A 121,223-nucleotide genomic window follows, 5' to 3' on the forward strand; every position below is an offset into this window, starting at 1 on the left:
ACATCTCGGCCCACCCCAGGCTGCCCCCCTCCTCCGGAGCTGCCCGCCCCGGAGCGGACTCAGAGCGGGCAGGAGGTGAGGCCGGGATCATCATGAATGGCTGGGGGCTCCTCTACTCTGGTTTTCTCCTCTGCTCCTTGCCTCCCTCAGGCAGAAGGTGCTCCCCGCCCAGTCTACCCTCAACTTCTCCTTCACGGAAGGCACTGGCGTGGCCCTCTCCCCTTCACGGAGCTCCTGGGTGCTGCTCAGGGACCGGACACTATGGGAGAAATGGGGGCAGCCAGGTGGTCTTTACACCCCACATTTTGTACAGACTGAGAGGCCAGTTGATCTGTTTTATACTAGTAACAATAAAGATTATTTTTTGGTACAGCTGTGAGTTCTGTCTGGCAAGGCCCGGCTAGCTGGGGCTGGGGGTGATCAGGAGAGCTGAAAGTGGAAATTGCTAGTTGGGTTCGACTCTTTGCGACCCTGTGGACTATACAGTCCATGGAATTCTCCAGGCCGGAATACTGGAGTGGGTAGCCTTTCCCTCCTCCAGGGGATCTTCCCAACCCAGGGATCGCGCGCAGCTCTGCCACTTTGCAGGCCGATTCTTTACCAGCTGAGTCAGAAGGGAAGCCCAAGAATAAGCCTATCCCTTCTCCAGTGGATCTTCCCGACCCAGGGACTGAACTGGGGTCTCCTGCTTTGCAGGTGGATGCTTTACCAACTGAGCTATCAGGAAAGCCCACCAGGAGAGAGGGGCACCAGTCAAACCCTTGAAAATGTGTCAGATGGATCCAGTTCATGTGAAGCCAAACCTGGATGTATCTTTCTTTAAAATATTTATTTGACTGCACCAGGTTTTAGTTGCGGCATGTGAACTCTTTAGTTGTGATATGTGGGATCTAGTTCCCTGACCAGGGATCAAACCCGGGCCCCCTACATTAGCCACTGGACCACAAGGGAAGTCCCCAAGCCTGATGTTTCTTGAGGAGCTCTTGGTCATCAGAGAGTCTCGGTACCCAGTAGAGTCTCAGTACCACCTATTGGCTCATAGTAGGTACCCAAAGATTGCTTGTTAAATGAACGAACGAACAGGGGACTGTCATCCAGGTGAGGCTTCCTGACAGGACCTAAAGCCATTGGAGGTCACTCTAACAGGGCCTGGGAGCCAGAGATAGGTCAGACAGCATCCATGTCCTTGGCAAGTCCTGGGCTACCTGGTAGGGTAATGAGTCCTGACACACAGTCCATCACCACCAAATCACACAGTGGCTCCATTAGCTTACCTCCAGTAGGTCCCTGTGTTCAACTCCTCCCCTCTCAGCCCCTCTCCCTCCCCAACCCAAGATCTGCTTTCTGTCCTTATAGTTGGTTCTACTGTTTTCTGTACTGTTTGTTGTTCTGTTTTCTCCAGAAAGCCATGATGGAATCCCACAGCACTCAGCCCCCTGAGTCTGGCTTCCTTTCCAATCTGTCCTTCAACATCCAGAGTGGTATTTCCAAAATAGCACTCTGCCTGCTTCCTGCCCCACTCCCCCCACCATGCCTCAACTTCAGCCCATATAGACCCTGCAGGGTCTGGCCTCTGCCCATACCAGTCTATGTTTTTGTCTAAGACCTTTATAGTTTCAGCTCTTATATGATGGGAAAGTTTTATAAGAAAGGTATCAGATTGGCAAGCCCTGAAATGCTGCTGAATCTTCAGATCACCAAGAGATAGAACCTCCCTCCAGACACACGAAACTCACTGAGGCATTATTTTTGCCAAGAAATCAAGCTCCCTGCATCCAATGACGAGTTTTATAAAAAAAAAAAAAAAAAAAAATCAGAGGACCATGTGAAATGACACATGGGGATACAATGACCAAAATCCAGACTGGGAAACTACAGAACAGATAACCCAGTTTCTTCAATAACAAAAAATTACAAGAAAAGAAAAGATGGGAAATCTCTAGGTTTCAAGAAATTTAAACACTTATCAAGCAGATGTAATGTGTTGACCTATTTGATTCAAATCCAAACTAGTGAACTATAAGAAGCATTTATGAGCAATTGGGGAAACTTTGAACTCTGATGAGCTATTTGATAATATTAAGGAATGATGGTTAACTTTTTAAAGAGTGATAGTGGTATTGTGGTTATGGGTTTTTTTTAAGTCTTTACGTTTAAGAGATTCATTCTGAGGTACTTATGAGTGAAATGATGTCTCAGCTTTTTTTTTTAAGAGTTTTAAAAAATGTGTTATTTATTTTTAGTTTTGGCTGCACTGGGTCTTCACTGCTGTGCACGGGTTCTCTAGTTGCAGTGAGTCGGGGCTTCTCTGGTTGCAGAGCACAGGCTCTAGGGTTCGTGGGCTTCCGTAGTTGTGGTGCCCAGGCTCAGTTACCCCACGGCATGTGGGATCTTTCTGAACCAGGGGTCCAACTCAAGTCTCCTGCCTTAGCAGGCAGATTCTTTTCTTTTCTTTTTTGATTTTTTTAATTTTTATTTTTTTCCATTTATTTTTATTAGTTGGAGGCTAATTACTTTACAATATTATAGTGGTTTTTGCCTACATTGACATGAATGAAACCTTGGACCACCAAGGAGATCCTCAGCTTTGTTTTGGGGGGGGGCTTAAAAAATTACTTCTCATGATTTTCTGGCTTAACTGGATAGTTCTGCTTTACATGATCTTGACTGGGCCACCGGAAAGGACTGGAAAACCCAAAACAGCCTCATTTACCATGGCTGGCAGTTGGTGCTCGTGCTGTTTAGAAGTGCAGCTGAGGCTTTTCACCAAAGGTCTTTGATGCTCCTTCATTTGAATCTTGGAGAAGGCAATGGCAGCCCACTCCAGTACTCTTGCCTGGAAAATCCCATGGATGGAGGAGCCTGGTAGGCTACAGTCTATGGGGTCGTAGAGTTGGACACAACTGAGTGACTTCACTTTCACTTTTCACTTTCATGCATTGGAGAAGGAAATGGCAACCCACTCCAGTATTCTTGCCTGGAGAATCCCAGGGACAGGGGAGCCTGGTGGACTGCCGTCTGTGGGGTCACACAGAGTCAGACACGACTGAAGCGACTTAGCAGGAGCACCAGCATTTGAATCTCCTCCTAGGGTCTTTGAGCTCCTCACATTATAGCTTTCGGATTCTAACAAAGTGCATTCTACTAGTTAGTGTTGGAGGGTCTCCTGTGGAGATGTGGGTTGGCACTAGCAGCAGCAGTCCTGGAAGGGACCCCTTGGCCTAACTCCTCTTCTCAACTTTGTTTTTAAAATAACCTAGAGGTTAGGGGAGAGAGTGTGAGCATAGTCATGACCATGTGTTGACACTGTTTGAAGCTGGGTAATCGGTACATGCTGATGAGCTTCCCTCATAGCTCTCAGTTGGTAAAGAATCCACCTGCAATGCAGGAGACCCTGGTTCAATTCCTGGGTTGGAAAGATCCCCTGGAGAAGGTAAAGGCTACCCACTTCAGTATCCTGGCCTGGAGAATTCCACGGACTGTATAGTCCATGGGGTCGCTTCCCTGGTGGCTTAGAGGGTAAAGCATCTGCCTGCAATGTGGGAGACCCGGGTTTGATCCCTGGGTCGGGAAGAACACCTAGAGGAGGAAATGGCAACCCACTCCAGTACTCTTGCCTGGAAAATCCCATGGACGGAGGAGACTGGTAGGCTACAGTCCATGGGGTTGCAAAGAGTCAGACACGACTGAACATATATGCGATTCGGTACATGAATGAATCAGTACATGTGATTCATTCTTCCTTAATTTTGTATAAGCTTTGCCTTTGCGATTGGTTGGGCACGAGGTGGGATCCCATTTTGCAGGTGAGGAAACTGACTTCTCAGGATGGCCCCAAATCACAGTGGGAGGGCCAGGTCCTGGCTGTTCTGCTCCCCTGCGACTGCCTGACTTCCAGGTGGAATTCCTAAACCGCCGGTAGGGGATCCTCCCCTGGAGAGCCCCTCCCTTCTCTGCAGCCCTCCTGCGGGTAGGTGATGTTGTCCTAGGGTGACTTTGAGAAGGACCAGCCACCACAGCCAGCCGTCAGGCCGGGCTTGGCAGGCCCAGTGGCCACTTGTGACCACAGCACCCCAACCTCCTCTAATCCTGAGGATAGGAGAGGCCGGAGAGTCAGGCCTTTCGGACAGAGATGGGCAGATAGGCTTCATCCATGCTCAGCCTGAAACCTGCTGGGGATTTACCCTGAAGAAAGTACTGCAGTCCAGGAATGAGAGGGGTGAAGATTTTCTTTCTTTTTAGCAAGATTTGAGGAGGCAGGGACCAGTGCAACCTACCACCTGCCATGGTTCCCAGAACTATCTCATCAGTGGCTACTCCTTGGGCTCGAGCTGGCTGGTACTGGCTTATGTGCTGGCCGTGGATGCCCAGGACCAACTTCCAAAGTATAGGTGCTAGGGGTCCAGGCTGTGGTGAGAGTAAAAGGGTTAGAATGAGTCACTTTTAAAAAAAATTTGTTTATTTGGCTGGGTTGGGTCTTAGTTGCAGCATGCAAGATCTTTCCTTGTGCATGGACTTTCTAGCTGTGGGTGCAGGCTTAGTTGCTTCACAACATGTGGGATCTTAGTTCCCTGACCAGGGATCAAACCTGTGTCCCCTCCATTGCAAGGGGGATTCTTAACCCCTGGACCTACGGAGAAGTCCCTGAGTCACCTCTTAAGCATGTCCAGGTATTTAGGCTGCATAAAGATAGGACACAGTGACCTCTCATAGCCTGAGGCACGGGGCGGGAGACCAAGCCCTTCTATGTCAATCAGCTAACTGGAATATGTGAGATAGATATCATTCCCATTTTACAAATGGGAAACTGAGGTTCAAGGAGAATCCCCGCCCCTGAGGTCATAGATACAACTAGGGACGGCCGTCAGGCTCAGCCCATCTCACGAGTGGTGAACACAGTCCTTCCCTGTCTTGTCGTTTGTTCTCTGTCCCTATTTTTCTCAGTACTGGCCACTCTGACGGACCTGGGCTGCTGGGGGCCTTTAGAGGCAGCAGCTGGTTCAGCCTTGAGCTGGATACTGGAAATCAGCAGCTGGACGTCCTTGGTGACTGGCTGAGATTGCTGGCCTCCTGGAGGAGAGGCAGCAGTTGAGAGTGTGGGGGACGAGGGTCCCTCAGCTCACAGAGGGACTCAGGGCAAGATTCCCCAGCTCTGAGGATGCAGCATGACCCGCAGAGACCAGACAGCAGAGGGACTGCCAAGGAGAGCTGCCGTGCTGGATAGCGGAGGCCTGTGGTTATAAGAAAATCTGGGCTGGTGGAAGGAGGTAGAGGAAGTACAGGCTAGTGCCTCAGATAATGTCTTTTCAATATTAAGTTATTGGGTTTGATTATCTTTAAAAACGTATTATTAAAGAACATTTCAGAAATCAGGAAAAGGCTCTGGGACAGGAAAGGAAATTCCCCGTATTTCCCCCTGCTGAAGAGGACGCGGGCACTGAGAGGGTGATGTGGGGCCTATGCAGGGGGTTGGCCCTGAGAGGCCTGCTGCACATCATGGACACATCACAGACACCAGCTCCTGGGGCTGGTGTGGCTGCTGTGAGCTGGGCACCAAGGTCCAGAGCTGTCCTGGGCACATCTGGACCTGTGGGAGGGTGTGGCCACAGGGTGGGCCTCCCTGCCTGCTCACGTATGGAGGTCAGGGAGGGCTGGGGCTGACTTTCTGGACTCTGGGAACAGATGCGCAGGATTCTAAGGGAGCCCACCTCTCTTAGCATGTCCTGGGAGGGTCGTCCAGACAGACAAAGGTCTGGCCAGTTCATTCTCTCCCTGTTTCCCAGACACCCTGGTCAATGAGATGTAGGCAGCCTCCAAGTGCATGGGTGGAGGACCTCCCGGTGCAGGCCTGGGGGGTCAGCTTCGGCTCCTTCCTCTTGCTCCAGTGCCAGGCACATTGAGGAGGGAGGGAGGGAGGAAAAGAGAGAGGCAGGGCTGTCCAAGGCCACTGGGAAGGCTCGTTTTTTCTGAATCAGCTACACGAGCACTTTTCTAACAGTTTCTGGGAGTCCAAGTGTTCCAGCAGGGGTTTGGGGCAGGCTGGGGAGCTTTGGGGGGAGCACTGTCTTTCTTTCTGGGAGTTTGGCATCATGGTGTATTTAGAAAAAGAGTTTTCAAGACTGAACCATTGATCTGGTCTGGCAGGCAGAAAAGAGGACCCAGAGAGGTCAGGGGTTGGTCCAACTTGCCCAGCAGCGGGGTGGGCTGAGGGGTGGGCTGAGGGGTCAGTGGCAGAACCTCAGCTTTGGGGCTGGGGTATGAGGTATGCAGTAGTCTCTTCCCACAGAGCTTCCAGCTGGGGTGGGGAGTTGGGGGAGGAGGAAGGAGAAGGAGGAGCGGGATCTTGGGGAAGCTGGGTGTTGCAGACTGGAATCTAGGACCTCAGGGGAGTGGGTGATCCTGGGGGCTAAGGCTGGCCCCCAGGGGTCCCCCATGATCTTTATACAGGAAGGGGTTTTGGGAAGTAGGGGTACCACTTGGGCTGAGAAGTGTTGTGCTGTACCAGGCCCTAATGAGGCCTGAAATTCAACTGCATATGGGTTGAGCTGTGATGGCCTCTAGTGTCCTCTTAGAAGCCCAGGTCTGTCCCACTGAAGGGGCCAGTTTTTCTTTGCTGGGCACCTGGAGGGCCGTTTATTGAAAACTGTGTTTTCATGGTAAGCAGTCTGTTTTTACTTGGATTGGGTTTATCCTGAGGTGGTTTGGGGGAGACTGAGGGAGAGTTGGAGGTCAATGCTACTCTTTTAGGGCCACCCTGTGGATCCCTCTAGGGTCCCCGTAGTGGAGCTGGGCCCTGTGACCTCGGAGTTTGAGGGGAAACTGTAGGCAGGGACAGAATGGGCCACCTGCACCCCACAAACCTGCAGCCAATGGACGTGTTCCTCTGCATCTAGTGCTCAACTGGTGCCCTGAGTTAGATCCACAGCAGAGTAGAAGTGGGCATTCCTATCTCAGTTTTCCAAAAGATTCCAGGGTATCTCCTCTCTCCCAGCCTTGGCCCACCCACAACCCTCTTAAACTGATCAGATCAGTCCCATACAGGTTCCCACCTTTTGGTTACCTTCTCCCAAGCTGATCTGTCCCAAACATCCAAGGGATGAGCTGAGGGTGGGAAGGGGCGGCTGGGTGAGTAGGAGTCATCCGGGGACCCATCCGGCAGTAGCTGTGGCTCCGCAACACGTGATCTGCACCCACCGCCCGCCCTTCCTTCTCCCCCCTCCTCTGCCTCCTCTAGATCTCTGGGGCCCCACGGGCCGAACCCTCGCGGAACTGCGGGCGTCTTCAGAGAGCCACCTCCGCCTCTGTGGCGGAAAGGCCAGCCCGCCTTGCCAGGGGGCGCGCTGGATTGGGGAGGGCTGACTTTTAGCTCACCGGGCCCCGCCGAAGCCATCGACGATGCGCCTTCGATCCCCAGCCAGCAGCAGGAGGCTCGCGCGGCGCCCCAGCAATGAAGCTATCGGTCGCGGAGCAAGGGGATTATTAGTTTGTTCTTCATGGAGAGTCGGTGGGCTGGGTGAAGGCCTTTAGAAATCGGGCTGGTGGAGGGAGGTCTGAACACCGCATCCAAGCACCACTGGGCCTCTAGGGGGCGAAGGCCAGGCAGGACCCCGCGGGCGCGACAGGCTCGGGTCTTCCGGCTCTCTTGGACCCGCGCCTGGTCCTCCCGACGGCTCCAAGCAGGCTCAGCGGCGCGGCTGCAGTGACACCCAGTGGAGGTGGCGGGAAGTGCAGGCGCCTGTCCTTCGGCTGCAGTTAAGATCCGCGGCTCTCGAGGTTCCCACTCGTGGTTACGAGCGGGCACCCCCAGGAGAGAAGGCCTCGCTTTGCAGACTGCCCCGTGGGGCACTTCCCTTTCCCCTCCCCCAGTTTCCTCCCCTGCAGTCGCCCTAGCGCTGGGAGATCCTGCAAGGCTGCAGTGCCCGGAAGGGCGGGGCGGGGCGCAGCGGCGGCGCTGGGCTGTGACCCGGAGCAGTTTCACTTCTGGATCCTGCTCAGGATGTGATGGGAGAGTACCTGGGCTGGGGGAGGAGGCGGGGGACACACGGCTCGCCGAGGTCCAGCGCTCAGGACCCCGCGTAAAGGATGGGTTTTTACTTCTGGGGTGTCACGCGACCCACGCCTTCCTCCATTTTCCACCCCGCCCCGCGGGTTCCACTCCGCTGTCCCCGGAGCTACGGCTCCTCCCCAGCAGCCGCCGCCTCCGCGGGGGCTGCCGACCCCCGGAGAGGCCCCGAGCGGCGTGGGCGGCAGGAGGAGCGAGCTGTGAAGCCGCAGGCAGGGGGTTAGGCTGCGGGCTGCTGAGACGCCGGGCTGTTTCTCAGAAGTGCAGTTGCCCCTCCCCTCACACCCCCCTCAGCTCCCACCTCGCACCGCACCCCTTCCCCCTGCCCCCACCCCGGCCTTACACTGCCCTCTCCCAGGAAACCCCATCCCGGGAATCTGATGTCTGGGTTCACCAAGATTTAAGAGGAGGTCCTGAGAGAGGACGGCGCGGGGAGGGCCGAGATTCAGACCCAACCTCACTGCTCATATTCCGAGCCTTCCACCATGCCACTGCCCTGTCCCCGCACCGCCCCAGCTTGTGGGCCAGGGTTGGCACTTTATAGAACGGGTTCTTGTGACCACTTGGGAAAATCTTAGGCCTCCAGTCTCCTGTCTCCAGCGCCCAGCCTCCCTCCCAGTGCCTGAGTTTGGGGGAGAGACAGGAGAGCGGACAAAACCCTCTTTCTCTCCTATTCTTGTTTCTGGACAATGGGAAAGCCCTGGCTAAAGCAGGGGGGTTGAGGCCAGGCTGAGTCTGTTGGAAAGAACTTCAGAAACCCCTGACTCCCGGGCGGGGTAGGGTGGGGGTGGAATCTAGGCGCAGAGAGAGAAACCAAAGTGCCTAGGGTGACCCAGAGAGCGGCAGGGCTGAGGCTGGAACCCAGGAATCCAGACACTCAGCTGGGAGTCAGTGAGGCCTGCGGTCGTTTTTTGGAGACTTCAGGGCTCTGCTGGATTCAATCAATGACTCGGCCTTCTTTCGCGGGCGCCCACACAGTTTGTGAGGAGAGGGAGGTGGCGGTGCTGAGGATGTGATTCCAGTGGGGGTGGCATGGGGATGGAACCCCTGGAAGGGTGAGCCTGGGGGAGGAGGCGGCATCTGCCCCCCCCCCCCACCAGTTCCCATCCACCAGCCGCCCCCAGGGCTGTGGTTTATTTGACTAGGCAGCCCTTCTGGGCCCGGGGTGCGGGGGGAGGCGCTGGGGGGTTGAGGGGAAAGGTGAGGTGATGGGAAAGGGCTGCTCTGGGGCTCCCTGCCCCCTCAGTCCTGGGGAAGGGGGGATGCTTGACATCACCCGCAGGCCCTCTAACCCCGTTCTTTCCACTGCAGGCTCTTTCCTTGGGTATGTTCAGTTATTCTGGGGGAAGGTCTGTTATTTGGGGGGAAGGGAGGCAGCTGCCTACTTCACAGGTCAAGACAGAGTTAAAAACAAAACCGCAGCAAATTCAACACCGTGTCCTTCAGGGACTTTCCATGACACCTTCCTTCCCCCTCTCCCCCAAGCCAGGGAGTACCTCCCCAGAGGGCCTCCCCACCCCAGGTGCAGTGGCTTTTGGCTTTTATGCAAACAACTGTCTGACCGGGAATGCTCCGCAGCCTGACCTTGTGTGTCCTGCCACAGGAGCTCCTCTGCCAGCCCTCAGCCGGCCTGGCCTTCCCAGGACTCTCACCCTTCGCCCCCAGCGCTTCCTCAGACTCTGGATTCCAGGGGGTGGGAGGGAGACCAGGAAGCTAGGTCCTTGGCCCTCTGCCTGCCCTGGGGTGGCAGTTGCCTGCAGGTGGAGGTTTGCACCGCAGCAGCCAGCCGCCAGGGTGAATGGCCTGGTTGTGTGGAGAGATGGGGGTGGGGGAGGGTGCAGGTGTGGGGTGGCCTCCAAGGCCAGGCCCACCCCGCCGCCTCTACAGCATCCACTCAGCTCCTGAGAGTTAGTAAAGGAAGCTATCCTCAGGCTGGAAGAAAGTCCATTCAGCCCCAACCCCAGCACCAGTCAGCTGCTGAGCTGGCTCCTCAGCCCACGGGGAGTCTCCCTGCCTCCCTCTTTTCTCTCTGAGCTGCTTTGGCTTTGGGAAGGGAGTGAGGATAGGGAAGGCCATCCTCTCCAAGGCTACTGAGCGGCCATTTTTTTTTTTTTTAATGTATTCAATGCTCCCAAACACGGGCAGGCTGCAAAGCCATTCTTCCCTCCCTGGCCTTAGTGTTGAGACTGGAACACCAGCTGGAGAGCCTCAGGATGGTCTGAAGGGAGGGAGATGGTGCTGAACATGGAACCATGAAAGCTGCTGCCAACCCGGCCCGTTAGCTAGTCCTGAACTTCAGCAATGTCTTCCTCCCACCTCTTCCCCAGAGGAAGGGCAAGGTGCTCTGGGTGAGACTGAGCAGAAGGCCAGACCAGCTCTCAGACTCTTCTCTGACCTTTTCTGAGACAGAACAGAGATACCAAGACAGGAAGAGAGCCACATGATCCTGGCACATTCTCCTTGGAGTTACCCCCACTGCCACCCAGCTTGGGCCTCCAAGTATCTACAGACTACATCTCAGTGTGGTGGCTGAGTTCAACTGCAAGTTGAATTTCCCAGCATGGATGTTTCTGAGACCCCAGAAATGAAAAAATCAGGAGTTGCCTATCCTTTAGGAAGGATCCCTGCTGGGAAGGGAGGGTGGGGTGGTGTCTTGGAACTGGGAGACACCATGCCCAGTGTGTCATGCTTGCCATGTCCAGGCCCGCGACCTCCTCAGGTCCCCTTTAGTGAACTAAGGGCCAGTGGACCCAGAGTCCCACCATGGGCACACGGGGCCAGCAGCAGGACACCAGCGGCAGGTTCAGCAAGACATCAGGCAAGATGTTTTAGTTCAATGATAATTCTGCTTATCTTAGTATCTGAACTTTAAGAAAGAGCCAGAGGGGCTAAGTTAAGAAAATATTCCTAGGGGCAGAAGGAATTCCATTTTCCGACAACAGCAACGACAAATGACAGGCATGCACCATGACTAATTTTAAACACACCAGTATTTTTTATTTCATTTTTCAATGTAAAAATCAAACATAATAAAGAAACTTTGAAAACTATCAGCAGGGTTGTTTTCAATGCGGGAATGCACTCATTAGGGTTCTGGCAAGGTGAGCATTGCTACATTTCAGAAGCTGAACCTGTACAGTCTTTACAGAGGAGTAGGGCGCTACAGTGCTCCAAGGGGTCAGACTCCAGGTCAAGAGGGAAGGTCACTGCTGGGCAGGGAGGGCATTTCTGAGAAACTCAGACAAGAGTGCTATGAGCACAGGCTGTGTCAAAACCACTCGGCAAGCTCTCCTTCCCTCACTCCTGGTGGAAAGCCCACCCTGAGCCCCAAACCACATTCCCTTCTTCCTCCCCCACCCCGTCATTCTGCAGACAAGGGTCATCCACAGACCACACGTGTGGTGGCTTTGGCAGCCAGAAATTAAAAATAAGCTACGGTTTTTCCAGTAGCCAAAATGATCCCTCACCAAAGCTTACAGACTGAGAACTTGAGCATGCAAAACCACAGTCTGGGTAAAGGGATGTCTGCTTTTCAAATGACCTGCTAATTCTTTGCAACCCACAGTAATTTGGTTTCTGTGAACCCACAGAAGCAGGCCCACTGAAAAGGGCCTTGTCGGCTAACCTGGAAAAGTCCTTGTGTAAATGAGTCACTGGCAATGGGATCAGTCATTTTTAAGGCTGCCCCATTTTCCTAACATGTCAAAAGGTCTATTCTCAGCCTTCTTAGGAGAGGAAGAAGCAAAGCTGCCCCCACATACAGAAAATGAAGTAGGCCCCACAGATGTGTGACTTGGGCTTGGGAGAAGGTGGGTGACATCATGGAACTGCTCTTGGGCTTTCTGAAGTGAGATTGATGGATGGATGGATGGTGAGGACCACTTGAGGGAACTAAATCGCTGGCAGAATTAATGGTGGAGGGCTCATAAGATGGTGAGCAAGCAAAGCCAGTCTACTTAATCTGACTGCAGAGTCATGAAGTTTCTGTACCATGTGGGTCATACCCATTGGTTCTAAGGTTCAGCATATTCTTTACTCTTAGGCATTAAAACAACATGAAGCAAACTGTGTGTTAGGGGTAAGTTGCCTCTATTGGCAAGTGAATTTCTATCATGGTCTTAGTATGATTTTTGAATATTTTCCATGTCTTTAAATCCAGATACAGAAATATGTGGAAAATCTACAGCCACCCTACATAATCCACCCGCTTCCCCCCAAAAACAAAGTAATGTTACCTAATAGACAAATTACATAAAACCTCACAACATCCCTGGGAGGTAGATATTGTTATGTCCTTACATTTTCAAAAATCAAAACATTAACATTCCAGTTTCAAATAACAATTCAGTATCAGCATGACAGTTCACTATTGTAATATTCAGAGGAAACTTGCATCCAGCTTCTTCAAAGTGCAAAGACCTGCTTCTCATATTGATGACACGGTGTGGGACAGGCTATATACAGCTTGGGTCAACAAAGGTACAGTCTTGCGCTAGGAGCTACACAAGTCCAAAGTCTAGACCTCTCTTCTAGGCTCTTCCAAGTCCACAGTCTCCGACCCTGGGTTCACGGATCATTCTCAGACCTTTTCAGTCAGTTAGGCTTAGAGACGAGTCCTTTCCCTGGGGTGGCCCAGGTTTTGGTTTAGTTTTTGGTTTTAGGTAAAAATTGTCCTTTTCACAGGCACTTAAATCCCCAATCATGCTGCTTTTCTGAACTCTGCCTATAGAGTCTCTGAACTGTACTTTCTGAGCACAAAAATAGCTCCTGATTCTTTAAAAGATGAGGATCACTGCCTATCTCTTATCTTCTGCACAGCCTGAGTCCATTTTCTAAGGCAAACTTTTCATCACTCCCCTTTCTTTTCTCTTCTTTAACTCAAACTTCTAACTCTGTTTGTCAAAGAGCCCGGACACTCCGAGGACTCAAATCTTGAGTGTTATAGAGTTTCCAAATCTCCACTAGAGACCAATGTACCTACTCATAGTGGGGTACACTTTAAAGTTACGACTTCAAACACTAAACATTTAACATTTACACTGCAGTCTTACTGCCTGTCCTGGGATATATATCAGAAGTATTGCTTTTTTCCCCTAAAAACATTCTAAACCTCACATTTAGCTGGGGGAAAAAAGCAGAGGAGGGGAATAAAACAGTGATACAGAAGCTCCTTGGAAAAAGCATTATGCAGATGCTAGATTTGTTACTAACACGGTGTTTCAACTGAATAAAATGTGTTTTTAAACATCTCTCTTTGCAAAAGAAATCTGAGGTCATTTTACTTCTGGGTCTGGTAAAATGTTAAATAAGCCTTGCCTTTAAAAGGTGAGACATTTTGTCACTGATAAAGTTGGGAGTCAGGAACAGCTTAGAATGGATAACAAAGCATAACATTAGCTAGCTTATCTGTGTCAAGGTTAATATCTTCTTGAAAGAATGATTTAAGGAATCTAAAGACTTGTGGATTTATTAATATTTTTTTCTGGTGGTGGTGTGGAGTGTAATGGGGGAGACACTTCTACCAGGGAACTGAAGGAGGGGACACAGGCAACACTTCAAATAACAACAAAAAACCTTTGGAGAACAGCTCTCTTCCTTTTCCACTCTTTTACCACCTTGGCTGTAAGGGAATTTTTCACAGATTTCGGCCTCCTGGGTGTGTGGTAGCGACCTGGCTAATAAGAGGATTGGGGAAAGTGAAGGAGAAAGAAGTCACAGGGACTCTGGCTGAGAAGAGGACTGTGCTGTCAGAAGCTGCCGAACACCTCCCTGTAAAGCAGGGTGAAATGTAAATCTTAACCCGCCCTCTCTAGGCATCTTGCTAGGGTTCTTCTTCACCTCCTTCCCCACCCCAAGCAAGGGAGAGGGTTAAGTAGCATAAGGAGTACCTGCAGAAGTGTTTACCTGTATTGTGGCAACTGCTACATTCCACCCTGTTCAATTTCAAGATAGAAGAATGTGGAGTTTCCACATACACATTTTCTTGGGACTTGACATGTCCCAATCCGAGGCTCAGAATGCAACTGTGAATGTGCAGCCTGTGTGAGGGGTCACCTCACTCATAAAACTGACCTCAGAACAATGGAAATCATTCAGAAAATCCATTAGTCACAGAGAAAACCAGGGTCATAGCTACAGAGTCCCCATCTTGGTGGGAAGGGCTTTAGTTTCACTATCTTAAAGTGCAGAAGATGATGTCTTCTCTAAAGACTCTCCCACTAATCTGGTGGAAATACTCGCTTTCCCTAGCTTTCTCTTCTGCTAATCCTTGCTTCCGAATTCTCTTCCTTTTGTCCCCTAAAGAGTCAACAGGATGTGTGATATTTCAAAAATATAACAAGCAGCTCCTCTTTCACAATGGGTGTAAACAACCTGGTGTGGCTTGGGGTCTAGGATTACAGACACACAGTGATGTTCAGAATCCCACACACTGAAATCCTTCTAGTCCTCTAGCTGAAATCTCAAACATGTTGGGACTGTTGCCATGGAATTTCACAAAATCTTTTTTTCCTGAGACAGACGCCATGCTACAAAGAAGGATAAGCCATTTGTGCAGTCTGAGGTGGAACATTTAAATTACTGGCAGCACACAGACGCGTTGAGTTTGAGCCTAATGCATAAAGCCCTTTCGAAATATCAAGGCAGATACATAAAACACTATTCTACCAGGAACTGGGGATTCTTGCCTCTGCTAGAAATGTTCACACAACTGACACTTAATTTGTAAATAGGCTCCAGGAAGTGGTCCCTGGAAGCAGCATTTATTTTTCCTAACACAGTTACTTTCAAAGGAGAGAAAAAATAAGGCTCTGTAAGCAGCTGCAGGTGCCAGTTTGTGTGCACACTCGGGGGCAAGATCAAGATACCTTCCTGTTTTTTGTTCTCCCCTTCACACTCACAACTCAGTGGTTAAAGGAAAAACTTAACAATACTACCATTTTCACACCAAAGAAATGTGAAACATATATTCATATACACATGCTCTTCTGCTTAATACCTATACATTAAGAGGTTCAAAAAAAAATAATTGTGGTTACTACACAATCACATAAATTTAAAACTGGAAAAGACCTTAAGAGAACATCAAAATCCAATCCAACCCCTAATTCTGTGGTTGAGGAAACTTAGTTTTAAGAGTTAAATGATTTGCCCAAAGTTATTCCACTAATTAGTGGCAAACATGGAATTCAACTAACAGATTGTGTGACCCCTATTCCAGTGCTAATTTTACAATTATCACAGCACTTTTCCTTGACAGCATGTCTCCCATAATTAATGAGAAAGATGTCCAACACATCTGCAGAACCAAGAGCAAGTTGTCAGGAAACTGTGGAATACAACAGCTCCATTTAAAATGTGTATGGGGGGTGGAACCCCCAACCTGCCCGATGGAGGAGAACCTGCCCGCAGAGGTCCTCTCTCCTCACCCATTCGGAAGCTCAGCTCTGATCACGGTGTCTAGCCTTGATTCCTTCCTGTGGGCTGGGAGAGACTAAGTCATACACTTTGGATTCTTTGGTTTTTGGGTTTTTTTGTCAAGTTATTGGCAAGTTTGCTTTGGGTTTGTACACCAATACTCCACAAAAAGGAGATGAAAAACTTCCGGTGGCTTGTTCCTCCCTCCCTCCATCCCTGGTGATGATGCTGAATCACTCCCCGCTCAGAACCACGCCTGCCAATCTCCGTCGTAGGAAAAGGATGCCATCATCCAAGCAGACAACCTCCTGGAGTTCCAATGACGGTCTATGTTTAAACCACTGGTTCTTCTGATACAGAGTTTCTTCTGTGCCTGGTTTAACCCAAAGCAGCTTTAATGGGAGATGGGAGGATAAAAGTAGAAGCGGAAGTATCATCGGATAACTTGGGTTTTTTTCGCTTGTGTGATAAGAGGTGGCTCTGATGCTTGGAGAGTCGGGGCTTCGGTTTTTGGTAACTTATTTTATGGCTGTTCTTTTCCTTACTGTTAGACTCTAATTTGGGATGGAGAGTTCATATTCTAACCTTTCAAACTTGTGTGAAGTGCAGATGGGCAAGGTTTCCCAGCAAGGTTAGCTGGTCAACAGTTCTTTCTGTGGACCTGAGCATAGGACTATGAGGCTTTTCCACATATGGCCTATGTATTTAGAAAACAATGTTTCACACAGCAAAACCAGGGGATTCTTCTGATTGGCAACAGATTCCAAAGAATGCCTGTCTATTATTACAAAAGACAATGACCAAATATTTCATTGGCTTTTAAATTTCCCTCATGGGAAAACACAGGTTTCACAAAAGTAGTAACATGATATATCTGCAAACGATTTCTGAATGGGGACAGCATTTCTCTGCTGCCCACGTGAAGGTGATCCTTTGGACACTACAATGGTGTAGAAAGGGGTTTGGAACTGAGTTTGAGAGTGATTTGGCAAGTGGCATTATCAGTTTTTAAAAATGATATGGAATGATCAGGTGACAATTATCTCTGGGCCTGGATGTTCATTTCAGCATGGCTCTGTGTTCTCCCCTGGCTATATGAGACGAGAACTCATAACGATCATGGCTTCGATATCCACACATGTTACACTCAAAAGGGTCACGAAAGCCGTGGCAACCCATGTGAATAGTGAACATAACGTAATCCAGGAAGAGGACTCGGCAGTGGTCACACCGGTATACATCCGTCACCTCCCCTTCTTTGTTGATCACTTTGATGGAGTCTCTTGGGCAGATGGGTGGGGGCTTGAGGAGTTCATAAGAGCGGGGGCCCTCCTTCAGAAGTGGCATCCCATTGCGGACCCGAGGAGGGACCATGGGATTTTGCTGGTAGATGTGATTCTGGCGTTCCTCGTGGTTGCTGTCAGTGTCCGTGGAGTCGTGGCCACTGTTGGTGGGGGACAGACCTCTTTCAGAAGGCAGACTCTTCTCTGGCAGGTGGATGTTCTTCTTTTCCAGCTCCTGGGGGGCACCATTTGGCATCTCGGCGCGGGTGAGGGCTATGGGGTACATGCTGCTGATAACCGGGACCATTTCTGAAGTGGGAGCAGGTGGCGTCTGGACCAAGGGGCGCAGGGCTTCGGCCCCAAGATAGCTGATGGCGTTATTGATGGCCTGGTCCATCATTCGGGTCTGGATCATCTCGCTCTCCTTCTCGTACATGTAGCTAGGATTATAGCTGACATCAAAGCAGTGGCGCTTCTCACCTACAACAAGGGAAAGAAACGGTGACAAAAGGAACAACACAAAGGCACGGAGTTTTTAAAATGATTTTCTGGAGCCCTTGAGAAATGAGGAAGGACAAGTTGCCTGCTTAAGAACACTCAGCCCAGGCGAAATGGTCTTGCACGGTGCTGAAGTCTCAAGGGACAGTGGTTGACAGCACATGTTTGGACAGTCAAAATAACTGAAACCAGCAGGCAAGAGGGAGTCAGAGATGTCACTAAGTTGAGGCTACAATGTGAGTTGTTTTCACTGCTCATGTCAGAGGGGAACCCTGGAGAAAAGAAGCAAGAGAACATTAGGAGGGGGCTTAGGAGGGGGCGAGGAGTTGCCAGTGTCAGGAGTGTGGGGGCTTCTGCATCTCTACTGTTCGTGAACTCTGAAGATGCAGTCCATTCCTGAACTCTCAGTTTGCTTGTTCTCTTCTGCTTGTTAATACTAGGGAGCCAGGGGGCCGGATGTGCTGCAAAAAGTGGGGATGCTCTGACCTCGGCAGTTTTTTAAATAGCTGCAGAGGCAGAAAAAATAGCCCCCAAAACTCCAACTTACCACTCCTGAAACACATCGGTCATTAGATTGACTGAGATTTAAATAAAAGCACTTCAAAGGCAGGGGGTTTTAGAAAGGCTCTCTTGATGAAAGATCATGATGTTTGTCCTCATAAAGTGTGTTGTTCTTCTTTTGTTTGAAAAGATGTGTCATTGATACATATGTGATCATCAGGACTTATCTCACACTTAACTGAAAAATTTATTTGTGGTCACCCTTTCCTACTTCTCATGTCAAACTGCTGAGAAATTTTGAAAACAGAGTTTAGCCACCTTCAGGGCGTGTGGGTGTTCTGGTTTGAAAACAGGCTCTTTGGCCACGGGGAAGGCAGAAGTTGGGTCTGCAGTGATGGCAGGTGAGCTCAATGGTGAGTGGCTGGTGGAGGCACAAGAAAGTGTGGAAGACATGTCAAGGGCTGGAAGTGAGGCCAAGGTTACTCCTGATGCTTTTTCATTCTGTAGACACTGGGTGCTGAGAGATTTGTTAAATGATAACCTCTCTTCCCTAACATTTCCGAAGCATGTTATGATTCCAAAACTTGTCACTGCCACATAGTAAAGGCTTCAGGCAGGAAAAAACACAAAAAGACAAAAGGGACTGAAAGAACCAGCTTCTGTTCTTGAGGACTCGCCAACCTAGGGAGAGAGAAGCAAGAGTTGGAGAGCTGGGACTGGAGAAAAATAAACACTAAAAGTTTAGAAAGGGCTGCCTTGCTCTACAGAAGCTTTTATTCTAAATGCCATGTCTGAGGCATTTAAGCGGGGATGGGGGAACATGTCTTCTGTAAAAATGATTATAAGGTAAGGGCAGGGCAGTCTGGCACAAACTATCTATTTAAATGTTAAGGGAATACAAAAACTTCAGGAGTACTTTTGGAAGGAAAAGTATTCTTGGAAAATCTAAAGTTTGAGAAGGGTCTGGATGAACTGGTTGGATTTTAGATTTTCAGAGAGGCAGAAGAGACATCCTAATTGAGACATGAGCATGAATCAAGACAGACACGAGAGACCATCCAAGACATGAGCAGGGAGGAATGAGAGAGTCTGGACACAGTACCAGGAAGGACGGCACAAAGGATTTCTCAGACTTCACTTGTTCCTCCGCCCCGTGCAGGAGCAACGCCCCAGGGCAGTGCGGTGGTTGACAGCAAGAGCTCCAGAGTCAGACGGTATGGATTTGCTGCTGCCTCACCATTACTAAGGGTGTGAGCGGGGGTAAGTTCCTTGACCTGTCTGTGGCTCCGTGTCATCGTGTAAAATGGGGGTGATGATTGTATCTACCTGGACTAGTAAGAGCTTGGAACAGTACCAGGCACACTGAAGCACTCAGGAGACATTAGGGTTTTTTTTTAAATTTGGTTTGAATTGGCTTGCGTTTTCTTTCCTTTTTTGCTAAAAGAAATTTGTTTTTTTAAGGAAACTTTATATCACCAACATAAATGGAAAACCAGGGTCACTTGCCACAAATAGAAGGTTAACTATGAAAAATAAAGACAACGAAACACAGCAGTTTATTAAAGTTTGATCAGATACTGTAAGTACCTGTAGACAAAGATCCCCTCTTTCTTTGCTAAAAATAGAGTTTACCGAGTGTGCGATTAGTGTTGAAGACAACTAACATCTAATAAAGTCTAAAGCTTTCTCCTTGGTGTAATCAGGAAGATTCAAAGAGAACTAAAAAGAAAATAATTTTCTGGCCACGTAGATCAAGGTTTTCAAATGCCCTGTGAGCCTCCTAGCCTTTTGCCTCCAACATTTTGGGGAATGTTGAAAAAAGGTAACACATGGTGGGACCAAATGATGCCCACTCTGAACAATCAACAAACAGTAGGGCTTAGATCTGGACAATGGCAAACCTCTAATGTTCTGGAGCAAGACAGGCTTGCGGTCAGAATGTTATTTTAAGGATATTAAAGTAACAGCAATGTGTAAGGTGGACCAGAACAGTGAGAAGTTGGAGACAGAAAGACTTGCTAAAAGACCTAATCAGACGGATTTGTCCTGCATCCCCTCTACCTTAAGGCCAACTTGACAGCTTCCAGACAAATACCTGAGAGGAAAAAATATGCCAAGAAAATCACCGTGCCTTAACTACTCAATAAAAAGGAACAGAAACAAAGACCTTTGCCAAAGTAATCAATAGTTCTTCTTTCAAGGGCCAGACTGGCTGTGTCTCTGATCAGAGCTGTTTGGAAGAATGAGACTGGAATACTTGAAAGCTGGCTTAAGTCACAAATATTCATTCCCCTGAAAGTGACACAGAAATAATGAACTTTGGTTTCCTGGCCTTTTCAAGGTTACTGATGATTTTCCAGTGGAGCTAACTCTACTCAGTTCCTCCAAATACCAGGAATCTCTGGAAGTCTTTTTATGTTTTCGCCTATCAGAGAGGCTCCAGAAACTTTCTGAGGTGGGGCAGACACATCCCAACCTCTGCTTTTATCCTTTCTCCCAAGAGTTTGTTTCGCCTGCTTAGGCCAACGATTTCACAGTCTCTACCACCTGCAGCACATTTTAAAAAACAGCTGAGTGCTAAGGTTGTAAGAGGCAAAACAGCAAGAGGAAAATCAGCTCTGGATGTGGAAATATGCGACTGAGTTCTGTGGTTAACGCAGACCATTGTTCATTTTTAAGAAGATGGGAGAGCCTCAGATCTTCACGTGCACGCAACCTGCCCTCATCAGATCCCCTCATCTCCGAGTTACGGTAACTTGAGTAGTGCAGATGATTATCAGTCACCTGTAGACACGATGACTCAATGTGTATGAAACTCAGGAGGGGTAAGCTACAGTAATTGAAAAGCCAGCAGCTCACGTTTCTTTAGTAACACACTCATAAAAAAGGTTAGTCAAACCACAAGAGTGTAACTGCTCCCAAACCTGCTCAGAGCCTCCAGTCCAGCTTCTAGTCAAAATCAAACCACACCTCTGTGTGATTAATGACAGCAGCTTCGGGCTGAAGTGGAGGTTTTCTTCCAATGAGAATACAAATGGCAACAACAAGTCCTAAGTTTAGAAACCCAGGCTGTCTCATTGGGCTGTTCCCTACCTGTGATTCCTTTTAAAGGTGTCAATCCCTACTGCCTAGTCTTTTGGTAACCCTGAACTGAGCATCTGCCCATCCTGAGTTGTGGCAATGTGGTGAGGGCATATGGTCTTTGGCTGCTAAATGCCAACCTGAAAGTACATCCTAGCCTAGAGCTAAAAGCGACCTTAGCTGGGCACGTGGATTCAGACTTCTGCCTTGGGCATCCAGGGACAAGATCCACCCCTCTAATCTGGTTACTTCTCTACTTCACAGTACCAAGCACTGGGCCTTATGTGTAAACACTAAGAAGAATAGCTACTATTTTTTGAGCCCTACTATATACCCAGTGCCGTCCTAGGTACTTAGTATATTGTCTCATTTAACCTAAGATAAATTATCATCTCTTAGTCAGATGAAGGACTTAAGGCACAAACAAGTTGACTAATTCGCACAGGCTGCTCAGCTGGTAAATGGAGATGTGATCCATGGGCCCATGTACTTCAGTAAGTGTTTGAGCATTAACTGTTTCCTGGCTGCTACCTCACCCGTGTCTCAATCCCACCACCAGCAATGACTCTGGATTCTCTGCTGGGATGGTTTCCGTAAGCATAGAAAAGCAACTATGCTTTGTTCTATATGGACCAGGACCATGCATTCAATAAAGATCTAGATGCGTAGAGCTGTCATGATGTCCATAAGTGCTTAACAGAGTCCTGGCACATGTGAGCACTCAATAAGTGGTAGATCTATTATTGTTGTTGTTGTTAGCTTCATACCATGCTAGGTGCTTTGAAGAATACAAACTTAATTGCAATCCAACAGGAGATGTAGCATGTGCACAATTTCCTTACATATTAGTGTACTTAATACTACGTGGTGGGACAAAGTATAGAGTAGCCAAGATAGCAGAGACAGGAAAATACATACCACACCTCAAATATGCCAGATAACATGGGACAAATACTAATTTATTCTTCCTCTAAAGTCTGCTTGAAATCTGAGGTGGTGGAAGTGATGGTGGCGGAGACAGTTACATATATCACGAAAAGCAGACTGTTAAACCCGCCTGGATTGCAAGAGGAGGACAGAGAGAGGACTCAGGACAGTATGGGAATGTAGACCACGTGGAGGTTTAGGGCAGATGGGAGGGAGGGCATTCCAGACAGCGAGCATGGAAAGAATGATAACATAGAAGTGGGAGTAGTTCATTACGGCTGAATTAAAAGATTAGTTGGCTGAAATGATACATTTAGAAAAGACAACTTAGAGACAGATTGTGAAAGGCTCAGAACGCCTGGGTGGTTTAGATTTTATTCTGATGAGAAGCCATTGAAAGATTTTTTTTTTTTTTGATGAGGAGGAGAAATGATTTTGACATTAGAAAAATAACAATTCCGATGTGATAGTCATCACAACAGGGTAATGTGAAACATCAGAGTTTTCATTAAGTCTTTAGGCTTCTTCAAATCACTTAATTGTATCTGCTGATACCTTCATACCATTTCCCACGTGTATCATCGCTTACTCTTACTCCAAGCACATATCCTCCCCCTAGAAAAGGGCAGGTAAGTAGGGTAAATGGAATATCTGATGATGGTGATGGCTCTGATCTCACTCTGAGTGAGACTGAAGTGGCTAACACCTCTTCCAGGAGGAGAACAGAGGGTAGGAAGCCACAGAACAAGAAGCAGGAAGGAGGAGAGAGAAAAGAGAGAGTTGTGGGGGTGGCGGTGAGGAAAACAGAGCTGGAGACCACGTTCCGGTGCTGCAGAAGCCTTTGTCCTCTGTGAGTCACCGTGAAGTGCTTTTGGTTGTCATCTGCCCTGATGGAGTCACCACAGCTCTTTTCTCAAGAAAACACACCCTTAAGAGAGAATGACTGGCCTTCGTCAAGAATTTTTCTTCCACCCGCTTTCAGTGACTAGATCCTCCCCTTTTCAAAGCCCCTGTGTAGCGCACATGACATGTACGACCCCGGGTGACTTTCTGCGGAAGGAAGGCCTTCACTGCAGCACATTATAGACCCAGGCTCTGGCCCTGCTCTGGCACCTGCTAGCTGCGTCTCTCCATCTTTCCCATCCCCCTTCCTCCCTTAATGGACGAACTTCACCTACTGGTTCCTAATATTCCTTCAAGCTCAAAAACGCTATGACTTTGGATGCTTATAGGATTAGGGATTTTGGCCCTTTGGGAAGGGACGGGAGGACATACTTTTTGCTTTTAGAAATAGGCATTAAAACTGCTTCCTGTCACCCTGTTAACCAAAGCAGACAATTTCTCATTAGTTCCTTCACAGGGAGAACCGACAGTGTTTGCTGAAGTGTCAAAACCTCATGACATGTTTACCAGGCGTGAGTGAGATCTTTTTTCATGTTCTTTTCAACGTGGAAACTTCCTTTAATAAAGTAATACATGAAATTTAAAAAAAAATAGGGAGATGCTATGGTAACCACTTTGGTCTGAATAACACATCTGTTTTTGGAGAAAGAATGAAAATCAGAAAAAGAAATATGCAGAAATGTAGTCATTTTCCTCCTCCCTCCAGGAGAGAAATCTGGCCTCTATTTTGAGCCAAGTATTTGAAGATGGCCTAGTTAGAAGTATAGTCAAGCAAGTCTGTAACCGGAGAATAAGATTCAGAGAAAAGACAGTCCCTAAGGGGGTTAGGTGCTAAAAGCAAGGTCTTCTTGTCCTTTGGAAAGAACAACTAAGAAGAATTATTTTGATGACGTAAAGATGCTGATTTCTAATGAATGTGTGTCGATTTATTTCCCATTTTATAGAAAGTGATACAACATTTCTTAGAGAATTAAAAAAAGGTGATTTCATTTTTCTCCTCCTTGGGTGATTTAATTTTACTCTTACTCTTCAACAGAGGCATGTTTCTGTGTTTCTAAATGCATTTAGACAATACAATCCGTCCTGCTTCCTCAGTTCATCTCTAATGGGTGAACATGCTTTCTACGGGTAATTATCTCAAGCCTGTTAGGAAAGTAACAGGCTGACCTGATGGTATAATCTTCACCTTTACCCTCACAGTTCAAGAGGTCAGAGAAGCCAAGGCTGGTCTGGAAGCTGTGCAACCATCAGCCAGGATTAAAGGGAGTGACTCATTCTTCCTTCACATTTTACCCATTGCCATTTGCCTGGCAGCTGAATCCTTTCAGAAAATGGTGCCTTGGAGAGGAAATAGAGGAGAGAAAAGAGGGAGGGAAGATATTAGCTCCACATGTCTTATATCACTACATCCTGAATACTGCATGGTGTCATAATGTTCCTTTAGTTCCCCTTTGAAATTACTCTTTTCTATCAAAAAGGTTGATTAAGTTAAGTGATTCAGAGAGTTTTATTTTAAAAAAAAATCTCTTAAGGTTCAGGATATAAGCTAATGCTAGAAGATGAGAACAGTGCTCAGGAACCAGACTATCACACACATGGCGGGAGCTCTATAGACATTTGCATGATAAATGAATGGAGAAAAAGAGTGGATGAATCAGTAGTACTATACTAAGTAAAATACATAAATGTTGAACTAATGTAGCTGTTTTATAGATACTCACGTTAAATGACATCTTTCTAAAAAAAAAACACCCTAAATTATATGATATGGTTTATAACATACAACAAACATATAAAAATATATCATATCTATACAATCTTGAGAAAAAAGTGATCTGAAGTTATACATACTGACTTAAAGTGGTGCTCATAATTGCTGGCTTTTATACCTCGTCTTACAGACTTACAGAAAGATGGAGCTGGGAGGGACCTTCTCCATCACTTCATCACCCGTTCAGTCTATTCATTTCACAGATGAGGAAACAGAGGCCCAGAAAGGTTATGTGATTTGTCTAAACACACACAAGTTAAGAAATGACTTAACTGGAATCAGAACCTGGTCTTCTGGCCCCTAATCCAGTGCTCTTCCTACTGCATATTATCACAATTAAAAAAAAAAAAGTTCCCCCAGCTATTCAGGGCCTCGAAGTCCTGAAGTTGCTGCCTCAGCTCAAATCAAGAGCTAACTCGACTGGTTTCCTGATGCCACCACAGACAGAACATGATGGTTCAGAATATGAGAGAAATCAGTACCTACCAGATCAGCATTTCTCCTGAGTCTGGAAATGGAAGAGTGAAAACCCTCTGGTCTTAAACAAATGGAACGGATCCCTGATGCAATAAGTAAAATGGCATGGACTTGCACATACGAAACATGTGTTTTTAAACCCATGAAAATATCAAAACAACTTATTAAGTAGGGCTTTAGTTCAAGGACAGGTTTAAGGAAATTATATGAACTAAGTACCTTCTCTCATATTTTAATTCTCTTAGACCAACATGCATTGACCATAAGTGGATTGAAATTAAGTCACTTTACATTTTTTTCTTGCCCATTTCTCCCCACGTTCCTTCACCTACATCAGCTGCAGCCATTTATACAGTCAAAACATCCCCCAAATTACATTACACTCACGGCACAGAAGAATAATTCAAGCTTCCTTTTGTACTCCAGCCAGAACCTCTTTACACAAGTACAGCTCAAAAGATGTATGAGCAATATTTTAATATAATGTCATGGTGTCATGATTTGTCCACTGTGCCTAAACTCCATATGGAAGTCACTGTATGTCCTCTGACACTTCCCTCCAGGAGAGGGAAGATGGTAATGAGGAAAGAGTCTCTCTAAACTGAAATGCACCAACTTTAGTCTGACACGATTTATTCTTACAATAACTAAAAGGATACAAAAACTTCTCAGCCAATCAACATAAAATAAATAAGCATAAACACCAAACTGGGTAGCTCTGAAATATATCTCCATAATTCACATAAAATTAAAAAACTAATTAGACCAGAATTTAGAAATTATCTAGACCAGAATAAAATTTAATCAGATTAAAAAACCAGGCAGGTGTTTGATATCTGTAAAAGCTATTGAAAAGAATAAACACAAAAGAACTGAAGTAAAAAATCAATAGTAGCAACAGCTTTGGAAAAACAGACTGACAGGGTTCTAAAATATTATTGGTGTTGAGGAAGGTCTATTTTTGTGTGATAACTATTTTTGTTCAATATCACAGACTTTCAATTTATAGCAAAACCGATACATTCAATTCAGCTGCCTACTCCACAAATACAAATCTATTTTAAATATCATAGTCACATTTATGTAAACATCTGGGAGAGTTCAACAAAATATTTTTGCCATTTGGCAGTCCTAACACTTTAACGGACATAATTATTTCTTAGCCATCTCATTCTTGCTGTGTTTTTTGACAATGTGAAAACCAATGGTATAAAAATTAACTCCAGTAAGACAAGTGACTAAATCAAACCTTGTTATTTAAATCTATGCATTCTCAACCACATTCTTTTAAAACCAATTCTCAATCAAATTCAAGAAAATATAGCAATACATTTTAGAGCCTGAAAAAAGTTTGAGCATGATAAGGGAACCAACTTGTAAAATATAATTACAAAAGATTACAAAAATGCTATCTTGAACATCTTACTGGTGTAAATTGCACAAACTCTCTCATGCAACATATGTCATTCAAAATAAAGAGGAAGGAACAGCATTTCTAACACCAACTTCATTTAAGATACTGGATACCAAATACTCCTCCCTTTAGTAGTTAATATTTTTTTAGTTAAAAATATTTTATTTTATTTGCTCTAGTTATCAAAGTGAATCTCAAAGAATAAAACTTGTAAATGGAAAAATCGATTAACAGAGATTAAAGTAGGAAAGGCCTGGGTAGTAAGCATCCTATGTTATCTCATTCAAACTATCTGCTAACAACAGCAGGAAAAAGGGTTGTATTCTTACCAATGAATTTCTGAGGCATTGAGCTTTTTCGCTTTGCCACATTGCTTGCTAATCTGTCCAGAACGAGAGCTCTTTCACTTCCCATCTCTGCTTTGATGTGTCTTGCCTCCACACTTGCTGGTTTGGAAAAATGAAAAAAGAAGAGGGAAAAGAACACGATGATAAATGGAGAGAAAAAGAAATACACTGGAAGGAAAACTGTCAGAGGTCTGATGCAAACTCTGTTGTTACCTGTTATTACTGCTCAGATTCTTGCTTGGGGTACCTGCTGTGGTCAGTGAAGCCAACACCAGGGCACATTCAAATCTTGCAGTCTTATGCTGACATGGGAAAGCCCGACCCATCCCCAACCAGTACCTTCATTAGCAAGAGGAAGTATTAAATAAACAGCCTGGACGTGGTTGGTTGCAAAAAGATAGATAGATGGAGATCTTCTAACCCCCGATCAGCCTTCTTTCTGATTCTGAGTAACTGCGTGTGACACCTGCAGACTGATATAATTCTTCTTAACAACTTTGAAAAAAAAAAAAAGGATGGTGCCCCAGATTTACTGCTCTGTTTATGTTAATAGCACTTTTGAAAATAGATACACTTACCCAGACAGCAAGAAATCTACTCAGTGATTTGTGTATTGAAATTCTGAGTGGTTTTTTCTTTTTCTTTTTCTTTTTTTTCCAGCATGCTCCTTTCAGTTCCTATCTTTTAAATTCTATTTTTCTGGTCTCGGCATTGTCTGTTTCTTATGCTCTTCACATTTCAAAATTGTCTCGGTTAAAATTTCCCTGAGCAACACTTCTGTCTTGAAATTATAGAGCAATTTGTATAATGGATCTTTATAATATTTCTAATGAAAAATGTGAATAAAAACTGCCTAACAATATGGTCTGATTGTCAATCCACAAACAGACCTTCAAGTGGTATAGGTCTGTAGTTCTCAGACCTGCCTGAATATTAGAATCACCTGAGAAGCATATAAGACACACTTATGCCCAGGTCCCCTTTCAGATCAGTTAAATCAGGATCTCTGGTGTAGGGGCCTAGGCAACAGTATTTTTAAAGCTTTCCAGATGATTTTTAAGATGCAGCAAGAGTTGAGAAGCACTGAAATAATATATAAATAGTGCCGACATAGAATCAAACTGGAATAAATGTAGTATAATTTAGTCTGGTATAGCACGCAGTACCCAATAAGAGTTTACATCTGAAGTTCAAAGAGACACCAGCTGCTCTAAATACAAGGCTTTAAATTTTAACATATGATGCTAGTCCAAGGTAGGGGTCAGTAAACTTTTTCTATAAAGGGTCAGAGAGCATTTTAAACTTTGTGGGACACATAGAGTCTCTGTTCCTACTCTTTGGTTCTCCCTTACACTTTACAAATATTTAGTCCTAATGTGCACAAGTAGGTTGCTGACTGCATTTGGCCTGAGGGTCATAGTTATGCACACCCCTGCCCCAAGCAAACACGTTGTGAGGCTACAAACATTTCTCTCTGTTTTATCATAAGCATTTCCGGAGGTCCAAAGTAAATGAAGTATCCATACATTCCCAATGTCTCTAAGGAAGAAGAAACTGAAATCAGTTTATGGGACTAGAGTAAAAAGCGAGTGATGAGTGCAGAGTGGAATTTCCCACCCCCCCAAATATATAAACAGATTTAGGAATTGTCAGTACTCATTGTGCAGTTAAAAGAGTTTACTGTATGAAGAGATTCTAGGGAGATGGTGAAGGGCAGGGAAGTCTGCTATGCTGGGGTCACAAAGAGTCGGGCATGACTGAGCGACTGAACAATGACAACTATATACAGAAATACTGTTCCAAGTTTCGTGGTCTCTGGGACATTCAGAACCACAAATGGACGTGCCCAGAGAGAAGAAAACTGGTCATCTCTGCAGCAAATGAAAGACAAAGAAAGACCTCAAGGGCAAGACTGTCAAGAATAGCCAGGGTGAGAGATCAGAGCCAAATCAGAAAAAAAGAATTCAAAGTATTAAATAGTTTTCATTTTATTATTGGCACCTTTTTGGTTTTGCTTTTTAAAAACTCCTTGCCAGTCATTACACAATAAATTATAAAATTCAAGAATAAAGTTCAAGAATAAAATGAAATCTGGCTCCAAAAGTGAATAAGAGAAGAGATTGATGACAATGACCATATTTACTAGACTTTGTTTCTTATCAAAAATAATTCTGTGCTCTAAAGAAATAAATCCCAGCCTCCAGTTTAAGCTATAATAACACTGTTTGTATAAATGAAGATAAGAAGGATCCAAATAAGGGGGATGGGCAGCTTTGGGGCTAGTGGTAAAGCACTGTGACTTCAGCTGACAGATAGCTGTAAATAACAGGTACTTTAGTGACAGGACGCTGCTGTTGAGCGAAGTGGGTCAAATTCTGTCCAGCAAAAGGATAGGTTTAAATGACCAAACAGGAAACTATTATACATATTATTTCCTTTCACACAAACCACCACCAGATGTGGCACTACCCAGAGCCCCAAGAGCAGAGAGATGAAAGACAAAGGCCTGGAATTGAAGTAAGCTCCTGAGGCTGTTATAAGGAGGCTTTTCTTAGGAGTGTCGAAGAGGCAGCTCAGTTTGTGCTTTGACTTGGTTCCAGCAAGCTTGAGGAGATTAAATCTAGGTAAGGTCCTCCTCCACCCCACTCCTGCCCCCCGTATTTATTATCAGAAAGATTCATAGTAAAATAAGAATGAAAAACAGTACTTTGGGAATTTTAAGCTTTCTCCCCATCTCACCACTACTCTTTTTCAGTCACGCCTCTAACGGCCCTATTATCACCCAGAGATTTGTCAGTCCCAGGACTTCCTGCAAGCATTATGCTGTCAGTTTGGTTTTCCCGTTTGGCTCTCAGGAGTCCAAAGTCACCATCAATCACCACAAGCATCTTTCTGAGGACACATATTCTATATACTCTATATCTGGGAGGCTGCAAAGGCGGGTATACAATGACCTGAATAACGTAATTGGGGCATGTCACTAAATGGCAACCTTTAGAGATAACATCATCTTTTATCCCTGGTTACTCACCAAGCTTGTCTTGACAGTCATTTCTAGGTAAATCATACTCTGGAAATCAGTGACCAAATGCCTGACATTTAAAAAGATAAAATTCTGGAGTGTTTATGGACACGTAGATAATTCGAGGCAAACGGGGAGACTCTCCCATACTCCACAACTCTGATTTGATTGAAAGGAGTCTTCTGAAACTACTAATCTTCTTTTCTTTTGCCATTCCGAGAGGCCTGTGGGATCTTAGCTCCTCGACCAGGGACTGAACCCCCGCCCCCTGCATTAGAAGGCAGATTCTTAACCCCTGGACCACCAGGGAAGTCCCTGAAACTCCTAATCCACAGGGCTGCCATCTACCAACACCCTCCTGCAGGGCCATTCACTCAAAATATCAGCTTCATGATGCCAAGCCTCAGTGTATATGTGCACATACTCTAGAGATTAAGGTAATCTTAACTAAATTAACTGTGTTTTCCAATTGGCAAGTTAGGCAAAGGCTACAGTTTCAATTGATTATGGTATAGTCTCATTTTCTTACCCCAACCTTTCAGTCTACTGCCTTGCAGTTATTGGACAACTGCTGTACTAAATGATGCACCCTGTAAAACACAAAGAACTGCTTTGGAGTCAAGACAATCTCTTTGGGATTACAAGGAGTCTAAGCAGTAGACTGAAAAGGGAAAAAAAAAGGACTTGGCGTTTGGTCCTCTGCTTCAACTTTAAGACCCAACTGTCTATTTATACAAACAGTCTAGACTTGTTATCTTGCCACATCATGTCTCAGAATTTAAGTAGAGGGAAACCAGTTTGGCAAGATAGTAAGGGAACAAGATAATGGGTTTAAATGACGAAATAGGAAATCCGTTCCTGGGTGGTGTTTGGCAGTTTAATGTTGCAAGGGGTGGGTGTGGGGAATATGGGATGGTGGCAAGGAACAATTTGCACACTTGGTTCATCAGTGAGCATAGTAGGAGTAGGACTAATTCTGGGTCAGTTCCCCTTCATGTTACTTGCTACTTGTTACTTTGACTTGGTTCCAGCAACCTTGAGGGGATTAACAGGGGAGATAACCATTTTCATTAGCAAAATGATTTTAATGACATGTTGGAAAAATAAATAATAAAACTCATACGAAATCAAAATTATAGAATAAGTTACTGTCTTTAATCTCTGTACAGGTGTTAATAGTTCATCTGGTTTTTAGTTAACTGGTTGCATGATGTCATTTCTATTTCAAAGTGATTGTAGATTTAACTATATAATTTGTTGTGTTTTTGTTCAAAATCCTTCATTAGATCTTGAAGCGTTAAATGGAGCTCAAATAAGAGGCATTGCTTCCTGTCTCTTCTATAGTGTGGTCAGCCAGTAGCTGATGGAGAGTAGAACAAAGGGGTGATATTATGCAATAAGAATTGTCTAACAAGAGATTGCTATCAAAGACCAAGCCAGGTTCTAACAAAAAGTTGCATAAAACCGTTGCCTTTTTGAGCATGTACAATGAATACTACTTGTGAGTTAGTATTGACTTTCTAAAAAGAATAATCTGTTGGGAAAATAGACATTTAAAACATTTTCAGCTTTTTCTTTGGACTGCTATTTGGTAAAAGTACAGATTTTTTCTGAAATTCTCATGCTTGTATTATCTCAACCACAGCAATGAGGATGAAGATAAAAGGTTTTGACTTCTAGATTCATAAATAAATATAATTATTCAATTACTTTACAAATCTTGTTATTGCTAGAACTCATTGTCATACAAAAATATGTCCCACTCCAAGTATTCATAATTTGTGTGAAATGAGGCTAAATGAATCTCTATACCAGCTGTTAGTCCCTTTCTAGAATAAGGATCAAGCTAATGAGAAAATGAAATCTGTGGTTGTCTATATTCACTCTTCTTTTCATATATACTCCATTAAGACAGCAGAATTGGGAGTATCTTGATGATGTCTGGTATAGAAACTTGAGCTGAAGTAACACTATTACATGTGTCTCTGTCAGACCTTTATATTATATTAATAGATCCAGTGCTCAATCCCTTGTTGGACTGAGTTCTTTGAGGGTAGGGGCTTAACCTCCACTCATCTTTACAAATAGCTCTGACATAGAGACTGGCCCATGAGAATGCCACGAATGCTATCAGAACAAAAGAAAATGATCAGCAAAGGCAGGAGTCTTGTTGTCCAACAAGATCTTCTTTTGCAGACTGGTCTCCAGTCCAAGGTCTTTTCATTTGTCCTGCTTCCATAAGGGCCTGATTCCTGAGTGGGGCAGGTTTGTCCCAAGGCTCACAGTAGGCTGCAGTTCAACTTACAAGAAGCACTTGATGAATAGTTGGATGGCATCACCAATTCAATGGACAAGAACTTGGGAGAACTCCAGGAGATGGTGAGGGACAGAGAGGCCTGATGTGCTGCAGTCCACGGGGTCGCAAAGAGTTGAACATGACTGAGCGACTGAACAACACCACTTGATGAATAAGTGCCACATCCACAGGAGAGCATCATCCCTTTAAAAGCCAGTGATGGGATTTCCTCAATGCCACAGGGGGTGAGAATCCACCTGGCAATGCAGGGGACATAGGTTCGATCTCTGGTCGGGGAAGATTCCACATGCTGCGGAGCAACTAAAGACTGTGCACCACAACTGCTGAGCCAGCGCTCTAGACCCACAAGCCATAACTACTGAGCCCGTGAGCTGTAACTACTGAAGCCTGCGCACCCTAGAGCCTGTGCTCCACAACAAGAGAAGCCACCACAATGTGAAGCCTGTGCATTGCAATGAAGAGTAGCCCCAGCTCACTGCAACTAGAGAAAGCCCAAGTGCGGCAATGAAAACTCAGTGCAACCAAAAAAAAGAGAAAAAGGAAAAAAACCTAGAGATAAAGGAGTAAGAGGTACCACTGGTGACACTACATTGGTCAGGTTCAAAATGGAACACTATGTCCAGACCTGGACTCCCAATTCTAAGAAGGAAACAATAGAAACCATGCAGGGAGCTGTGACAATAATCAAAGGATTGGCTTGTGTTCGATCAAAGATTCTTTATATTTTGGATTTTAGGAAAAATCATGAGAACTATTTGAAATATCAAAGATAAGCATGACATGCAGTGTTTAACCATTCTTGATTAAGCTGTGACTTTATACATTTTCTAATCTGAAACCACCATAACAATATATTTGTTTTTTTTTTAAATCAAAACTTGCTGACTTAGTTAGCCTTTTATTTTTTTGCTGAGACTTTAAGTGTTTTGCATGCATTCATCAAACCAACCTATGAAATGCAAATTAACTCAACCTCTGTATTTCAGTATTTCCTGAATCACTTTATACCACTGAAGATAACAAAAAAAATTCTTTGAACACTTTTCTTTTTTAAAATTTAATTTAATTTATTTATGTTTGGCTATGTTAGCTCTTCACTGCTGCTTGGGCTTTTCTCTAGTTATGGCAAGCAGGGACTACTCCTTAGTTGTGGTGTGTGGGCTTCTCATTGCAGTGACTTCTCTTGAGCACAGGCTCTAGGATGTGCGGGCTTTTAGCGGCTGGGGCTTATGGGCTCAGTAGTTGTGGCTCCCAGGCTCTAGAGCACAGGCTCAATAGTTGTGGTGCAGGGGGTTAGTTGCTCTGAGGCATGTGGGAACTTCCCAGATCAGGGTTCGAACCCGTGTCTCCTGCATTGGCAGTCAGATTCTTTACCACTGAGCCACCAGGGAAGCCCCTCTATCGCCACTTTTCTAATTTGAAATTCCTAAAAAGGTCATGGGGGTAGGAAGTAAGGTGGTAACCTTTCTTCAAAATCACTAATTTTGAACTTATTGTTCATAGTGAGTATTTTACTCATGTTTTCCCCTACTTCCAGGACAATCAAGACATATATACATACAAAAGTGTCTATTAATTAGTATGTGTGTTATTCTACTTTTGCTAACTAAATAATATATAACCTTCAAAAACACATAACTAATAAAGTCATTTTTCCAAAAGTAGAAAAAAACTAAATGCCCATTAACTAATAAATGAATGGATAAAATGCAGTGAATCCATATAATAGAATATTATTCAGCTATAAAAAGGAATGAAGTGCTACCACACGGATGAACCCTGAAAACATTATGCTGAGTGAAAGAAGGCAGATATAAAAGGCTACACAGTTTATGATTCTATTCATGTGACAAGTTCAGAATAGGCAAATTCTTAGAGACAGAAAGTAAATTAATGGTTGATGGGGGCTGAAGAGGGGGGAACAGGAGTGACTGATAAGGGGTACAGGGTTTCTTTCAAAGTGACAAAAATGTTATGAAATTAGAGTGGTGATGGTTGTATAACTTTTTGAATACATTAAAAACCACTGAATTGTACACTTTAAAAGGGTGAATTTAATGGCATATGAATTATGTCCCAATATGTCTTTGAAAATAAAAAAATAGCTAATCATGAAAACAACAAAAGTTCTGTTGATTTTTAAGCAAGTCATTGAATTTTTGATGAGTTTCAGTATTCTCAACTCTAAAATGAAGAGGTGGGATCAGATGCTCTCTTTAATTTGTCTTGCTTTAAATATTAATGATACTACTTGGAATATAGGAGTTTCATAACTTGAGAATTTCTCACAGTAAGAGCTTTGTCTATTGTCTGAAATATGGAACTTCAAGTAACGATGCCCAGCTGACTAAGCTTAAGCATGTTGCTTAAAGATGTCAAAACCTAAGTTTTAGGTTTTTAAGAGTAAACATTTCTCTTTAGAAATAAGAAGGAAATACAACTCCTTGATAAAACTAAGCATGCCATCAGGATAAAAAGCAGAAGCAGTGCACACCAATGGAATTCATAAAATAGGCTTTATCTAAAACAAAAGTTTCCTTTCACTCAAAACGGGTACAGTTAAACTACTCAAGATTTCCACTCCATTTTTCCTGAGTTTCACATTATTTCTGTCACATTTTTGTAATCTTTCTGTTTTAGAATTTTTAAACTATTCAATTGCAACTACTACCATCAAGCACCAGATCCCATGAGGATTTATACCTACTCTAAATAAGCAACTGGTTCAAGTAACCAAATAAAAATAGCAGGCAATCCAAGCTGCAGAACCAGTGAAATGAAAGTCACTCAGTCATGTCCAGCAACGCTATGGACTATACAGTCCATGGAAATCTCCAGGCCAGAATACTGGAGTGGGTTGCCATGCCCTCCTCCAGGGGATCTTCCCAACCCAGGGATTGAACCCAGGTCTCCCACATTGCAGACAGATTCTTTACTGCCTGAACCACCAGGAAAGCCTAAGAATACTGGAGTGGGTAGCCTATCTCTTCTCCGAGGGATCTTTCTGACTCAGGAATTGAACTGGGGTCTTCTGCATTGTGGGCAGATTCTTTACCAACTGAGCTATCAGTGAGGAAGCCCAACCAGGCTGATGGTCAATTATATGGGTCAAAGGACAACTGCAGGGATGTTACACAAAAAGGTTTCAGGTCGTTTCAACTCAAGAATGAAAGCAAATAAAACCACAACTGATACACGGGAAGACATCTGGTGTTTCAACCAATTGCCACCAGGCATGTAATTCAAAACATGGAATAAAATATGAAATTCCCACAGCCAACTATAAACATCACAATAAATCACATGAGTGGACAAGTACATGATTTGGGGGCCCTGTGCAAAGAAAATCCTTGTGGTTTTAATGAACTCTGCCCTAGCCACCCCTTAAGCTGCTTCTACCCTCAATCTTTGCCATTTCAGTTAATGGCAACTGCATTCTTCATCACATTGCACATCAATCTGTTAAGAAATCCTGCTGGTTCTATCTTTATACTATATAGAGTTAGAACACTTTGCACCACCTCTACAATTGCCAAGACAATTTTCTCTTGCTTGAATTATTGCAATGGCCTCCTAACTGGACTCCCCAGTTTCTAATTTTGCTCCCAATACAACCTATTCTCAGTAGCGAGTAGAGTGATTTTTTTTTCAAATGAGAAGTCCAATCATGTCACCTCTCTGTTCAAAACCTTCTGAAGATTTTTAATTTCACTTAGAGTAAAAGCCAACATCTTTACAATGGTCTACAAGGCCTGGTAAGATCTGGTTTCCTATTTCCTCTCTGGCCTCACGTCCCATTACTCACTTTCTTCCAGCCACACAGGATTACTTACACTTCTTTGAATTCAAGCCCCAGGGCCTTTGCACTTGCTTTTTCCTAGTGATCTGCAGGGCTCTCCCCTCATGCTTTTAAGTCTGTTAAAAGGTCAGCTGGCTGATGGTTCTCCTAACTCACCTTCAGCCCCCAGTACCTGCTTTATTTTTCTCAATAGCAATTACTACCTTACAAAACATCAAACAATACTGTATGTTACTTTTTCATTTTGTTTCTAGTCTGTTTTTCCCAATGAGAATATAAACTCCACGCGGGCAGGTTTTTTTGTATTTTGTTTACTACTGCAACCTAACACCTAGAACAGCAGGTGCTCACTAAATATGTCCAGAACAGGTGTTGCAAGAACTCACCAGTCTCACCCAGGTCAGTGCTCTGAAGAAATGTACGGCAGCGCTCCTTGTGCTCCTCAAGGGAACTTCTCTGCTTGTAACTCCTTCCGCAAAACTCACATTTATAAGGTTTCTCAACTATAAGGAGAGCACAAGGGGCACTCAGTGACCCTCAGGGGTTATAGAACAAACGGTGTATTGGGGCCCTGTGAAAACTGTCCCCTAGGAAGGAGACTGCTGAGAGAAGTCAGAGAACTTGGATACTTGTGCATCTACATTACTTTTAAATTCAGTAAACTGAAACAAGGTTATAGCCTATGATTGATTGTCATGTACTCTTTGAAAGGATAGGTTCCTTCCACAAATGAAAGGATTTAGACTTAATGACTATCCTGGAGCACAGTGTTTTGGCTCCAAATCCAATCTTGCTTCTTCAGGAAAAAAATACAAAAAGGAACATTTTATTTTTCAAGGAGATTCGTGTGGTTTAAGAATGAAGTAGGAAGAGATCCTGTATTCTGTGACATCCAGCTGGCTGTAAGTAAAGAATGCTGCAGTTTGTGGGTATTAGCCACTAAAAGTCTTTTTAGAGCACTGACCTATTTCAATAAATGTAGCTTGTGGCTATAGCAAAGTCTGGGCTCAATTAATAAAAACTGACCTAACCAACTGAGGGTCGTTTTGAATAATAGAAATAAGAAGGAATTTCAAAAAATGACTTCATCTTAATTTATAAGACAAAGCAAAAATTTCCTCAAAAGTTCATCCATATAGTACAGGCCACCTTTAATCTTCTAACTCCTCCAAATGCCTTACTGTTATAAATAATAACTTCAACTCTGTGTGCAGGGCTCACCTTTCTGACTTGTCAATAAAATGTACACCAGAAATTTTTCAGAATTTTAGGGACAGAGATTTTTTTTTTTTTTTTTTTCAAGTCCTCTTGCTCTGTTTAAAATAGAGCCTTTGGGCTTAAAGCACTAAAAGATCCTTATGGAATCACAAATTAAAATAAATGCAGGTTTTCTGGGGCCAGGAATGTTAAGTTTCTACATAAAGTGAGGTCCTCTAGAATCTTAAAAATAACTGCCATTGTTGGATCTTACCTGGAAAAAGCAATAGAAAAGAACTACTCTAATTTTTGGGACCAAACTCAGCCTTAACTCACTACTTTGAACAATGAGCTGTAAAAGAAACTCTTCTTTTACCCTTTACCATCTCTCACAGTGGGTCTTCTTGGGGCTCATTTGTTTAATCCTTAGTCTGAATTGTGACCAGTTGCGGGTTTAGGGCTGGGTTTTAGTCAAAGCAGAATGTGGATTAACATAAAAACAAGCCCTTTTTTTTCCCTTCAATTAAAATTTTGTCAGATAACATCAAGAACATGAGGTCCCAAATTTGAAAATAAACCCAGTTTTATTTTTCTAGGAGGGAAATTCTAAATGTTAGTTTAATGTGGTTAAAATAAGGAGTGAAAACATCAAGAGAGAACATAGCTTTTTATGAATTCTTATTGCTGCTCATCTTTTAGAGATTAAAAATAAATTGGGTGATCAAGAAGAAAGTTAGGTTTAAGAAATTTAGCTCATATACACCTAAAACTAATATAATGTTATATTTTTAATTATATCTATGAAAAAAAAAAAGAAAGTCTAGGCCAGAATGGCCCAAACTCCCCAAATAAGCCCAGATTAGCCAAAATTTACCCTCAACAGAGATTCATACCCAGTTTACAGTTTTATACAACCTACAAACTGTACATCATTTACTTTATCCAGACTTTTGAATGAATAGTATGTGTGTATATTTTTAGAAAAATAATCTTTTAATAAAGTTTGCCATAAAAATACTGAAGGCTATAATGTTTTTGCAAAAATTAAAAAAGCATTTTTACAGTGCAGGCTTCTCCTGTCTGACTGTGTTGTTCTCTAGGGGTGCAAAGATGGTAAGGAGATGATCATCCCCATTGAGCCAGACGGAGAGCAATTAATGTCTTAATGGAAGTGTAATTAGCCCTAGAGGTCTCTGCTGTTGTAACCCTTCAGAACCGGAGTGACAGATTAAAGCCTCCATACTTAACTCTTTCTAGTTTCCTCAATGGGCACGGAGAAACACATATTTACTAGATATGGAATGCTCATTGCTCTCACTTACCAGAATGTGTCCTAAGATGACCTGTGAGTGCATCTCTTCTCTGGCATGCGTAGTTGCAGAGGTGACACTTAAAAGGTTTTTCCCCTGTGTGCAGTTTAATGTGGCGGAGGAGGTTACCTTTCTGAGTAAAAGATGCCCCACACTGATTACACTGGAATGGGCGTTCACCTTTAAAAAGGACAAAAAGGAGATTTCTGATCACCCGGCAATTGGCGAAGCATATGCACAGATTCGATGCCTATGGCAAAAGCTCATGTTTAAGATAGTTTCTGTTCATTTTGGGATCAGATGGAAGCTGTATTTCAAGGGAAACCTAGGACTGACTTAAGGAATCTTCCTTCTAGAAGAGAAAAAACACTCATCTGGCAAGGCTAGGTATCACCTTGCCTTGGATCAGAGCAAAAAAAATGAATAGCTTTAGAAGTGCTTTCTAGACTTAAGTTTTTTGCATTACTTAGCATTCCTTTTAAATAATCTCAATCTATAAAAAGAGTCACAGACTGAAGTCCTAATAAGGTATAGAGAGCCAGAAATGCTTTTTTTTTTTTAATTGAAGAAATGCTTTTTAAAGTCTCCATATCCTATGTTAGATGAAATCTATTGGGCTTGGTGGGAGTGTTAAGTTTGCATGCATTTCTATAGACTGCCTTTTTGTTGCCTGAAAATAAATTTTTTAAACTGTTAATAAAAATTGAATCCTTTCATCTACCAAATTTGAACCCAATACAATAAGGAGATCTGCTGTTTTAAAAGTTATGCAAAATATATGCAAGATGCTTAAAAAGCATATCACACAATTTAACTCCCACTTGTTACTGAAGAAAACTATTTGGCTGACCTAGAACACCCTGATCTCTACAGTCTTATTCGTAGCATTTGTGATATGCTTGTCAAATGCATGGTGAAGCAGGAATAAAAATCACTAGGTAAATGGAAATGCAGAGAGGGAAAGAGACATCAGAATCATTTAAAAAATCAATGAAAAGTAATCAAAAATTAAGTTCTAAATTACACCACTTCTTTTCTTATGTGGTTTCATTAGGACAGTTTTCAGAACAATGGATAGAACAGACTATTTACCAGTATGGCTCCGCTTATGAACCATTAAGACATTGAAGCTAATGCAGGATAATCCACACACATCACAGTTCATCTTGCCACTGGTTGGCCTGCTACTATCATATGAGACAACGTGTCTCTCCAACTTAATGTTTTCATATTCATTATATTCTCTTGAATAGCTGTAAGGAATTTCAGGCTCTTCTGCATTTCCCATGGGCTCTGGCTTTAAAACATTCTCATCCCTTTCACTGTATTCATCTTTCACTTTCATTGAATCATCTGCAGGGAGGAAAATGCAAGAAATGAACAATGATTGTTTTTGCAGCTATCAAAGCAGCTGAAAGAACAGAGACCCACAACTGACAATTAAATACCAAATGAAGCTAAAAATATTGTACATCTACAAAACAAGAAAACGGCATTAGGATGATCACTGATTATTTGAATTCAGAGCCACAGTCAGGGGAAAACACAAGACACACGTGTACACACACACACAAACACACGCAAAATAGATGACAGCATTTTAGGCCATTCAGAAAATTAGAGATAACAGATTTTAGCTATGACTGCTCAGAGCAACTATGAAAAAAACATTTTGAGCAATTTTTCTCCAGTACCGGGGGAGAAGAAAGGTTCTCAGATTTATTACCTTTTTTGGTGGCTGCAATTACAAGGCAAGGTGATGTGCTCTTTGGTTTCAAGAAGAAAATACTATTTTAATTCTTCAATTGCATCTAATTTACGCCACTGAGAGTTGAATAATTAACAAATTTTTTTTTTTTCCTGATTTTAAGCCATGCCTTGCCTCTTCCCCTTCCTTGTATACAAACTGCTAAAGTGAGTCTTATCTCTCTCTCTCTCTTGGAACTGATAAAGAGACAACGCTGAACGTAGAGGAAGCTGGCAGTACTAGTGAAATACTGTTGAGAAAGATAAAAGGAGAAGTAATCCTTTAACATAACCTTCTAAGGAGTCACTTTCATTGACACAGGTAAATGAAGCTCAACCTAAGCAAGGGGAACAGCACCAAAAACCAATACCCAAGTTAGGGAGGGCTAAACTCGAAGCCCTAGAATAAAGCACTGGATAGGAGGGGTGTGGCTGGCCCAAGTAAGTTGGCTGATCAAGTACTATTTCAATAAGAGTTGCAACACTCTTAAGCTGAAGAACATAAGAAATGAAGAAGGCAAAAATTTATGTACTGATACTAAGAAAACCTAAAATATTTGCCTGGTGTAATAAAAATAAATATTTATAAGGGATTTTTCATATATAAAACATGCTGCATAAATGCTCACTTTTAAAAAAATTCATTCTTAAAAACTGGAAATTGTAATACTCCATGGGAATCATAAGTCAATGGGATTTCAGGGCTGGAAGAGAATTCAGAGATCATCTGATCCAACCCTTGTTCTTCAGATGAGGAAATCCGGGAACAGAGATGTTTTGGGGACTAGTCCACAGTTACACAGCCAGTTAATAGCAGATGAACTGGAATTAGAACAATGAACTTGGATTTGCCCTTGCACTCTGACACATAGAGTCTAATTTGCTCCTTATATCATATTCCACACTCCCTCATTAGTGGTGTAGATGTTAAAGACCAAAACACTTTGAAGAAAAGATATTAAAAAAAATGACATCCCTTCCAAACAACACCAGTAAGGGCAGCTCCTGTTGCCACACAGGAGGAAGTATAACTGCAGCTGTGCCTAGCTTGCTACCTTCTACTCAAGTTTCAATTTTCACTTCTATCAAGGTTACCTTTCATCTATATTAACTGTGTTTGCTTAATAGAGCAAGACAGGGCCTAACCACCAACAGAGGAGCCATGCAGCAGTACTGTTCCACTGCTTCTCACCACGGTTCACGGTTCATAACCTTTTGCTCTTTGATTAGAAGAGATGCAGGGCTGCAGGAAACATCCAGTGTGTTTCAAAGTGACCCATCCTATGCATCTGGATTGTATATGAATTGATATCTACTTCCTACATGGAGAGAGATTCATCCCCTTCCTTGGACACATCTTGCCTGCTTTCAGATGGAATTTGTTTCCTTAAGTGGTTTTTGCTTTTTAAATTTTTTTTTTTTAAAGAGAAGGATGCACCTGAAGCTTGTACCCTCCTCTTTCCTCCATCACTCCAGCTGCGGGTGATATCCCACCAAAGCTTGAGTGCTCTTCAGTTTGCATGTAGGCGTTTAAAACAACCTCAACGGAAAACTTCAGCTACTGAAAACCAAAAACAGCATATAGAAAAGGCCAGCAGAAGTGGATCCTTTTTATCTGGGTTATAAAATGTTAAAATGTTAATATGAACAGACTCAGGCTGTTCTGTGGTCCATGATAATTAAAATCTGGTAAGATCAGTGTTTTGAGTCTTTCTGAAAACACAAGACATAAGAAGGTTGCTCCTTCTCTCAGGATTTTGGCTTTAATGGGCTTGACCTAGAACTCAACACTACACCGACATAGCTCAAAACAAATCCTTGGCTTTTGTTCTTGAGGACTTAGCTGTAGAACAAGGAAGACAGTATTTGAGACTCAGGGCTCTAAGGGAACAAATCCAAGCACATGAACAGGAAATTGAGGAAGTCCCTTGGACTTACTGGACCAAGAGAGTTCCTGATTTGCTCTTGCGGTCTTACCAGTTTTAGATAAAAGATCTGGATGGCCTCTCTGCATGGTTACTGAAGATCAACAATTCATTATGGTTTACCGTGTGAAGATAAACAAAGCTGAATACTAGAATACATTAGTATATAAGACACAAAAGGGATTCCTGAGAGATTGTTGGGCTTAGCACCTAGTCTCCAAATATAGTCCACCAAAACTACCAGAAGAGAAACTAGTCTGCTCTAAGTACTAAGAGATTCATTCCATTCCTTGGGAGGAAAATTTGTAGGAGCAGAGGAAAGGGAGTGGGAGGGACATTCTACTTAGTGTCCCTTGAAAACATTAATAAATATATGTAGTGGTAAATAACCCACCTGCCAACGCAGGAGACGTAAGAGATGCAGGTTCGATCCCTGGATTGGGAAGATGCCCTGGAGGAGGGCATGGCAACCCACTCCAGTATTCTTGCCTGGAGAATCCCATGGACAAAGGAGCCTGGTAGGCCCCAGTCCATAGGGCTGGAAGGAGTCAAACACAACTGAAGCGACTTAACACATGCACACACTAAAATCGAACTTATCACTTTGAACCCCAAACTGCTTCTAATGTTTGATGTCTTTTTTTCCCATCTGTACCTGCAGCATTCAGGATCTTAGTTCCCCAAGCAGGGATCAAACCTGGGCATCCTGCATTTATTGGGAGCTCGGAGTCTTAACCACTGGACCACCAGTGTAGTCCCTATGACATCTCAGAGTCACACATTGCATCTTCCTTCTTCCATTCTCCAAATCTTGAAATTGGACAACTTTTCCATCCAATCTCCACATCAAGTCAGTCTCCAAGACCTATAGATTCTATGTTCTTGAGATCTCTAGACGCCAACTCCTCTTTTCTATTCTCTTCGAAATTTAGTTTAGCCTCTCATTCCATCACACTTAAACTCTCTCAACATTCCCTTTCTAGATAGATTTAATACAAAAGTAACCTGTGCTTATGTCTCTACAATCTCAAAACTGATATAAAATTGCTTGTAATCTGGATTCTGTCTTCTTAATTCACTGAATCTGCTCCCCTAAAGATCTTCAATAAACTCATGATTCTTAAATCCAGTGGTTTTTTTGTGTGCCATTCTCCCCAACTTCTCTGCAGCCCTTGATACTGTTGACCACCATTCCTTCTTCTTCTGTATTCCTACATCTTCAGTGAAACTGAAACTTCTTTCCTCACCTTCTGTGAGTGGGTGTGTAAGTCGCTCAGTCGTGTCTGACTCTTTGCGATCCCGTGGACCATACAGGCCGATTCTCTATGGCCAGAATACTCCAGGCCAGAATACTGGAGTGGGTAGACTTTCCCTTCTCCAGGGGATCTCCCCAACCCAGGGATCGAACCCAGGTCTCCCGTATAGCGGGCAGATCCTTTACCAGCTGAGCCACAAAGGAAGCCCAAGAACACTGGAGTGAGTAGCCTGTCCCTTCTCCAGCTCATCTTCCCAACCCAGGAACTGAACCGGGGTCTCCTGCATTGCAGGTGGATTCTTTACCAACTGAGCTGTGAGGGAAGCCCACCTTCTGATTACTTCCTTCTAGCTCCTTTCCCCGTTCTGCCTCCTAAATACTGTCTGTATCCTTCTTTCTTCTTCCCTGCTAGACCTCCTTCCCTATGGCAATTTTATCCACTTTTAAGGCTTCAACTAGCACCCCAAATATATATATCTCAAGGTATAATTTCTCTCCCCTTCTTCTGTCCTCTGTTCCCAAAGGCCTCCTAGGTATCTTCACAGTTACTCAGGTTAGAATCTTTACAGTTATCTTTCCTCCCTCTCTTTTGCATCCCCACATTTAATCATTCACTGGTTCTATTTCTGCACCCTCTCTCCAATCTGCTTCTCTTCTTCACTATTTTGCATGCTCATTATCCCAAATCTCAAACTCTGATTGCTCTCCTTACGATCTACTGTGGTAGCCTTCACATGGTTCTCTCTGCCTTCTTTCTCCTTTCCAGCACATCCTATGCTCTGCCACCAGATGGTTCATGTAAACGATAGCTCTGGTCACATCATGAGCCTGTCCAAATTCTCCAATAGTCTCTGCTGCCAACAACATGAAATGCAAACTCAGAAACAAAGAATTTAAAAGACCTTTCAATGTGTGGCCCCAACTATCTTTGTAATGTTGATTTGGAATATTCAGGTATCTTTAATGAAACTAAACAACTTCTGAATATTCTTCCTTTTATTATTTCCACTGCCAAAAAGATCTTTCTCCAACACTGCCAAAGGTCCAAATCCAACACATCTTTTAAGGCTAAATTAATTTGCCATTTTCCTCTATTATGCCTTTCCTGTTCCCCCAGCTGCAAAATAATCCGTTCCTTCTTTCTCTGAGTTACTTATAAAGTCACTTCACCTCCCATATGGACACATAAGCTATCTGAGGTCAGAAGTTACACAGGTTTGGGTTTTTTTGTTTTGTTTTGTTTTTTAAACTCAGTATTCCCTATGACACTGCTTGAAGGTTGTGGGTTTTAAAATACAAATTTTAGGGGTCCCAAACTTTCAGGGTGTGAGGACTGGAAACATGCATTAAAAATATGCTTTCCAGGCAAATCTTATGCACAATGGAGTTTGAGAACTGCTGCTCTAGAATATGATAGAGCGTAAAGTACATACACAGTAAATACTTAGTACATGGATCTACTACTATGTTAGCCTCCTAACTGGTCTACAGTGGATATGACCTCTCTTTTAGACTATATCCTATTATCGAATTAATCAGCCTGTAGTACTAAAACCCTTGTTCAGAAACTTTCAAGGATTTCATTTTGTTTACAGAATCCCAACTCCTCAGTGAGACATTCAGGGGCCTGTCCAGAACCTGCCCCAAGCTGACCTGACCATCTCATATCTCACTAGATTCCCTGAATCACCCTTCTCTCTAGACTAGAATCTTGCCCATTCAAAGTGAGGTCCTTGGATCCGCTGTTCCAGCATGCCTCCCAGGAGCTTATTAGGAATGCAGACTCTTAGGCCTCACCCTAGACCTACTGGATCCAATTGTGCATTTCAACAAATCCTCAAGGATTCTTATACACATCAAAGTTTGAGAAGCACAGTAGTCATCTTACTAAATGCAGCTTTCCAAGCCTCTTCTCCAGTCTTTTCTTTACCTAAAATGCACTTCCCCACATCAACATTCTATTCAAACTTGCAGATGCTGTTTAAATGCCATTTCTTCCATGAAGTTTTCCTTGATACTTGAAACTAGCAAAAAATTCTCCTGTTTCTGTTTTCATATAGCACTACACATAAAACCAATAATACTGTTCCACAGATTTATATTATACATTCAGAGATGTTCATTTTTCCTTGATTTTTCAGTTGTCAATGACTGGCAACACTGAACTGTTACTATACTTGATCTTAGCCAAAAGGCTGAGAAGCGATTGAACTGTTAATAAAGGCAGAAAATCTTAAAGATCTGGCAAGAAATACTTGAATATACTTGAGGAATAGTCCCACAGCATCCCGAAGTCTTTTGTACAGTAAACAGACCTTTCGTAATGTGAATAATCTGCCATTTCGGTTTTGTAAATTCTAGTCTCTTATTATATGTATCAGGTTTCTTAGACACATGACTTTGGTTGCCACTTAAAAGACTATCAGGAATCTTCATAGGCACTAGCAATATTTTATTTCTTAAGGCAGGTGGTGGGTCCATGGATGCTTGTTATTATTCTTTATACATGTAATTATATTTGCCTTTTTGTATGTATCATATACTTCATAATAAAAAATGTTAAAGGCTCCTGCGTAAATTTTTTATAATTGAGCTTGTGGAGAAAAGAACATACCAAACCACAAATTGCTGATAAAGGTAATTGCTAAACATTCCCAGAGGGGGGAAAAAAAGATGTCTAAATTGAATCTAACCCATAGAAAATTAGATTAGGTTGCACTTCTTTCTAAAGGAGCTACTCTGGGGTACAATTGCTCCCATCTTTGTCTACGTTCTGGAGGCCACTTAGGAAGATGACACACACTAACACACACACACACCCCAGAGAGAATTTTGTAGGCTGAGGAGAACAAAGGCTTGGCTCACTGGGGCTGATGCACATGGTTTCATTTCCTGGGGTGATGGTTATCACATGAAAGGCTTGCACTCCAGAGTAGACATTTTTGGTTTCACCTGAGACACTGCAAAAACAATGGGTCTTGGAAAGGATCCAACATCTAAATCCTTCAGGGGCAATAGCAGTCTCAGCCAACTGTGCCTCAGTTTGTTTTTACAGGCACATAAAATGCTCAGTTGGAGAGAAGAACCTATCAAAGATGGCAAACAGAAGAGGCAACTTGGATGTCTTGGATAGCATGTTTTTAGTATGAACTTCACAGTGTAAAAAGCAGGTTCTGAATTTCCACTCTGAACCATGAGATCTCAGAATCCAACTCAAAGAACAAAGTTTGAAATAATACCTTCTAGTTTGCCAGAGATGTTGTGAGAAGGGACAAAACCAGATAGCGGCTTTAGACAGGGAAGACACAAAACGGGATGTTGTTTAAGTGTTTTACAAGGATTGGGGGTCATAACCATGAAATCCTCAGCACATGCAAAAGTCAACTGGATAACAAAGAAGCTTAATCATCTTAATGTGGCATTTTAATGATGCCACTGATTTGCTATGCCAATTCAGAGATAATGAGGCCCTAATGCTACAGATGTTCAGCCAGGCTAAAAGAAAAGGGGGGTGGGCTTTTCTAGCATGCCATTTTCTAACTATCCAATTAAACAAATTGTGAAAGCATCTAAATAGTTTACCAGGTTTTGACAGCTGTTAATAGGATTTAGAAGCTTGAAGCACTAAAGAGCAAAATGGGAGATACATGTACTGTAGGTATTTAGTCTATAGAGTTTGTTGCTATCACCCAATATAGCAAAAATAGATTAACTAGAACAGTTTTCCTTATAAAATTAATGTCTGTAGTCCTTTCCCACAATGGCTTCTTTGTAGTACAAACAAGAACACTGAAATTATGGGTCATTTTCATTTTCTAATTTATATTTTTATGTGTAAAGTGAGGAAGGAGAAAAACCAATGATATTTTGAGAAGTAGAGAATATGAAGTTTTAGTATTTTCTAACCAGTAAAATAAAATTTCAATGAAAATAAAACTTTTGGTCATTGATAAATAGTATCCACTATGTTTTTATTTTTCTCTTCCTTTAAAATTTAAAATGATAGGCATCTTGTGACTTTAAAACACCTATTTTAAAATTAGGAAAAGATTGGTAAATATGAATTGGACTAAGAAGAGATAAAATATTGATATCAATAGTGATGAGATAAGAGGTAGCAGTTTGGATAATATTTGATTTAAGTTCTCATTAAAACATATTCTTATCAGACTTTAAATTTGCGCTTAAATAATCTAAACTGGTAATTAGTAAATCATGTCATTTTAAATTCAAGAGCATTAGGATGAAAACATGAAGAAAGTTTCAGCTGCAAAGGAACCACCCTTGATTTTACTAGAGACATTAATCGTTGTCTTATTATCTGACTATCAAATAACTCATTCATTGCCATAATAGTAAAAATAATTTTGCTTAATAATTTCAGTGCAACTCTTGCTTCTCCATTAGAACAAGAGGAGATTTATTACTTTTAATAAGAATACACTACACATCAGCAGTAGATATCCAAACTGCTACCTCTTCTCCCAACACTATTGATATCAATATTTTATCTCTTATTAGCCTGATTCACATTTACCAATTTTTTCCTAATTTTAAAATAGGTGTTTTACAGCCGATCAGTTGGGCTAAGTTCTTCAGCTACCATCAGGCCAGGTGAATTCTTTTTTTTTTTTTTTTCAGGTGAATTCTTTATCTTGAATTGTTGTGAGGACTGAAAAACATGATGTGTGGAGGTTCCTTCTAAACTATAAAAAAAGTATACAAGTACATTTTTTCATGTCTGTCCATTATAGCTATGAACTTTCTCTATTGATTAATGTATGTGTTTATTATTTTATATTTATATTTCTGAGAAAGAACTGCTATCCATTGAAAAATAATGATTGAAAAAATATATATTTAAAGAGGTTAAGGTTTTAGATGTTGCCTAAACATACTAGAGATAGACTGAAGTATGGACTTGGGAGATATTTCATTTATAAATCCAGAAGAAAAAGATTTCTTTTCATTCACAATTTTCTTGTGTATAGAATATTCACTTTATCTTTCTATCTTTTAAAAAATTGAACAGAGCTCAATCCTAAAAATTTGAAGTATATTAAGACATAATTCTTAGGGACTTCCCTGGGGGTCCAGTGGTTAAGAATCTACCTTCCAATGTAAGGGACACAGATTTGATCCCTGGTCGGGGAACTAAGATATATCTCAGGGCTACTAAGCCTGTGTGCTGCAACTACTGAGCCAAATAAATAAATAAATATTAAAAAGAAACATAATTCTTAGAAAAATTAAAAAATTGTTGTCCAAATACAATTAAATTGGTTAAAAACATCCTAACTGTCATAACACCAAACTCAGGATCATGGGTAAAAGAAGGAATGAAAATGTCTTCTAAATATATTCAGAGCATAAGTAGTTCTTGTTATACATAGTACATGTGTGTGTTAACTGTACAACAGTTAACATGTTTGTTTATTGCTTATTTCCTATACAGATTAGAAATATCATCAAGGCAGAAGCCAGGTTTCAGTAATATTTGTGTCCCTAGAACCTTTCAGAGGGCTCACTTATTGAATGAAAAAATGAATGAATGAACGAACCCCTTGGGCAGCCTGAACCAATTTAATGATAATTAAAAGGCCAGCCAAGGAAGAAGTCATAAGAGAAGAGGGTTCCATCCCTGGGTCAGGAAGATCCCCTGGAGAAGGAAATGGCAACTCGATCCAGTATTCTTGCCTGGGGAATCCCACAGAGGAGCCTGGCGGGCTATGGTTCACAGTGTCGCAAAGAGTGGGACATGACTGAACGACTGCACACAACATGAAAAGGAAGAAGTCGGTCCATCTGCTGTACCACCCCCTAGCTTGTCTACAACAGTCTGAAAATGAGCTGTGCTATGAAGAGTTTCTCCTCATGATACATTAGGAAAAACCCCAAGCCCCACAGTGATAATAAGTTTTCTAGTTGATTTCTTTGCCAAGTGTGGTCTGGCTTCAGGCCCTCCTATTCTGCTACTTTGGAGCAGGCTGCCACTGATCAGCCCCAGCTCCTTGAACCTCTTCCCTGAACTCTATTCATTCCTTCTTCTATTTCTACCTCGTTTATTTTCCATGTTTACTTGTCTTTCTCTGTCTCCTAGGTGTGAATGATCTCCAGGGGTCTGTTTCTTGAACTTTTCGGTTTTTTCACTTCACATATTCTCCTGATCCAACTTTTTTGCTAATGACTCCCAAATCTATATTTTCAGCCAGTCCTGCCTGCTGAGCCCAACAGATACTGCCAATCACCTCTTGGATTTCTTATGCTTGTTTCATACTCAGTCTAATGCATTGTTTCTCTCTTCTGTACTTCCTTTCCACATCTGCTCCCCTATGTTAGTTCCCACTTTCTTCTCTGTGTAGTGGCTCCTTGATGTCAATGTCTACACCCTCAACATATAGCACTCTGCTGGGTACAAAGTTTGGCAACTGCTTACCAAATGAACAGAAGGAAGGAAAGAAAGAAGGCAAGAAGGAAGGAAGGAGCAAAAATTATTTGTTCTTTGCTTAGAGTACAAAATTAAGGCTGGAGATGTTTCCAAAATACTGCACAGATTGTAATTTTGCTTAAGGCTAGTATCTTAGGCCATGGCAGAGGAAAACAATAAATTGTATTTCTAACTTAAGGTATAGCAACCAAACACAAAGGGTATAGAGGATTCTTGAAAGAGAGAAAAATGAATATAAGGAGTAAGAATGAGAAGATTCTTGCTTTTTTAAACATTAAGTTAAAACAAAATATATACAAACTAATATAAAATTTACCACCTGCTACACATTATTTGGACTTTTCTTCCTCTCTGCTTCGTCCATTCCCCTATCTCTGTTTTCCAAAGAATGGAATTAGAGCACTAAGAAACACTGGAAGGAACTCAGTACTGACTTGTCCTGGGTGAATGTACATTAAAAGCACATAGGGAATAAGCTATTTTGTCACTGGAACATGTTAGTCCCTGAGGGTAAAGTGCAACTGCTTAACAGCTGCCCAGTGACACACTTCAAGACTGCAAGCAAAAAATGCACCCTAGCTCCACCAGAAACTGTGAAGGGAATATTGCCTGGCATAATAAAACCAGGATGGAATCCAGCCAACAAACTGGAGTACAAGCCCCTTTCTATTTCAAAAGGCAACTTCCAATGATCACAAATAGAGGTTTCTAATAACAGTATTCAAATAGCATCAGAATGGGTACTAATAATCATAAAGCAAGGACAATATCATATTTCACTCTCCTTTTGCCCACTGAAAACAGATTTTAATGTCTTTTTTTTTTTCAGAGTTCTGATGAAAGAGCATGAACTTCGGAGTAACACAGGATCTAGGTTCAAGTTGTACTAACTAGCCGTGTGATCTCGGCAAGTCACTTGACTTCTGTGAATTTTCTTATTTGTGCAATGAAGATAACATCTACACCTAAAAAGATAGTTACGGTAATTAAATTAGGCAAAATAATGTATATAAAGGCCTAGCATATTAGCTGACATATAATATCTTTGTGACCTTGGAATCGATTTCTTACATTTGATACCAAAAGCATGATTCATAAATGAAAATACCTTACAACTCAATAATGAGACGAATAACCCAATTTGAAAATGCGGAAAAGATCTGAATTGACATTTCACCAAAGAAATTACACAAATGAACAATAGGCAAATGAAAAGATGTTCAACATCATTAGTTATTAGGGAAATGTAAATGAAAACCACAATAAGATACCTCTTCACACTCACAAGAATGGCTAGCATCAAAAAGACAGATAATAATGAGTGTTGGTGAACACATGGCGAAAATGGAACCCTACTTAGTACACTGTTGGTGGATATGAAAAATGGTATAGTCATTTGGGGAAAAAAAAACGTTTGTCAGTATAATAGGCAACCTTCTGAAATTGCTCCCAATAATCTCTGACTGCTAGTATGCATATCTTGTGTAATCTTGCCTTGCACGTGGGTTGGATATAGGTGATGTGCTTCTAATTAATAAAACATGGCAAAAGTGATGGGAAATCACTTCTGTTTATTTTTTTTAGATTTTTTTGATGTGGACCGTTTTTTAAAGTCTTTATTGAATTTACAATATGCCTTCTATTTTATGTTTTCGTTTTTTGGCTGCAAGCCAGGTGGGATCTTAGCTTCCTGACCAGGGATCGAACCTGCACCCCCTGCAGTGGAAGGCAGTCTCAACTAGTGGACCACCAGGGAAGTCCCCCACTTCCTTTATTATACTATAAAAAAATATGACTTCCATCTTGTTCTCATTCTCTTGCTCTCTATTTCTCTCTCTGGTGCTTCTCACGAGCTTCTCTAATGAAGTAAGCCAGACAGCTCACGTGGCAAGGAACTGAGGGTAGTTTCTGGCCAAACGACAGTGAGGAAAGGAGGCCCTTGGTCCAAAAACCTTCAAGGAACTGAATTCTGACAAGCACATGAGTGAATCTGGAAGTTGATCCTTCCTTACTCAAGCCTTCAGATGAGGCTGCAGTCCAGGTCAACACTTTAATTGCTGCCTATGAGAGATTATGAAGCAGAGGAACAAGATAAGCTGTGCCTCTGTTCCTGAGATAATAAATCTGTACTTTTAAGGTTCCAAGGTCTGGGATAAATTGTTATATTGCAACCAATAATTAATATAGACTGTTTCTTATAAAATTAAACATAAATTTACCATACAATCCAGCAACCCCACTCTTAGGTATCTACCCAAAAGAAATGAAAACCTATGTCTACACAAAGACTTGCACACAAATGTTAATAGCACGATTATTCATAAAAACCAAAACAAAAATGGAAACAATCAGAATATCCATCAAATGGTGAACTAATAAACAAAATGTACTTTATCAATACAATAGAATACTATTCAGAAATAAACAGAAAAAAGTAATGGTACATGCAACAACATACATAAACTTAAAAACATTATGTTAAGTAAAAGCAGCAGAGCAGAAGAGTACATATTGTATTATTCCTTTTATATGAGATGTCTAGAAATGCTAAGTCTATAGAGACAAAAATAAAACTAGCGGTTGCCTAGGGCTGGGAGTCGGAGAAGGCAGTGGCACCCCACTCCAGTACTCTTGCCTGGAAAATCCCATGGATGGAGGAGCCTGGTAGGCTGCGGTCCATGGGGTCGCTAAGAGTCGGACACGACTGAGCGACTTCACTTTCACTTTTCACTTTCATACATTGGAGAAGGAAATGGCAACCCACTCCAGTGTTCTTGCCTGGAGAATCCCAGGGATGGGGGGGCCTGGTGGGCTGCCGTCTATGGGATCACACAGAGTCGGACACTACTGCAGTGACTTAGCAGCAGCAGCAGCAGGGCTGGGAGTAAGAATGGGAATTGACTGCCAACAGGTACAAGGAATTTTCTTAGGGTGACAGAAATGTTCTAAAACATGGTTGCCCAACTCTGGTAAATTTACTAAAAATCACTGAATTGGACACTTAAAGGTATGGAAATTATAACCACACTATAGCTGTTTTTTTTTTTTAAGAAAACTATAAGAATTGTTTACAAAATCAACAACTAATAGCTAACAACACTGATAAATACTCTCTCAAGAGAGGAGTGTTTAGCAGTTCATTTACCAAGTATTATAAGAAACATCGTGACAAGTGTAGCTTTTGAGCTATGATTAAGCTCATATGAGAAATCCTCATAAGACTATCATTAACTCCTCTTATTCTTGTGCAACTAATTTCATGCCCTTTGCAAAGAATTTAATAAATTCTGTGTTTAAAAAACACAAGATGTATCTGCTAATTGGCAGTAGGAAAGAGGCTAAAACAAGCAACTGTAAGAATTGGCCTCATAGGACATTTCTACAGTACTTAATTATTTTATAATCTACTACTTCAGAGAATACCTTAGTAACTATTGATTTGTGCTTTCTAAATTGTACTAAAATCCATAAAAATCCAGACTTTCTAACTGTATTAGTTCTTTGTCACATTTTGTGTTTTTATGTCTTTTTATGTGGTTTTATGTCTCACTTTCTATTCTGTTAATGGTTGAGTATGCTTTACTAGGCTATGACTATTACTTGATTAATGAATGCGATCCCAGACCTACAAGTTAGCAGTGGTATAAAGCAAACGGGGAAGCTCTCTGAGGATTCACTCAGGAATGTGAGAATTTAGTTCTCCCATTAGAAAAGAAGAAAATAAAGAATTATCTTTTCTATATAGTCTTGAGAGAGAAAACTAGTACAACCTGAAGGACTAGAACTGGAAAAGCAAGGTCATGGTGAGTAAGAGTTCATATAAAAATGTCAGAAATAGTTCTGGACTGCAAGCAATGAAGAAAGATAATAAAGGTACATTAAAGTGGATGAGCATTATGGCCAGAAGCCTAGGCTGACTTAAGAGACGCTAATAAAGAGCCTTTTCTATATTTTCCAGGGCTGCTATGAACTTCCTTGAGGAGTAACAAAGGCACGACTGGGATTTCTGCTTCTGCAGACACAGGTGCAGAAAAGCCTGGTCCTAACAAAACTTGTCAACGTTTTTAATGCCACCAGACTGACTAGATAGTGAAACATCTACCTCCATCCCATTTTTACTTACTCAGTTGACATAATTAAGAAATCTATTAAGGGTAAGGCCACAAATTATTTTTAATTATTAAACTGTGGAGTTCCACATGTAATGTTTCGACAGCATCATTCACTGCAGAATACAGTTTTCAAGACTGTCATTTCTGCAACCTCAAATGTAGATCCAACTGCAGTCGGTTAAAAGGCAGATTTCAACCAGGCAGCTGAATGAGAAAACATCTGGACCTACCAGTCAGAATGAGAAAGGTCACATGTTAAATCCAGATAATCTTGTTTATTGGTGTTTGAAGGTTATACACCAAGGGCTGGATTATCAAGGTCCTCCTTTAGGCTTGGCTCTGACATCTTCATTCATCTGCTCTGTGTGTGACACTTGAAAATTCAAAGCTTTAAAACTACTGTGTTGTCAGTCACTTCCAAATGTAATTTCCCTAACTCTAAGCTTGAATACTATGTCAGCCTACTGCTAGACTGCTGAATATTAAGTGCTAGGAGAAACCACATAATAGAATTGTCTGGGGCAGATGATGTCTATTCTTCTAAAAACCTGTTTTCCAAGTTGCCACTTGGCATTTTTTGTGGATGAAGCATTTCCAACATTCTCTATTAAAACTTAAAAAAAAAAAAAAAGGAAAGGCTTTTGAAATAGCAAGGAATATAATCAAAAGGTTGCCCTAGGGTTCAAACTGGTGATGAAGAAAGAAAGAGGATTGTGCCTATTTCATGATTTTCATAATTAGTATACAGCAGTATCATTTTATACACACACAGGAATGAACCAAAATTGTTTATGTTGAAAGCACAGAGACCATTACATATAAACTATTACAAAAACAGCAAAGTTAAGAAGCCTTAAGACCTTACACATGTTGGTCAGGGATTTTTCATCTTTTCTAGGTTGTGGATCTACCTGTGAGAACTATACTGTACATAGAAAAATGTACACATATCGATAAACAAAATTTCACATAGTTTTGAAGAGGTTTTCAAACCTTGAGGTATCAAGTCTATATTAGGCTTTTAATCAGGTCCAGTCTTAAATTGATGGCTCCTTATATTACATTGTATATATTTTACATGATAGAAGTTGGCCTTCAAATTTTTTGCTTGCATAGTCTCAAAGAATTTTGAAAAATTATATTTACCCCTGGTATATAGTAGACATTAAGTGGATATTAAGTTGACATCTATAACTTATCATAATTTAAAAGTTTTTAGAACAAAAACACAGTTTTGTTTATTGTAAATAATAATGGTTAAAACTCACTGCACCCTTTCGAATGGGTGCATATGGAATATAAATATTAGTGATTTTATTTACTCCCTTATAAACTTAAAAATACATAAATAATCTTTAAAAAAATCAGAAAATTTCTCCTTGAACTTCTATTTCCATTTTCCTTTTCCCATAGAATTTTATCTTTATGCTATTCTTTTATGCTTGAGTCTTCTATTGCTCATTCTATCATATGTCTCTATAAAAAAAACAACTATAAAAAGAAAAGAAAAAAACAACTATATACAAAAATAAAATATTTTTATTACCATGAAGTGCTATGTGCTAATAAAATTTCTTTGAGACTGAGTTATCATTAAAATTATTAGCATAAAATCAATGAAAACAATATAGGTATGCTATAAATCTTGATCAATAATTATTAAACATAAAAAGTAAAATGTTGGGAATGCATCTCTAAACGAAATGGATGAAGGAGGCATGCATTTATGAAAGTTTGAGTAGAGGAATTATCTCTTGACCCCTGTTTGGTATCTTGGAAATATATATATATACATACATACATACATATATATTTTTTACTGGAGTATAGCTGCTTAACGATGTCATGTTAGTTTCTGCCATACAGCAAAGTGGATCAATCACATGTATACATACATCCCCTCTTCCTTGGATTTTCTTCCTGTTTAGGTCACTGAGTATAGCTCCCTCAGCTATACAGTCTGTTTTCATTAATTATCTATTTTATCCATACTAATGTATATATGTCAATCCCAATCTCCCAATCCATCCCACCTCATCTTCCCCCCTTCTTGGAAATATTTACACTTTAGGGCAAAGAATTAAGATTTGGGATGGGTGAGAGATGTGCCTTTCTCCTATAAAGTGAAGAAGGATCACTGTGAAAGGGGAGGTGGGAAAGAAGAACCTCAATGACAGCAGCCTAGTAGGGGAGATCAGTTTCAGGAAAGAGAACATGATGAAGATGAAGACATAGAAACTGATTCTCTTAAAATTACCCACATCCATGTAACCCTTGGAATGTCTCCCCATATCCTGGTTTGGGGAACACTGCTAAAAAAGACCTCAAGGCCAAAATGTACTCACATGCTCTTCTTCACTTAATCAATTGACAATTATTTAGTGAGCACTGGGGACAGTGCAGATGATGAATGCATAAATGAACAGTTGGATGGAAAGGCAAAAAGAAAAACAGATAAATATTGACCATGTACTGTCAATAAATATTGATCACTTGGCATAAAAGGAGAAAGAGACTAAAAAGACTGTCCTTGCCATGTCATCAACTCTTTGAGGTCAACGAAGTACAGTAAGATCCCACCACAATGCATCAATTTGAATATAACAGGACTGGTGATTGCCTGCAGTTGTCCACTCTTCCTTTCTCTGACAGGAGCAAGCTAAAATTCTTATGTTATGAGATTAGATAGGAAGTAACTGCTTCATGATTATTTGAGACTTTTAAAGTTTAACATATGGCCAGTAATGTCTAGTCTAAACTTCACTGTTGTTGCTTTGTGCTTTTTGTTACATTAATAGTACCTACCAAAAACCTCCTATATTTCATTAACTCTGTAAAAATGTGACCCCCATATCTTAAAGACAAAATTTCTGGATCCTGCCTACTACACTGTGGAGATATTTCACATACTCTTCTCCTATACTATTCGCCTTTGTGCAAATTACAAAAAAAAAAAAAGCCCCTTTGACAAGTTATGAAAAATGATGACCTAGTGAGCCAACACAGGATTTCATTCGGTCCTCAGTCCAGTGGCGTACTGAGAAATGCTTAAAAACCCACTCAGAGGGGGGCCAGAGTTTCTTCATAGCATTTGCTGATGTCAGTGGTATAAATACCATAACCTATTTCAAGCTATCAACATGAAGTCAGCAGCTCACTGAAAACTTAACAAGCGGTTATGAACTGCCTCTGGAACATCACTGGGACTCCTCTTACCCCTCAGCGGGGTGCATTCATGTGGTTACCACAAGGTACCAGGGCACAGAATGGCCTGGTCACCGCGCCTGGTGCCAAACTCAGTTTGAGCAGCTGAACTCCCTTCGCAAGAGCAGATGCTGGGTGAGTTACTGGGCACAAATGGGTGTTTCATGCATACTGCTAACCAGCTGGACTGGAATCAACATTTCATTTCACTCCTCTTGTCTCCACTCCAAGGAGGCACCAGTATTATTGTTCCACAGTTAAAGGAAAGTCAAAGGAAGGGGAAAGAGTCTTGGAGAGCCCACTAAAGACAGTGGGCAGACCTATTTTTCTGTCCATTATTACAACTGTACATTTCTGTGAATGACAAATATCTTCCTATAATTTCCTTTTAGTTCACTGTGCCACAGAGGTTGGTGAGAAAAAAAAAAAAGAATCCTGGGGTGTTTTTTGTTTGAAAAAAAGTCAGGGAGGGGTGTCTGGGTTTTATCACCAACAGAACTTACCCGTTTGACACGGTAGAGCCGTGAAGCCTCTCTGCCCATTGTGAGCACTTACAGAAATCCCCTCTGAGTGAACTTCTGCAGCAAAGCACTGCTGATTTTGTAAGATAACCCCTGCATCCCATGAGCGACAGGTCTTGATCTGGGCTTGAGAGATGTAATATTTTGATAAAAAACGGCACTTCCTTTTGAAGCATGTACTTGCGTGTGCTAAGCAGTACCGCTGGAACCTCAGTGAGCGCCTAGGCGAGGCTGACTCGGTCTCTCCCAGCTCCCTCCAGCCATAGACCCCTCCTTCACACATCTAAATGTAGCAGTAATTAGCATCCATAAACCACAAATGCGGCTTGTTGTTTTTTTTTCCCCTTTCAGAAGCATCAAAATACTTTGTATTTCTCATGAGTGCAAAAAAGTTGTACACCTCAAAAGATACTGAGACTCTGACATGGAAAACTACTGAGGACAGGAGCTCTAGCTCCTAAGGGGAGGAGAACGATTTGTTTTCAGCAAACTTTCTAACTAAAGTTCTTATCTTTGACCTAAGCATAGCATCACCATAGAGAAAATTTAAGGCCTTTCGAAAAATGATCAGATTCAAGTTTTCTCATGGAATCAGTCATGATCCTAACTCTTATATAACGGAATAATTAAATAAATACACTACTTGATCACCACTGTATAATTAATTAAAAAGAAATCTATTTCACAACGAGAACCAGGTATATCCAATATTCAGTCCTAAAGATGCTGAAGATGAAGAGTGTACCCCCAAAGTTCATGTCTGTCAGAAGTTTCAGAATGTGACTTTATCTGGAAATTGGGTTATTATAGGTGCAATTAGTTAAGAGGAGGTCACACTGGGTGGGCCTTTAACCCAATGACTAGTGTTCTTGTAAGAAGAGAAGACACACACCAATACACTCAGAGAAGGCCCTGTGATGATTAAATTGGAGTTGTGCTAGTACAAGCCAAGGAACACCCAGGACTGCTGGAAGTTACCAGAAGCTAGAAAGAGGCAAGGAAGCATTCTTTTCTAGAGCCTTTTAGAGGGACCATGGTGGTGCTGACACTTTCATTTGGAATGTCTAGCTTCCAGAACTATTAGAGAATAAATTTCTGCTGTTTAAGCCACCCGGTTTGTGGTAATTTGTTATAGAGGCCCTAGGAAACTAATATGAAGGGTAAATGTGTCACTTAAGCAGAGTAAACAACCGAAGCTGATGGATATTGAGATATATTATGTACTTTTTGCCCAGCAGCAGCTCAAGAACAAACTGCTAGTGTAAGTAGAAAGAGATGGCGGTTGTTAGGGGAATGCTGAAAAATGGAGGCCAGTAGTATATTAAATGCAGGGTATTGGTAGCCAAATTTATATTCCCTAATTATTCAAAGAAGAAAAACAATGCCATCAGCATATTCAAAAACTCAAGAAACATACAGATGATGGAATTTTTCCTTCCCTATTCTAAGTGGGAAATGGCAAGGGATAGGGCTTCAATTTCAGAGGAAGAAGGACTGAAACAAAAAGCTGTGAGGTTCTGTGTCAGACATTCTGCCTTTAACTGCATTTCTTTTTCACAGGGCCCTGCTAGGATGTCATCCCACCATCTGGTGTGTCGTCTCTACCTAGTTATATCCTAGGTACACCACCGTTAAAACACATTTTACCTCTAATCCTGATCTCCAGAGGTTTTATTGTATTGTATTCTTCTGCGAACACAGGCCAGATACAAGCAATAAGAATATTTTCTCTTGTGATATGTTATGATTGCTTTAATTTCTACTTTTGACATTACAATATCTCGATGACAATTTCGATCCAATAGGAAAGTCCCAACATCCTCTGTATTCAGTGAAGTGCCTATGATACTCCCAGCACTCATCCGATGCTAAACAGAAATAAAGACCTGGGGGACCCTTGGTTATTTCTTACTGCTCAAGACCAGTTCGACGTAGGGGAGTTCAGGGGAGAATGGATACATGTATATGTATAGCTGAGTCCCCTCACAGTTCACCTGAAACTATCACAGCATTATTTGTTAATCAGCTATACCCCAAAATAAAATAAAAAGTTAAAAAAAAATCAGTCTGACAACAGTTGGAGTTGGTCACTACTAAGAAGAGAAATAATTGTTCACAGCAGTCAATGACTAGGCTGGAAAAAGAACTCTCAACCTCTTCAAAAATCCAGATGGATTATATCACTTCCTAGATGAGTATTTTGAAAAGATGTAAATGTGGGTCACGAGGGTTTTTTTTTTTTTCCTCAAAAAGTTTATAATGTAATGGGGTGAAAATTTGTCATGTACAAACAAATCCATATAGAGTACAATAAGGCTTAAATAAATAGTAATTAAACACACACCCAAACATCAGCTCTAAGACCATACTTGAGGAGGTGGGGGTTGGCACAGTATAAGAAGGCCTCAAGGAGGAAATAAACTTGAATTGATTTAAATATCTCTAGTGCTTCAGTCTACTAGATTTACATTTTCGGGAAGAAAGGAGGAACCAACTGAGTGGTAGACACAACACTGAATCCACAAATGGTCTTATTTGTGACCAGTTGGCTTATATAAACTGTAGTTGCATAAAGCTATACCCACAGTACACGTGTGTAATGAACAGAGCTGTTAGTGATGTGTATTTTTCAAATTTAAAAAATAATCCTGTTAGACCCCCACTGATGCCTTTTTGATACATGAACCCTTTTGGTTACATGAACCCTGTTCCTTTCAAGAACAATAGCTTTCTTAAGCTATCACACAATACATGCGTACACTAGGCCAAGAGTCAGCAAACTGTGGCTTGCAGGCCAAATTTGACCCAACTCAGTGCCTGACTTTATAAGTAAAGTTCTTGAAGGCCATGCACCTTCATTTCTGCACCTGCTACAGTTGCTTTACATTACAACAGCAGAGTTGAGAAGCTGCAACAGAAATTGTGTTGCCCACGAAGTGTAGGATATTCACTACCTGGCCCTTTACAGAAAAAAACTTGCCAACTCCTGCGCTAGGGAGACAAGTATGTGAAACAAGTAAACGTAAGTTAAATGTTTACACCTTTTAAAAGTTTTTCTCCCCAAATATTTTATTTTGTTTCTCAAACAACAATACTAGTTGGGTAAAGCCTTTTCCCTCTAAAAATTAGTCAGTATTTCCACAAGAGGAAAATAAAGTAAGTGCTTCTAATTTTTCTATAAAATAGTTTTCTAAGAGGTGGAAAATTAGAAAGAGGTACATGACACATTTAAATATGTACATCAAACATGATAACAATTATTCTGAATTTAAAACATTCCAAGATTGGTCTGGTCTTAGTGTCTAAAACTTTTTGGAGGACATTAAAATACACTTCCACAAACTTAAATAAACTAAGATCCTCTAAAGCATACTTTTAAAATAATCATTATTACATTACAGCTAAATTTCTCTAATTACCGTTTTTTTTTGGCATGTGGGATCTTAGTTCCTTGATTGAACCCATGCTCCCTGCAGTGGAAGTGTGGAGTCTTAACTGCTAGACCACCAGGGAGGTCCTCCTAATTCCCTTTAGAAGTATAATCCTAACTCTAGTATTAATGTTTCTCAACGATATATATGGGGCTTCCCTGGTTGTTCAGACAGTAAGGAATCTGCCTGCAATATGGGACACCTGGGTTCAATCCCTGGGTGGGGAAGATCCCCTGGAGGAGGACGTATTTAACCCATGCTAAATATGGCAGAAGAGCCTTAATATAGCGATATATTAAGATTCATTACTATATATCTTTTCTCAGGCAATGCTACTTTTCAATTCTGTTATTTCATATTTTAGCATGTATAATTTATATATACTGATCATATGGTATCTTTATAAAAAGCAGACACCTGGTAATAATCTTTCCCAAGGTATATGACCCCAACCAAGTGCCAGCATTATGTTACATTACACTACAGAAGCCAGCTTAATCATGAAATGATGAATTAATCTTTCAATGCTAAAGGTAGCCTATTTACTTCTAAATTGGACTTAATAGAAAGAATTGTTTCTTCTCTTTCCCAAATTATTTAGAATGATTGATAATATCTTCTAGTCTCTACCAAGAACTACATGACACTACCAGACCCCTAACAAGTGAAAAAATAGACAGATATTCCAGTAATCCACTGACATGTAGCTGGAGATGACAGCAGTTGGAGATGACCCTCAGAAGCACTTCTCGATCAGGGTCATAATACTATTGCATGGACTCCTCAAGGAGTGCTGCACCACATGGCTTTTTATAATATTTGTTTTAAATTCCTACAGTTGAACAAAGTTATTTGGTTTCTTCTTTACATTTCAATATTTAATCTTTTTTCCCCCAACTATCTGAAAACATAAAACTCAAAGGCTACTTCTGAACCCAGAGCAAATTCTAACATAAATTGTAAATTCCCAGGCTGAAAGTAGTATGGGGATCGTCATTTCAATCCTAAACTTCATGGTGTTATCCACCAGACCTCAGAAACCCTAACTTGGAAAAATGCAAGTCAATGACATGATTATCATTTGCCTCGTTCTGAATGTGACTCCATGGCTGTCACCTTCAGAAAGTTGCACAAAGTTGGTAGAACACCATATGCCTTTCCTCAGCACAAATGACCACATCCTGTGCCAGGCAGCAATTTTCAGTCTCTGTGGTTAAGAACTGGTACAAATTAATGTATAGCTAGGCAGAGCTGGAATGTTAGTTGAAGCTGTGATTTGAATCTCAGAAGTTTTAGATATAGACCTTCATTTCTTGGACCTTAAGAATCTAAGACAAAAGAAGAAGATTCAGAGAAACAATTTTTGTCTTTTTCTTTTCTTCCTTTAAGGAAAAAGTGTGTGTGTGTGCATGTGTGTATTTTTAACTGAACAAATATTTACTGCACATCTACTGCCAAGTACTATTCTAGGTACTGCAAATACCTAGAGCAAAAAAGAAAACTCAAGATCCTGGCTCATGAAGGGTGGAAAAAGAGACACAATAAACAAATAAAACTCCAAAATTATCCATTGCAAAGTGCCATGCAGAGAATTAAAATAGGCTACTGTGTTAAAATAACTGGGTTGTCAAGGAAAGTCTCTCTGAAGAAATGTCATTAAGATGAGATCTGAGTGATATTCACAAAGCAGTACTGATAGTATTTATCAACATAAATATTAATACAAAATGCTTGCAATGCTAACATAAATATAGTGCTCAAAAGTCACAAAAACAGTCTGGAAGTATTTCATATGCTAATAGAGACTATATTTGAGTGGTAGATCAGAAGTCGATTTTTCTTTTTCCTATGATCTTTCCAAACTGTGGTAAAACACAAAAATACATTTAGTCTTTGTCCCCAATTCCTTACACAGAGTTCCTAAAACCCTTGAAATTTCCTGAGCGATAGGAGTGTCTTTTGCTATTCATAACAAGCTCCTTTCAATCATACCTGAACTTGTACTACTGAGGTAACTTGGGGTGCAGCCCCTAGACAGCCTCAGGATGGGTTGGTCACCAGAAACACCAAGTGATTAGAGGACTGGAATTTTCAGTGCCACCAACCAACCTCCAGGAAGGGAACTGGAGATTGAGCTCCAAAAATACCTTTGAACTGTAAGATTCAGAGAGCATCTGGTGAGGACATCAAACTGCTGAGAAGGTGGTATGTCCAGGGAGGGCATGAAAGCTTTGTACCCCACCCCACCCCCCATTCCATAGCTTGCCCTAGGCACCTCTTCCATTTGACTGTTCCTGAGTTGTGTCCTTTTATGATAAACCAGTAATAATATGTAAAGTGCTTTCCTAAGTTCTGAGTCATTCTAGCAAATTATCAAACCTGGGAGTGGGGGGAAGTTGTGGGAAATCCTAAATTTGTAGTCAAATTGGACGAAAGTGTAGGTAATCTGGAGACCTGGTACTTTCAACTGATGTTTGAAGTGAGGGTAGTCTTGTGGGACTGAGCCCTTAACCTGTGGGTTCTGTGCTAACTCCAGAAGTTAGTATCAGAATTGAATTGATGTCTGGAGAATCAGTTGTTGGTGTTGGAAAACATCCCAGAATAGGTGTCAGGAGTGGGATTTGCTAGAACAGTCCTTGCTCATAGAACATATGGTTTGGGAAGAAAGAGGAGAATGAAAAAACTCTGATTCTTGGCCACATGGTCACCCATGTTACAGAGCAGCAGTTACACTAGGATCAGTTACTATAAAGTAAAATTACCCAGAGTATTCAGAGGTGGATCCAACTCTTGGGACGCTGATTCACTGGATATGTGCAGAAATGCAAACTGGTAAGAAAAAAGTGAAATGCATAATTCCTTGGTCACTGTTATCGGCAAGAGCTGAAATGAAGAGAGTTCTGGGTCAGACCTTGATGATGGATCAAGCTCAGATTTCAGTTGGATTCTGCTTCAGATACGAGGCTCAAAGTTTCCCCTAAAAAGAAAAACTATGCAGAAATGGCAGAGAGTACCTCTAAGAAGGTACTTCATGTGGTAGGAAGGCAAAACCAAGAAACTACTGAAACCAGGGGGTAGAATGTGAAGGAGTTGTCTTATTTTGTGAATCAGTACCATCAGCTTCCTGGAGAACTTTTAGTAAAACAGATTGTGAGAGTGACTAATTTAGGGGCACTGTCTTTAGTTCTGAATGCTATAGAGTGGAAGAGCATGTCTGGGTTGATAAAGGACCCACTGCTCACTATGAAACAACTGCAGATGGTTACACAAGACCCAGACACACAGCATGTTTTCCATGAGGAAATGGTCAGCCTGGTGGACTGGATAAAAGTCACCATAAGGTCTGCTTACCCTGAGAAAGAGGACCGTCCAATTCCCTCTGCAAGTGCCAAGTAGAACCACCCAGATGAAGCAGCTGGTATGTTTCATATGTAAGCCAGATAAGACTGACTTTATGACAACCAAGACAGTCACTCACTGAATATGCCTATTACCCAGGTCATAGTAAATGCTGTGGATTAAGTGGGTGTTCTGATTGATTTCAAACATATACAGCAGTAAGTGGCAGCTTGCAGCAAGCAGCAGTAAGCAGCAGCTAGAAGCAAGGTCTCGGTTTCCCAGACCAGGAGTCCTAACCACTGGACCACAGCGGTCAGCAGTTAGGGTCTGAGTCCCTAGTCTTTGTCTGCCTAGTCAAGAACAAATTCAGGTGAGGAGGTAGAAGGTGAAGAGTAAAGCAATAAGTTTATTAAAAAGGAAAGTACATGCAGAAAGGCACACAGGTGAACTCACAGAGAGAACTGCACTTTGGGATGTTTAAATTCTTTATAAGGGGGCAGTTTTTCAGGTCTTTGTCTTCCCTTAGGCCAGCCATCTTTTTTTGTCCCCTCCCACCAGCCCACCAGTTAATTTGTCTTAGGACTCTCCCCTGAGGTGTGCAAGCACCCTTAGCCAAGATGAATCTGGAAGTGAAGGCTTCTTGGAAAAGCAAGACTCATTATGGCCTGGCATTAACCCCTGATTTTTGACCCCAAGGAGCCTTTCTGCGCATGTGTAGTGTCTCCGTTGTACCAAAGTGTGGCGGCGGCGGGGCGGGGCGGGGGGTGCTGAGATCCCTTACTCTTTCACCCAAAGAGGGTTTTGCCCCTCTTTGTCCTTGCCATGACTATTATCTTAAGGTTTTTACAAGAGACAAAGACTGGCTATTTACCCTGTTTCTTCTGTTACTTGCATTTTGGAGGGCAAACAGGAGGCTGATTGTAAATGCTTTAACTAGAGCCCACCCATCTCTTGTCTCAGGAAATGCAAACAGGAGGCTAATTGTAAGTATCCAGCCTGAAGCCCACTTCTTCCTGCCCCATGAAATGCAAACAGGAGGCCAGTTGTAAATGTCTAACCTAGACCCCATCTATCTCCTACCTCATAAGCATGCACATGGTAAAGTTACTGCAGCCACAGAAGGAGATGAGAATGAGGCCTGGAAAGAAGAAGTTTATTACACTCACGTGAGCCATAGAAGGGGTCACCACATAACAAACAGGGCCACAGGGGAAAGTGCCAGTGCCAGTCAGAATACAGAAAAGAGCAAGGAAAATCTTAGACTAAGAGCCTTCATTGGACTTTGTGAGAAAAGGCAAGGCAGGCAGGATAAACAGTTAAGGACTGGTTGGTTTGAATACTTACAGCAGGCTTTGTGACAAGTGGTCTCTAGTTGCCTGGTACTTGGCCCTAGATTGATTCCAGGCAAGGGAAATATTAGTTGAGTTCATGAGATTTAGATAAGGAGATAGTAGTTGTGGGGTACAGACTCAGGATTTGGTTAGTTTGTATATGAAAAGCATGCTCCTGGCCAAGTCCTTTGCTATCTCTAACAGAAACAGAAGAGATTAAGAAGAGGTGGCAAGAATACACAGAAAAGTTATACAAAAAATGTCTCAACGACTTGGATAACCACGATGGTGTGATCACTCACCAAGACCCAGACATTCTGGAGTGTGAAGTCAAGTGGGCCTTAAGAACTCCAGCTGAGCTATTTCAAATCCTAAAAGACGATGCTCTTAAGGTGCTACACTCAATATGTCAGCAAATTTGGAAAACTCAGCAGTGGCCACAGGACTGGGAAAGGTCAATTTTCATTCCAGTCCCAAAGAAGAGCAATGCTAAAAAGTGTTCAAACTACCATACAGTTGCACTCATTTCACATGCTAGCAAGGTTATTCTCAAAATCCTTCAAGCTAGGCTTCATGAACCAAGAAATTCCAGATGTACAAGCTGGATTTAGAAAAGGCAGAGGAACCAGAGATCAAATTGCCATCGTCTGTTGGATCATAGAAAAAGCAAGAGAATTACAGAAAGCATCTACTTTTGCTTCATTGTCTACACTAAAGCCTCTGACAGTGTAGACCACAACAAACTGTGGAAAATTCTTAAAGAGATGGGAATACCAGACCACCTCACCTGTCTCCTAAGAAACCTGTATGTGAGTCAAGAAGCAATAGTCAGAATCAGACATGGAAGAACTGACTGGTTCAAAACTGGGAAAGGAGTATGACAAGGCTGTATATTGTCACCTTGCTTATTTAACTTATATGCAGAGTACATAATGCAAAATGCCAGGCTGGATGAAACACAAGTTGGAATCAAGACTGCTGAGAGAATTATCAACAACCTCAGATATGTAGATGATACCACTCCAATGGCTGAAAGTGTACAGGAACTAGAGAGCCTCTCAATGAGGGTCAAAGAGGAGAGTGGAAAAAGTTGGCTTAAAACTCAACATTCAAAAAACTAGGATGAAGGCATCTTGTCCCATTACTTCATGGCAAATAGAAGGGGAAATAGTGGAAGCAGTGACAGATTTTATTTTCCTGGGCTCCAAAATCATTGTAGATGGTGATTACAGCCATGAAATTAAAAGACACTTGCTCCTTGGAAGGAAAGCTATGACAAACCTAGACAGCATACTAGAAAGAAGAGACATCTCTTTGCTGACAAAGATCCATATAGTCAAAGCCATGGTTTTTCTAGTAATCATGTACAGATGTGAGAGATGAACCATAAAGAAGGCTGAACGCTGAAGAATTGATCCTTTCAAATTGTGGTGCTGGAGAAGACTCATGAGAGTCCCTTGGACTGCAAGTCAGTTCTAAAGGAAATCAGCCCTGAATATCCACTGGAAGGACTGATGCTGAAACTGAAGTTCCAATACTTGGCCACCTGATGCGAAGAGCTGACTCATTGGAAAAGACCCTGATGTTGGGAAAGATTGAGGGCAGGAGGAGAAGGGGGCAGCAGAGGATGAGATGGTTAGATAGCATCACTGACTCAATGGACTTGAATTTGAGCAACTCGGAGATAGTGAAGGATGGGGAAGCCTGATGTGCTTCAGTCCATGGGGTCGCAAAGAGTCAGACATGACTTAGCGACTGAATGACAACAAGGGCTGGTTATCCCTGGAAAGTCAGTCTTATGGAAGGCTGGGTGGACCAAAGGGACCCCCTGCTAGTTCCCCTACTTTAAAGGGCCCCAAAGAGTCAGACATGACTCAATGACTAAATGACAACAAAGTCTACTCTATTCACTCCAGTGTAAAAACCAGAAGGTAAAGATTGCAGTGAGAAATCTGATCTGAAATCATCTAGGGCAACAGTCAGGCAGATTAATCTCTGTCATAACAAAAGAGCCAGGGTCCCCAGCTCAATCTGTCACTTAGGGACCTTCTGCCAGTCAGGAGAGGGGAGAAGAAAAGTTTCTGGAACTCCATGACATGGGTACCTCAAGCAATATGGTACCTGAACTTGTTAGTGGAGCCCTAAAGAGGGCTTCAATTAGATTGAGAGAATATAGAAATGTAAGGGTTGATAGGATTAAGGTGGTGGTTTATATGAAAATTGGGATGTTTTAAACAGGTTTTATTTGGAGAAATTGTGCCTCCTTTACCTGAATGTTTTATAAGAATGGATATTATGTGTGATTGGGAAACATCTCCTTTACCTAATATTGTAAAATTAACCTAAAATTGTAAAAGTGGAAGAGGCTAACTTAGAGTTGTAATTTAAAAAATTGGGATGAAGACCTAAATAGACATTTCTCCAAAGAAAACATACATGCCAATAGGCCAACAGGCACATGATAAGATGTTCAAAATCACTAATTATTAGAGAAATGCAAATCAAAACTACAATGAGGTTCCACCTCACACTGATCAGAATGGCCTTAATGAAAAAGTCTACAAATAATAAATGCTGGGGAGGGTGTGGAGAAAAGAGAATCCTCCAACACTGTTGGTGGGAATGTAAATTGGTGCAGTTACTATGGAAAACAGTAAGGAGGTTCCTCAAAAAACTAAAAATAGAGCTGTCATATGATCCAGCAATCCCACTCCTGGGCATATATCCAGACAAAACTACAGTTCAAAAAGATACGTGCACCCCAGTGTTCACTGCAGCACTATCTACAACAGCCAAGATACTGAAGCAACCTAAATGTCCATCGATTGATGAATGTATAAAGATGTGGTATATATATATACAAGAGGACACTTGTTATTATTGTGTAGTTGCTAAGCCATGTTCAACTCTTTTACAATCTTATGGACTGTAGCCTGCCAGACTCCTCTGTCCCTGGGATTTCCCAGGCAAGAACACTGTAGTGGGTTGCCATTTCCTTCTCCAGGGAATCTTCCCCACCCAGGAATCGAACCCACGTCTCCTGCAAGGGCAGGTAGATTCTTTACCACTGAGTCACCAGCCTCAGACATAAAACAGAATGAAATAATGCCATTTGAGGTAACATGGATGGACCTAGAGACTGTCATACTAAGTGAAGTAAGTCAGACAGGAGAAGACAAATATCATATGATATCACTTATATGTGGAATCTAACATGTGACACAAATGAACTTATTTATGAAATGGAAACAGACTCATAGACTTAGAAAACAAACTTATAGGTTACCAAAGGGGAAGGGAGCTGAGGGAGAAATAAATTAGGAATTTGGGATTAGCAGATACAAACTACTATATATAAAATAGATAAACAACAAAGTCATAGAGAACTATATTCAATATCTTGTATAAATCATAATGGAAAAGAACTTGAAAAATAGTATGTATATATATATGTATACATATATATATATATACAAAACTGAATACCAGAATACCAGACCATCTTATCTGTCTCCTGAGAAACCTGTATATGGGTCAAGAAGCGAGAGTTAGAACCCTGTATGGAACAACTGACTGGTTCAAGATTGAGAAAGGAATTCAACAGGGCTGTCTGCTGTTACCCTGTCTGTTTAATCTAAAAGCTGAGCACAGCATGAGAAGTACCAGGCGAGATGAGTTAAAAGCTGGAATCAAGATGGGTGGGAGCAACATCAACAACCTCAGATATGCAGATGATACCACTCTAATGGCAGAAAGTGAAGAGCCTCTTGATGAGGGTGAAGGAGGAGTGTGAAAGAGCCAGCTTAAATCTAAATATTAAAAAAACTAAGATCATGGTATCCAGCCCCATTTCTTCATGCAAATAGAGGGGGAAAAGATGGAAGTAGTGACAAACGTCCTCTTCTTAGGCTCTAAAATCACTGCGGATGGTGACTGCAGTCATGAAATCAGAAGACATTAGCTTCTTGACAGGAAAGCTATGACAAACCTAGACAGTCATTACTCTGCTGACAAAGGTCCATATTGTCAAGGCTATGGTCTTTCCAGTGGTCACATATGGTTGTGAGACCTGGACCGTAAAGAAGGTGGAGTACCAAAGAATTGATGCCTTCGAACCATGGTGCTGGAGAAGACTCCTGAGAGTCCCATGGACAGCAAGATCAAACCAGTCAATCTTAAGGGAAATCAACCCTAAATACTTATTGGAAGGACTGATGCTGAAGCTCAAACTCCAGTATTTTGGTCATCTGATGTGATTTACAGCGGACTCGTTGGAAAAGTCCCTGATGCTGGGAAAGATTCAGGGCAGAAGGAGAAGAAGGCGTCAGAGGATGAGATGGCTGGATGGCATCACCAATGCAATGCATATGAACTTAGGCAAACTTCAAGAGATGGTGAGGGACAGAGAGGCCTAACGTGCTGCAGTCCATGGAGTTGCAAAGAGTCGGACATGACTGGGCGACTGAACAACCACATGTACACCTGAATCACTTTGCTGTATACCGGAAACTAACAGAACATTGTAAATCAACTCTACTTCAATTTTTTAAAAAAAAAGAATATAAGGGTTGATGTATTAAGGTGAAAGTTTGGAGGAAAACTGGTATGTCCTAAGTGATTGCATCTCTTTTACCTGAATGTATTATGGGAATGGTTGCTGTGTCTGACCAGGGAACTCTTTTGTAGAACAGGAGGCATGAAAATCTATCCTTCAAGTAATATTAATTGGACATGCTAAATGAGGATGAATAAGATTGCCCAAGTCCACACAGGGTAGAAGAGAAGTTGGAGCACTGGCATGGACAAATTCTATGCAATAGTTCTATGTGGAGCACAGATTGGGGCTTATGGAAAAAATCTGGGAGTGCTTCCTAGTGACGACTATGGCGATGACGGAATAGAGAATTTCTACTTGAGGGGCAAGTAGTAGGCTTATATAAGACATGAATTGAAACTGCCCCAATGACTGCAGGACAAACAATAATCTCAATATCTGAAATACCCATGGTATCTTAGATGGTGTCAGAAAAATGTTCTAATGAGGAGGGCAATGCCCAGAAGAGTTTCAAAAGAAAATGGAAATGGCTTACACAGGATTATGCTACAAGAGAATGCAAGCTGGAGACACAAGCAGGGAGCCTCTTTTCTACTAGGACTGACTTTGGAACTGTGTAAGGAGCTGCCAGATTCTATCATCACTTGGACAGTGCCCTATAAACTGCTCTTTTTTAAAAGCTTTTTATTTTTTATTGGGGTATAGTCAATTAACAATGTTGTGATAGTTTCAGGTGGACAGCAAAGGGACTCAGTCATACATATACATGTATCCATTCTCCCCCAAACTCCCCTCCCATCCAACCTGCCACATAACATTGAGCAGAGTTCCATGTGCTATACAGTAGGTCCCTGTTGGTTATTCACTTTAAATATAGCAGAGTATACAGGTCCATCCCAAACTATCCCTTCCCAGCATCCTCTCCCTGCCCCAACCCCAGCAACCATTAATTTGTTCTCTATGTCTGTGAGTCTCTTTCCCCCATAAACAGTTCTTATGTTCAGTTGCTCAGTTGTGTCTGACTCTTTGCGGCCCCCGCTAGGCTCTCCTGTTCAAGGAATTTTCCAGGCAAGAATACTGGAGTGGGCTGCAAATACCTACTCCAGGAGATGTTCCAGACCCAGGGATTGAACCCAAGTCTCTTATGACTCCTGTATCATAAGATTCTTTACCACTAGCACCACTTGGGAAGCCCAAACAGCTCTTGACTGACCAGCAAAGGTCTGCTTGATGTATGGATGGCAGTCCAAGGTAAATAGCCAATATCCTATTTGAAAGACCTTCTTCAATCTTCTGATTGAAGAAGGTAAAAACAAATCAGTTTGGTGGGATGAATTACATGCTGCTTTCCTAGCAGTGATGGAAGAATTGAACAATAATGAAAGCCTCTATGTTTTGGTTTTTACCTGACTCATGAGTGACGGTCCATGACCTGGCCATATTGATAGGCAGAAGGCAATAGAAATCTAGCCTATTAAAGGGATGCCCATATGGAGTAGAACCCTACAGAAATCACTATGGAAACTGGAGAGTACATTAAAGTAGGACAGGTTGATGTTCAACAGAAGAACCTCCTTCCAGACTAGATGATGATCAGTCATCCATGGATATTGTGGTATATTAGCTTAAGATGGCAACCTGGGTCCATGAAATGAATAGACATTTGGGGACCAAAGTAGTGCAGAGGGCTGAATCAGGACATATTCCTTTTGCACTCTTTGAGGCTCAAAATGCCAACAAGAATGGTTCAGTATGCCAACAAGAGAAACAGAGGCTGTAGATGGCTATGGGGGGATTCCTCAGGGGGAAGACCCCACGCATAGCTGGCAAGTGGATTACACTGAACCACTGTCAGTAGACCCAGTAGGGCTACAAATGGGTTTTGACAGAATAGACATTGACTCACTACTGAGTTATGCTTACCTGGTGGTAGATGCAAAGAGCCCAAGTACTATAAAAGAATCGGAATAGAAGATATTGAACCCATTTGGATCATCAAAGCACATTTTATCAGAGAAAGGAACACACTTTACAGCTCATAATGCCAAATAATGAGTAGTCAGAGAGATTCTTCTCAGAGTAAGTTTCACAGAAAATTGGAACAAGCATTTGAAATACTCCTTGTTTAAAACAGGGGGAGATGGAGGCATGAAGGGTTGGTTAACGTGTTTTCAAGAGTTAAAAAAAAAAAGAAGGTACAATCTGTTTGTAGGATATATACTAAGTTTTAAGTTGACCTTAAAATGCATTCCAATATACATCAGGTGCAGACAAATACTATTTGATTCCATCTACACAAGACACCTAGAATAGTCAAATTCATGGAGTCAGATAGTACGCTGGGAGACAGAAGGGGCTGGGGGGTAGAAGGTGGGGATGGGGAATGGGGAGTTAGTATTTAATGGGGACAGAGTCTCAATTTAGGAAGGTAAAAAATTCAGGAGATGGATGATGGTGAGAGTTGCACAACAGTGTGAATGCACTTGGTGCTACTAAACTGTATAATTAAATATGGTTAAAGTAGTATGTTTTATATTATGCGACTTTTACCACAACAAAAAAATTTTAATAAATTAAAACATTAAAAAAAGACACTCAACATAATAGGATCTAAGGCAGCATTGTTCCCACTAGATGGATTCCTCTGTTTTTCAGGGGAAGAGAGGGTGGTGAGAGGCTGCTGGTATGACTATGCAATTTTTTTCATGAGAGGAAGATAATGGTCTGACTATATAATTCTTTCCAAGGAGAGAGGACCTTGGTATGATAAATATACTTTTTGTTTTCTTCTCCATATACCTCAACTTTCTTTTTCCAATCTGATGCCCTGTGGTCACAGGACCAGGGATGTGACTACAAGTGCCAGAAACAGGGATGATTCCTAGGCAAGAAATTGTAACTATAGTTTTACACCTTTATGTCAGAATTCCTAAAGGCCTGGCAGGGCAGGTAGTGCCTTCATTCTATTTGACAAAATCAAGGTTAACACTTGAAAGTAGCTATTGCCTGGTGGTAAAAAAAAAAAAAATAGCCCAGTAGTTATGCAGCTAAGTAATTCTACCCTATATGAATAGAAATGAACTGAAGGGGAGGCACTTACTACACTAGTATGTTGCCTGAAATATAGAACAGCACAGTTGCTAAATCTAAAGTTCCTTCCAAATGTGGAAAAGTTTAGGTATAAATAAATGGAGAGAAGGAAGAACAGTAGTTCAGGGTAAAGGAATAAATCAATGGGCTATGCAAATGAAGGAAATCTAATATCATATTACAATCTCAACAGAGGCTCAGAGCAAGGGAATACTACTATCTTTTAGCTCAATTGTGGGCTTCCCTGGTGGCTCAGAAGGTAAAGAATCCACCTGCAATGCGGGAGAGCTGGGTTCAATACCTGGGTTGGGAAGATCCCCTGGAGAAGATAACTCACTCCAGTATTCTGGCCTGGAGAATTCCATGGACAGAGGAGCTTGGCAGGCTACAGACCATGGGGTCACAAAGAGTCGGACTCAACTGAGCAACTTTCACTTTAGCTCAATTACACCAGATGCTTGAAAAGATGAAACCATGTATTGCTGAGACTACTTGTGCCTCTGGGACTTGACAAGATCAAATGGAAGCACACAAATCTGAGTGGTCTCACCCTTGAAGACATTTTCATATGATAAGATGATGGACTAGACTAATTAATGACTGAATGTGACTCTAGTGATGTACCAGTATCTTTCAACTTATATGATGCTTTTGCTATAAGAGATTAGACAGGGTGACAAAATATACATTTGGTCTTTGTCCCAGGTTCCTGGTATGAAGTTCCTAGTTCAGTTGAGTTAAGTCACTCAGTCATGTCTGTCTCTTTGGGACCCCTGGACTGCAGCACACCAGGCCTCCCTGTCCATCACCAACTCCCAGAGTTTACTCAAACTCATGTCCATTGAGTCGGTGATGCCATCCAACCATCTCATCCTCTGTCGTCCCCTTCTCCTCCTGCCTTCAATCTTTCCCAGCATCAGGGTCTTTTCAAATGAGTCAGTTCTTCCCATCAGGTGGCCAAAGTATTGGAATTTCAGCTTCAGCATCAGTCCTTCTAATAAATATTCAGGACTGATTTCCTTTAGGATGGGTTGGTTGGATCTCCTAGCTGCCCAAGGGACTCTCAAGAGCCTTCTCCAACACCACAGTTCAAAAGCATCAATTCTTCCGTGCTCAGTTTTCTTTATAGTCCAACTATCACATCCGTACATGACTACTGGAAAACCATAGCTTTGACTAGATGGACCTTTGTTGGCAAAGTAACGTCTCTGTTTTTTAGTAGGCAGTCTAGGTTGGTCATAACTTTTCTTTTTTTTTTTTTTTTCACATCAGACTGGTAATGTGCCGATATCGTAACAAGGTTTAGAGGGAGGCACATGTCACGCAGCAGCGTGAACACCCAATCATCATGCTCATGAACTACAAAAGGATCCATAACTTTTCTTTCAAGGAGCAAGCGTCTTTTAATTTCATGGCTGCAGTCACCATCTGCAGTGATTTTGGAGCCCCCCCAAATAAATTCTCTCACTGTTTCCATTGTTTCCCCATCTATTTGAAGTCCCTAAAACCCTTGGAATTCCCTGAGTGATAATAATGTCTTTTGTTATTCATAACAAGCCCCTTTCAATAACACCTGAGTTTATGCTACTGAAGTAACTTAGGTTGCAGCCCCTAAATAGCCTAAGGATGGGTTGGTCACCAGAAACACCAAGTGATTAGAGGACTGGAACTTTCAACGTCACCCACCAACCTCCAGGAAGGGAACTGGAGATTGAGCTCTATAATACTTTTGAACTGTAAGATTCAGAGAGTGTCTGGTGATGACATCAAGCTGTTGAGAGGGTGGTTTGCCTAGAGAGGGCATGGAAGCTTTGCACTCCCCACCCCATAGCTTGCCCTATGTACCTCTTCCATTTGACTATTCCTGAGTTGTGTTCTTTATGATAAACCAGGAATCGTATGTAAAGTGTTTTCCTAAGTTCTGTGAGTCATTCTAACAAAGGATCAAACCTGAAGGGAGGGTGGTGTGGGAAATCCTAAATTTGTAGTCAAGTTGGACAGAAGGGCAGGTAGCCTGGGGACCTGGAACTTTCAACTGAAGTCTGAGTGAGGGCAGTCTTGTGGGACTGAGTTCTATGAGTTCTGTGATAATTCTAGAAATAAGCATAAGAATTGAATTGAATTGTTGGATGACTAGTTGGTACCTAGAGAACTAGTGGAAAACATCCTAGACAAACTTTCTATCATGAACATGTATTACTTTAATAACAGAAAAGAGTAATTTTATTTAAAAAATGAAATATGAAAAGACAACCAACAGAATGGGAAAAGTATTTGCAAAGTGACCAACAAGAGATTAATCTCCAATATATACAAACAGCTCATGCAGCTCAATATCAAAAAAGCAATTAATTCAATCAAAATAAGGGCTACAGATCTAAGTAGACATTTCTCCAAAGAAGACATACAGATGACCAAAAAAGCACATGAAGAGATGCTCAACATCACTGATTATTAGAGAAATGCAAATCAAAACTACAATAAGGTACCACCTCACACTGGTCAGAATGGCCATCATCAAAAAACCTACAAACAATAAAGGGTGTGGAAAAAAGGGATACCTCTTACGCTATTGGTGGGAATATAAATTGGTACAGTCACTATGGAAAAGAGTATGGAAGTTCCTCAAAAAAACAAAAAATATAGCTACCATATGATATAGCAATCTCATTCCCGGGCATATACTCAGAGAAAACCATAAATTGTAAAGATACACGAAACCCAAAGTTCATTGCAGCACTATTTACAATAGTCAGGACATGGAAGCAAGCTAAATGACCATCACAGATGAATGAATAAAGAAGATATGGTGCATATATACAATGGAATATTACTCAGCCATAAAAAGGAATGAAATAATGCCATTTGCAACAACATGGATGGACCTGGAGATTGTCATACTGAGTGAAATAAGTCAGATAGAAAGACAAATATCATATGATATCACTTATATGTGGAATCTTAAAAATGTTACAAATGAATTTATTTACAAATCAGAAATAGAGTCACAAACATAGAAAACAAACTTATGGTTACTGAGGGGGAAGGAGGGGAGGGATAAATTGGGAGATTGAGATTTACATATGCACACTACTATATATAAAACAGATAACTAATAAGAACCTACTGTTAGCACAGGGAACTCTACTAAATACTCTGCAATGACTTATATGGGAAAAGAATCTAAAAGAGTAAATATATATTTATATTTAACTGATTCACTTTGCTGTACAGTAGAAACTAACACAACATTGTAAATTAACTATACCCAAATAAAAGTAGTTGTTTTTTTTTTTTTTAATTTATTTTAATTGGAGGCTAATTACTTTACAATATTGTGGTGGTTTTTGCCATACATTCACATGAGTCAGCATGGGTGTACAAGTGTTCCCCACCCTGACCCTCCCTCCCACCTCCCTCCCCATCCCATCCCTCAGGGTCATCCCAGTGCACCAGCCCTGAGCACCCTGTCTCATGCATCAAATCTGGCGATCTATTTCACACATAATATACATGTTTCAATGCTATTCTCTCAAATCATCCCAGGCTCGCCTTCTCCCACAGAGTCCAAAAGTCTGTTCTTTACATCTGTGTCTCTTTTGCTGTTATACCCCAATAAAAGTAATTTTAAAAAATTTAAAAATGAAGTTATTATAGCTTGAACACTGAATAAACACCTTAACTTCTCAAAATCTGCTGATATCCTACAGCAAATTATTAAATGCAAATATTTGTAAAGTGAATAAAACTGAATTCCTCCCAATTCAATCCACATATATAAGTTTTCTTGATTTCTTCTCCATAGTGAGCCTCAACCATCTCTTTAGTTCTGGTCTGTACACTATGGCTCACCTCCTATGTCTTCATCCTCATTGGCTGGGCCTTCTGTACCATCCACATTTTCTGTTTCATGAGCTTTGGTTAAATCGTAGTCATTCAAAAGCTCTGAACCTTCTAGGAGATAAAAAGAATTTTAACTATGAAGTATCTTTAAAGGATTTTTATAAACCTGTATTAAGTAAGCCTCCCATTTCAGCTTTATCCAATCCCTAAGTGATAGACAATATCCTTTCACATACACCCAAGCAAGATATATGTGAAATTTTAGAAATATGCCCAAGGTTTATTTGCCTTTCAATTAGACATCATTTTCTTGAATAGTTCTTTCACTTTAAATTCCACTCAAGTTCCTTCTGGATAGAAATTCTCTCTTCTTTGGTGTACTTCAGGATATTGAGTAAGAAGACTAAGAATATTAACATATAGTGATGAGAAATATTGAGCCTGAGACTACTGGCAAAACTCAATTTGGGAAAGATGCTTTCCTGAGAGGAAGCCTATAAGCTTCTGTATACCAAATTGCATTTTCCCTTTCTGTTCACATTATAAATATAATTTTGTGGACAGCATATTGGCCCCCAAACTCTTTTATTTCTTCAAACATTTACTAAATGTTGACAAGGCTACAGATATGAATAGGTCATAATTCCTGTCTTCAAAGAGCTGATAATTTACAGATGTAGATAAAACAAACCCACAAATACAATGCAAGATTCAGACAAGAGATAAGTCTAAAATGTAGACTCGGACAAGAGATTAAGGGAAATACAAAGTGCTATGGGAGTTCCTAAGTAAAAGGCAGTAGATATGATAAAAGCATGGTTAAGTAAACAACAAACTTGCTAATAATTAAGTTTAACAAAAACACAATTTTTTACAATAAATATCGATAATAACAGAAGTAAGGAAGAAGGCATGACATAGCTGGAATTTTTTCACATATAAGCACGGTAGTTTAATAAAAAAAATGATAACAAAAGAAATGAACAGAAAAGACCCACTTGCCATCAAACTCCTTCTCAATATTCAAAAAAATATTTGCTGAGAACCTACTATATGCAACAAATAGTCAAAAACACTGAATCCTGCAGCACTAAGGAGGGGTTGAAATAGGAGAGGAGATGGAAACTCTGCAGTGGCTTCCTTTCTGCTGCAAGCATGACTGAACATGTGGAACAGGACATTTTACTGGAATACAGGAGTAAAATGGAAACATATCACACAAGATAAATGACTAAGAGGTCCTGAAAATGTAGTCGTCATGGATTCAGGCAAAGTTTCTCATTTCTGCATATCATATACTCTTAGACACTAAGACACTGCTCTAAACAATAGTTTTCTTTTCTCAAGACTGAAATGATAGATATACAGTGCACGTCTGAACAACTGATATGAGGTACATGTTCAATTAAAACATAAGGTTACAAACTTGGAGTAAAATAAAGACACCTGTGTGATAAATTTTGTAATATAGCAAAAGCTTTGATTCAAACAAAGTGAGTATACCATTAGAGAAAACACAGAATTTATTTTTAGGAAATAGATTATTTTAAGTTTTTATAGTTTATTATGGAGCAAGGGTCAGCAAATCATGGCCTAAGGCCAAATCTAGCCATGGCCTGTTTTTATCAATATATAGACCCAGGAGGTAGGAATGGTTTTACAGTTTTAAAGATTGTAAAAAAATATAAAGAAGAATACACAACAGAGATCATATACGGCCCGCAAATAAATAAAATATTTATTCTCTGGCTCTTTACAAAAAAACTTTGCTGACCACTCTTCCTGAATGAAAAGCACAAATTTTATAAGCTGTGATATTGTTCAACAAAAGCTGTCTTAATTCAAATGAGTCAGCTGAAAAAATTTTTAAAGAAAATAAAAAAAACAGTGAAAAAATAAAAAAATATTGAGTGGGGTGGTTTGGCACTGTGATGTCAAATAACTTATATGATCTAAACAGATGCATTATTTTTTTGTCAGGAAGACACAACTTCATTTTTTCCACAACACATTTCCATAGCATTTTTATTGCAATCAGAATATTCCTCTTCATCTGAATTATTCAGTAAAGGTATATTTTTAGAGAGGAAAGACCTGATGTTGTTACCTGTGGGCACAGACTGCTCTTGAGTGCTCTTCAGTTCCACATTTGGTTTTATATCTGAAATGAAAAGGATTATAAATATTAGCTTTTTAGATTAAATTTTTTTCAGATCTGAGCATTCTAAATTTAATAAGGATACCACTTTGGAAGACTTAGCTGCTGATTTCCTCTTCAGAGCAGAACTTATTCTCTACATCCTTCCTAAAAAGTGTCTCAAGGAGAATAGAAGAATCCATGCAGAAATTATATTTTAAAGAGATTAAGAGGAAAAAATTACTATTCTGCATTTATTCTAGTTCTTTTATTTTTTCATAAAGACCTGAGTTCCTATCTGGTATTGTCTCACTTCAGTCTAAAGATCTTTCTTCAGCACATCTACTAATGCAACTGTATGAATGACAACTTTTCTCAACTTTCCATTTATTTGGAAATATCTTTATTTTGCCTTAAATTTTAAAGGATATTTTCACTTGACATAGAATTATGGGTTGATAGTTTTCTTCTGTTACTTTAAAGATGGCATTCCATTATCTTCTTATCCTCTATTGCTTTTGATGAGAAGAATATTTTCTATCATTGTTTTCCTTTATATATTCTTTTTCTATGAATGCTTTTGATTTTCTCCCTAGTCTTTAGCAGTTTAACTGCTATATGCCTAGGTGTGATTTTATCTGCATTTATCTCACATGGGTCCACTGAACTCCTTATCTGTAACATTGTGTTTTTCACCAAACCTGATAATTTTTCAGCTATTATTTCTTCAAATTCCTTTTTCCTCCATTCTTTTGCCCTTTTTCTTCAAGGACTTCATCTACATGCATGTTAGATTTTTTCATATTCCTACATTTTCTTGAGGTCCTGTTCTTTTCCCCTTAAAGTTCTTTTCTCTGTTGCTCAGATTGAATACTTTCATTAATGAAACTTCATTATCCTTTCTTCTGTCATCTTAATGTGCTATCAAGCCTATCCAGTGAGTTTTATATTTCAGATACTGTAATTTTTAGTTCTAGAATTCTATTTTGATCTTTTTTATAGTCTCTCTCTAGAGTAGGAAATGGCAACCCACTCCAGTACTCTTGCCTGGAGAATCCCATGGACAGAGAAGCCTTGTGGGCTACAGTCCATGGGGTCGCAAAAAGTCGGACGCGATTGCGTGACTGAGCACACTACACATAGTCTCTCGGCTAGATTTCCTATTTGTTAATTCATTACAAGCACATTTTCCTTTGCATCTGAGTATAATTATTACACTTGTTTAAGAACCTTGTCCTCCAATTCTAATATCTATATCATTTTGGGGTTAGTCACCTATGACTTCCTTTTCTCTTGAGTATGGGTCACATTTTCCTGCTTATTCAAATAACCTAAGAATTCTGGATTGTAGCCTAAAAATTATAAAGATATGTTACAGAATTTCTGAAGTCTGTTATGTTCCTTTGAAGGATATAGGAGATTTTCTTTATTTTACTTTTTAAAGCATGTAGTTAAACTCATATTCTGTTTCATTTGTGGTGGGAAGCATCTAGGGTAATCAGTTGTCCCAGTATACCAGGGAGTGAAGGTTTTCCAAGACTACAGAACTTTCACAGCCTCAGAAAAACTGGCACAAGTTGGTCACTCTCGCAGAAGCGTAAATCTCTGTTCAGTTACTTTCACCTCAGATGGACTGCGAAGGGTGTGACCCATACAAGTATAGTTCAAGGATTAGCTAAAGATTTGGTCCAGCTAGAGCATTTATACACAAAAGGCCCTCTCTACCCTCTCCACTCTAGGATTTCCCCGTTTGTTTCCTATGATTGCTTGTGATTGCTACATTTTTTAAACCAGTAAAACTGTGGATTATCTATTCAAGTTTTGGTCACCCAGATGCTAAAACTGGGACCTGCCTTTTGAGCAAAACAGCCTTAAAGACAGGTTGGTTTCGATTATTTTCCAATGCCTGCAGGTAATAGATTTTTCACATTTTGTCCAGAACTATAATTGTTATCTGCTGGAAGGTTGGTTCAACAGGACCAACCTCCTCTACTACCAGAACTCTCCATTTGTTCTTTATTTCAATGGTCATTTGGGATCATATACCCATAACTGCTCCAGATACCACTGATTTCAAATAATCTATATTTCAGACGTATTTCAATTTTTGTTTTGAAAAATACAGTCACTGCACTTACATTCTATCCTAATATTAAAAGTTTAACACACCACCCACTAGATGCTGGCAGCAAAGCCTAAGTGCAGGAAGAATACAAATATTTTTAAAATAAGCAAGCATTAGTCAGTCAGTCAGTCATGGCCGACTCTTTACGACCCCATGGACTGTAGCTCACTAGGCTCCTGTGTCCATGGAATTCTTCAGGCAAGAATACTGGAGTGGGTTGCTTTCCTACTCGAGGGGATCTTCCTAGCCAGGGATTGAACCCAGGTCTCTTGCACTGCAGACAGATTCTTTACCATCTGAGCCACCAGGGAAGCCTTTTGTAAAATAAGCAAAGGGGCAGCCTAATACGTAGTGTTAAAACCCCAGATGGGTGAAAGAAACGTCCATACAAGGAATAGGGACAGGCCAGGGTAGGCTGTTGGAGACCAACCAGTATGAAAAGTGTGCCTGTGTGGGGTGCACATTTAGCATGAGATGAGGAAGGATTCTACATGAAGAGCAGACAGATTGGCAAGTCAGAGCCTAAGCAGGGTGAGAAGGGCAGGAGAATTACCTGGGCTGGAGTGATGAAGAAAGTATCCAAGTAAGGGATGACCTAGCATGAGGAATCAGAGCCTGAGCATAGAGAAGAGGCCATCTATGCCTGGGGGTGCTCTCATTTCAGACACGGTGAGCAAGGCACCCACATAAGGACAGTGGGGGCGCCAAAGAGCCCAAATGCAGTGAGGAGTTTCTCTGGGAGTACCCAAGGCAAAGTGTCAGAACTTGCCCGGGATGAAGAGGGCATCCACACATTAAGGGCAGCTCTGCTTAGCTGCTCAGTTGTGTCTGACTCTTTGCGACCCCACGGACTGCAGCCCACCAGGCTCTTCTGCCCATGGGGATTCTTCAGGCAAGAATACTGGAGTGGATTGCCATGCCCTCCTCCAGGGGATCTTTCCAACCCAGGTCTCCTGCATTGCAGGCGGATTCTTTACCGTCTGAGCCACCAGGGAAGCCCAAGAATACTGGAATGGTTAGCCTATCCCTTCGTCAGGGGATCTTTCTGACCCAGGAATCCAACCGGGTTTCCTGCATTGCAGGTAGATTTTTTTTTACCAGTTGAGCTATCTGGGAAGCCCGTCAGACCCCAATAGTTGAAAAGGGCATCCATGTAGATGGATACCCTGTACCCTTGCATCCTGTACCCTTGCAGTACAGGATGTCAGAAACCAAATGAGGCAAGGTAAGAATCTTCACTGAAGAGGAAATGGCAGTGGCAGTGAATGACTGTTTATACAAAGGAGGATTGATCAAGTAGGAAAAATATAATGAGGATCATGAGACCCAGGTTTTTCTCTGTCAGAGAAGGGAGTTATAAATATGGAAACCTGTGGTCCTATATTGGAAATGGAAGTACTGGCAGGAACACATGGTTCTACTATATATAAACTGATACAAAATATAGATGGAAATGTGTGTATATGTATGGTATAACACACATGGTCTCTAGCTCTGTCCACTGAGAGCCCCTGGGAGCAGAGACACCACAACAGCTTTCAGAATACGGATATTAACTTCTAAGTATCATTCTCAACTCATAGAAACCATATTCCTTGGAGAAATGGCTGACTCCAGCACTGGGGGAGGGAAAATACAGATGAGTCTGAAACATTTTGTTGTGTCAGAAAGCAAGGAAGTGCTCACAGAAACAAAAGCATATATTAAAAGGATATGGAAATTATTTTGAAGGGGTTCCCACTGGCCAAATCTGAGACAAGGGAGCATCAAAATTATAATGATAGTATTGGATTATAACCTATTAAAAAAACATAAATTCATGAGTCCATATTGACATTAATAAGTAGTTGATAAATTTAAAGTCCAGTAACAAATGGAAAATTTACATAGTTTCAAAATGCTTCTTCTCAAAATATTATTACAAAGATGAAAAGAGAAACTATATAGTGAAGAACCTTGTAGACAACCACTGTACTGAGTAAAGTGATCATTATTGGTAATGGGACAAATGAAAATTATGTGTCCACTGATAAAGAAAAGAACACAGCTTCACTTCTGTGATATACCTGCCAGACATGCACAATCTAAATCTAACCATGAGAAAACTAACTCTAACTGAGGGACAATTTACAAAATAACTGGCTTGTAATTCTCAAAAGTGTCAAAGTCATGACCAACGGAGGAACTATTCCAGACTGAAGGACAGGGAAGAGATGTGACAACTAAATGCATATGTGATTCTGAGCCGAATTCTCCTGAGGTGAAGGGCATTATAGAAGCTACTGGAGAAATCTGAGTGGGGTCTGAGGATTAAATTGTAGTAATAGATCAGTGTTAATTCCTGATTTTGATAGTTATTTCCTGGTTATGTAGAAGGTAGAACACACACTAAAGTAGTCAAGGGTGGATAGGGCTTTATGTCAGCAACTTAATCTCAAAATTTCCGGAAAAAAAAAAATAGTTTTTTGTACTATATTGCAACTTTTCTGTAAGTTTGATAGTGGGAGTTTTTTTAAAGCTTTTTTTTTTTCTTCAGCTAACTGTGAAACTTTTAACTGCACACTAAAGGGATTCTGAACAAAAAAAAAAAGAAAGAAAGAAAAGTAGCTCAAACGTTTCACACGAACAATCTTCATGTGAAAACACCTTTTAGTTATTACAGAGCAAGATGGCTTTTGATTTGGTGACCTAAAGAAAAAGGTCCTAGTCCCCTGAGCCTTTTAAACTCTCTGACAGTGACATTTAAATAGCTCTCAATATTTTTTCAAGCAGCCTTTGTGTGGTGTAAATAACACCAGAAGGAACTGAGTACAGTTTCCAAGAAAAAAAGGAGATTTGACTATCTGAGTATTCAAAATTTGAAGGAGACATTTAAACCATCTAAGACTTCCCTGGAAGTCCAGTGGTTAAGGCTCACGTTTCCACTGCAGGGGACACAGGTTCAATCTCTGGTCAGGGAACAAAGATCCCACATGCTGTGGCACAGCCAAAAAGAAAAAAGAAAACCATCTATAATCAGGCTACATGGATGTTCTTCTTAGGTGCTAAAAAATACTTAAAATACAGGAACAAAGCAGACTGAAGTGTATTTTTCCTTCTTGAATGTAAACATCTTTATAAAAATGTGAAGTCTAGTAGTGAATAGATGATAAAGGAATTCCTACCTGAAGACCAGAAACCTATTAAATATTTATAAGTGCAGCAAAAGTTTTACAGTTTTTAATGGATAATTTTGTAATTCCTTCATACTTCAGTCCAAAAAAGACTTCCAAAAATTTCCACGGTGGGGTCCACTTGGGTATTTTTAATGTGTTGGCAGTCAATATAGTTTTAAACTATTTAAAAAAAAAAAAAAAAGTGTCGGAGAGTGTTTTGCCTATGTTCTCCTCTAGGAGTTTTATAGTTTCTGGTCTTACATTTAGATCTTTAATCCATTTTGAGTTTATTTTGGTGTATGGTGTTAGAAAGTGTTCTAGTTTCATTCTTTTACAAGTGGTTGACCAGTTTTCCCAGCACCACTTGTTAAAGAGGTTGTCTTTTTTCCATTGTATATCCTTGCCTCCTTTATCAAAGATAAGGTGTCCATAGGTTCGTGGATTTATCTCTGGTGCACTTTTGCTTTCTATTCTGTTCCATTGATCTATATTTCTGTCTTTGTGCCAGTACCATACTGTCTTGATGACTGTGGCTTTGTAGTAGAGTCTGAAGTCAGGCAGGTTGATTCCTCCAGCTCCATTCTTCTTTCTCAAGATTACTTTGGCTATTCGAGGTTTTTTGTATTTCCATACAAATTGTGTGCCATATGACCCAGCAATCCCACTTCTGGGCATACACACTGAGGAAACCAGATCTGAAAGAGACACGTGCACCCCAATGTTCATCGCAGCACTGTTTATAATAGCCAGGACATGGAAGCAACCTAGATGCCCATCAGCAGATGAATGGATAAGGAAGCTGTGGTACATATACACCATGGAATAGTACTCAGCCATTAAAAAGAATTCATTTGAACCAGTCCTAATGAGATGGATGAAGCTGGAGCCCATTATACAGAGTGAAGTAAGCCAGAAAGATAAAGAACATTACAGCATACTGACACATGTATATGGAATTTAGAAAGGTGATAACGATAACCCTATATGCAGAACAGAAAAAGAGACACAGAAATACAGAACAGACTTTTGAACTTTGTGGGAGAATGTGAGGGTGGGATATTTCAAAAGAACAGCATGTATGCTATCTATGGTGAAACAGATCACCAGCCCAGGTGGGATGCACGAGACAAGTGCTCCGGCCTGGTGCACTGGGAAGACCCAGAGGAATCGGGTGGAGAGGGAGGTGGGAGGGGGGATTGGGATTGGGAATACATGTAAATCCATGGCTGATTCATATCAATGTATGACAAAACCCACTGGAAAAAAAAAAAAAAAGTGCTCTAGAAAGCTAAGAAGGAAAGGTCCCTATACTTCTTTTGACAAAAATATTAATTCCCTTTACTGATATTAATATATATGGTGCAAATGATGGAAGAATTCCAAAGTGGATTAATTCTGTTGAAATATAATTCCTGTCAATTTTCTACATCTCTCCTATCATTTGAATTGGGTAAAGCATGTTCCTGCCTCAGGACTTTTGCTTTTACTCTTCCCTCTGACCAAAATACTCTTCCCTCAGACAGCTACCTGCCCTACCTCCTTTCTTCATTCAGGTGTGTGCTCAAAAGTCACCTTATCAAACCAGCTTTACCTAACTACTCTATAATAAGATGTCACCCTTCATTGTCACTTTTTTCTCTTACTTTACAAAATTTTCTTCATACAATTTCTTCATTTTCACCACCTGATGTATATTTATTCATTTTTTTTAAAGTATTTATTCATTTGGCTGTGCCAGCTCTTAGTTGTGACATGCAGAACCTTTGATCTTCATTGCAGCATGCAGGATCTTTAGTTATGACATGTGAACTCTCAGTTGTGGCAGGTAGGATCTAGTTCCCTGACCAGGGATTGAACCCAGGCCCCCTGCGTTGGGAGCACAGAATCTTAGCTACTGGACCACCAGGGAAGTCCCTATTTGTTCACTTTTAAAATGTCTCCTCCCCACCCCACCAGAATGTAAACTTAATGAAAGCATGGATGTTGGCTGTAATTTTTATTGCTTTTTGCTATATTTTCAGCTCTCAAAATTGTACCCATTGTGACAGCCACCCAATAAATATTTGTTAAATACATGAACTTTTACATCTCTATCTTTGCTACTTATAAATACTCTAGGTCAAGGTTCTACAAACTACAGCTTATCGCCTGTTTTTGTATGACTTGTGAACTAAGAATGAGTTTTACATTTTTTAACGGTTGAAAAAAATCAGAAAGATGCATTTCATGCAACTTGAAAATTGTGTAGAATTCTAACATCAGTGTTCATAAATAAAGTTTTACTGGAGCACAGCCAAATCCATGTTGTCTATGGCTGCTTCTGTATTCCAAGAGTAGAGTTGAGTACTTGCAACAGAGACTATATGACTTGCAAAGCCAAAAACATTCACTATCTGGTAACCTTTTAGAAAAAGTTTGCCAAGACCTGGTCAAATCTACTATTAATACTAACACTAATACTGCACTGTCCAATACAATAGCCACTAGCTACATGGGCCAATTTTAGTTTAAATTTAAGTTAATTAAAGTTAAAAATTTAGTTTCTCAGATACCCAACCACATTTCAAGTACTCAACAGAACATGTAACTAAGGGTCTTTTATATTGGAGAACATAGACAAAGAATATTTCCATCCCCGTAGAAAGTTCTACTGAAGAGCACAGTTCTAGATTTTAGAATATCTCATTGCCGCTTGGGATATCAGTCACTTAAAAGTTGTTTATTTAAAGCAAACATTAAAACTTTGGGTCAGGAAAGAAACCATGTGTAAAAATTAAATCAATGAAAATTCTAAAGAAATTATACTAGGAAACAGCTTAACAATGATCATATTCTATCAATGTTTTCTAAACTCCTGCAATTGGAATTTCAGGGGAAAGCACTTCCTACTAATTCAGTAATCAAAAAGGTAAAGGATATAGACAGCACCTTCATACAAAGAACTTTATAAACTTCACTGATTAAAAAATTAACGCGACTCTTCAAAGGGTTAAAAAAGAAAACCCACATGATGCCAAACATCCAGATAAAATATTTCTAAATGTACCTATATGGGGCTTCCCAGGTGGCACAGTGGAAAAACAATCTGCCTGTCAATTCAGGGGACATAGGTTTAATCCCTGGTCTGGGGAGATTCCACATCCTGTGGAGCAACTAAGTCCATGTGGCACAACTACTGAACCCACACCCTAGGGCTCATGAGCCACTACTGAGCTTGTGCTCCTCAACAAGAGAAGCCACCACAATGAGAAGCCCATGCACCACAACCAAGAGTAGTCCCCCACTCACCATAAGTAGAGATAGCTGAGCAAAAGCAACAGAGACCCAGTGCAACCAAATATAAAGTACTTATATATGTGCACACAAAATAAACTCAGCATGTACATTAGAATTTTTGTATCATTAGATAAAATCATTTTCCTTACCTCATTTAGAAGCCAAAATTACCATCCCTACTTAACACTCTTTGATAGCAATTTCCCTCCTGCTCTTGCCATAACTAAATAATCTCATGACATATTTTTTAATTAAATAATTACTGTTTTCCATTGACATTGGTGTTGTACTATGTTTTCCAATGACATTTTACCTCTTAAACAATAAATCTTATGGACAGATTCTTAGAAAAGTTCAATCTTCCAAGACTGGACCAGGAATAAATAGAAATTATGAACAACCCAATTACAAGCACTGAAATTGAAGCTGTGATAAAAAAATCTCCCAAAAAACAAAAGCCCAGGACCAGATGGCTTCACAGGAGAATTCTATCAAACATTTAGAGAAGAGCTAATGCCTATCCTTCTAAAACTCTTTTAAAATATTGCAGAGAAAGGAACACTTCCAAACTCATTCTATAAGGCCACCATCACCCTGATACCAAAACCAGACAAAGACAACATAAAAAATAAATCTTATAAAAGATACATAGCTTCTGTAACTGATATAGTTCACAAATATATTGGACTGTTAAAGTTAAAGGTTATTTCTTTTGTAGTTTTCCAAGCACTCTACAAATTCAAAGCTTTATTAGCAATCTCAAATTGTTTTCTACCAGAAGTGAAAACAAGCCTCATCATATGCTTGCTGAGAGATGACAATTTCAAATTTGTTTTTACTCCTTCAGATTCTCTCTTTGACAAAGATGCTGTTTAAAAAATTTCATGAGTTAGAATTTTTATTAAATACACCAAGATTTTTCTCTGAGATTCTAGCATATTATGTGCTACAAAATGAAAAGGGGTAGATTACAAATAAAATTTAAAGTTGAAAATGGTAAGGATCTGGTTAATTGAGATTTCATCAAAATTCACACATGAATAATATGTTATCTATGAACAAAATCAAATATTTACATTAGCAACAAAACATGCAACCATATCTTTAATTTGAATGATTATAAACTTGTTTTCAGTTTGTTACTTTAAGTAATTATCATTCAGTAAAGGATATCCACTAATAAACATGGAACTCTGCTCAGTGTTATGTGGCAACCTGGTTGGGAGGGGACTTTGTGGGAGAATGGTTACATGTACATGTATGGCTGAGTCCCTCCAATGTTCTCTTGAAACTATCACAACACTGTTAACTGGCTATGCTCCAATACAAAATAAAAGTTAAAAAAAAAAAAAAAGAATACCAGCTAATATAATTCTATTCTTAATTTCAGAGATCAGATATCCACTTGCTGGTCTGTCTTTCCAGCATGGCGTAGAAGTTAAAAGAGAGCAAAACGTCAGTCTCAGAAAGAGCCCCGCACTGAGTCTGCCAGCTGTCCTCAGCACTGGTGCCTGACAGCAGCCAGAAAGTTGTCTCTGAGAGTCAGCATTTCCCTTTACCTTCAGAACAATAAACTGATTTCTCTATCCCCATACCTCTTTCTTAAATTTAAAATGTCCACTTTTACTTTTTAACAAAAAGCTTTGGAAACTGAGTCACGGACTACAAAATGATCCTTATAAAATGAAATTAGAAACGTTGGAATTGAAGTAGATATCTTACCTACCTTATCTCTTCTTTCCCTGCCACTTGATATTTAAATTTTCTCCAATATCCAACTATGTGGATTATGAAGTCTCTGTTTAGACACTTCCAAGAATACAGAAGTTATACTTTTCCTTTTCAGAAAAATTCTAATGGTTTAAAAAGTTCCTCCTTAAATACAGTGGAACTCAAAATTTCCTGAACTATCCATTTCAGGTCCTAGTTCAGCTTTCTGGGAACATCCAGAATAAATTATTACACAAATGCTACCACTCAATTTCCTAACCATGGTGAGAGCTTTCTTTTGAACCTGGTTTTGTTTGCCTACGGTCCTCCAAATATGTGGCATCAAGCACTAAGCCAAGGAGTGCAAATGAGACTTCATATTATCTCACAGCATCTCTGGAAAATAAACAGGTGCAATGGCATTTATTATTCTTCCCATTTTACAAACAAAATTTAAGACAAAAGAATGACAAAAAATATAAAGTCATGTAATTGTCCAAAGATACAATGTCAGTGGCACATTATGAAGAGAAGCGGGATTCCTCTCTTGAGTTTCAACCTTTTTTTCAAAGAATTTAAATAATGTTTTAAGGTGCTTTCCTATATAGATTATAAATATTGGAAGAAGATCAGAACTAGAAGACATTTTAGACCCAATTAATTTCAAATACCTCAAGTGAAAGGAAAGGAAGATATTAAAAGGCGGGGGGGGGGTATACCTTAAAATGAGAATAGTCTCTCCAGCCATGAAATCCTACCTTTCCTTCCTCTCTGGACCAAGGTAAAGGTTAAGAGACATCAAGAATATTTCTCTAAGAACATCAGATCAATACAGCCCACATTACCCTCTTTTTTAACAAAATATTCCATTTTCCTTAGATTAAATGTGAAGAAATTATAGACTGCAGGGCACAGGTCCTAAACAGCAAATTCAATATCTAGTGTTATTTTCCTTGAAAGGTCAGTTACTCTAAAGCTGTAGAAAAATATACTTATATTTTACCATGGATATCAGGTGCCGACAAACACGCAGAGAGAAAAGGAAGAATGAGCATTTCATGTCATTAATACTTTTAAAAATTGTCTGTGCTAAAATGATTGAATCCAACATATGCAAGTAAGATTTTCATTTTGTAACTGTAAAATGCCTAGTTGGTTATAAAATAACTGAAGTTAAAAACAGAATATCAATTGAAGATGGGTGACAGACTTAAATGTGAAAGCTAAAACAAACAAATTTCTAGAGAAAACTATAGGAGAATATTTTCATGGCCTTGGATAGGCAAAGACTTCTTAAGCAGGACATAAGGTTCCATTAATCCCAAAAGGAAAAAAAAATGATAATTTAGTCTTCATTAAAATTAAGAATTCTGTTTACCATAGATGAAGAAAATAAATAAGCAAGTTACAGACCCAGAGAAAATATTTGCAATACACATCTGATGAAGTTCATGCTTCTAAATTTTAAATGCCTACAAAATCAATAAGAAAAATATAAACAATCCAATTTTTAAAAAATGTGCAGAAGACTTATAGCACTTCAAGAAAAAGAATATGCAAATAGCCAATAAACATACAAAAAGGTACTCAACATCATTATTCATCAGGAAAATACAAATTAAAACCACAATGAAACACCACTACACACCCAACAGAATAGCTAAAATTTAAAAGTCTGACAACAGCAAGTGTTGACAAGATGTGGAACAACTGGGGATGACCAGTGAGAGGGTAACAAGTCCAACCACTTCAGAAACTGTTTGGCAGCATGCATCAGAACTAAGAACACACCCACACTATGGCCTAGAAATGCTAGTCCTAGATATATATCCAAGAGAAATGAATGTATATGTCCACCAAAAGACATGTACAAGAATATTCACCATATAGATAAACAATGGAAACAAATCAAATGTCCATCAACAGTACAATGAATAAACAAGTTGTATATTCATACTACTCAGTAATAGAAAAGAATGAACTATTAATAAATTTAACAATATGGATGAATCTCAAAGGTATGTTGAGTAAAAGAAACCAGATACCCAAAAAGTACCTACTGTATGATTTATGCAAAATTCAAGAACAAGAAAACTGATCTATGGTTACAGAAGTCTGAACAGTGCTTTACTTGGCATGCATGCTCAGTCACTTCAGTCATGTCCGACTTTTTGCAATCCTACGAACTGTAGCCCATCAGGCTCCTCTGTCCATGGAGAATCTCCAGGCAAGAATACTGAACTGGTTTGCCATGCCCTCCTTCAGGGGATCTTTCTGACCCAGAGATTAAACCCACCTCACTTATGTCTCCTGCATTGGAAGGAGGGTTCTTTACTACTAGTGCCACCTGAGAAACCCTTGTAAAGGGAGGTTTTGTACATGGGCACAAAGGGAATCTTCTGGAGTGATGCAAATGTCCTGTATCTTTTTCTAAATTTTATTTTACTGAAGTATAATTGATTTAAATGCTATGTTTCTGGTATAAAATGTTTCCTATCTTGACTTTGAAGGAATGCATATAGATAAAAATTAATCAACCTGTATATGTAAGAAACGTATACCTCATTGTATAAATTATTCCTTAATTAAAAATAAATCTATTGAACACAATCATTTTCAAATATCTAAAATACCAAAGGAGTTCCTGGATGTCCAGTGGTTAGGATTTGGCACTGTCACTGTTGAGATTCTGGGTTCAGTCCCTGGTCAGAGAACTAAGATCCTACAAGCCACACAGTTCAGCCAAAAAAGAGCCCAAACCTTAAAAATGCAATTATAGCAGTATCTTCTCTCTTTTAAAAAATGTTTGAATTTGGGGAGATTTTCATGAGTTTTCTATAGTCTTTATGGACTGTATCTATATCAACCATCCTCTGAATGGGCACCATGTAAAAGTTCTTATGGTGAGGAAATTTATTTACATGTTATGTACCACCTAAATATGAAGATATTTTCAGTGATAGCTAATTCTCTAATCAAATTTTCCTGAGGATTGAGATTTCAAAATTTGTTTCAATTCTGATCTTTGATTTTTTTTTTTTTCACTAAGCTGAGGCTACAGATAATTTGTGTCATTCATCTTTGGAAAACAAAAACAAGCAAACAAAATCTCTTGATCCATATCTATGCTTCTCTCCAGCAATAGCCCCACTTATTTCTCTGCTTCACTTCCCAGCTAAACTTCTGGAGACTATGACCTGTACCCAGTGATTCTACTTCTAGTCCCATTCCTGCTTTAACCATCTCAGTCTGGTTTCCATCCCCACAACTCCACAAAAACCACATCTGTTAAGGTCACTAGCAAGTTCTACGTTGCCCCAAACCAGCCTACACTATTTGGCCCCACTTTACTTGATTTTCCAGCAACAGTGAACATAGCTGTTCACTCTCTCTGAATTCCGTTACACCACATTCTGTTGGTTTTTTTGTCTCGCCATGCTGTTTCTCTTATGTTAGCCCCTCCCCCTCTACATGACCACCTAAATAGGATGCTTCTCAGGGCTTGATCCCGAGCCCTCTTCTCACAATAGGTGGCCCCAATCATTCCCATGGCGCTAAAGATCATCTACGTGCTGAGAATGATCAAATTTCTATCTCTAGCCAGACTTTTTATTCAGAGGAGGGGTGCACCAACCCTGCCCTGACCATTATTCTTCCTTTTAGCACTGTTCTTGTATAACACTTCAAATAATTCAAATCTTTTCATTGGGGATTTATTTGTTTGGGAGCCCACCTTCTTCATCTGACTGTAAATTCCAAGCAGGCAAAAGCACTGTTGTCTTCTTCACCATTGTACTGCCAATATTTTGCATACAAGACACATAACAGTCAGTGAATAGTTTTTGAATGAAGAATGAATGAAGATTTCTGACCTTTGAATTACATTGCTATTAATATATATGTTATATTACAAGGTGAGTCAAAATCAAATGTTATAAAAACTGTCATTGCTTAGCTATCTTTTAAAACCAGCAAATAAACAATAAAAATACATTCTAAAACAACGGGAATACCAGACCACCTGACCTGCCTCTTGAGAAACCTGTATGCAGGTCAGGAAGCAACAGTTAGAACTGGACATGGAACAACAGACTGGTTCCAAATCGGGAAAGGAGTACGTCAAGGCTGTATATTGTCACCCTGCTTATTTAACTTATATGCAGAGTACATCATGAGAAACGCTGGGGTGGAGGAAGCACAAGCTGGAATCAAGATTGCCAGGAGAAATATCAAAGACTTCAGATATGCAGATGACACCACCCTGATGGCAGAAAGTGAAGAAGAACTAAAGAGCCTCTTGATAAAGTGAAAGAGGAGAGTGAAAAAGTTGGCTTAAATCCAACTTAGAAAACTAAGATTATGACATCCGGTCCCATCACTTCATGGCAAATAGATGGGGAAACAGTGGAAACAGTGGCTGACTTTATTTTTTGGGCTTCAGAATGACTGCAGATGGTGATTGCAGCCATGAAATTAAAAGACGCTTAATCCTTGGAAGGAAAGTTATGAACAACCTAAACAGCATATTAAAAAGCAGAAACATTACTTTGCCAACAAAGGTCCGTCTAGTCAAGGCTATGGTTTTTCCAGTGGTCGTGTATGGATGTGAGAGTTGGACTATAAAGAAAGCTGAGCATGGAAGAATTGATGCTTTTGAACTGTGGTGTTGGAGAAGACTCTTGAGAGTCCCTTGGATTGCAAGGAGATCCAACCAGTCCATCCTAAAGGAGATCAGTCCTGGGTGTTCATCGGAAGGACTGATGTTGAAGCTGAAACTCCAATACTTTGGCCACCTAATGCAAAGAGCTGACTCATTTGAATAAGACCGTGATGTTGGGAAAGATTGAGGGCAGGAGGAGAAGGGAATGACAGAGGATGAGATGGTTAGATGGTATCACCGACTCAATGGACATGGATTTGCGTGGACTCCGGGAGTTGGTGATGGACAGGGAGGCCTGGTGTGCTGCGGTTCATGGGGTCACAAAGAGTCGGACACGACTGAGTGACTGAACCAAACTGAACTGAACTGAAAGATATAAAGATGATCTACTATTAACCCAGTATGTGCTATGAAAGTGATGTTTCACTAATACTTTTCAAACTGTGGGCCATGTTTATCAGATTTTAGTCTGCACAAGAATGCCCTAGGAATCTCATTAAAATGCAGATTTTGATTCAGCATGTCTGGCCTGAGATTCTGCATCTGTAACATGTCCCAGATGTTGCCAGTGCTACTGGTCCACACACCATACTTAGATTAACAGGTGTCTAAAGGATCTTTGTAAATGAATTATGAATTAAACTGAACATTCGCTGGATCCTAGCTTTACCTCTAGTAGAATGCAAGGTGGTTTCTGTCCACATCATCTTACTCAGACTTGCTGGTCTCTTGCAGTATTACAAACTCAGAGGAGTTCTCAACCTTATCAAGACCAAGTGACCCCCTCTTTTAGAAAAAGTATTTTATAACACCTCTTTACCCCAGGTCGATCCCTGGGTTGGGAAGATCCCCTGGAGAAGGGAATGACAACTCACTCCAGTATTCTTGCCTAGAGAATTCCATGGACACAGCAGCCTGGCAGGCTACAGTCCATGGGGTAACAAACAGTCAGACACAACTGAACGACTAACACACACACACCATCATAAATTAAATATAACCTATCCACACATCGAAGTTTTCTAAAAATAAAAACCTAACTGTAACATAAATGTGAAATAAATTAATAAAATAATTTGTGTCTTAATATGTAAATGTACTAGTAAATTATTATAGAATACATAATAAGAAGGTAGTCAGATGTGTTTATAGAATCATCATGAATGTAAGAGACAAAATATGCAAGATATAGCTTGCATCAATAATGGCAAAAGTCTTGGCTCCAAACTAAAGAAAGAATTACCTTCCTTTAATTTATTGGATTGGTCAAAAGGAACCCAAACAAACTTTTTGGCCAACCCAGTAGACAGTAGTTTCATTCTTAAACAATTTAGATTGCATTAAAACCATGCAAGAATACTTTATGCATAAAATATAGTTAGGTTCTAGCAGTCATTAGATGACATAAAATATTACTGTTTCAGAAAAGCAAGAGATTCCAACCTAGAATAAGGAACAGCTTCCTAAAAGACTGCCGGGTGCTGATCTGTGGCAGAGGGACAGGGTCAATAGCTAAGTAGATCTAGCAGTGGTCGCTATAGTGATATCCTTACCTAAATAACTTTACATGAGCACATATGCAGAGGAAAAAAATATTCTGTGGATAAAAAACAAGCATGCTCAATAATCAACTTTTTTATGAATGTGGAGTTATAGCATAGCTGATGTAAAATATAATAGCTCCACTCTGAAAAAACAGTTTTTGTAATATTTAACAACTAATCATTTTTGCCATCATCTGCCTTTATCTCTGCAATTGAAGATCATTTGTTATACACTTGTGCACAGTGTAGACAGTAGCACAAATGTATATCAGAGGCTCGATTTGACTTTCATGTGTATCATTTACCAAATATTAATGCATTGAAGATTATCCCTGTAAAATTTATATTCTGACCTCAAAATAAAACTTTTTAACCAGCTCTTTGAAAATATTAAAAATTTATAAATGTGACACGAGTAAGATTGTGGTTGTGCACTGGAATTTTTTTCCTGTGCATATTTGCTCATATAAAATTGTTCTGATGTTCTAAATATTCTGCTATGTTAACAGTCTCTCAAACAGATAATACTTCGCAAATAAACTGATCGTGGTGTGTTACAGAAATCAAATGAAGTAAAATATGGTATTCTCAACTTTAAAAAGCAAAACATTTGTTGTGAAGAATTAGTTTATTGTGACTTGCTGAAACACTGCAAAAAATGTAGCAAAGCCAAGGATTAGATTTCACTACGTTATTTTGCCCAAAGTTAAGCCAGTATTGGATTAGAAAAAAATAATAGTATTCATCCTGTTGAATTCAGCCAACATTCGAAGCTCTTCTGTCAAACTTTTAATAGCACCTCTGACAAATTAACCAGCAAAATTAACTAGCTTTCATGTCACTATTTTCTTTACTATCTTTACCATAAAAGTTGAACAAATAAATAGTCAAATGACCAAACACAGGCAGTTTATTAGTTGATTTATTTAATAAATATGACTGCAGTCCTACTATGTGCTAGGGACTAGGCTGGGTACTAGTTATCACTGGTGATAAAAAAGATCCCTACACTTTGGAATCTGACAGTTTAGACAGGGCAACAGGTGTACTAATGACCAAAATATGCAAGAAATCTAGTTAAATAACCTTTAAGAGTTAAGAGTAAAAAACAGTTTTGCACTGCTTCATCAGTGATACTATTGAAATGTTTTCCATTTCTCTTATTTAAAAAAGTTTCCTTTATAAGCCCATAAATAACCTGATGTACCAAAAATATTATCTCTAAGAACAGTTGCTAATAAATATAATTTGTGATATGTTGCCAATTCCATTGATATAATAAGTCAGGAGGTAAGCTGCTTTTGAATTTTTGATGCATAAAAAGCACTGCTTCATAAATGCTTTTATTCTGTTTCATATCTATTATTTTTTTCATATCTATTATTAAACATTTAGTTTTTTCTGTCTTCTAGATGGGCTACAAGTCCAATATAATACAGTATCGACTCCAAATTATATTGATTTACTCTACGTCACTTTGTACTCCAAGAATTTTAATTTTGGATGCAAAAGCAGATTTCAATTAAGGCTGAAAAAATTATCTCATTCAGGATCATTACGGATTATTTTGACAGATTTTACAGCAGTAATAATTAACAGTTATATATATATATATGCCACTTTTCAAATAATCCCCCTATAACAGAAATATAATCATTGTTTCATTATTTCCTCTTTTTTTAAAAAGTGATTCAGAAGGCCTTAGGGTCATCCTTATGATTTCTAATTATTATGAATGTGCCAGTTAATGGGAGAGTTGTATTTTCAAAAGGCTTAACAGCAGCCTACTCGATGTTCTTGTGATGGTTAGAATATTTTTCCACAATAACCAATGAATGTTTAACACATTCAAAAAGCATTTATTGGGTACTTACTACTGGCAGCTTCTGTGTTAATCACTCCTCTCACACATTGTCTAGAACTACAGCTTGACTTAGGAGCCAATTCATACTGGTTATCTGATAAAAGACCTACTGATAATCTTTTAGTCATAAGTGTAAATGTATACACTGATGACAAACTTATAACAACATATTAAGGTATCACCAGGAAAATGTATGATAATTTTATGGTACCATCCATGTATCTTACTGACTGAGAAAGTAAATTTCCCCTCATATCTGATCCATATTTTAATGGACTAATAGTGATCCTGAAATCTGCTCATGTAAAGTTAAAAGGTAATGTTTAGCATTAAGTAATATGCTAGTCAAAAAACCAATAACATTTCTGTTTTCTAAGTTTTCCTTTCTGTTATACCACTTTAAATACTTTAAAATTTTTCTGAGTTCTAACAAGGAATTTGCTAGCACCAATCCCTTACTCACAAAGAGTAATAAAAGGCATCATAATAAAGTTAATGAAAATGACTTTTCAGCACCATTTTTTCAAAGTTTCTTTATGTGGACCATTTTCTTAAATTCTTTATTAGATTTGTTATAATAATGCTGCTGTTTCATGTTTTGGTTTTTTGACTGTGAGGCATATGGGATCTTAGCTCCCTGACCAGGGATCAAACCTGCACCCCTGCACTGGAAGGCAAAGTCTTAACCACTGGACCACCACCAGGGAAGTCCCTTTTTGGCACCATTTTGAAACTTGAGTGCAACAAACTCTGAGGATCTTTTATGAACCAGGAACTGTTCTTTGCACTGAGTATACAAAAATAAGACATAGTTTCTGCCTTCAGAAGCTTAAAGACCAGTGGGGGAATAAACACTTAAATCGGTAAATAGTTTCAATATAATTGGGAGAAGTACGCACAGTAAGGAAAGGCCTTAGCCCAGCTGGATGGAGGTGAGGGACTGGATAGAACGACCACCAGAAAGCACCAGGGAGAGTCATGAGAAGGAGGTCCTTCATGGTGACAAGGCATGAAAAGATGAGTAGGCATAACAAGGTAAAGAATGGGATGAAAATTTCAGCAAAGACATGGAAGTGTGAAACAGCGTATGAGATTGTAGGAAACACAACCAGAAATTTTCTAAAATTATGTTCTACCAAGACCCCATGACCTTTCTGTGGCTTTTGTTCCTTTAAATTTTATCAGTTCAACCTTCACATGTTCATAAAATGGAAGGCTAGTAAACCACCATCTGGAGGCTGTATCTATGTAAATACCATCCATCCAGAACACAGAAAGGAAGCTAGAAATGAAAAAAATGGCTACCACAAAAGCCATGTGGTGGGAAGCTGACATCAAGGAGACAAAAATTACACAATAACCTGGGAATATTTAGTGTAGGGGCATTCAGCTCTGCACAGTTCAAAACCCCATGAGAATACACTACAGAACAATACATTATCTGATGGTCACAATACTGAGCCTGAGTCCCTAAGATAAAGTTTTCTCTTGTGGACCTCACTTATAAGGGGTTTGTGTAACAAATACTGTGTAACAAATATTCTTAGAAAGATTTCTACCCAATAATGTTGACATAAAAAAGGTTTTTTAAAATATTTATTTATTAAGCTCCACTGGGTCTCAGTTGTGGCACACGGGCTTTTCTCATGGTATGTGGGATCTTCATTCCCAGACCTGGGATAGAACCTGCATTGCCTGCATTTGAAGGGGGATTCTTAGCCACCAGACCACCATGGAAATCCCAAAAGTTTTATATTAAATAAGAAATATGCCAATACTTGTAAAATTCGTATTTGTGAACCACCCATTTCTCAACCATCAGACAGAAGGGATATTATTACAGCACAAATAACAAAATTCAGTAACATAAAGAACCTCTGTGTAGAAAATATTCAGGATCACAAACTGGGAGAAAAGAAAACAATTTTAGTTCTTGATTTATTACAAGCGTTAACTCTTCATCTTTATATGACAAACTTTCTATTTCAAAAGCTTATTTCATCTGACATCTTCACACACAGAAATTCTCAATGAATGTCTGGTAATCAATGAAAAAATGAATAACTTTTAAAAAAGATTTTATATGTTGAAGAAATATTGACCATATAGTTCCGCATTTCACAATAAACCATAGCATATTAATTTGACCCCCAAATTAGGCAGAAAATAAAAGCACTTCATCAAGTACTCTACTTGCTTGCAGTGCCAAGACATGAGAGGTATACACTATAGGTCAAATTCTAAACTGGGACCAAAATACCAAAATAGTATAAAAGTACTTTAGTTAAATATCAAACACATGGGCCAGATTAGCCAATCTTGAGTGGCTATAATAAACCAGATATTTTACTACACCAAATACTCTGATCCTCAGGGACGTGATGTTAGAATAGCCAAATTCACTTCACTAACCTTTCTGTTAATCTTAGTTTTTCATTTAAGTGTGAAATCTTTGCATTAAGCATACCATATAACATCCATCTCCACGGATTATGAATGTAATCTACTCATCTAAACTCACCTAGTGATTCAATTCTGTATTCTCTTTCCATTTATAGCCTGTACATTCCAAATAAAATTCTACACAGGTTTTCATTCCCTTTTTATTCAGCTTATCAAAAAGTCACTGTTAGGGCTTTAATATCCTAAATTATGCTACTTAGTTAATAATTTCTTTATTTCACATTAAATAAATGAATTCAGGAGTATTAGCATTTATAGAGAAACGTCACAGTTTCCACTGTCTTACACTAATTCATATGTTATTCTTGAGAAAGAAATGATTAAGACTAGGAAAAAATAGTGTTGTAGTATTGATCTATCACTTCACAAAAATAAACTCAGGAATTCATTTGAAATAATTAAAGACTGAGTGTTTTTTAAATTATTTTTTCTAGTGTACAACAACCTAATTTTTTCCTGATCTTGGCCAATGAAATCTTTACATGATAAAAATTACACATCATAAACCATTTTTCAAATATTCAAAGTGTAAATTTTTAGGTTGACTTTTAAACCTTGATAATTTTTATAAATTTAAAGCAAGAAGTTTTTCATAAGAGAAAACCCTTGAAATATTTTTCAATAATGATCATCAATTTTTTTTTTTTACAGAATACTAAATATGTACTGTGCACTGACTTATCATTTGGCGCTCTACTTAGAGGAAAAAAAACACGTATAAGCGCCAAGTCAGTTTAAAATTATAAACATACTCATGTGCAAATTAAAGATTTACAACCACAGTACTGTGCTCAATTATACATGAAACAAAATTTATTTTGTTTCCTGACATATTCAATCAAGTTTTAATAACTTCATAGACCCTAGACCTAAAGCTGCCAAAGATCAAGGTATACTGGCAATAAGAGAGCCTTCAATCATTATGAAGAAAATATCCAGGCTATTGATAATTATTTATCAGATTAACATTTCAATCAGGTGTCAGTATCTCATTTACTAATAGAATGAATACATTTCTCACAAATTCTGATTTTCTATCACCACCTCCTCCAACTTGAGATGCACCTGCCATTTTCAAGGTTTTAGAAACACTTGTTGAAAAGACTGTTGAAAAGTTTGAAATAATACTGTGAAATTTTAGTTATCCCAAGGAAGTATATATATCCCAATAATACTGAAAATTTGGGGGGAAGTGAGGATAGTTTAATGACTTTCAAAATTAATTCAAATGAAACTCTTCATGTGAGCCTGATTTTTTGCTTTGAGTAAATAAGTTATTAGAAGACCGAGTACCAAGGGAAGCACAAATGCCATTACTTAAAAATTTACCTTGCCATATGACAGCATTTACCCTTGGGGGAGGGGGTGGGGAAGTCACCTTTCATCCTAAAGAAGTCACTCAGGTTAGCCCAATTCCAATGGACATTGAAGCCATGGACGAAAAAATCATGCAAAAGGATTAGTTATTCCACCTTAGGTTTGCTGCCATTTCAGGGACACCCCATAAGTACTCCTCCCCTGCAGAATCAGAGTTGACCCCTGAGAACCCCTAAAAGGTAAAAGTGCGGAGAAATTATCACTGTCCAAAGTTAGGTTGGGGGTGGGGGGGGTAAGGTAGCAAATGAGAGATGTATGAAAACCGACACGCTTTGCCCTCTGAAATGCCTATTTACTTTTGACAAAAGAAATAAATAGAAGCAAAACCGAGATTCAGAAGGAACTCTCTCTGCTGCGTGCACCGGTTGAGCATTTCAAAGACCCCTTAGAAAAGAAGCAGGCTGGAGGCTCACCTTCCATCTCGCCGCCGGGCTGGGCTGGAGCTGCCGCTCTGGATAACCAGCCGCTCCACGTGCTCCTGCCGTCGCCGGGACGCAGCGCGCAGCTGGCGGGAGATTCCCAGCGCGGGGAGTCCCCGGGATCCGGCCGCCGCGTCGGCGCAGATTGAAAGGGGCAGAAGCCAGCGACCGGACGGTGCGCGGGGTTACAGCGGCGCTGGCTGGCGGCGGCTTTAAAGGACGCTCACCGCCGAGGTATCTACCGCGCCTCCAGCCGCCTTTTGAATGTCAAAGCCGAGAACCCCAATAGGAAGGAAATGGCAAGACAGTAAATTGTCTCCAAATGTCTATTTTAGAAGGATAGTGGATAAGACAGTAATATCACATGGCGGGAAGGAGGATCTGGATTGCTTTCTTGCAAGTCTAAGTTCAAAGGTTTGTCTTGAGCAAAATCTGGAACTTCTGGTCTAGATTCAGGGATGATAGCCATGAATGCCATCAATGAGCACTCCATTAAATATGTTTTTCTTCCTCAACTTTTCATTTCATGTAGTAAAAGTTCCTGATCCAAGTTTTCAGGAAGTTCTAAGACAGTTCCAAAGAGTGTTGGCACTTTAATCAACTCAACTTTTTCAACTGGAAGCAATATTCTCACTTTATTTTCCCTTTTGGAAACTGCTTGATTTGCCACCACTCACAAAACACTACACACTGTATTTATGTGCGTTTATTTTCTACTACCTTACCTTCTTCCAAATAGGATCTGAGACAGCTTACAAAAATACATATATAATGTAAAGTGCTAAGAGATTGGGGTGGGAAGGGGAAGATACACTAAGACAGTAAAATTGACTCAAAGATGTTAGTTGTACACAGAGTGAACATCTTTTCCCAACATCCTTCCCACGTTATAGAGATCAAGCACACATTTGACTACAGGGAGAGGGAAGGGGAAGTGAACATATAATTTTTAAAAAACAGAATTTTTCTTCACACTGAGGTTGAAGGGACATTGTTCAGGTGAGTCCTCTTAAAGTTACCCAGTATGTTAAATATGTAAATGATTCTCAAAAGACCATTTTTGCCTTTGTGAGAGACATATGTTGTTGGTATATACAAGTATATTTGAGACTTAACGTTGGGAGTTCATGCATCAGGCCATACCAGAGTAAACCCGCTCTTATCAAGTTAAAGAATACATATTGTAATTTTATGAATTTTAGTTTATTTTAAATATGCCTTGGTATAGGAGATATATATATATAGATATAGGTATATAATTTTTAAATGAGTTAATAACTTGTAATGGCTTTGTTTTACGATTATGGCACCATGACAGCATCTCTATAACTTGTATGGGTTGGAGTTCTACAGGATAATAACAATTTCGGAGAAATACTCTAAACACTAGGTCTAATTTTAGTATCGAAAGGGGAAATTTGTTGTTTGTTAGTTTCTAAAGGCAAAAATAGCACATCAAAAGTAGCAGAAGAGGAACTGTAAAATTTCACAGGGATGGTGTAAGGATGAATAGTTATTTGGTTATTAAAAGTTTTAGAAGGTGTTTAGCTTCCATTATAATGTTCTTTATACTTATCAATGGAATGTGTTACTACTCTGTGAATAATTAGCTCAGTATTGAGTATTTCAGACTCAAAAACGTGATACTTAACGGGATAGATCAAAAGTAAGTGGGTAAAATAATTCATGCAGCTATTTCACCCTCAAGGAGGTACAGCATAAATCCCCACTCCTTAAGTGTGCAATTCACTTATGAGTGTTTCTAGTGGCCTAGTGATTAGGATTCTGGGCTTTCACTGCCATGGCCTGGGTTCAATCCCTGGTCAGGGAACTGAGATCCCACAAGCCACACAAAGGACTCCACCCCCAAAAAAAGGTTTTTTTAAAAAATGAATGGGATTCACATAGTGACATCCTTCCAAAGATAACAGTATGAAAAGGTATTTATATCACAGAAACCAGACAAATACAACCTCAGGCAGATGATCAAGTTAACAACAACGATATAAGGCATGTGACAGTATGTGCCCGTGATATATACTTGAATATGGTACTTCACTTCCATAGCCTTCCATCCATAAACCCTAACCTAGAGGGTTAACTTAGACTGGTTAAGCTCCAGTCTAACCTAGAGGCATTCTGCAAAGGGCCTGACCAATTCAGATCAAGTCAATGTCATCTCAAAACTCATTAACTGTCAAGATCATCAAAACCAAGAAATGTCTGAGAAACTGTCACCGCTAAGGAGACCTGATGACTAAATATAACAAGGGATCCTGACTGGGATCCTGGAGCAGAAAAAGGCCATCAGGTAAAAACAAAGGAAATCTGAATCAAGTAGGGGCTTTATTTAATAAGGTATCAATATTGGTCATTATTTGTGAGAAAGATATCATAACAAATGTAAGGTATTAATTGTCAGGAAATAGGAAATACAGAGAACTCGGTACTATCTTCACAATTTTTTTGTAAATCTAAAACTATTTTAAAATTAAGTTTGTTTTAAAAGGGTAGATGAATTCTTTGAACAAATCACTACTCATTTGGTTAAGTCTCTTCTTATAGTATTCAAAGTTGATCAAAGGGTTTACAAGGATCAATTACTTATAACTGGGAAGCTAATAAAACACTGTGGATTTAATGATAAACTTCCAGGGAATCAGAGATAATGCCTAAATTTGTCTTCATTATCATTACTTTAAGAAGGTAACAGTTGAGACTAAACCATGAATCTAGACATGGTAACTGACAAGGGTGGATCTGACTCACTAAATCACATTTCATGGCTTATGCTATGTAGGTAAAATTAACAGTGACTAAAACTGAAATCACTGACAAAGGCTGCTCCTGGACCATATGAGATAGTCCAAGTACTGACTCGGCTCAAAGGAAATAAAACCGAAAACTCTTGATCTCACCCCCAAATAATCATTCTGCACCCTGTCTGAACCTTGGGCTCAGTACCCACCAGCCTACTCAAAACCACGACTGAGGGTGTCCCGCTGCTAAGAAACAGACAATACACAGGGCTTTCCAGGCCACTAAATGAGTAGCCAAGAAGCAACCATGAAAGACACTAGCGTGGTCTCTTTTGGAGCTCGCTGATCTTGACTGAGCATCCACCCTGCAAAAAAAGCATTTGGAGATCTTGCCTTTCAACTGGGCCCGTGTTTTTGTTTTTGTTAAAGCAGGCTTACTTCACAACCCTGGATACATTTGCAAGTGGAGTCTCTCAACATCGTATAATACTGGAAGTTGAAAATGAAAGTTAAACGTTCCTCTAGAGTGCAAAGGCCTGGAGACGCCTCGTTGGTGCACTAGTTCTTCAGGTTCTTCATTCTGTGGGTTAGAACACAGTTGGGTGAAAACTGGAAGTTAAGAATTTGATAAAGATTGTGCACACAGTTCCAGACAATTCAGAAGAAAGGCATAGGGAATTCACACGCAGGGCTCTCTGCTTCCTGCGAAGTGCAAGCTTCTCCTTCCTCAGATCCTAATGTAATCTCATCCCCTATCCGCCCTATCCCATTGTGCCCACCGTGTTCCTCTCGTCGATCTCTTCAGCTCCTAGACTAAGAAAATGACTAAAACGCCAAGGCTTTTCTTCTCTCACCGACTGCCCAGAGAACTAAGCGCACAAGAGCGAGAGAAAATGGCGCCAGACTCGAGGCGCGAAGCACCGGAAGCATCCACACCACGGCGACCGCGTGCGCGCGAGGGGCGGGGCGCTCGCCTCCAGTTCACCTGCCAGGGCCCGGCCCTCTGCACACGCCCCGCCCCCAGCCCCACCCACGCGCGACAGGCCGCGGAGCACGCTCGCGCTCTGCTGCGCGTCCGCTCCCTTTGTAGCTACGCACGGTAGGGGGGCGGACCCTGGCGGTTTGCTCCGCTCGGTGGAAGAGAGATGGGGAGGCGAGGCGCTGGGGCTGAGGTAGGAAGGAGCCCGCCCCTCGACGCCTAACCCTCCCGCGACGCTAGCCCCTGAGTCGTGATGCGAGCGTGGGTCCTACTCTCCGCGGTGCTCTGGTACCTCACAGGAGGTGGGGCTCCTCCCGCCCGGCCCCCAGGCTTCCCGCAGCTTCCCGGTCCAGCCTCCCCGCTTTGCCCCGCCCCGCCCCAGTCTGAGCTGCGGCTCCTCTTCCACTTGGTCAGTGGTTTTTTTCCCTCCGCAGTTGGATGGCAGCGTAATTCCGAACGCACTGAGAAAGGCTTCATTTATGGCAAGCCGGGACACCCAGGTAATGAGGATCTCTTCACCCGCAGAGTCCATCCGAAGAGCCGGGTGCCCCGTGTCTCTGCTGAGGTTTTTCCCGAACAAGGAAATGGAGCAAAAGTTTATAGAACGTCAACTGTGTGCTCTGCACTTCCTGGAGGTTGTTGCATCGTTTCATCCTTAGAGCGACGCCACTGCGCCTCAGTTGCGTAAAGAAGAATCTTGCCTAAAGAAGTACGGCTCGTGAGGAGCTAAGATTCAATTTATAGGTCTTTTTCTGATACCACCTCTCTTCAGAATGTCCCTGCTGCTTTGCAACCTGCGAGGCCAGCTCAGAGGAGTGATTTCCGGGGCTGGAAGTCCCTCTGTTTGGAATGTCCTTATCCCTTCATTAACTAGAACCCCTACACATCATTTCCGGCTCAGCTCAAACGTCATTTGTCCCTGTGATAAAACTTTCACACACTCCCCAAGGAAAATTAGTCACACAGCTAACTTTAGATGACTTTGGGCCGGTTCGTAGCATTGGTTAGATTTGGAATCGCTCCGGTTTTGGAGCCCCTCCCCCTGCCTGCCACCACCGAATTGTGGTACAGTATCTTCTTTATAGGTTCAGAGCCTGGTGTTCAACAGGCCTTAAAATTAGTATCTTGTGGGACAGTATTGTTCCAAGCACATTGTTGCTGCTTCCATCAAATCCGAAATAGACTAGGAATTGCAGAAAATCTTCCTTATGTGTCCCACATAGACTGAATTATTGTTCCTAACAGAGGACACTTACCGCTAAATATCACATTTGCCTTGGGGATGATAATGATCATCTTTAAAATAGTTTTGCAAGCAAACAGATCCTTTTCTGATCTTTAGATAGGTTCTACCAACGCTTCAATTTTTTTTTTATTCTAGTTCTGGATCTGTACACTAAAATGTATTATGTACATTATTATAAACACTATACTATCACAGAAAAAAAATAATGACTCTCGGGTAGTCTAGAGTTTTAAAAGTCTATGAGAAGTAAAAAGGACTTTAGTTTTCCAAATGTTATAATGATATGCTGATTTTTAAAACTGTGAAATACAAAGAGAACTAATCAAAGTAACTTTGGGACACAATGGTAGGAAGTGTGTTAAATTTTGCTATATAATGTAGTTATATACTGTTTTATTTTGTCATAGTGAAAGTATATGTAAAATTACATCACAACAGCCCAGTCCTTGTCTGTATGGACTTTAAACGCGCTGAAAAAGAAACGGTGGACCCCACCTACTTATGGGTTGGGCCTAATGAAAAGCCATTAACAGGTAAGTTATTTGATTTTAATATCTTCTTTTTTTAATGATGCAAACTTTTTTTTAGAAAAGCACTGTTATTTATGAGAATGAAAAAGTTGTAATTTAATTTTAACTGCAGTTTCACTTACTCAATATTTAGACAATCATAACCTAGTCTGTACCTTATTTTCTTCTTATGCAAAAAACTGAAGCAATAATTTTTGTACCTTTCCTCCCAAAGCCTTATTAGTTCAGAAGTTTTTATAAAACCTAAAATTTATCTTTGCATTATCTGTGATAGGAAATGAGGTAACTAATTTGTAATTTTTCATGACGTTAGAAGGGTGTCTTAGAATGTAAGGATTATTAATTTCTGTCTTATGTGAAGAAATTGCATTGTACTATAAGGTACTATAATCTCATTTACTGAATTACTGGTATAAGTCAATTGAAATTAGATGCCAAGAATTGAATTAAAGAAAACCAAAATATATTTCAAAAGTATACTTATCATGTGGTTTTCCATTGACTAATGCAGCAGAATTAAGACTTTGTTGAATTCTTGAAGTTAAAATTGTCTATTAATTTATAAATTTTTGTATGTATTTGTAACCCCAAGTTTACCAAATAGTGTTTGAATTGTTACATGTTAAATAAACAACTCATTTACTCTTTCTGTTTAGGAAGTAATAGAATAAATATAACTAATACAGGAAAGCTGACAGTGAAAGACTTTCTGGAGCCTTTGTCTGGACTTTATACATGCAGTTTTTCTTACAAGACTATCAAAGCAGAAACCCAAGAAGAAAAGGTAGTAAAGCAGAGATATGACTTTATGATCTTTGGTAAGAATATAGGCACATTTTCACTTATACATTTAGTTTGGATCAGAATTAAGTATATGATTTCTTCATTTAGTGTAAATGAATCTGTTATATATAATCGGTATGGCTTGTAGAGTATTTTAAATGTGGCTGGTTCCAAATAGGAAAAGGAGTATGTCAAGGCTGTATATTGTCACCCTGCTTATTTAACTTATATGCAGAGTACATCATAAGAAGCGCTGGGCTGGAGGAAGCACGAGCTGGAATCAAGATTGCCAGGAGAAATATCAAAGACTTCAGATATTCAGATGACACCACCCTTATGGCAGAAAGTGAAGAAGAACTAAAGAGCCTCTTGATGAAAGAGGAGAGTGAAAAAGTTGGCTTAAAACTCAACATTCAGAAAACTAAGATCATGGCATCCAGTCCCATCACTTCATGGCAAATAGATGGGGAAACAGTGGAAACAGTGGCTGACTTTATTTTCTGGGCTCCAAAATGACTGCAGATGGTGATTGCAGCCATGAGATTCAAAGACGCTTACTCCTTGGAAGGAAAGTTATGACCAACCTAACTAAGCAGCATATTAAAAAGTAGAGACATTACTTTGTCAACAAAGGTCCATCTAGTCAAGGCTATGGTTTTTCCAGTGGTCGTGTATGGATGTGAGAGTTGGACTATAAAGAAGGCTGAGCATGGAAGAATTGATGCTTTTGAACTGTGGTGTTGGAGAAGACTCTTGAGAGTCCCTTGGACTGCAAGGAGATCCAACCAGTCTATCCTAAAGGAGATCAGTCCTGGGTCCTGATCTCCTGATTGGAAGGACTGATGTTGAAGCTGAAACTCCAATACTTTGGCCACCTGATGCGAAGAACTGACTCATTTGAAAAGACCCTGATGCTGGGAAAGATTGAGGGCAGGAGGAGAAGGAGACGACAGAGGATTAGATGGTTGGATGGCATCACCAACTCAATGGACGTGGGTTTGGGTGAACTCTGGGAGTTGGTGATGGATAGGGAGGCCTGGTGTGCTGCAGTTCATGGGGTCGCAAAGAGTCGTACACAACTGAGCGACTGAACTGAATTGAAAGGTGACCAAGGAACCTCAAATTGACATCAAAATAGTGTGTCCTAAATAATCCTCTTTCAGCCTCCCACTTCTCACTGTATAGATATGCAGGCACAATCTGCATTATCGCAGTTTTGCTAGGTAATTTAAAAATTGATGTTTAATTCCATAAAAGCAAATTAATGATCCTTTTCACTGTACTGTGCTAACACCAGTGATACTTCTATAAACTAAGACTCTCCCCACCAGAATCTTATTTTTTCTTAATACTTTTAATTACATATATAGGGCACCCACAGAAGCTATATCTTCTCTTGTACTGAGTAGATAATGTATCAGACAAAATAACCTTTTTCATTAAAGTCATTAGTTTTACATCTTTTCATGAGGACAAATTGTTAAAACATTTTGTGCTCAGTTGCTCAGTCATGTCTGACCCTTGGACATCCCTTGACTGCAGCCCGCCAGGCTCCTCTGTCCATGGGATTCTCTAGGCAAGAATACTGGAGTGGGTTGCCATCTCCTTCTCCAGGGGAATCTTCCTTACCCAGGGATCGGACCTGCATCTTCTTGTGTCTCCCACATTGGCCACTCCTGCACTGTGCCACCTGAGAAGCTCTTAAAACATTTTATTAGATAAATTAAGTTTCTGTGGTGGTTTGCAAGATTGATGGTATTTAATATTACATGGTATTTGGAAATTGATGCTAGGCACAATTGTTTTATTCTCATCTTTTTTCTTTAAAGCCTATCGGGAACCTGACTATTCATATCAGATGGCTGTACGTTTTACCACAAAATCTTGTGTAGGAAAATATAATGATCTGCTTTTTCGAGTCCTGAAGAAAATCTTGGATAATTTAATCTTTGATTTGTCATGCCATATAATAGAACCATCATATAAATGCCATTTTGTTAAAGTTCCAAAACATGGCCTCATTCATGAGCTATTTATAGCCTTTCAAGGTAAAAAATTTTAATATTTAAATTTATGAGTTTAATCTTATTACAGAATTAATTGCCATATTAATATGAGAAATAAGTAGTAGGCTTTAAATGCTTGTTAGGGACTAAAATATGTTGTTGTTCTTAGCCTGACTGTGGTTGTAAAAATTGACACATTAATTATTTGCCTTGCCTATTTTTGAGAAGTCAATAGCATTTTATAAATATGGCCTTTAACTATGCAGCTAGTATTTAAGTTATAACTTCCTATAGAATTTTAAATTGTACTTTTGAGAACTTAACAAGAGGGGGAAACCAAACCAAATTTATTTCTATTCATTTTCAAGCCTTGTAGTTACCTCCATTAGCCCCCAAATGGAGTGAAATCATAATGTATAAATTATCCAAATTGCTCACCTTTCTAGGATTACATAAATTAAACACATGCACACATGTATACTGAATTCAGCATTTGGAACTTTATTAGAATGTTTGGAACTTTTTGGAATCGTTTTGTGAAGATGTCATTTTTCTCCCCCTCCAGTTAATCCTTTTGCACCAGGGTGGAAAGGTACATGCAATGAGTCTATTGACTGTGAAGATACCACTAATCATAATATCCTCCAGGTGAGAATTTCAGTGTAGGGGGAATGTATTTGAATAGTAAACAAAGCTGTTTAAAACTTAAGCATGAAATATTACTGATATTGGTTTCAGTTTTATAAACTGAGATTGTGAAAGTCTGAGCTATTTTAAAATGTTTTGTCTTGGAATAGTATGTTTGGAATATTATATAACTCCCCAGGTTAATATTATGTATTTTTCCTATGATAGAAGAAGGACGGATCACTGGTCTTTGTTCTCCAAATGTAACCAAGCAGCAGCTTGAAAAACAGCCTTACAGGGCTTCCTTGGTGGCTCACTGGTAAAGAATTCACCTGCCAATAGTGGAGACACAGGTTTGATCCTTGATCCAGGAAGACCCCCACATGCTGTGGAGCAACTAGGCCTCTGCACCACAATTACTGAGCCTGTGCTCTAGAGCTTAGGAGCCGCAACTACTTAGCTCACTTGCTGCAACTACTGGAGCCCGTGCGCCCTCCAGCCCAAGCACCGCAACAAGACAAGCCACCACAATGAGAAAACAGCCTTATAAAAATTAATAAATAATGAACAGCCTTATAATCATGTCATGCTAGGTTAAAACATTGGTTTTTCCAAAACTGTGTCTTTACCGATCATAATAGTTGCTCTCTCCTCTGCCTTATTTGAGGCTCAGGGCATAGTCTAAAAAAATACCTTCATTCTCCTCCTCTAGTCCCTAAGCTCATACCCTTAACATTGTGCATGGTTTATGGGTTATTATTAGTTACTATTTAAGCCCTGTGCTCAAAAAATAAAATTTACACCATTAGTCTGTAATGCTAATTAAAGTTTTGGTTTCCATCTTGCTTGGCTTCTTAGAGTTAGAAACAATCAACTCCCAGTTATCTACATATGGAATAGACATGCTGCAAATAATTCAAAACAAGTGCTTTTTAACCTTGTTTTAATTCTTAACTGTTGTACATAAAAATTGACAATAATTGATAAGTTCAGGCTAAACTAATTTTGGTATTAACATGCAACTTTTCAGGAATTCATCTGTTGTGTAAAGCAGGGCCATGCTTGTGTTACATTTCATTGCCTCTGATATAGGAGAAGAAATTTGGTTCACAGTTTAGTAATTATACTTCTCTCTGGTGTTTTAAAATCTTAGGCAAGAAATCGAATAGAAGAATTTTTCCGGAGCCAAGCATATATTTTCAACCATGATCTAAATAAAACTCTACCAGCCATGCATTTTGTGGATCACAGTTTTCAAATAGTACGTATGGATAGCTGTCGTCCAGGCTTTGGAAAAAATGAAGGTCTACACAGCAATTGCGCTACCTGTTGTGGTAATTATAAAATACATGTATCTAGTTATTTAGGTTATCTAGTCAGAATTCTCTTAGCATAATTGAATTGAATATTTATAGTGATTTTCTTACCAAAGAAATGTATTTAGTTAAAGGGAAGTAAAAATTCGAAGCTCAAATTTCTAAACATAGTTATCTTCATGTATATTAATTCTGCCTAGTATAATCTTTTGTATTACAAAATATCTCTATAGTGTTCTGACTTGAGATACTATACGATGAAAGGAAACAAAATGGTCCTGCCTAGAAATTAGAAATAGGAACTAGAAAACAAGAAATAGGAACTCATAAATGGAGCAATGCAGAAGTTACTGGAAGATGCTATTAAAGGAAAAAGTAGCTAAGATTCTAACTTTCTTTTACAGTGCTATCTAAGATCATCAGATAACAATATTTCAAACTCATAAATGGGGAGTTCCCTGGCAGTCCAGTGGTTAGGACTCCACTTTCACTGCCATGGCTCCAGGTTTAATCCGTGGCTGGGGAACTAAGATCCTGCAACCTGCTCAGCGGAGCCAAGAAAAAAAACAACTCATAAATAATCTTCCACAGTTTAATTGGTTGAACATTACTGGTAATAGAACATAGATATAGAATGTCAGTGGTGTGACATTGATGGCAATTTGTATTATTGGTATAAAATACCTTTAACTGAAATTATAATAATCTACTCCATTGTATTTTCCTCTGCAGTGGTTTGTAGTCCTGGGACTTTTAGTCCTGATGTTGATGTTACATGTCAGACCTGCATTTCCGTCCAAATCTACGGAGCTAAATCATGCCAGTAAATTTCAACATGAAGACTAGGGGTGAAAGCATCATTACTTGCTTGTGGAGGTGGAGGACATAAGATGATTTGTTCACATCCCAAAGCGTCATAGATATTTTCATTAAGGAAGATGAGTAAGACCAAAACATTGGAAAACATACATTTTAAAAACCATAAAAAGATAGTCAACATGGTATTTCTAAGAAGGCATTTAATCTCAGTGGATGATTTTTAATGAAATATGTTTTGTTGCTTACAAACAATCTTGTTTCTTTGTACCTAAAACTATGTTAAAGTCAAGAAGAGTAGGCAAGTATAATAAAATTTTATACTTTCCATATATTATTTTGTTTGATATCACTCGTATGATATATCATAATATATTACCTTTATAATTAGAACCAAAAAAGTTGTTTCTTTTAGTCTCTTTGCTTTTAGTGTATTTATTTTAGAATAATAGGCTTTATTTTTTAGTATAGTTTTAGGGTTACAGAAAAATTGAGCAACTATTACACAGAGTTCCATATACCCACTTCAGCCCACACCCTCACCCCTCCCGAGTTTCCCCTATTAGTATCACCTTGCATTAGCGTGATACATTTGTTATCATTAATGAACCAATGTTGATACATTATTATTAACTACAGTTAATAGTTTATATTAAGGTTCATTCTGCATGTTGTAGTTCTGTGGGTTTTGACAAGTGCATATTGATACGTGTCCACCCCTGCAGTTCATACAGAGTAGTTTCACCACCCTTAAAATGCCCTGTGTTTAATCTGTTCTTCTCTCTGTCTTACCCCACAGCCCTTGACAACCACTAATCTTGTTACTGTCTCTACAGTTTTGCCTTTCCCAAAGTGGATTAAACTTAGAACCATACAGTATGTAGACTTTCCAGACTGGCTTCTTTCACTTACCAATATTCATTTAAGATTCCTCCATGTCACTGTATGGCTTTGATAGATCATTTTTTATTGCTGACTAATATTCCATATCATGGGTGTATAAAGGACATCTTGATTGCTTCCAGTTTTTGATGATTATGAATAAAATTGCTATAAATATTTGTGTACAGGTTTTTGTATGGACATGAGTTTTCAAATCAATGGCGTAAATACCTAGGAGCATGATTTCTGGGTTGTGTGGTAAGATAATGTCTACTTTTGTAAGAAATTTCCAACCTGTGTCCCAAATTGGTTTACCATTTTACATTCCCACCGCAATGGATGTGTTTCTTGTTGTTCCTCATCTTCACCAGCTTTTGGTATTTTAAGTTTTTTTTTTAATTTTGGCTATTCTATTAGGTATATAGTGATAGTTCGTTATTGTTTTAATTTTAAATCCCCTAATGACTTCTGGTCTGTGCATCATTTCATGTGTTCATTTGCCATCTGTGTATCTGTCATTTAGATCTTTCTCCTTGTTTTTATTGAATTTTTCATTCATATTGTTGAGTTCCAAGAGTTCTTTGTATATTTTAGATACAAATTCTTATCAGATATGTGTTTTGCAAATATTTTCTCCAATTTTGTGGTTTGTCTCTTCTTCTCACAATGTCTTTCGCTGAGCAGAAGTTTTTAATTTTAGTAAAATCCAGTTTACCAATTTGGGGCTTCCCTGGTAGCTCACTGGTAAAGAATCCCCCTGTCAATGCAGGAGACACTGGTTCAGCCCCTAGTCTGGGAAGATCCTACATGCTGTGGAGCAACTAAACGCATGCACCCCAACTATTGAGCCGTGTTCCAGAGCCCAGGGACCTGCAACTGCTGAGCCCTCGCGCTGCACCTACAGAAGCCTGTGAGCCCTAGAGCCCACGTTCAGCAACAGGAGAAGTCACTGCAATGAGAAGCCTACACACTGCAACTGGAGAGCAGCCCCCCGCTTGCCACAACTAGAAGAAAGCCTGGGCAACAAGGAAGACCCAGTGTAGCCAAAAATAAATAAATAAAATTATAGTTTACCAATACTTTTCCATGGATCATGCTTTTTATGTCTACAAACTCATCACCAAGCCCAAAGTCATGTAGTTTGCTCCTGTTGTATTCAAGAAGTTATTTAGTTTCATGATTTACATTTAGTCTAAGATGAATTAGTTTTTGTGAAAAATGTTAAGTTGTATGTTTAGATTCTTTTTTTTTTTTTTGCCTATGGATGGTTCCAGCACCATTTGTTGAAAAGACTGTCCTTCCACCATTGAATTGCCTTTGCTCCTTTGCCAAAGGTCAGTTGACTACATTTGTGTGGGTCTATGTCTGGGTTCCCTATTTTTTTTTTTTTTTTGGTTCCCTATTTATTAATTCATGTAATCTTTCCTCAGTATGGTACTACCTTGATTACTGTATAGTAAGGCTAACATTTGGTTGGTATCAGTCCCCTGACTTAGTTCTTCTTCAGTATGGTGTTAGTTATCCTGGGTCTTTTGCCTTTTTATATAAACTTTAAAAAAAATTTATTATTTGGCTGTGCTGGATCTTCATTGCTTCACACAGGTTTCCTCTAGTTGCAGCGAGTGGGGGCTGCTCGCCAGTTGTGATGCTTGGGCTTCTCATTGCAGTGGCTTCTCTTGTTGCAAAGCACAGGCTCCGGGCACATAGGCTTAGTAGTTGTGGCACACAGGTGTAGTTGCCCTGTGGCTTGTGGGATCTTCTTGGACCAGGGATTGAACCCACGTCCCCTGCCTGGGCAGGTGGATTCTTAACCAGTGGACCACAAGGGAAATCTATGGTCTTGTATTTTTAATTTCAAATTCCAAGTGTTTAATTGCTGGTATTTAGGAAGGCAATTAACTTTTGTATATTAACCTTACATCCTGTGATCTTTCTCTAATTGCTGTTAATTCCAGGAGGTTTTTTTGTAGATTCTTTGAGATTTTCTACTTAGACAACCATGTCATCTGCAAACAAAAGAGTTTTATTTCTTCCTTCCAATCTGTATATCTATTATTTCCTGATCTAGTCTTAATGTATTAGCTAGCACTTCCAGTATGACATTGAATAGTAACAGTGAGTGGGCACATCCTTGTCTTGTTTCTAATCTTAGAGAGAAAGCATCTAGTTTCTCACTATTACATGTGATGTTAGGTATAGTTTTTTTTTTAATATATGTTCTTTGTTAAGTTGAGGAAGTTCTCTATTCCTCTATTTGATTGATACAATCATATGATATTTTCATCTTTAGTCTGTTGTTGTGATAGATAAATTGATTTTCAAATGTTGGAACTATTCTTCTATATTCAGAATAAATTGTTTTTAGCCATCACTTTAGTTCAATGTTCAGTGGTGTCTGACTCTCTGTGACCCCATGGACTGCAGAATGCCAGCCCTCCCTGTCCATCACCAACTCCCGGAGTTTACTCAAACTCAGGTCCATCGAGTCAGTGATGCCATCCAACCACCTCATCCTCTGTCATCCCCTTCTCCTCCTGCCTTCAATCTTTCCCAGCATCCGGATGTTTTCCAGTGAGTCAGTTCTTTGCATCACGTGGCCAAAGTATTGGACTTTCAGCTTCAACATCAGTCCTTTCAGTGAATATTCTGGACTGATTTCTTTTAGGATTGACTGGTTTAATCTCCTTCAGTCCAAGGACTGTCAAGAGTCTTCTCCAACACCACAGTTCAAAAGCATCAATTTTTAGTCATAATGTACAGTTATCTTCTACATTGTTGAATTTGATTGGCTAATATTCTGTTGAGGAATTTTGCATTTATTTTATGAGACATATTAGTCTGCAGTTTTCCTTCCTTATGATATCATTGTCTGTGTTTTAGTATTAGGGTTATTTTTTGTTAGTGTTAACATGGTAAGTATGTGTGTCAGTCAGGTCCAAACAGACAGAAAACATGAAGCATTTTGAACAGGGAAATTTTAATATAAAGAATTGTTAACCATAACGGGATTAGAATAATAAGGAATTGGATAATAAGATGTAGAGAACCCTAAAGACTCTGCTACAAAACCACACAAGAAAGAAGGGTTGCTGGTGAAGCTGCTGGCCCCCATGCACTGCAGGGTGTGGCCAGGGGAGACATCGCCCATGCTGCAGGGGCCTGTCAAGGGAACAACCTGCTACTGTTTGATGTCGGCTCAGTTTGGCTTTTCCTTCCCTCTCCTTAGAAAATCCTGCAGTGTGTAGGCACTGCTCTTGCGTTTGTGAATTTCTTTTTCTTCCTAAGCCAGAAAGCAGTTTTCTCTTTTATATTTTGTTTTACATCCTCCAGTGCCCCTGTACTCTTCAGATTGCTGCTGTATTTGTTTCTTAACTGTGTTCACCGTTAGCAGGCTTCCCTTACCCCATAGTTCATGCATCTGATAAATGTTTCTCAGGCACTTCTTGATTTCCTCCTTCAGTTTCAGAAGCTTCTTCATCCCCTCGAAAGGAAGAACAAAGATAAACTGACAGATTAGTATGATTACCTCTATGAGTAGAAATAGTTTAATAGTCAAAAGCAAAACCTGATCTCAAGAAACATTAATTTTTAAGTTACAGTAATGGGGGGAAACATATCCCTACCAGGTTTGTGCAGGTGTCAGTGGCCTAGAGTGGAAGTTACTTTCTATCACAGCAGGCTTATTATTTCACCAATAACCCATTCCTCAGAATTGAAAATTAAGTAGCCAAAGAAAGAATTTTTGTATTTCCTACTGGGCCAGAGATTTTAACTATCACAAAGTAATATAACTGCTCTTGCACAGTAATGAATTATGTAGGTCTGAAGGACCCTAAGGTTGCAGAAACATGATTGGTGCCAAAGTATGGTTGCCGAGTGGCAGTGTTTGTTTTGGAGACTGCTAGATATGTGAGTTGAAGTTTGGATAAACAGATACAGTCCTATCACTTTGGGTCATCCCAGGGTAACACATTGATACCTAGTATCAGAATCTGGAAACAAATAGACCACAGTGAGGGTATTTGGAAAACAAAGATGGTTAGGAAATTGGGAAGCAAAAAGAAAAGAAAGTGGCTTTAAGCACAAAACTTGGACTGGAGAGCTCTAATTTCGGCACCTCGACCCTACCTCATTTCTGTGGGAGTTATCTGGAATGTGACTCAAGCAAAAGAAAGTCAACCAAATTTGTAAATGCAGAGGAAAGACGAAACTGAGGATGGAGGTATATGTGTCTGCCTCCCTCTTCTTTCTTATGGCCCAGCTGATGAAGTCTAATATCCAATCTCCAAAGCATCTTGCAAACTATGTCTCCCTTGCGTGACAGAAAGCAAGTGAGAAAGATGTCTACAGGCTACAATGGAAAGACCCTGGCTTTTTTATTCTAGTCCTGACTCATCATTTTGTATCTTGGCAAAGACTGTTTTCTCATCCCTGCTGTGGGGAAATTAATACCAGGTTCAGCCTCTCTTAAAATATAACTTTATGTAATCTTATCATTTGTATGAAACAGCTATGTAGACCATAAAACACCAACAGTTTTAAGGCTCTGTATTAGCTTTGTGGTGGTGGTTGTTGCTCCGTCGCTCCTTTGTGGGCCCGTGATAAACAATGAAGTAATTCCACACAGCGTGGAATCTAGAGCTTTCACCATAATTTGCATTATTGTTGTTCAGTCACTCAGTTGTGTCCGATTCTTTGTGACCCTATGGACTGCAGCACCCCAGGCTTCCGTGTCCTTCACCATCTCCCGCAGTTTGCTTACACTCATGTCCCTAGAGTCGGTGATGCCATCCAACCATCTCATCCTCTGTCGTCCCCTTCTTCTCCTGCCTTCAATCTTTCCCAGCATCAGGGTCTTTTCCAATGAGTCAGCTTTTTGCATCAGGGGGCCAAAGTATTGAAGCTTCAGCTTCAGCTTCAGCATCAGTCCTTCCAATGAATATTCAGGGTTGATTTCCTTTAGCATTGACTGGTAATTTGCATACATTCTATCAATAAGCTTTTATTTACTACAGGTCCAGTGTTCAGTAGTCTTGGTCTCTATCACCAGGGAGGGCACAGACCAGTGTCTGAGACAAAAAAGCACTGCAATTAAGTGCCGTTGTGACTTAGATAGCAGCTGTGTCCTTTGGATGTTTAGGTGGTAGATTTGAGGGAAGATTTCAGAAGACAGGCAGAGGAAGGATTATATTGCCTCAGCACACAGAAAGCTTAAAATGAAACAAGCATCACCATTCTCTTTTTTTTTTTCACCACTGTTACTGTGAAATATAACATGCATACAGAAAAGTGCATTAAACACTAATTTACTGTTTAACATAATTATCAAATAAACATCTGAACTACCCACCACCCAGTGAAGAAATAAAATATTTCTACCATCCTTGAAACTCACCCCTTTCCCATGTGCCTGTCGCTGATCTTATCATCCCTCCTCCAAAGAGGATGAATGATAATAATCATTTCCTGCCTTTTCTTAGAGTTTTACCACCAACGTTGGATCCCTAAACCATAAAGTTTCTCTGTTTTTGAACATAATGGAATCATAATGGATATACTCCTTTATGCCTTGATTCTTTCTGAAGATTACTCTCACATAGAGTTAGTTCATTTATACTCATTGCTGTATAGTATACCCATTATATAAATATACCACAGTTTGTTTATCCATTCTATTCTTGGGGAACACTCAAGTTGTTTCTGGTTTTGACTGTTACAACATCCTACTAAGTAAAATTCTTTAAAGTATATACCATGTGATGCATATGTGCACAAGTTTAGAAGAGTTTCTACCTAGCAGTCAAATTTGGGGGTTATAGGGTATGTCAGTGTTCCATTTGTAATGAACTGTTATTCAAAGAGTTTGTACTAATTCATCTTCCCAATGGTAGTGTGTCAAAGTTCTCATTGTTTCAGATACTCACCAACATTTGGTATTGTCAGACCTTTAATTCTTTTCCAGACTGGTAATTGAGTAATAGTATCTCCTGGAGGTTTTAATTTATGTTTCCTGATTACTAATCAGGTTAATCATCATTTCATGCTTGTTAGCCATTAGGATTCTTTTTCCAAATATTCTTTAGAACACTTTTGACTCTTTTTGTATTGAGTCGTCTTTTTTATTGATTGGTACGAGCTCCTTATACTGGATCTTATTAGTTTGTAAGTTACATGTTTTAAATATCTTCTCCATGCTAGAGTTTGTCTTTTCACCTCTTTATGATATCTTTTGATAAACAAATGTTTTTGTTTTGTTTGTTTGGGTTTTTTTTTTGGGGGGGTGCTGTGCTGCACAGATCAACTTGTGGGATCTTAATTCCCTGACCAGGAATTGAACCTGTGCCATTGGCAATCAAAGTGCAGAGTCCTAACCATTGGACTGCCAGGGAATTCCCATGAACAAGCATTTTTAATGTTAATACAGTTATAGACTTGCCTTGGATCTAAATTCTATTTAGATCTATTTATCTAAATTCACATTCAGATCTAAATTCTAACTGGAATTAATTTTATATATGCTGTGTGCTAGGCATAGTTTATAGTTTTTCATCTATGTGGTTACTCAATTGTACTGACACCACTTACTGAAAAATCTAGCCTTTCCCCAGTACTCTGCAATGATACTTCTCTCATATGGCAGGTGTCTGTTTATGCATGAGAATCTGAGATGTCTCTTCTATTTTTCTATTTGTCTCTCCCTCCTCTAATGCTACACCAAACTATTACAGTTTTTATCTGGTAGAGCAAGTTTTTCCACCTTGTTCTTCAAGAGTATCATGGCTATTTATGCCTCTTTGCACTTTCATATAAGTGGATAACTTATTAAGTTATATGCACAGAAATGTTGGGATTTTTGTTGAGATTGCATTGAATCCATAAATTATTTGGGAAGATTTCACGTTTTTACAATATAGTGGCTTCTAACTCTTCAACATAGTATTCCTTCTTTAAGTCCCCTAGGTCTCTCAATAAGAGTTTATAACTTAATGTGTCTTTCAGGCTTTTTGTTAGATATATTCCTAGGTATTTCACATTTTTGGTGCTATTATAATTGGTATTTTTAAATTTCATGTCTTTTGTTGCTGATATATATAAGAATACAATTGGCTTATATATATTTTAGCCAATTACTAAATTATCTTACTCCTTTTAATAATCTACAGACTCTTTTGGACTTACCATATACAAATTAGATCTGCAAGTAACACAGTTTTCTTTTTTGGCAATTTTCTTTTTAAAACAGTAACCTTACATATTTTGTTTCTCTTTTGGCTTCCTATACTTGCTAGACCATCTATGTAATGTCAAATCAATAAAGGCAGTGGCAGTAGGCATCCTTGTCTTTCTTCTGATTGACGGAGAAAACATAACATTTCACTCCATTAAATATGATATTTACTGTAGGTATTTTATAATATGTGTAT

General features: G+C 40.1%; 3 protein-coding genes and 2 non-coding genes across 17 annotated transcripts in view; 2 read left to right on the plus strand and 3 right to left on the minus strand.

Moving 5' to 3' along the window:
• The window catches only part of GRB7 (growth factor receptor bound protein 7), an 8,859-nt gene extending 8,487 nt beyond the window's left edge, over positions 1-372 (plus strand). For 4 of the 5 annotated variants that reach the window (XM_061143914.1, XM_061143917.1, XM_061143916.1 and 1 more), the window contains one exon: positions 1-372. This exon is cut by the window's left edge and continues 165 nt beyond it. The gene's annotated coding sequence lies outside the window, so the exon portion shown is untranslated. The other variant, XR_009693028.1, reaches the window with a different exon arrangement.
• Positions 373-11,034: 10,662 nt separating this feature from the next.
• On the minus strand, positions 11,035-101,983 carry IKZF3 (IKAROS family zinc finger 3). Of its 5 annotated transcripts, none has more exons than XM_061143920.1 (8): positions 101,850-101,983; positions 79,233-79,286; positions 77,135-77,233; positions 39,418-39,678; positions 38,338-38,505; positions 36,205-36,321; positions 26,663-26,779; positions 11,035-17,241 (listed from the first exon to the last, which is right to left on the minus strand). In XM_061143920.1, the coding sequence occupies exons 1-8, from the start codon at positions 101,854-101,856 to the stop codon at positions 16,538-16,540; spliced, it is 1,527 nt and encodes a 508-aa protein (XP_060999903.1). In that variant the 5' UTR covers positions 101,857-101,983; the 3' UTR covers positions 11,035-16,537. The 5 variants fall into 5 exon arrangements, with proteins under 5 accessions (XP_060999903.1, XP_060999902.1, XP_060999904.1 ...); XM_061143919.1 differs by having other exon boundaries at positions 77,135-77,236; XM_061143921.1 differs by lacking the exons at positions 36,205-36,321; positions 38,338-38,505; positions 39,418-39,678 and having other exon boundaries at positions 77,135-77,236.
• Positions 45,264-45,458, minus strand: LOC133057993 (U2 spliceosomal RNA). The gene has a single exon (XR_009693126.1). It is a non-coding gene; the product is annotated as a U2 spliceosomal RNA (small nuclear RNA).
• LOC133058216 (small nucleolar RNA U13) lies at positions 74,549-74,653 on the minus strand. Its single transcript, XR_009693316.1, has one exon. It is a non-coding gene; the product is annotated as a small nucleolar RNA U13 (small nucleolar RNA).
• Positions 101,984-101,986: 3 nt separating the features above from the next.
• On the plus strand, positions 101,987-114,956 carry ZPBP2 (zona pellucida binding protein 2). 5 transcript variants are annotated; one of them, XM_061143928.1, is made up of 8 exons: positions 105,650-105,786; positions 106,028-106,093; positions 107,247-107,372; positions 108,026-108,187; positions 109,982-110,200; positions 110,724-110,806; positions 111,939-112,119; positions 112,834-114,956. In XM_061143928.1, exons 3-8 carry the CDS (start codon positions 107,294-107,296, stop codon positions 112,926-112,928), a joined length of 819 nt encoding a protein of 272 aa, XP_060999911.1. In that variant the 5' UTR covers positions 105,650-105,786; positions 106,028-106,093; positions 107,247-107,293; the 3' UTR covers positions 112,929-114,956. The 5 variants fall into 5 exon arrangements, with proteins under 5 accessions (XP_060999912.1, XP_060999911.1, XP_060999907.1 ...); XM_061143924.1 differs by having other exon boundaries at positions 105,654-105,895; XM_061143926.1 differs by having other exon boundaries at positions 105,654-105,895; positions 111,939-112,046.
• The last annotated feature ends 6,267 nt before the right edge of the window (positions 114,957-121,223 follow it).

Source organism: Dama dama, chromosome 5, assembly GCF_033118175.1.
Source record: "Dama dama isolate Ldn47 chromosome 5, ASM3311817v1, whole genome shotgun sequence".
NCBI classification, from domain to species: Eukaryota; Metazoa; Chordata; class Mammalia; order Artiodactyla; family Cervidae; genus Dama; species Dama dama.

Bases quoted from the DNA above. Each gene is read 5' to 3' on its own strand.
- ZPBP2 (XM_061143924.1), top strand. From the start codon at position 105,847: ATGCGAGCGTGGGTCCTACTCTCCGCGGTGCTCTGGTACCTCACAGGA. The intron at 105,896-106,027 runs GTGGGGCTCCTC...TTCCCTCCGCAG, and splicing joins GCTCTGGTACCTCACAGGAG to TTGGATGGCAGCGTAATTCC. The intron at 112,120-112,833 runs GTAATTATAAAA...TTTCCTCTGCAG, and splicing joins CAATTGCGCTACCTGTTGTG to TGGTTTGTAGTCCTGGGACT.
- IKZF3 (XM_061143919.1), bottom strand. The intron at 77,237-79,232 runs GTAACAACATCA...TTTATCTCCTAG, and splicing joins AGAGCAGTCTGTGCCCACAG to AAGGTTCAGAGCTTTTGAAT. The intron at 26,780-36,204 runs GTGAGTTCTTGC...TTTCCAAACCAG, and splicing joins CACTGACCTGGGTGAGACTG to CAAGTGTGGAGGCAAGACAC.